Below are 144,179 nucleotides of genomic sequence, written 5' to 3'. Positions count from 1 at the left end.
ATTCATAGAACAATTCTTTAGATGTTCAATTTATGGCAGACATCAGTGAGGGGCAAGGCTACCATTCCGTCAACTCATATAAGGTAAGGACTAAGTGAAGGGCTTCTCACTTAGCCAAACATGATAGTGCTATTAGTGTCTCAAAATTCCTTGGGAACCATGCCAATGGAAGGATGTCCCAAATTAATATGAGATCACTGTAAGAACAAAGCAGGTACTACGTCCATTCCCATCCAGTTAATGAGAAGAAAGAGACTGTGATGGAAAGAGAGGAGCCAGGTATCCCGGAAGAGTACAGAGGGTCTAGGAAGGAAAGGAAAGGAGCCACTGCCAAAGGGATCATCTGTGCTTCAGTGTCTGGTGGCCCTGGAAACAAGAGGTGCACAAAGCAGGAAGGAAGCTGGACACACAGGGCCTTTTGAGGTCTTTTCCTGCTTCTATGACTCCTAAGTAAATCTGGTGGTAGGGGTGGGGTTCATGTAGCCAATCAGTTTTCCATTGTCCGAAATGAAAGATATTGAGATCATTATGGTTTGATTACTCATTTTTCTGCTTTTGTGCCTTGTTTTAACTGGTCAAGAAGCATGAAATCGAAGGAAGTTTGGCTTTCCAAAGTTCTCTCTGTTCCTGCAGATCTTCCTTTGAGACAGGAGTATCAGATGGGCAAACCCAGAACAATGCAGGTCCCTGGCATCTGTGCCAGTTCTGCGTGTTAGCCTGCTCTCTGGCAAGGATTGGCAAAAAGAACAGGTATAGGGTCCTGACTTCAGAGGCTCTTGCTAGGGGGAAGAATCTGAGTGGGTCACAATCAGGCTGAAAACCCGTGCATCTTCCTATAGATGTGTTTGTAAAGCCTGCCATAAAGGAAGCTAACAGTGGGATCCAAGTCTAAAAGCAAAAATAGATTGATTCAGATAATAGGAGTCAAAATAATAGCAGAGGCCCAATTCTCCCTCTGCAGATGAGCGTCTTGATGCCAGGCAGAAGCATCAGTGGGTGGTGCCTGCCCTGAAAACCACCTCATCACTGTCCACCTAATTCAAACTCAGATCCAAGACCAGTTCTCAACATCTCCCTTCAACCAAAAAGATTACTTCAGATTCTTTCTGTCATAAAAAATTGGGGATAGCTGGAAATACTCCTACAATATCTGGTATTGCCTCTATGGCTGAGATAATTTTGTCACTCAGTAGTGAGTTACAAAGTAATACAATAGTTTGTAGCTACCCTGAGGTCCAGGACACACTTATTTATTCCTCCAGAGTGGAGGAATTCTGTCTCATGTACTTGGCATGCTGAGGATACCAAAAGTTCATGCTGGGTTGGCAGGTTAACACTGGGACATTCCTATGTTCTTTCTAATATTCGTGATTAATCTTACATTGCTTAGATTTTGAGAATAGCTAAGAACTAAAGTCACTTGTTTGAATATTTATGTATAACAGCAACCCTCCCTCAGCAATTTGGCTTGACAATTATCAGTCATAATGCTGAAAATGCTCTTGATTTTATGTAATGAATAGCAGCATTTTAAAAGTGTTTATGGTTTTATTTTTTTTCTAAATCAAAGTATCCAAAACAGAAAGTTTTAAAGAATTGACCATATTGGATAAATACCCCCCAACAACTCAGAGAAAACATCATGGCTCTAACATTTGAAAATTATCCCCCGTTTCTAATGAGACAGTGATACTCCCTTGCCTTTATTTGTTGCTTTCCCCTGACTTCGAATTTCTGTTCTAAGCAATAAAAGAATAATCTCAGAGTATAAATCCATGGAGAACAGATCTTTAATCGTTGACACCCTGGTGACTTAAAGAAGACCCTGTCTTCTGAGGTTCTAATGCTGCTTCATGGTACCCACACTTTGAAGTTCGCCCTTCTCCCTTCTGACCTCAGAAGCCTGCTGGCTGGCATCAGAGCGTTTCTGAATTCCCCACTCCAACAAGCATTCCGCAGAAGCAGAGGTACTCTGGTTAGACACAAGATGGCAGTAGCACACTGTTCACATTTTCCATTTCCTCAGAGGGGCCATAGTGCATCAATCATTTTTTGGTAAGTTAAATTCCTTCTGGAAGGCAAGGGAACGAGGTCTTTAAGAACCTGACCAACATCACAATCACTTTCTCTCTGCCACCCCAATTACTATATTTATACATTTCTGATGTAGTTCTCCCATGACCTTCAAGATGAAGTACTCAGGAGGAACAGAATGATACAAAAAGTTCAGCAATCTCCATGTCAAGGGGGGAAAAGCATAAAGGCATTGAGGACAAGCACTGTGAAGATGCAATATGTTAGTAGCCTTGGAACTACATATTGTGTTTCCAGAGCTGAAGTAGGTTTGTGGTGTTAGTTACTGATGTTCAACTAGGCTCATAAGAATTCTTTGTTATTAATGGGTTATTTTATTTTAGGGAACTTTGGAGCTTTGTTTTCCCTAGTTTTCTGAGTTCAACACACACACACACACACACACACACACACACACACACACACACACACAGAGGTTTCATCAATTTATAAAAGCAAGAAGGATTTAAAAATATAAGCTTGCCCTTTGTCATTGTTTTTATTTGATTAAAATGTAAACTACAATATCTATATTTTCTTGTATCAATTATCCATTCAGTTAAAATATTTAAGAAAACTTAAAAAAAAAACAGAATCACATAAGGTTTCAATTCAAGTTTTTTCTTTTTTATTTTTCTTTAAAAACCTTAGTAAAAATCCTGAGGAATGAATCCTTACTCTGGCATAGGAACATATTAAGTTACAAGTATCTGTGATTGATTCATGAAAACTTGGAAATAATGATGCAGGGGAGGAGCCTAGGATCATTCTAGAATCTTGATTCAGAGTTACAACTTTCTTGTTGGCAAGAACTTCTTGGTGGTTTCCCAGAAGCAAATAGCTGCCCTGATGCTTCAGAATGCAAGGTGGCGGAGGAGAAACTTCAAAATCCCTTGACTTTCATTTTGCTCAAAATTTAGAAAAATTGCCAAAAAGTAGCTAGGATGTACTAATAGCATCTGTAGAAGTGCTACATGCCCTCAACATTTCATTGCAATATCATAGGGTAGGAAGCAATGGATGCATATGAGAAAAAGCCTCCTGTGCTGGGTTTTGGCTTAAATTTAAAAAATTAAAAATTTTAGTGACTATTTTTATTTTTGCTATATCTTTTATAAGCTACTAATAATCCTTTAGTGAATTCTTGTAATTTAACAGTGAGTGCTTTTTAAAGTGCAAGTTTTGAAATTGTTTTAACATTCACATTTCTAGCAGACATCGTTCAGAGTATCACTTCAGTTGAGATTTTGTGTGCAAGCTAATCTATGTTAACATCAGGTTTCCTGAAATTAAAAAAAAAAAACTTTAAAATAAAAGAAATGTAATACTGATGATTAGGGATAAAATATCTACGTGACGGCTGTATACTCTCAGTTGTCAGTATTTAAGAATTTCTGACCTGAGGTCAGTGTTGATAGGCATGACACAAGAATATTTACCGAAACTTATCCGAAAGTGTTAAGGTAATAAAAGTTTTATGAAGCCCTGCCACCTCTGAAATATTTACTTGTTTGAAATTGTAAAAATTTGTGAGAATAAGTACCTTGAGGTTAGTGGAACTTGGACAGCTATAACTCCTGCTGTTGAATAGCTGTGAACATCTTCCATTCTATTTCCATTATGAATGCTTATAAAAAGACAAATGTCCAATAGCAGAACAATAAACGTAGATGCTATCAACAGGACTGTATTTCTGAACTCAATAACTAACAAAAACTCCAGTACCAGGCATGAAAAACCTTCTTTCAGGTTATTGGTCAAGGAAGTTCAGGTAAATCCCAAAATAATGCAGGCTATTCTTGTTGCCCTTGGCTTTCTCCCAGAGGCTGACAGTAAATCCCAGTCGCTGAAGATACTCTTAGGTTCAGATTCTAGTTGAATCTAACCTGAAGTTCTCCTTCCTGTGGACTTGCTTTCTTAGTACCAGAAAGTACTATGAAAGTTGCCAAAAGAGGGAAGCAATCCATAGTCCTATCTAGCTGTGACATCTATGAACCACAATGCTGACCACCATGTCAAGTTAACCCTACAGATGCAGTAGTGGCACTCACATCTTGATGGTAACCAACTTCTGTATAATTGGATTTAAAGTATACTCAGGGAGAGGGAAATCATGCTTGGTACTGGAAATCCCGCCAACTCTCCAGGACTAGTGAGGTCATGGATCTTGGAAGAGAGCCTACTGGTACCACTTTAGAAGCCAGGCATGATTCCTAACTGTATTCTAAAACATCTGCCCGCTGATAAGTGTAGTTCTCATCCTACATCATAGAAGCTTTGCAGTAGACAGACATCATTATAGAAAAGTATACCTGATCATAATTCACAGATAAACAGATCACTGGAAACACAACCCCAACAGATACAGCACAGCTCCTGAAGCTAAAGTTCAGGGAGAATCACAAAAGAGGAGGCAGAAAGATGGTAAGAGCCAGAGAACCAGACTATCTGCTGTGAGACCATGACTTCTAGAACTGACAGAAAAGTTACAGCCATGATACTTCAACAATATGACTGTTTTAACAAGACCCAAACAATGACAGTCTCAATAAACACATTAATAAAGAAGTAGGAAATCTCAGGGGTTCCACCACTAGACAAAAAACTATAGATGACTATAGGCAAGAGAGGGAGAATTAGCCTCTCCAGGGATGATGCCCCTAACTGGTTATCCAATACAAATACAAATACAAACCTGAAATCTCCTACACTAAACAAATTCCATGGGTTGTATTTCTGTACACACACACACACACACACACACACACACACACACACACACACACGTTGCTTGTATATCATATACATTTATATATTATATAACATGTATATATAATATATTTATATATATTAGGGTTTGGAGAGTTGAAAGGAGATAGAGGAAGTGATGATTAGATTTTAATTAAAACATTTTAAATGAAAACAAAACAATAAAAACAAAAAAGAACACTCATAATTGCTTCATTCTGAAAGTGCTGGGAATTGACATTCCTCAGGCCAGCAAAGTCTCCTGGAAGGACAAGAGGCCAAAGGGTTGGGTTAAGATTCAATTTCAGTCACGGTTATCAGCAGACATGTAGATATAGTTCATATAACTCCTGGGAACATCCAGCTCATTAAGTTTCCCCTTCTCTGGGTAGTGGGTATTCGTTTGGCTTCCAAAGGTCAGAGGAATCAGCATGACAGCTCCCAGTCTCTTCGCCTTCACATCAAATTACAGACAGTATGGTTAACAGAAAGCAGATGTATTCTATTCTACTCTGGAAACTGGTCACGTTAGCAGGAGATGACTTCTGCAAATTATCCTCTGCTTCTAAATTTAAATATTAGAACCGATAATCAAATGCACTGCAAAGCAAAATTCAGTGATTATAAAATGGATTCACTAAAAGACCAGAGGCTTATTAATACAAAAGGCATTTAAGAAAATACAGTCATTAAATACTTTTAATTTTCTTTATGCAAGCTTCAAAACACTAGCAAAATGAGCTCTTCACAATACATGTTTTTATTTGTTTGTTTATGGGGTATGTTGTATGTGTGTGGTATATGTGTTTGGTACATGCACATGGGTAGGTGAGTGTGTGAGGATACATGTGTCTGGATATATGTGCATATGAATACCAGAGGAGGACACAGTTGTCTTCTTCAATCACTCTATGGTTTATTTCCTTGGCAAAGGGTCTCTCACTGAATCTGAACTTTACTCTTGCAGCTAGCCTGACTGGTCAGTAAGCTCTCAAAATCTGTCTCTACCCAATGTTGAGGTAGCAGGCACACACAGCCATACCTAGAGTCTTACATGGGTGCAGCTGATTCAAACTTAGGCTCTCATGCTCACAGAACAAGTGTTCTTCATCTCTCTAGCCTCCACAATATATATTTTATTACACTCCCTGTAATGTTATCTTAAAGTTCCCAAAGTAATTGTGTTCCTATCCCAAAGTTAAAATGGGTGAAGAGAGTGATATTTTAGCTAGGAGAGATGATACCACCTTCTGGGGTCCCACTTGAGAGTTTCAGATGTTTCTGTAAGTTCTTACTGCTTGGAGAGAAGGGCCTTTCCATTTGATAACCTTCATTCATAAATACCTCCACATCCTCATAAGATCATTTCCATTCTCAGTTCCTAGCCCCTCACAGTTTTACAGAACTAATGGGATTGTTAAAAACTGTTAGCAATCAGATAAAGTAAAATTAATAAACTTCAATAGATTTAGGTTCATCAGTGCATAATTTATATCAGTAAAGATGTCCAGAATACCAGAAAGGTAGATTTAAATTGCCCACTATACGATATATTACAAAGAAGCATTACGTGGAGTTTTCTACCTTCCTTCCCTTCTTCTTTCCTTCCTTCCTCCCTCGCTTCCTTCCTCCCTCTCTTCCTCCCTCCCTCCCTCCCTCCCTCCCTCCGTCCCTCCCTCCCTCCCTCCCTTCCTTCCTTCCTTCCTCCCTTCCTTCCTTTTCTTTATAAGAAAAGGTACTTTCTGCTCATGTGAACCAGTTTTCTGTTTTGCCATTTTGAGGAGTAGATTTGGAGGAGGAAGCATGTCAGAATTCATTGAGATCATACCACCTGTCATGGAATGTTCTATTTATTTATTTCCTTTTTGTGTGTGTGTTCATAATAGCTTTATATAAGGTTGAAGTGCCAAAAAGAAGTGTCTTTAATGTCACAAAATTCAGCTAAAGCCTGTTGAACTTTTTCTTCTCTTTTCAGGGAAAGTTGCTATTTAAAATCCATTGAGGGTAATTATTTATTAATGTTGATGGTACAGAAACCATGGCCTAACGTGTCTTACTCAGAGGAAAATCTCCTTGGTAGAATGTCCAACAAGTGGATGATGGGAAAACGCTTATGCAGCGGGGAGATAGATGGACCAAAATGGAGTCAGCTTTGCTGTTAGTGCTTCAGGTGTAAAGGAGACATGTCTTGACTTCACACTAAATTGGAACAAAGTCTCCACTTTCACAGAGATCAATACTTAATATGATATGATTTTATTTATTCCAATAGCATGGTCAAATTTTATAGGAATAAATGGCTTTATTTCTCTTCTCTTTTTTCAGATGGTAATAAAATTATTTAATTTCGTTCTTCCTTTTCCTCCCACAACCCTCCAATGTATCCCTCCTCACTCTCCTTCAAATTTGTGGCTTTTCTGTCATTAATTGTTGTTCTACACACACACACACACACACACACACACACACACACACACACACCTTGTAATATATAACCTGCTCAGTCTCTATATTATTACTTGTATGCACGTTTTCAGGGCAGACCATTTGGTATTGGATATCCAGTTGGTGTGCTCTTCCCCAGTGAAGACTATTTTCCCCCACTCTCAGCATTCTTTAGTTCTCTGTAGTTCCTTGTGTAGAGTTGAGGCCTCATGACCTTTTTCTCACTCACTTTAGCATGTCTGTTGTTGTCCTTGTTCAGCTCATATTTAGGTAGTCATGTTTATGAGACTTTATGAATGTAATGAATGTAGCTTCTGAAATCACAAGGACACACAGTCTCACAAAAAACTCTCTGATCCTCTGGCTTTTACAATCAGTCCCCATCTCCCTCCTCAGTGTTCCCAGAGTTTTAGGTGCAGGAGATGTACTGTAAATATATCCACGGGGACTGGGCTCCACAAATCTGTGTTCTGATTGGTTGTGGTTTTCTGTAATGGTCTCTCTGTTGCAAAGGGAAGTTTCCTTACTGAGGAGTGAAGGCTGCACTCATCTGTGGTTATTTATTTTCTTTATGATAACATCTCTCATCAGGTTTTTAGACTTTGAAGAACGTGTCTTCCATTCCAATTGGGCCATCCTCAGCTTCTCATTGAATCTGCGAGTAAATGGCAGCCCATTGTTGCATGAAACACCCCCAAAGATGTGACAGAGCACAGATAAATGAGGCAGAATGTGTTTATAGGTACTGTGATTTGGTTTTATATTACATAAATTCTCAAGCATGAGATAGTGAGGTACTTTTAGAATTCAATCCAGCTTTAGGCTGCCACATTTCTGTTTAAAGCTTGATATCATCCTGAAGTATATTTGCCAGATTTTATAACATTAGGAGTGAAAAACCAGTTATGCACAATTCATGTTGAGCACATTTACATAATTTAGATATAACTTACTCCTTTGCATACCGCCAGAGCTTTCTCCAAAGGAAGCACATGTTTCAAAATAAAAGAGAAGTTCATTTTAAATTATGGACAAAAATGAAAACATTTGAAAAAAAAAGTCCCAAGGCCTGAGATCAAATTTACTAATTAGTTCTTTATCAGTTCAGTATGTTTTGCCAAAACAATATTCTGCTTGACTTTAATCTTGTTTTTCACCGAAGATCAGTTTTTGGATGTCTTTCATGAAGAAGTGGAAAGAAAAACAAGAAAAACAAAATAGAGCTAAGAATATTTGTATATGACATGACAGTGCTTGGGTTATGGTTACATCTCAAAGCAGATGCCACTCACAATTCACACAGTTGTCCATGGAGATAACCATATAGGTTCCTTTCTGCATGGCTTTTCATAAAACCACCATGGCAACTGGACTCCGCACATTCTCCCTATTCTACCCTACTGCTTGTGAGTCACAGAAATAGGAAGCAGGAACTCAGCTGGCTTTGACAAGGCTGACCCACCAGAGTCAAGGGCTCTGATGCAGGTTGAAGCCAAAACACAAGCCTACCTCACCACAGTCAGAAAACTGGTGAGCATCTCTGGATACAGACAAAGGTATATCCAAAGGTGTATCCATCTATGGATACAGACAAGTCTAATCCAGAAAAATTATAGAAAAGGTATAGAGGAAGAGAAAGCAAAGGGATATGTGATAATTGTGTTGTCCTTGGGAAGAAAAAGAAATGAAATTAAGGGTATGTGATTTTGATAGAGGCAGTGGATCTCAAAGGTTCAGATTTACACACACACACACACACACACACACACACACACACACACACACACACATATTCATAGGACTCAACTTCTGGAGAGGATTTCTTCCTGGATTGCAGATGGTCTTCTTATTGCTTTCTCCTCATACGACCTTTCCCTAGTGGAAAACAAAGGCTTTGCTCCCTATTCCCTGGTGTCTCTTTCAGAATGACATCAATCATACTCTATAAGGACCTCACTTTTTTTTCCCTGCTATAATTCATTTTTCTTTAAAGACTCATTTCAAACCCAATCACACTAGGTTCAGGGTTGCCACATGAATGTGGGCAAAATGTGTGATTATTTGTTTCATGAAGTTCTCTGAGTCACCTTCAATGAAATCTAAAAACCCAAGGATCATAGAAAAACAATGATAAATTGTTTTTTATTGCTTAGACTTTAATAGACTGAACAGCTTAAGAAAGTTATGAAATTTTGGTCGTGAGATAATAACTATGAAAATCTGAAAGGAACCAGTTTAGCTGGATTAGAAAAACATGGGTCTCAATTAGAACCACCTCTGGGCAAAGCGGTTCTAGTACAGACAGCTGTCTATACAGGAGTATAGAAGAGCAAGTGTCTAAGGTATGAATTTTCAGAGTGTAATGAATTTTGGCAGTTTTGGTAGATTTCAGTTTGTATCTGTTTGCTCATTCTACTTGTTGCCTAAAATAGATTCAATTTTGCCTATGGGACATCATTGCTTCCTAGTCTAATTTAGAGAAGGTATTTAAAATGTGCACTATTACTGCTCATGTGGAAGTTTATTTTAATTGGATGTTCTAATTAATCCCTTTGTTCATTTATGGTTTTACAGATACTGGATTTTTTTCTTCATTCTTGGTCGTGCTATCTACTCTATAGAATCCTCTTGCCTGTAATCTTTCTGTTGAAACTCATGTCATTTTGGTTTAGATAATTCTTCTTACTTTCTGGCTTCCACAGCTCTCATCTTGGGATAATGATTCAAAACTTCCTTAAGTGGTTAGACTCATTATTTTCTTGATATATTATTGTCTTTCTTTTCATATTTCTCTTTACTTTATCATAACACACGAGTTCACATTCAATTAGAGAAATGGAGCTTCTAAAGATTAGAAAACATTGTCTGGCTGAAGCCATAGATGGTCATGGGAACTGGTGAGGAAATTTACAGAATGCTGTCGCCACTGAGCTTGGTATTAAGACTGAAGCTGCCATATGTTTTGCAACCAGGAAAAGAAAAGTTAGACATAAAGCTTCAAAGAAATCAAAATGGAATCAGCAAGGGCAAGAGAGAACCATTATGCAAGAGCTGGAGCTGTGGTTTGTGGCCCCTTTCCAGTGTTATGGCATGCTTGCCTTGTTGTAAGGGAATACTCTCACATGGAGCATGCGCACTGGAGGCCGAAGTACAGGAACTGGCAAGAGCTGAAAGAGCTGTGGGCCTTGCAGCTTCTTCACGCCTAAGAGAGGCCCTCACAGATCAGTAACTTGGTGTGCAAGATGCAGAAGTGTCTGGCTCCCTGACAACTTTCATGTTCACAACCACATCACTCGCATTATTCACATCTTAGCTTGTATCTCTCTTGGGCCACTGTTTCTAAGAAACATGAAAACAGGCACTCCGTGAACCTTCTACAGTCTTTCCTTGGTCCGTATTATACCAACATACAAAGCCTTTTCATTTCCAAATAAAGACCATCAGATTGTCTTTTAGCTTAATGAATGAGCACATAATATTCTCTGTAAAGCACATAATATGCTCTATAAAGTTTTATTACTTTGGTGTGAATTTACCTTTTCAAAAAAGTATTTTATTTATTTATTTATTTATTTATTTTTTATTTTTTATTTATTGTCTGTCTTTGGAGTTTTCCTGAGAACTACTTCAAGTTGTTTTTTTTAAATCACTCTTACTTTAATTTACTACCAAGGAAAATAGGATTCAGAAGGTACCTTATGCCACTGGCAGTGGTTCAAACCTAAGTTTGTATCTTTCTATAGTGACTGTATTATGACATGCTACTTTATCAAAATTTAGTCTTTAGTAATGGAATAAAGTTGAACAATATACTAATACAAATACCAATGGTTCCCTTTTCTTATAGCTGTGGTTTTGAAAACCACACAATATCACTCAAGGGACTAACTAAATGAAAAGTTCTGTGCTTTAGTTCAGTCTTATAATTAGAGTCATATAAAATTATCAACAAAAGTAATTATTGAAAGACTTTCTAGACATTTTCCATGACACATTTTAACATTAGAAACAGTTTTGATTTTTAGCCTTCTTTTGTGGAAGAATTTGGCTTTGTTTTTTTGGTCCCTAGGTCACTAAAATTAGCCTTAAGTCTGTGTGCTTCAGACCCCCTCCTTACCATGTCTATATTAGAAAAGTAATGGTGGCAACTCATTTTGTTTACTAAAGGATTATGCTCATCATTTTGAAGTAGTAATGACATCTACTGAACAAATCCTTGAAGCTGTGGCCATGTGCTTTGGGTCTGCCAAACGCTTACTTAAAGCAAGTTTGCAGTAGTAAAAGAAATGCTTAAAAATGCCAATGCAGTTATTTTTTAATTAGTGGACTTTGGACAGGAAGGAAAAGTTTCACATTTCTTTGGATATGAAGCTAAATGTTAACAAGTTATTATTCGTATTAAAAAAAGCTTCGTAGTTCAATAGGGAGATGCCTCAGCTTTGATTTTTTAAAAAAAGATTTATTTATTTATTTATTTATTTATTTATTTATTATGTATACAGTGTTCTGTCTGCATGTATGTCTGCAGACCAGAAGAAGGCACCAAATCTTATTACAGGTGGTTGAGAGTCACCATGTGGTTGATGGGAATTGAACTCAGGACCTCTGCAAGAGTAGCCAGTGCCCTTAACCACTGAGCCATCTCTTCAGGCCCCAGCTTTGATTGTTATGTGGCAGCTAGTTACTATGAAGTCTGTTCTTCATTATAATGGGTCTATTTTTACCTGAGCAAATACATTTAAGGTATTTTTTTTCTATCTCACTTAACACATATCCTACTCCTGAAATAAAGCATGGAGCATCACGCATCATGAACAGATTGTTTAGCCCAGCTCCATAGCAGCAATCATTAGACATTTCAAGATTTAAAATAGAGTGATAATTTCATACTCCCTTAAGATCTATTTAGCATCTGTACAAGATACTTTGGTTTCATGTATTTCCATATTCACAATATTACAGGAATGGTTTTTATATTTCTTTTTCTTGATTGAAAAAACTAGAAGCAGTGTGAACAGCTCTTGAAGCAGATGAAATCAACACAGAACAAACAGATCATTACTGAATATCTCTTGAGTAATAGGCCAATGTTGATAAGTGACACCTGGAATTTGAATGTTCCTGATAGAATTGAAGAAGGAGTACAGAATCTGGAGGTAAAGAGTGAGGCAACTTTTGCATTTGGAATCACAGTAGCTTAGGCTGATTTTTAAAATTTTTATTTCTGTTGTGTGATCACAGTATGTTAGGAAAACCATCCCATCCTTTTTATACTTGCATAGATCATTTCTTTGTCTTCATGTCCTTATTTTAAATCACATATGTGCGACTGTGTATAAATTTAGTTATTTTCTTTCTCCAGGAATGATTTTTTTTAAATCAGTATTTTTCAAAGAAATATTCCTGACAGACAGAGTAGACATATTTCTATGAAATACAATCGAAAACCAGGGCACTATTTACAAAATACACACAAGAAGGTTGCAAGGTGCAGAGGAGAAGCCAGATTAGCTAAGATTTAGACTTAAAAATGACACGGTGGAGAGTTCTCGTAATCTTCTGTCTTGCATGTATATGAGACTTAGAAATAAAGGGGGTTAGAATCCTCAGAAATCCTCAAAAAATCATAGTATCTGTATTTACAAGAAAACTTTTGTATAATGTCTGCTATTCTCTGGCCAAATACCAGAGATAATGGTGGTGCTTAGCCCCTACTCTAGTAGGCAAAGGCTAAGTAGGAAGGTTTGACTTCCATTCTTGCCTTACTCGTAAGTAAAAATGTCCTCCAAACTTTTACAAAAGAGGGATACCAGAGAAAGCTCAGCAGAACCTGTAATTTTCATTCCTGCTAAGGCTGATCAGCTGCCCTGGCACCTTTACTAGCATCAAGGATTACTTCTAAGGGAATTTGAGCTTTCATACCCACCCAGCAGTAAAGAGAAGTACCCTACTTTCTTTCTAATGGTGCCAGGAAAGCCACAGTGGTGTTAGGGATTACCACCTCAAAAGCTTGAGCTTTCACGCTCATCCAGCAATGAAGATAACACTGCCATTTTCTTTACAAGGTTGCCAGGGAAAGCCCAGAGGAGAATTAGGATTTTCATCATTGTCCACATTCTCCTCTGCAGTTTTATTATAAAGGACATACCAGAAAAAGTAATAAAGCCCACTTACTCTTTCTCACCAGAATAATATATGCTAGTGATCAGTGGTGAAATAGAACGCCCCCAACCCATATTCAATAATAAAAATGATCCTTTCTGTCCCTTGAGTGTTAATGGAACTTAAGTTGATCTGAAATTTTACCTTTACCTCCACCACACCCTCCTTCAAAGTACCATAGTTTTGATCCCTGCAGAAGAAGCCCAAATAAAACAAGTCAGAAATACTAAGGTTTTAAATACTGCCACTCCTTACGACAGCAACTATGAATATTTCCAACAGAATGCAAAAATACAGTCAGTAGGTGCCAAGACTAAGAAAAGGGAGAGGATAGGACTCAAGAGCCCCAAACTCAATGCAGTCATCTACAATTATCCCTTAACAGGAAGTTAGAACAATGTTAGAAAGAAAAAACTGAGAAGTCACTTTTGTGAAAAAATAATAAACCAAGAAGGTATAAATAAAATTAAAATAATAAATTGGAGCTGGAGAGAGACACAGAGGTTAAGAGTGCGTGCTGCTCTTCCAGAGGAGCCAAGGCCGTGTTGGCAATTGCTAATCCTTACAGAAATGCAAATTGAAACCACAAGATAGCTTCTCATATTTAGAATGGCTGTCCTCAGAAAGCCAGAATATCTCTGCATGGTGTAGATGTGGGGAAATGGAGGTGCTCACACATCCACTCTGAGAACGCACACTTAGTATGGCCATTTTGTAAGGCAATATCACTATTCCTTTCAAAAAGCTAGAGATATAATTATCATAAACTTTAGTAATCACAGTACTTGATATACAAACCCAAAGGATTTAAAATTAGTGTGTTAGAGATACTTAAATTCTTCTATTAATTGTAGCACTCTTTACAACTATCTATATATTGGATAAACTTATTTTTCATTGATGGATGAATGAATAACGAAATATGGTATATTTACTTATATACACAAGTTGGTATTATTCAGCAATTAAAAATATTACATATTGTTATTTGCAGATACACAGATTGAACTGGGAAACATGTTAAGTCAGCCATTAAGGGACAAAAAAAGCAATTCTCATGCATTTACTTACTTTTGGAAATTAAAAGATTGATTAAGGAAGGAAGTTTAGTTTATACTATTAGTTCTCAGAGCATGGAGAAGGTTTCTAGTTCTGACATAAAAGGCTCCTACCCAGGGACTAGCTTTCATGGTACTGCAAGGCATCATGCAAGCTTCCAAAAAGGGAAGCCACTGATAGTCTTACCTAGCTATATTCCTATAGACCAGGACAATGACCATCATCACACAATAATCTTTAGGGGTGCTGTAGGAGCATGTGTACCTTGGTGGTAAACAGCAGTTCTCTACTTGGACTTAAGATTCCCTCTCTGAGGCACCAATCTGGCCAGAGGAGACAGCTACTTATCCACTATTGCTTGGCATCTAAGTGCTGTGGGATGTTCTGTATGGCAAATGTGTTGCTCTGATTGGTTAGTAAAAAAACACTGATTGGCCAATAGTCAAGCAGGAGGAAGTATAGGTGGGACAAGGAGGAGAAAAATTCTGGAAAGAGGAAGGCTGAATCAGAGACACTGCCAGCCGCCACCATGACAAGCAGCATGTGAAGACGCCAGTAAGCCACGAGCCACGTGGCAAGGTATAGATTTATAGAAATGGATTAACTTAAGCTATAAGAACAGTTAGCAAGAACCTGCCATGGCCATACAGTTTGTAAGCAATATAAGTCTCTGTATTTACTTGGTTGGGTCTGAGCAGCTGTGGGACTGGAGGGTGAGAGAGATTTATCCTGACTGTGGGCCAGGCAGGAAAACTCTAGCTACATCTAAGCTCGGATCCTCTCCATAGACTCCTGGGAGATTCCTCTGTGCAGAACCAACAACCAAGGAGCCTGCATGAGATTGACCTAAGAACTCTGTATGTATGTTACAGTTGTATAGCTTGGCCCTCTTACAGGACTCCTAACAGTGGGAACAGGGGCTGTCTCTAACTTTTTTACTGGCTTTTGGGACCCTACTTCTCATACTGGGTCACTTTGCCACGGAGGTGCTCAGTCTTACTGCAACTTGATATGCTATGTTTTATTGATACTCATAGGAGACCTGCCCTTTCCTGGATGGAGATGGAGTAGGAGGAGATTGCAAGGTGAGTGGAGGGGATGGGGGAGAGAGACAGGAAGGGGAGGATGGAGTGGGGAGGCTGTGGCCAAGATGCAAAATAAACAGATGAATTAAAAAAATAAAAAGATCCTCTAAACAAGAGGATCATGCCTGTTCCTGGAAATCTAGCCAATTATCTAGGGCTGATGAAGTCATAGGTCATGGAGGAGAACCTACAACCACTGCTTTACTAAACCAGCACGATCCATAACTACATTCTAAATACCTATCCTTATACCACAGATAAGTGTAATCCTCAGAATGTTTGGAAAGAAGATTGTTAAATAGGCACTAGGGTGGAGCTGATAAGAAGAACAACTTCCAACTTTCTACAGGATAGTAGATAACTACAGTTATCTGAAATAATTGATTGCATACTCCAAAATAACTAATATAGATGACTCCAAATCATCTCAAAGGAAATAAATGATACATAATAAGTATCTGATATGATCATTAAACAGCATATACACATAATAATTATTACACTGTACTACATAACCATGTTTAATTACTTTGTGTCAATGAAAATTAATATATATATTAAAATGACTTTAGAGTTGAAAAATATAATAATTGAACTAAAAAATTTATTATAGTTATTACAAAAAACACAGAAGAAATAATGTAAGGCTAGAAACATAGTGAACAATTAAGTTGGTGGGAAGGGCTAAAAAGAACAAAAAATGAAACTATAAAAGTTTTATTAAGAGACTTAGAGATGACATGGATTCAAGCAGATGATTCCATACACACTATGAAAGAATTCAGAGGAGAATGGGGGAGAAAGGACAGAAATATATTCAAACAATTTATAGCTTCCGACAGATTCACAACTGTACAACATTAGTATATGGCCTTTCATGCTATTAAAAGGCACAGAAGCATTATGCAAATGAAAAGGAAAGTAACATCAGGAATGGAATCCATAGCAACAAACACACAGAAACTGGAAAACCTAACTTGATACCCATGGGACTAGGAAGCACAAAATTGACAGTGTACGAAATGGACAGGGTAAGAAAATGTTAGAATAGGAAGATAGAAAACAGAAGAACTGAAACACAAAGAAAAGCTAAACACAACCTAGAGTTGTCTGTTTGAAAGGACAATCCAAAGTCCCAAACTGTTAATCAGACGAAAGAAAGAAAAAAAGAGCCAACACTGCCCCTGACTTCCCTTCTGGGCCAGAGAGGGCTCCCATCTTGCCCTGGACTTCCCTTCTGGATAAGAGCTCACATCCTACCCCGGACTTCCTGTCTGGAAAAAAGCTCCCATCCTGCCCCAGACTTCCGGTCCAGATAAGAGCTTCCATCCTGCCCCGGAGTTCCCATTTGGACAAGAGAGCTCCCATCTCGACAAGAGAGAGAGACTTCCTGAATCTGTCAGCTCTTTCTGAACCAAGTACACTGATAAGACCAAGAACGAACCACAAGGAGATGGGCAGACGTCAAGGCAGAAGTTCATACAACAAAATGAAGAGCAATACAGCATCACTAGAACCTAGCCTGCCTACAACATCTAGACCTGAACATCAAAAATTGGAAGAAGCAGAAGAAAACAGCCTTATGAATAATATCATGAAGAAGGTAGAGACTTGTGTAGAGGAAAAGACAAAAAAAAAAAAAAATGGGAAGAACGCTGTAAAAACTAGAGGAAAGGGCAAACAAATTAGAAGAAAACAATAAAGCCCTGGAAGAAAACAATGAAGTCCTGGAAGAAAACGATAAAGTACTGAAAGAAAATCATGAAAAAGCAATGAAACAAATAAAGGAAACAGTCCAAGACCTGAAAAGGGAAATAGAAAAAATAAAGAAGACACAAACAGAGGGAATGCTGGAAACAGAAAATCTGAGTAAAAGATCGGGAACTTCAGATGCAAGTATAACCAACAGAATGCAAGAGATGGAAGAGAGGATCTCTGGCATTGAAGATAAAGTAGAAGAAATAGTTTCATCAGTCGAAGGAAACACTAAAGCCAACAAAGTCATGAACCAAAATGTCCAAGAAATTTGGGACACCATGAAAAGACCAAACCTACGAATTATAGGGATAGAAGAAGGTGAAGAATATCAACTCAAAGGAACAGAAAATATATTCAACAAAATCACAGAAGAAAACTTTTCCAACTTAAAGAAGGAAATGCCTATGAAGATACAAGAAGCCTATAGAACACCAAACAGAGTAGACCCCCCAAAAAAGTCCCCTCGACACATAATAATTAAACAACTAAATGTACAGAATAAAGAAAGAATATTAAGAGCAGCAAAGGGAAAAGGCCAAGTGACCTATAAAGGCAAACCCACCAGAATAACACCCAATTTCTCAATGGAGACTTTGAAAGCCAGAAGGACCTGGACAGATGTAATGCAGACACTAAGAGACCATGGATGTCAGCCCACACTAATATACCCAGCAAAACTTTCAATCATCATAGACGGAAGGAACAAGACATTCCAAGACAAAGCCAGTTTTAAACAATACCTATCCACAAACCCAGCCCTACAGAAAGCACTAGAAGGAAAATTCCAACTGAAGGAAGTCAGATACACACTCGAAAACACAGACAATAGATAAAGCCACAGCAGTAAACCCCAAAGAAGAGAAGTACACACACACTACCACCAAAAATAACAGGGATGAACAATCACTGGTCATTAATATCCCTTAATATCAACGGAATTAATTCACCTATAAAAAGACATAGGCTTACAGAATGGATACAAAAGCAGGACCCATCTTTCTGCTGCATACAAGAAACACATCTCAAATTCAAAGATAGATAAAAGGCTGGGAAAAGACTTTCCAATCAAATGGTCTTAAGAAACAAGCGGGTTTAGCCATCCTGATATCCAACAAAATAGACTTCAAACTAAAATCAATCAAAAGAGATCAAGAAGGGCATTACATACTCATCACAGGAAAGATCCACCAAGATGAAGTTTCAATTCTGAACATTTATGCCCCAAACACAAGGGCAACCATATATGTAAAAGAAACATTACTAAAGCTTAAACCACATATAAAACCCCACACATTACTAGCGGGAGATCTCAACACCCCACTTTCACCACTGGACAGATGTCCCAAATCAAAACTTAACAGAGAAATAAGGGACTTAACTGATGTCATGACCCAATTGGACCTAATAGATATCTACAGAACATTCCATCCTAACAAAAAAGAATTTACCTTCTTCTCAGCACCCCATGGAACTTTCTCTAAAATCAACCACATACTTGGCCACAAAGCAAATCTCAACAGATACAAAACAATTGGAATAACCTCCTGTGTTCTTTCAGACCACCATGGTTTAAAGCTAGATTTCAACAACAACAAAAACTACAGAAAACTTACAATCTCATGGAAACTGAAAAATGCTCAACTGAATCATCAATGGGTTAAGGAAGAAATAAAGAAAAAAATTATAGACTTCCTAGAGATCAATGAAAATGAAGACACCACATACCCAAACTTATGGGACACCATGAAAGCAGTGCTAAGAGGGAAATTCATAGTACTAAATGCCCACATAAAGAAGTTGGAGAAATCTCACACTAGTGACTTGACAGCACACCTGAACGCTCTAGAACAAGAAGAAGCAAAGTCTCCCAGGAAGAATAGATGCCAGGAAATTATCAAAGTGAGAGGTGAAATTAATAAAATAGAAACTAAGAGAATAATACAAAAAATTAATGAAACGAAGAGTTGGTTCTTTGAGAAAATCAACAAGATAGACAAGCCCTTATCCAAACTAACCAGAAGATAGAGAGAGAGAATCCAAATCAACAAAATCAGAAATGAAAAGGGGGACATAACAACAGACATTGAGGAAATCCAGAGAATTATCAGGTCATATTTCAAAAACCTCTACTCTACAAAACTGGAAAATCTAAAAGAAATGGACATTTTTCTGGATAGGTACCACATACCTAAGTTAAATCAAGACCAGATAAACTATTTAAGTAGTCCAATAACCCCTAAGGAAATAGAAACAGTCATTAAAAGTCTCCCAACCAATAAAAGCCCAGGACCAGATGGTTTCAGCGCAGAATTCTACCAGATCTTCAAAGAAGAGTTAATACCAATACTCTCTAAATTGTTCCACATAATAGAAACAGAAGGAACATTTCCAAACTCCTTCTATGAGGCTATAATTACCCTGATTCCTAAACCAAACAAGGATACAATAAAGAAAGAGAACTACAGACTGATCTCCCTCATGAACATTGATGCAAAAATACTCAATAAAATACTGGCAAGCAGACTCCAAGAACACATCAGAACAATTATCCACCATGATCAAGTAGGCTTCATCCCAGGGATGCAAGGGTGGTTCAACATACGAAAGTCCATCAATGTAATACACCATATAAACAAACTCAAAAAAAAAAAACCACATGATCATCTCACTAGATGCAGAAAAGGCATTTGACAAAATCCAACACCCCTTCATGATAAAAGTCTTGGAGCGATCAGGAATACAGGGAACATACCTAAACATAATAAAGGCAATTTACAGCAAGCCAACAGCCAACATCAAATTAAATGGAGAGAAACTCAAAGCAATTCCACTAAAATCAGGAACGAGGCAAGGATGTCCTCTCCCCATACTTATTCAATATAGTACTCGAAATTCTAGCCAGAGCAATAAGACAACATAAGGAGATTAAGGGGATACAAATTGGAAAGGAAGAAGTCAAGCTTTCCATATTTGCAGATGACATTATAGTATACTTGAGTGACCCCAAAGATTCCACCCAGGAACTGATAAAGCTTATAAACACCTTCAGCAACAAAGCAGGATACAAGATCAAGTCAAAAAAATCAGTAGCCCTCCTATATACAATAAACAAAGAAGCTGAGAAGGCAATTAGAGATACATCACCCTTTACAATAGCCACAAATGACATAAAATACCTTGGGGTAACACTAGCCAAGCAAGTGAAGGACCTATATGACAAGAACTTTAAGTCCCTGAAAAAAGAAATTGAAGATGTCAGAAAGTGGAAAGATCTCCCATGCTCATGGATAGGCAGGACCAACATAGTAAAAATGGCAATTTTTCCAAAACCAATCTATAGATTCAATGCAATCCCCATCAAAATACCAACACAATTCTTCACAGACCTGGAAAGAACAATACTCAACTTCATATGGAAAAACAAAAAACCCAGGACAGCCAAAAGAATCCTGTACAATAAAACAACTTCTGGAGGCATCACAATCCCTGACTTCAAGCTCTACTATAGAGCTACAGTAATAAAAACAGCTTGGTACTGGCATAAAAACTGACATGTGGACCAATGGAATCGAATTGAAGATCCTGACATTAACCCACATACCTATGAACATATAATTTTTGACAAAGAAGCCAAAAGGATACAATGGAAAAAAGAAAGCATCTTTAACAAATGGTGCTGGCATAACTGGATATCAACGTGTAGAAGGCTGCAAATAGATCCATATCTGTCACTGTGCACAAAACTTAAGTCCAAGTGGATCAAGGACCTCAACATAAATCCAGCTACTCTGAACCTGCTAGAAGAGAAAGTAGGAAGGAGTCTTGAATGTATTGGCATAGGAGATCACTTCCTAAATATAACACCAGTAGCACAGACACTGAGAGAAACAATCAATCAATGGGACCTCTTGAAACTGAGAAGCTTTTGTAGAGCAAAGGATATGGTCAACAAGGCAAAGTGACAGCCTACAGAATGGGAAAAGATCTTCACCAACCCCACATCTGACAAAGGACTGATATCCAGAATATATAAGGAACTCAAAAAATTAGACATCAAAACGACTAGCAGTCCAATTGAGAAATGGGCTTTAGAACTAAACAGAGAATTCTCAACAGAGGAAACTCAAATGGCTGAAAGACATTTAAGGAATTGCTCAACATCCCTAATCATCAAGGAAATGCAAATCAAAACAACTCTGAGATACCACCTTATGCCTGTCAGAATGGCTAAGATCAAAAACACTGAAGACACTTTATGCTGGAGAGGATGTGGAACTAGGGGAACTCTCCTCCACTGCTGGGGGGAATGCAAGCTTGTACAACCACTTTGGAAATCAATATGGCGCTTTCTTAGAAAATTGGGAATCAATCTCACCCAAGATCCAGCTATACCACTCCTGGGCATATACCCAAGAAATGCTCAATCATACCACAAGAGCACTTGCTCAGCTATGTTCATATCAGCATTGTTTGTAATAGCCAAAACCTGGAAACAACCTAGATGCCCTTCAACTGAAGAATGGATAAATAAATTGTGGCACATATACACAATGGAATACTACTCAGCAGAGAAAAACAATGACATCATGAGGTTTGCAGGCAAATGGATGGATCTAGAAAAAAATCATCCTGAGTGAGGTAACCCAGACTCAGAAAGACAAATATGGTATGTACTCACTCATAGGAGGATGCTAGATGTGCAACAAGGATGACTGGACTGCTACTCACATCACCAGTGAGGCTACCTGGAAAACAGGACCCCAAGAAAGACATGGAGAAATGGCTGAGATCTACATGAACAGCCTGGACATGAGTGGGAGCAATGAAGGGCAAGGGTCGAGGGAAAGAGGTTGGGGGATCCCAGCTGGATCAAGAACAGAGAGGGAGAACAAGGAATAGGAGACCATGGTAAATGAAGACCACATGAGAAAAGGAAGAAACAAAGAGCTAAAGAGGCCCACAGAAATCCACAAAGATACCCCCACAAAAGACTGCTGGCAATGGTTGAGAGACAGCTGGGACTGACCTACTCTTGTGATGGGATGGCCAAATACCCTAATAGTTGTGCCAGAAACCCCATCCAAGAACTGAGGAATCTGGATGCAGACATCCACGGCTAGGCCCCTGGTGGAGCGCTGGGAGTCTAATTAGTGAGAAAGAGGAGGGTTTATATGAGCGAGAATTGTTGAAACCAAGGTTGGATAAAGCACAGGGGCAAATAACCAAACGAATGGAAACACATGAACTATGAACCAAAGGCTGAGGGGCCCCCAACTCGATCAGGCCTTCTGAATAGGTGAGACAGTTGATTGGCTTGTTCTGTTTTGGAGGCATCTAGGCAGTGGTACCAGGTCCTGGGCTCATTGCATGAGTTAGCTGTTTGAAACCTGGGACTTATGCAGGGACGCTTGGCTCAATCTGGGAGGAGGAGACTGGACCTGCCTGGACTGAGTCTATCAGGTCGATCCCAGTCCTTGGAGGAGACCTTGATCTGGAGGAGATGGAAATGGAGGGTGGGCTGGGGGGGAAGGGGAGGGGACAGGAAGGGAGAGAACAAGGGAATCTGTGGCTATTATGTAGAACTGAATAGTATTGTAAAATAAAATTAAAAAAATATAAAAAAAACTGCATGTGAAATTTTAAAAAAAGGAGCCAACAAGGAGACAAAAGGAAGGAATAAAGGTTGAAATCAATAAAATCAAAGAGATATTACAACAGAAACCATGGGAATTAAAGGTTCAGGGGAATACAATAAACTATATTATACATCCACACATTAGACAACCTAGAGGAATAGATGAATAATTCTAAAAACATAACTTTCACAGTCTAAATAATGAAGAACTAGAAAGTCTGAAAGATCTTTAGGTAATATGGACTTGCGTTAGTAATACAAACCTCTCAATGGAATAAAATCCATGATGACTTACTTGACTTTTTTTTGTTTGTTTTTTGTTTTTTGAGACAGGGTTTCTCTGTGAAACCATCCTGGCTGTCCTGGAACTCACTCTGTAGATCAGGCTAGCCTCTAACTCACAGAGATCCCCTGCCTCTGCCTCCCAAGTGCTGGGATCAAAGACATTTTGATTTTTTGGATTTTTGTTTTTCATGCATTGGTGTTTTGCCATGGTTGTCAGGTCCCCTGGAACTGGAATTACAGACAGTTGTAAGCTGATGTGTGGGCGCTGGGAACTGAACCTGGGTCTTCTGGAAGAACAGTCAGTGCTCTTAACCACTGAGCTGTCTCTCCAGCCTGACTTGCTTCACTTTTGAATTCAACCAAACATTTAAAGGGAAATTCAAGTCAATCCTTTTCAATTTCTTTCAGAAAACATGGAGAAAACACTTCCACACTCACTTTACAAGGCTAGCATTATAGTCACACCAACTCCGACACTACAGCAAAAAAATTACCACTTTTTTCCCATGAATTTTAATTTAAGATCCTCAACAAAATATTAGCAAGAGAAAACAAACCAACCAACCAACAAACAAACAAACAACAAAACACAAACCAAAAACAAAAGCAAAAAAGCTACCAGACTATAGCATGAGTCTTTAAAGGTCTTATTAAATAAAAAATAAGAAGCCAAATATAGGGGTGAAAGCCTTATCAGGAAATAGGGAGAGCCACCAACCTTACCTTACTAACTCTGCAGCTTCCAAATATGTGTTACTTCCATCTACCCACACCTTTATTGCCTTGCTGTCCTGCTGTTTTCTCATTGGCTGTCTTAGTCCAACTACCTCACTTCCTCTTCCTATGCAGCTCTGTCACTGTTTGACTGTCTGCACAGACCTCCAGGCCTCTATGGTTGGTACTGGGAAGAAAGGCATGTGTCACCACACTTGGCTCTGTTCCCTAGTGTGGCCTTGAACACACAGAGATCCTGCCTGCTAAGTGATAGGATTAAGGGCGTGTGCTACACTGCCTGACTTCTTTGTTTACTTAAAATGGCTTGCTATTTCCTCTGATCTCCAGGCAAACGTTATTAAAGCACAAATAAAATATCACCACATTTCTGCACAAATAAAATATCACCACACCAGACCACTAGAGGGATCATACACTATGACTAAGGGAGAGTTATTCCTGGAATACAAGTACATTTCAACATGTGAAAAATGAGATAATATGCTGCATTAGCAAAATAGAAGTTTAAAAATCTGATTGTATCAATCAATTTAACAAAAATTCCTGACAATACTTAATTAAATTTCATGATAAAATAATTTTTCAACAAAATAGGAATTGGAAGAAGTTACCTTAACATAATAGAGCCCTAATATTACAAGCCTAAACTTATTGTTATACTCACCAGTATAACTGGAATCTTTCTTCTAAGACTAGGAACAAGGTAAGGATCCCAATGCTTTCAGTTCTTTGCAATGAGAGATAAGAATAATAACAAAAAAGGACATACATTTCAAGTTATATACCAGAATAGGGGTTAATCAATAAAGTATGTAAATAACTAAAGACTAGTAATAAAAAACAAGTAAAAACAATAAATCTAAAAACTCATTACAATGGTCTCAGAAAAATAAATTGCCAATGATGACATACCAGTGGCTAACAAATCTATCAAAACCATGTTTGGCATCAATAGTTTTCAGAGGAACAGGAATGAAAATCATGATGAACTATCATCCTTTTCAAGATGGCTAGTGAAAAAAAATGATATATTATTTTGGCACAAAGAAGCAGAAGTGGGATAATTTCTACACTATTGATGGGAGTACAGAATCTTTTAGCAACTATACAAAGCCATACCTCAGTTATTCAAAACTTAAAATTATCATTACTGCATAACACAGCAACCCCACTCTTTAAGGTTTATCCAATGAATTAAAATCAAGATTTTAAGAAGGTTCCAGTAACCTTATGTTTCTGTATCAATATTCATAATAGCCAAAATATGGAAACAACATATATTTGCATCGACAAGTGATTAGGCAGAAGTGATATGGAATATTTATGCCACCTGAGAAGTATACCATACAACTACAAGGAAGGGATTTTACTATATGACAAAATGGATGAATCTTGGATATTGTGCTTAGTACAACTGTTTTATTATTTAATTTTTCATGTAATTATATATTGTATAGTAATCATATTCTCTCATGCTCTTCTATCTTACCATGGATTTTCTTTGATTCCTTTCATTGTTTTCCTTCTATTTTCATGTAACATATATGACTTTATGCATCTTATAATATGTACAATTATAACCAAGGGAAAGCATTATAATGACTTTGTAAGACTGTGTAAGCTCATTTAATAAGATTATATTGAGTTGTATACATTTTCTTGCAAATAACATCAATTTTTTTTGTGGCTGAAAAATTGCACTGTGTATATATATTCTATTTTTTTGTATATTCAGTTGTTACCAGGCACCTGTACTTATTTCACAGCTTAACTATTGTGAATAGTGCTGCCGAAAACATTTTGTCCATAGCTTTATCTGTAACACGAATGTTAAAAGGTCTTGTACTAAAAAACCCAGTACCAGATATTGGGGTAAATGCTGAACAATCAGAGAGACAAAGGAACAAGATACAGACACCTCTTATCTCCAGGAACCTTTGGCATTTTCCAGCCTTTTAAATTTGTTTCCTTCATGGCTACTATTCTGACTAGGGTATGATGGAATCTTAGTGTACGTTTGGCTTTTATTTCTCTGGAGGTTAGTGAAACTGGACATTTTTTAAATAAGCTTACTGGATATTTGTATTTCATCTTTTAATGGCTTTTCATTTCATTTGCTCATTTACTGATTGCCTTGTTTGATTTCTTATTGTTTAGTTTTATTTTCTAGTCTAGATATGAACCCCCTGTCTTTTTATTGCTAAGATAAATATGTCATTGTGCTTATGTAGTAATATTTCATATTTTATTTTATTTTTTTATTTTTTATTTTTTTGGTTTTTCGAGACAGGGTTTCTCTGTGTAGCTTTGCGCCTTTCCTGGAGCTCACTTGGTAGCCCAGGCTGGCCTCGAACTCACAGAGATCCGCCTGGCTCTGCCTCCCGAGTGCTGGGATTAAAGGCGTGCGCCACCAACGCCCGGCTAATATTTCATATTTTAATTTTCATTCTTGCCTCTCAAATTTCTTTTCTTAATTTGTCATTTCATTGAAACACTGTTCTTAAGCATTATTTTATTTTTAATGAGCTTTCCTTTGTGTGTGTGTGTGTGTGTGTGTGTGTGTGTGTGTGTAGTACAAAGGGCTTAAACATGCTAAGCAAGTATTCCACCACTGAGTGGTACCCTCATTACCTTTGTCTACTTATAATTTTTCACACAACGTCTTATTAAGTCCTTCAGACTTGCCTTGGAGTTTCTCTTTAATCCAAGTGGGCTGGGATTTGAGGTCTTATGGCTTCAGTCCTCTGAGTAACTGGGGGCCACAGGTTTGCACTACCAGGCTCATTTCACATCTTTATACATATTTTGAATAGATAAGTGAATCTAATAAATCCAGCATCTGGGTTTCCTCAACTACATGTCCTGTTGGTTCTTTTTCTTTTTTAATCTCTTGTGGATAGGAAATATATTCTCATTTTTTAAAATAAGTTATTACTTTTTAAAATATGAATATGAATTTTATATCATATTCTGAATATTGTATTTATCAAGTTCTGCTTCCATAAAGTTTTGTTTTTGCTCTTTCTGTCCCTGAATTTTTTTCTAAAGTCTACATTCTTTGTTGTGTTTTCTATGTACAAAAAGTCTGATACTCTGTGAGTTACAACAATCATCATTCTGACAAGAAATAGTGGGATGAGAATAACCAACCACTTTCTGATTAGAGTTGGGGTCTGATCTGCAAGTTGAAACCCATACTTGGGACCACTATTGGCCCGAGAACCTATGGCTAGAGAGGTTATAGGTCCTAGGGGAGAACAGACTACTATTAGTCTCCTAAACGGACATAATATTAAACAGACTTGAATGACTTATAATGCTCTCTAATAATTCTAATAGCTCCCAATACTTATTGATTAGTGTATCTGTCAGCCCTCATCAGAGAGGCTTTCTTTTGCAGTATATAGCAGTTAACATAGAGGCACATAACTTGTCAAGTTACAGAGTATACAAGACAATGAAATACGTGCGCCAAAGTAAGACATTTATATCACACCCATCCTCCCAAGGTTTGGAAACCATTGTGGAAGAAGTGGTGGGGAGATTATAAATGTCAGGGATGGTAGATGACTATGAAGTAACAATGCTTTCTGGACAGAACAGGGCATTCATATATGAATTCACAGCAATTGGGACAGCACACACAAGACAGAATTCCAGCTTGGAGAGTGGAATTAGGCACAAACTCCAGAACCCAACTAAGAAGCTACTAATAATTCATGGAAACTAAGGAATCAGAAATACTAAAGTAACATTTAAAAGAATAGAAAAAAATCGGGGCTGGAAAGATAGCACAGCAGTTAGAAATAATGCTTTGGCAGATAACTTGGGTTCAGTTCCTTCATAGTGATTCACAATCATCCATAACTTAAGTTCTAGGGGATCTGAAATTCTCATCTGACCTCTGTGAACACCAGGCATATAAAGTAGGTCTCAAATGACCCATTCATTGAGAGGTTAGTCCCAAAGGCAATGTGAAGAGATTTCTGGATTAAAATGACACTAATTTTGTTTGTAAGCCAACCCATTGGTGAATTAATAGTGGAATGAGATATCAGAAAGTAGGGTCTTGTTGGAGAAAGTTAAGCCACTGGTGACATGCCTTTGCAGATATGCTTGTCTATTGTTCCTGTCTCTCTGCTTCCCAGCTACCACAAAGTGCAACCATTTTCTTTCACTATGTCCTACATCTTTCTATCATTATGTCTCTGCCTTGTTATAGACCTGTCCTAGTTTGCTATCTGTTGCTATGATGAAACAGCCACACAAAAAACTATTTGGGAGCAAAAGGAGGTTATTTCATCTTACAGTTCTGGTTAAAGTTCATTACTGTTGCAAAATCAAGATAGAAACTTCAAACTCTAGTCATAACACATCAGAAGTCAAGAGCAGAGAGAAATGCATGCATATAGCTTTGGTTGGTTGCTTGCTTTCTTACACTCAGCTTGATTTCTCCACTTTAACACAGTTCAGGACCACCTGTTTAGGGGATGGTACCACCATAGTTGGTTGTGGTTTTGCACATTAATTAGCTTAATATGGCCTCCCACAGATATTCCTACAGGCCAATTCGATAGGAACAACCTGTCCTTGAAATTCTTTTCTCCTCTGATTCTTGGTTATGTCAAGATGATAATCAAAGTTAGCTATTATTGGGCCTAAATTAGACAGCCTAGCTTACAATGAAACCTTTCAATACGAGCCAAATTTTCTTCTTTAAGTTCTGTTACTTAGTTGTGGTTCTACAGTAACATAAGTTACTACAAAATTTGGTAACAAAAAGTGGGGCTATGCATCAAAAACCTTAGACAGGAGTTTGAGGAGGGAGTTTGAAAAGTTTGGAGAAGATAGTGAGAAAAGGTTTGGAATGCTATAAGCAAAGCTAACACTTTTGGGGGCTCAGAGCACCCAACACGTATGTCATTGTAGGGAATAAAAGCCAGACTTACAGGGTTTTGAATGCAAATAACAATTCTTAGTCTCCTCAAATACTAGGCACCATTTTCATTAAATTATGGCAATGAACTTACCAACATTTTGTTTGTGTCCTTTGAATTTGAGTGAGGCAGAGTTTGAAGGCAACAAACTAATGACTTTGTCATAGGAAATGTCAAGAAATCATAGTATTCTGGCAGTAGTGAGGTTATAACTGTCCATATTTGGCCAAATTTACATGTAAATCAGGATCAAAGAAGCAGAACAGAAAAAATGTTACAATATTCAGTTTGGCTGGAAAGGGAGTATGCTTCATATTGAGGCCAAGGAGGGTGCATTTAAGAGATTTTAAAATTGTGGTTAGAAAGCATATGAAATGGGTTTGTGGGAGGAATTTGAAAAATGTGGATAAATTAGTGAGAATGCTGTACACAATGCTAGAGCTGTCAGAGCTGAGAACACCTGAAAGCTAATATGAACATGGAGAACAAAGGCCAGACTCCAGAAGTTCCATATTGACAGGAACTGTTTGGAGACTAGGAATAGATTCTGTTTGCTTGCAACAGGTCGCAGTTCTTATAAATACATTATTTACAATGTGAATAAATTAGTTCTTAGTAGAAGAGAAGTTACCTTCAGAGAAATAAGTCATTTGCTCAAGATTATAAAAATTAAAGCCTAGAAATGAACCCAGAACTTTTCTTCTGAAATCTTTTGTTCTTGGAAAATTGTCTAGGAACCAAAAAGGAAGGAGGAAAGGAATGGCTGGGTTTAGCCTGACGAAACTTTGAAATTAGCTTCCATATCATCCAGTGTCCAATGAAGTTTTGATCAATAACATATGGCCACAATCTCAGATAATTTACAATTATATTTTCCTTACTCTAATAAAATGAAATAAACTAATCCTATTAATAAGTTTAGCATGTCAGTATTTTTGTTTCATAACTGTCAATTTACCAGAGTCTTCAACTGCAACAATTTTCCTCTTGAGTGAAAGGAACAAAATTGTTTTTTGAATGGGAACTTACAGTTCATGTTCTAATAATGGGTGTACTAAGACTTTTACTCAACATTTCAGCATTATTTTTTTTCTAATGCACACTGCATATTAGCAAACAATTCTTACTAGACAGTTATTTTTTCTTTCTATTTTTAAAAGTCATTAAGTAATGCTTCTTGGAAGGAGACTCTGTCCTAACTGTTCTACTATTGAAAGTAAATGGGGAAAAAAGGTCATTGAAGACAGTGTTTCCTTCTGTGGTGCGATTTTGAGAAATTAAATAAATATAGTCAATATCATAGAGAAAATATTATGTTTTCTTTGCCTATTCCATGTACAGCTTCAAATATACATGGTCATGTAATCAGACTACTTCATGTTGAAAAGGGTAGTAAAATAATTTCATTCAATTTGTCATTGAATTACAGCATAGTTTATTAGCATAGTCTAACAAAATTCAATTATTCACATAGACCTTTATATATATAAATGTATGTGTACAAAATTCATATATAAAATATATTTTATAATATATATAATATATACATTTTGCACATATATATGCAATTTGAGCTTACTTCTTTGGGTAAATTATTGTTTACAATTTTTTTCTTAGCAAAGCAAGAAGAATCCCAATGATGTGTTCTTCTACTGGAAAATAATGCTTCAATATACTTTTTATTTTTTAGTCAGGTCTTACTAATTCTGTGGCACTTTTTCGAACTGTTGTGGTAAAGTAATCTGAATATAACACTTAATGTCATGGGCATACTCTTTTCTGACTTATTAAAGGTAACTATATTTAATGAGTTACATAAAAGAATTATTTTAACTGTTCATGTGATATAATATAATAAAATAATAATATTAAAAAAGAAATTAGTACATTCTTTGCATCATCTTCATAGAATTATATATATAATATATACCCTTATATATTATATATAAAATTATGGGTGCCTATTTTTAGACTAAGTTGTCATTCATTTGTAAAAATAATAATTCGATAAGCAAATATGACTACTCTTGGTAAACTAATATTATTTTCAGTTTAATGCAGCATTTAAGAGTTGGTATATAGTTGATTAACCATGGCTGTATAATAAATATAATAATAAATATAATAATAAATTATATAATAAATATAATAAATAAATAAATATACCTGTTAATTAGTTGTTTTAAGTACTCTGTGGGATTGCACTTACAGGTTTTAGTACCCTTTGCATCTGGGTGTCTGTCACAATATATGGTTATGGGTAAACTTATATGATGAGTTCTGACATTAATAGATATTTATTATTATAATACTTTTCTTCTTTGACTCTGGGAGAAGAAATTTATTTCAGTTATGCAACCACAGAATCGCCCCTAAGTTGGAATTTGTGGCTCACTGTCTGAAGTATGGTCTAGACAATTTCAAATTCCTCAATTCTGAACAGGCTGCATAGAACAAATTGCCAACTTGAACATTGATTTAGCTGAACCATTGAATTTCATATTTCAATGCTTCATTCTATTTGATTTTACTAAATGTTGGACACAGAAGCACAACCCCGGTGTCCTGATTCCATGATCTAGGCACGAATTCGTACTTCTTGGATACAACCCAGACAACCTTGCAGTCTGTCCAGCACAGTGAATATCAGCTCCTTGACTTTAAGTACTACGTGGTGCTTTCCGGCTTGCTTCATGGTAAAGGCTAAAGAGAAGAACAGTGTCTTTAATGAGTCCAGTTATTCCGGTGTAATAGTTATATCCTTGAATCTGTTTTGGTTATGCCAGTAATAGAGTTAATTGACTCAAGCCACTAGGGATATTCAATATGCAATTGACTGAAAAGTATTCAAGGCTACACAATTGCCTTCAGGAAATTTGACAAAGGCTAATAACATAATTTTTAGTATTTGAGTGTCGATATGAAAATGCAATTCAGTATATGATTCAATCATTCAAGTATGATGCCCATTATATGCAAAATATTATCTACAATGTTGTTAAGAATTCAGAGACAGTCTATAATCTATCTCTTAAAAAATTGTAATCAAATTAAGATGTCCAGATATGCAAATATTTATATGTGGATGATGGTATACACTAGTTTCATCTACATGTAAAAAAGTAAAAGCAAAGTATAATCAAATTATCAAATCTGAGACAAACAGAAATTAAGTATAAGGGAAATATCACTCTGTGGACAAGATAAGGCTAACTTCAATTCACAAAGAATGAAAAATTAACTATTGAAAAAATATAAACATACAGGACAAAGAAGTAAATGAATGATTTGAGAGACAAGGAACAGCTGTTCTGATGATAGAACAGAAACTGTAGGTATGAATTATGATTCTTGTTGGCGTTAGTTACATACTGCATTGTCCACATGGCTTTCTCATGTGCAGGATTAGGGTAATTTAAAAGCAGTGGAATTCCTTCCACAGACATTTATGACTTAGTGAACTCATCATCCTTCAATAATGCAGTACTTCATTTAGTAAACATTTAATATTTCTTTACTTAAAAGAATTGGATTTCCCTAAAGAGTAAAGAAAACTTTTATGTCCCTATCCTGTTCATGTTTAGTATACCTTTCCAAAAGACTACAAACAATATACAAACAGGTAAGAGAACCAGTAAACATAAGTCAGATTTTTTTTTTTTTGATGAAGCATGAAGGTTTAGAGAAGTTGTCCAGATTGGGTCACGTAGTGTACCAGGGAGGAGATAGAATCTCTAGAGCTCAAAGTATCATTTTTTTTTTGAAATACACTGGAGAGGGCAAGGATGAAATGGATAAATGTAGTGGATTCCAGACACAGAAGGTTGCATGTGGGAAGTCTGAAAGTGAGGAAGCATGGAATCTCATGGCCAGAAGAGTGCAGTGGAAAGAAGGGTATTTGGTGCTAAGGAAGGCCTATGATGATATGTCACACTCCACTGACTAATTGTTTAATATCAACACTAGTCCATATAATTTGATATAAACTGAGCAAACAATATCTAGATTTCTTGGACTATGAACTTATTTTCACAGTTTTGCTATAAAGATTTGTGATTGATATATTAGTATGCAGGAAACCAGCAAACCAAGGGTAGAAAATTTATGTGGCAGGTCTATGCAAAGGACATTCTGTCCTGAGGAGGTGCTGATGAGTGAGCCAGGGTGTGAAAGTAAAGTACAGAGTGTGAAGTCACAGCCGACAGAGGAAAGAAAGCAAGAGAGGTTGCCAGGAATTGGTCTATAAATTAGAATTCTGTTGGAAATTTAATTAATTAGTTTTTCTATGTCACCATAATTAATGACGTGGTGAAAATGCATAACTTGTAATCCCAGGACTTTTTTGGTCCTCATCTACTGAGCAAATTTAATACCATGCTTGGCCACACAAAACAGGTCTCAAATAATAAATGGATAAATAAATAAATGAAAATATGATAGGTAAATAAAATCAAAGATAATGAGACCTATGAAAATAAAAGAACTGGTTAATATTTTTAAAATGAAAACTTTTTTAGAGAGAAATTTTAATTCTCAATACATAATAAATGATCTCTTAGAATATGAAAATTATTTTATCTTATAAAGAAAATGTTAGATGAATTTTAATTCAGTACATGTTGTATTTACTTATTGATAATGAAAAGAAATGAATACACCCATGAGTTTTAATGTGTAGAAGGGAGCGGAGCGCAGACAGTTTGAGCTAAGTAGAAGCAACAATGAAGTGGTCCAGATTTGAACTACCTTTTCTTAGTATTATTGTGTAGGAAGTTGGGGGACTAGAAAATGCTGTTTCTGGACAGTTTGTAAACTATTGAGTCCTAGGAGATAAAAATTGAATTGGACTTATATTTTGTTTCTGTTCTCCATAAAGAATATTTAAAGCTCTAAAAACTTAAGTAGTAAGATAGAATAAGGAAGGATCCATTACTGTGTGAGAGCTCAATAATCTGAAAGTACTCAAATGGGTGAGACCAGTGTTCTTGCATTGCTAGGGTCTGGTGAGGGATCTCTTCATTTGAGGACATTCTTCACATGATAGGAAGAGAGAAAAAAAAAGAATCTGTCTTCTTTCTAGGCAAAGACATTGGTAATAGTTCTATCAGATTAGCTGTTTATAATTATGCACCAAATTAGCCATAATAACTTTCTATAGACTACAATACAGTCCTGGAGTATTGGTTTCACCATATACATTTAAGTGAGAGGGGAGGCATTGTTCACACTGTAGCATAAGGCTGAGTCTATGACTGTTGTAGAACACTCTTAGGATTACATGTTAGTTTATTATATGTGTAGTTCTCTCTCAGTGATATATTTTATTTGTAAATATCTCAGAGATACACACATATTCTTGAATCAGTCCCTCGCCTTTAGTTCTAAAGATTATTTAAAAGAATGTCCAACTTGCAATCCTTGAATATGACCTATCTTCTAAGGAAAGTCATTGAATTTTTAGTATTGCATAAATACCAATGAGGGACATCTAAAACAAGAGCAACACAAATATTCTGGGTAGAAGGGATTATTGATAGACATTTAAGTTTACAGACATGGAAAATGTAAAAGTCAAGAGGAGGGCATTCTCTAACCATGAAAACCATTCATGGCTAGTCAGACCAAAACTGGAGTCAAGTTCCTGAATGTTTATAAGTCTGGTCAAGGAATTAGGATTTTAAATAAGAGGTCATTTGAATTAGACAAATTAGTAGAGCTTAATGGTTGACTTGAAGCTGCTGTAGTTTGGTATTAACAGTAGAAAGAATAGTCTTCCCATCACAGTCTTCTAAGATCTTTGGCTCTTTCACTCAAGTAAGTACCTCACTTATCTAACCCAAATCTAAAATAACATAGGGAAGAAGAATCTGTTATTTACAGTTACTTTTCACACCTAAATTGACATCAAAACACATGCATCGATATATGCTTTTATTAATACCAGTTGTAGTGAATTAGACTTCAAAAGCATGAAATTATAGTACTGATTTCCTTGAAGCCTCTAAGCATTTCCTGGGTTAGCTGAGATTTTAAGAACCGAAAGAGCAACATGTTTTTTGTCAAGATCAAATAAGATGAAAATTAGCATAAGTTATTAGACTGGTTGACTTGAAGCCATTAATGACTTTTAAAAGATTTGCTTTTATCAATGGGTTGGTCTGCAGAAAATCTGCTGCAGAGCGAGTTAGAAGTGAGTAAAAAGAAGTGCATTGTCTATATATCCATATAAATAAATAAGATTTAAGCATGATGTCCAAAACTCCAATTCAAATCCAATCTTCATGAACTCAGAGATTATGTTTTATTTGGTTAATGGCTGGAATTGTACTAACTAGAGTTAGTGATGATGGAAGACCTGATATTTGAGATTTAAACTGAACACAAGGTAGCATGCTACTATTGCCTGAGTGTTATCAGAGGTGTGATGCTTCTATGTCAGAGTCAAGAGATTCTGCTGCTCACTGCAGAAAGTACAGCATGAAAGTCATGCTTGGGTTGGTCTCTTTTTTTTTTTCTTTTTCCAAATCCTAGGGTTCCACGTCCTCCATATGGCTGCTTATCTTTGTATCCATGGTCTGTGACAACTTAGTTAAATATGACCATTCTACCTAACCTACGTCTTCTTAGAGAATTACTGCACTCAAGTATGTTGTTGGTAATCTCTGAATTTGAAGATAGCTGGTCTGAAATAAATGTGGCAAATGTAACTTCACACATTTTTTCATTTTTTTCTATTTATCTATCTATCTGCCTACCATCTCTATCTATCTATCTATCTATCTATCTATCTATCTATCTATCATCTATCTATCTTCTTTATATCTTCACCATTGTTATTATCCATCATCCATTTCTATGTGAAGTATATATGTGGGTGTAGTTGTACATTGCACGCATGTAGAGGTCAGAAGAAATCTTATGGAGTAGGTTTTCTTCTACTATGTAGTCTCTGATGGTCAAACTAGGTCCTTAGTCTTGGAGGTAAGCATCTTTACTAGCTCAGCTATTTTTTGGCTCATTTAACTCTCAAATAGGGTATTGTTGAGACTGTGCCTCAGAATGTCTGTTTGTATAATTTTGGGTTATGTAACTCTCTTGGGTAGTGTTTTAAATATTTGTTTTTATTTGGACTAAAATAAGGAGTATAGAATTTTTGAAGTGATACTTTTATTTACCATGTTTTTATTTAATATACAATTACTTTTCCAAGGCAGAAGAGATAAATACAGTACATTTCATTTGTTTATATTCTTTTACCTCTTTTCCTTACAGATATTGGGCACACCTTCTGCCAGCTGACAGAAATACAGACTTTACTTAGATGACATTTTCAATCAGAAATTCAGGAACACAAGATGGCATGTTATAGCCAAGAGATTTAAATAATCAAATACTTTAGAGAGTTACTAGTAATGCTATTTATTTATTGCCATGAAACTATCCCAAAAATTAGTAGCTTGAAACAGAACCTTTGTCTTTCTCTCTCGTCAGTTATATAGCTAGGTAGAGCTGATTTACTCCTTTTCTTCAGGATCCCTCACCAATCTCAGTCAAAATGTTGGGATGTCATCTCACCTCAAGGTTCTATTAGGAAAGGAACACTTTCCTAACCATTTACATGGATAATGTAAGGACTACTCCTCTGTATATGCTAAATTGAAGAACCTTGTTTACTGCCAGATGGAGTCCTACCATTGGTCTGTAGCAAAGGTGGAAAGGGGACAGTATCCTACAGTCTCCTTTGGTAGGATCTTGTAGAGAAGTGATACCCATCAACTTGGTTGTATTGTATTTTGTTGCATGATTTTTAGGAAGATGTCAAAAGACCATATTAGCACCTTAGGAAAACCCCCAGAAGACTGAAAAAAAAAAAAACCCTGAGGAAGAGTAGTTAGAAAAGGAAAGTTACAGTGACATGGGAAGTGGAAAGGGGCCTGATTGAATACCCTTATCACCTTAAAATTAAGAATTTCAGCACAGACATTTGCTGTGGAGGTTGCTGACATATATACATGTGTGTGTGTGTGTGTGTGTGTGTGTGTGTGTGTGTGTGTGTGCAGACACACATACACATTCTTTATATTGAAATAACAATGAACCAGTGGTCACAAGTGCTGAGTATAAATAAGTGTGAAGGTACAGATGGCTGTGAGTCACCTGACATGGGTACTGGGAACCCATCTTGCAGCCTCTGCAAGAGCAGCAAGCTTGCTTAACCATTGAAACATCTCTTTCTCTCTAACATTCCCTCTTAGAGATTGGCTAGAGCTTGGTGGAAGTTACAAAGAACACTGGGAATTGCATTCTTTATTATGGGATGCTGTGTATGTAGATGAAATGTGAGGGACTTTGGAATTAAGACAGAAGAGAAAGAAAATTGTGTCTGACTGGCAGTAATGGATTTGACAAAAAACTTTCCACTTTCTATGCCTTAGCTGATATTGGTAAAACTAGGAAAAGAATGTTTCCCATCAGGAAATGGAAAGTACTCAGCACATGGCAGGAACTATATATTTTGAATTTCTTTTCCTTTTTCTTCTGTCATTACTGACCCAATTCAACCTTCCACAAAAGTGAGAATTCTATTATTGGCATTTTTCTACATGAGTTGTCTTTGGTATAAACTTTGACAGTATGAGGCTTGTTTTCTTAAAGGTCAACTTAGTTCATAGTTTAAAATGTCTAATATTTCGAATATTTGACTCTATATTGATCTTCAATTAACTTCTAGTTGTTTCCACTAATTAGTTTTAATACTCACTGGCCATTTAATTATTTTACAAGAATTGATAACCAGTGATAAAAATAGTTGCAAATGTATGTCTGTGTTATTACACCATCATATATTACTTATCTGATTTATTACTGTAGATTTTATATTATATAATAAATTCAATGTCATGAAATCTTAAGACAACGTACTGTGACCTTGAAAAAACGAGTTATTCCTGGAGGTCTCAGTCATTATCTCCTCTGCTCCTGGACTATCTTTGTCATACAGCTCTTGTCCCACTATCTTTCTTGCCTTAGTTTCCAGTGGTATTATCCTCTACATAGGGTGATGGCTTCCCTGGTTTTGGAAGCCATGCTTTGTAGTCATGGCTCTTCTCTTCTTCCTCAAACCAGCTACAGTACGGTGCCAGTACAGGGATGAGTCAGAGTGATTACTAATCAGGGCTTTCAAGTTGCTACAGGAGTACTCAGGCTAGTCCCCTGATACCCATTCCTTAACAAGATTCTAGCTAGAATCCTGTAATACAGCTATTCCCTCCTCAGAGACTTATTTACACTTCCTAACAGCATATGCCAGCCCTACCAATACTGATTGTCTTTAGACCACAAGGCCTCCCTCAAACTTTTAAGGACACATCTTTCTTGAGATTTCAATTAAGAGTCCAAGTACATTGATAGATGACCACACCCTTGTTTAATTAATGTACTTCCTAGTCACCCAAAACAAGAACATTCTGCATTTATCTGCATATTTCTACCCCACCTTGTAGCAGGAATCTTAAAAGTTCTTATTAATAAAATCAAACCTGAGGCGAGTTTTTGGGGTCCATGCTGGTAGATCAGAGAGACAGAACAAGCCACAGCTATCTCACCTCGCCAGATCCTCAGCTGGTCTTGTCTCCTCAGACTGGAGGCCTCTGAGTCCTCATCCGGAATGGGTCTCAGCTGAATTACTGCTCAAAAGCCTGAAGCTTAACCAGCCACATGCTTAACCAGCCAAATGCTTCTAGTTTCTGGTCCTCACGCCTTATATATCTTTCTGCTTTCTACCACCACTCCCTGGGATTAAAGGCTGGCTTTCTGGGATTAAAGGTGTGTGTCACCATGCTTGGCTATTTCCAATGTGGCCTTGAACTCACAGAGATCCAGAGGGATTTCTATCTCTGGAACACTAGGATTAAAGGTGTGAGTGCCACCATTTTCTAGCCTTTGTATTTAGTGGCTGTCTGTTCTCTGACCCCAGATAAATTTATTAGAGTACACAATATTTTGGGGAACACAATACCACCACACCACCTTATGTTGGCATTGTGTTTCTTCCACTCTGATCTTCTCCATCTTTGAATGTATAGTTTGACTGAATAAACCTGCCACCATCTACGGATGTCTTTGGTTCCCTAAATCACAAACTTGCCCGTAGAACACGAGTAGTTCTTGGGCTTGTTTTGAGAGGCAGTCATCCTTGCATACTGAGGGAAAAATAAGGCTCATTACTTTCTGGATTCCCAATTTTTTTAGAGCATCTCTCCACACTGAGATGGATCTCTGGCTGATCTGTTGCTGTTATTTTCTGCTTTTTTAAAAAAAATTTCTTCTTAATTTTATAGATGCTTAGGAACAAGTCATTAAAGAATTTACTTTTCTTGCTAACTTTTGTTAAAATCATAAGGATTTAATTAAGTGCACACCTCATGGTAAAGGCCATTATGACTTCAAGGATTGTTTTAAATTTCCATGCAAATTTTACCTTAAGTCCTTTCAATCACATCACTTAAAAGAGCAAGGAGTACTCTATTATTTTACTGTTTCAAACTCCTTACATTTCAAAATGCAGAATCATAGGTGGGATGGGAAGAGGTACATCAATGCTCCCTCTTGCCGTTAGTTAACATGAGAATCAGCATTCCCCCACTGTTTCATAATTTGATCCATATTTGCCACTGGAACACAGGTGGTTTCCCGAGCCATTTTCTGTGACTCAATCTATCAGGCGACTGGTGACTCCCATTCTTACTGCCCTTTGTGCCAAATGTTTTTACAGTCATACAAAAAGTATTTTTGTATTTCAATTTAATAAAAGTCAGCAGAGGAAACAAACAGGATGTCAACTGTCATGTATATTTTAGATAAAAATAATTTGGCTTCCTCTTTCCCCCTAGTATCCATGGACCCCTCTCAGGGTGACTGTGTGTTTTGTAGACTTCACAAATCACAGAAGAAACTGAGAGAAGGGAAACAATGTGTAAGAGATAATTTTGTCTGATTTGAAGAGCTTTGGTTTATAGTTGTGAGAATCCAGGCATTAAAATGTTCAGAGCCAAAGATTTCCAAAATATTTTGAGTTTTATTTCCTTATGTGTATGTGTGTGTATGTATGTGTGTTTGTGTGTGTGTGTATTTGTTGTATATAAATGAGGGTTCTTTATATATATATATATATATATATATATATATATATATATATATATATATATATATATATATGTTGTGCCAGCATACCTTGCTGAGAATTTGATTTTTAATTTTTTAAAATTATTTTATCTGTATGGGTGTTCTGGCTGTATGTGTGTCTGTACACCACATGCCTGCCTAGTGCCTTCAGAGGCCAGATCCCCTGGAAATGTTGTTGTAGATGGTTATGAGCCACCACATAAGACCTAGGAATTGAACTGAGGTTCTTTGAAGGAGCAGCCAGTGCTCTTAACTGCTGAGCCATCTCTCTGGCTCTGAGAAATTGATTTTTTTAAAAAATCAGTTAAAAGATTTCTTGTCACCAGGCTGTGGTGATGTATATCTTTAATCCCAGCACTCAGGAGGCAGAGCCAGGCAGATCTGTATGAGTTCGAGGCCAGCCTGGTCTAGGGAGAGAGATCTAGGACAGGAACCAAAACTACATAGAGAAAACCTGTCTGGAAAAAAAAAAAAAAAAAAGGATTTTTTTTTTCTTATTGCCTTGAATCATGGTCTCTCACTGGAACAGAAACCGACCCTTTTAGCTTGGTTAGTTGACCAAGGAGCTCTCAGGATCTTAGGATCTGCCTCTCTCCTCCTGGTTACAGGCATGTGGTCATGGCCAGATGGAGATTTCAACTCAGGTCATTATGCTTGCAGAGCCAGTGCTTTTACTTACCGAACCATCTCTCCAGCCTCTATTTGGTTTTGAATTAAGAAATAATTGTACACACTTTGGAGATGTAGTTAGGTATATCTGGGTTCAAATCCCAGATCTTTAAAAAATGAACAAAACTTAGTGTGGTGATTTGAATGTAATTGACCCCATAAGCTCATAGGGAGGGGCACTATTAGGAGGTGTGGTTTTGTTCAAGTAGGTGTGGCCTTGTTGGAGGAAGTGTGTCACTGTGGCGGCGGCCTTTGAGGTTTCTTTCATTCAAGCTTCCCCCAGTGTGACACTGAGTCCACTTCTTGTTGCCAACTGACTAAGATGTAGCCAGCACTATGTCTGCCTGCCTGCTGCCATGTCCCATAATGATGATAATGGACTGAACCTCTGAACTGTAAGTTAGCCATGGCAATGAAATGTTTTCCTTTATAAGAGTTGCCATGGTCATGTTGTGTCTTCACAGCAATAGGAACCCTAAGACACTTAGCATTGTGTTTTGGTAGCTACCTTGAGTGCGAAGACTAGAACATGTGATGTTTAAAGACCATATCAATAAGACCTAAACCACATTTACTATCCAGGTCTTTCACTTCTTAACTGGCTGAAAATACTCCAGCCTTCACTGCTTTCTCATTGGTGGGGAGAAAGGATTGCATGAGAACTAAATACAATTATAAACCACTTTTATAACCTAGGAAACAAATGTATATCTATCAAAATATTGAACTAACAAATATTTATCTAACAAACTCCACTAGTCATGAAGATGACTGACTTCCTGTTGTCTTATTTATCTAATTGACATTCAAGAGGTATATAGGTGCTGTGGGATGTCCTGTATGCTGTAAACACATGTTGTTATGATTGATTGATAAATAAAACGCTGATTGGCCAGTAGCCAGGCAGGAAGGATAGTGTAGGCAAGACAAGGAGGAGGAGAATTCTGGGAGGTGGAAGGCAGAGGCAGAGAGTTGCTGCCAGCTACTGCCATGGGAAGCAGGATGTAAAGTACCGGTAAGCCACGAGCCTCGTGGTAAGGTATAGATTTATAGAAATGGGTTAGTTTAAGATATAAGAACAGCTAGCAAGAAGCCTGAGCCATTAGGCCATACAGTTTATAAATAATATAAGTCTCTGTGTGTTTGTTTGGGTCTGAGGGCCACAGGAGCCAGGCAGGAACAGGATAACTTCAGCTACATATAGTTAAGCAAGCAGGAGAGTGCCAGACAAGCCATAGAAAAACGGCTGAAATGTGTCCTATAACTTAATTTGTACCTATACACAAACTTGACCATCAATATTTATTTATTCACCAATATGTATTTGTTCATGTGATTCTCAGAGGCAAAATTCACTTATGGCTAAATATCTAGAGGTGAATTATTTTATGACAATATTCTGATATAGACTAGTAAAACAATTCCTTTGAACGTGTGTCAATTTCAGGATCCTTTATCCTTTAACACATGTGTTTCTTTGACACATCTGTGCAGTACCAAATGAAGCATTCCCAAAGTATTTTTTGAATCTTAGAAAAAAATCAATTTGGGTGTAATTTAATTGCCTTCTAAGTGTGACAAATACAAGCTCTTCCAGAAAAGGGGAAATGTATACACATTTTTCTTACACTTAATGATTTTTGATCCAAACTGATAAGTGTATTTTAATATCAATTTAAAACTCTATGACTGCCAGCTATTGGCACTTGTACATTGCGAAATGAGTTTAGTGCTCAGGAGAATTCCAAGTCTCACAGTTGTTGAAGTAAAAGCCAGACTATGTCTGTAAAGCAAAACAAACACTACCTTGGAATCACAAACTGTCTGGTATTCTTAACCACCTCAAAACATCGAAATATTAAAAATATTTAATCTGGTATCAATTGTGCTGTTTGAAATGGCTCCAATTCAATATTGATAGAAATGGTGGTTTAGTGCCTATGCATTAAGCCCTGGAAAAAACTCATGTATATGCCAATCAAACCTGTTGAGTTTACTGTCCAATATAATAATGGTTAGCACAGAGATTGGCCCACAGTGAAACATCAAGGATGTTAGCAATTGCACTATTGTCACTAAGGGCTGCCCATCAGAACAGGCTGTGGGAAGAATAGATGGGAAATAACTACACAATTCTGCATGTTAATGAATTCACAGATTTCTTAAACCAGCAGAAAGTTTAAAGTATGGAAGAAGGCTATGAGATTCAGTTCAAATACACAGAAAGTGAATGTTACATGTGCTCTATTGATAGTCAAATTGTACTGTATTATATAGATTAATGCTATTTGCACCAAATAGTTGAGAATAGATACTCATGTATGTATTTATAGGTATACATATGTACATACATATATGTGTGTATACAATGTTATATATATTAAAGCACAGTTAGAATGAGATAGCTAGGACATCTGAGAAGTTACCAACATTTTGGTTTATTTTTCTACTTTTTCTTTTTCCTTCCTCCACCTTTCTCTCTCTATCTCTATCTCCTTCCTTCCTTCTTTCATTCTTTTCTTTCTTTTTTTCTCTCTTTCTAGTTATATGCTATAGTCATAATAAAGAATATCCTATCCACTACTGAGGATTTTAATGCTAAAGGAAATCAAATAAGCTACTGTGAAGAAATTACAATGATGTGGAACTTAGAGTTTATGGCATGGAAAGTATGTTTTACAGAGAAGATACATATTTGCTCTTCATAATGATGGCATTTCATTGGAACATTAAACACAGAACCACAGCCTACTGTGCATATTTCAACTTAATCTTCACACTGCCATCAGTCTTTCTGTCTATATAAATAAATAATTTATTAATTCAATAACAATGTCTCTGCCTCCTGCTTTCTTGTTATGAGCTAGAGTATTAGTTTCCTATGGTCCCATAGTGAGAAGGAGCAAGGAACTTGGTGTGTTAAGCAACAGAAATTATTTACTATTTCAGTTCTGAAATCCAAAAAGTACAAGATCATCACAGCTGGCTCCACTTTGCACTTTTGGAGAATCTACTCTGTACTGCTCTTTTGGTTTCTGCTGAAGTCTAACAGTTCGTGTCATTCCTTGACTGGTACATTCATCCCCCCAGTCCCTGCTGACGTTTTTATAGAAAGCTCATGTCTTGTTCTTTGTTTTAACAGGGTGATCTCCCTCCCCCCCCCAAGGGTAGCAGTCATATTAGATAGCAATCCTATTCTCATCTAGTATGACTTCATTTTAACTAATCACATCCATCATGACCTATTTCCAAGTAAGGTCACAGTTCAGGGTTGGGCACTGGGATTCCACTATGTACACGTCTGTATGTGTATATGTGTATATAATTATGTATGCATTGATATATGTCTATATAAGTGGATATAGCCGTATCTGTGAGGTTTGCAGGTTTGCAGAATATTTCAACTGACACTAGTTCTGATGATCTGATTACAGTTTCACCTTTTCATACACTACCTCTTTTCTATGTTTATCTTCTTACATTATGGAGAAAAATGGCAGCATATATAGATAACTAAGTCCCAGAACGTTGCTTCTTAAGAAGAAGAAGAAGAAGGAGGAGGAGGAGGAGGAGGAGGAGGAGGAGGAGGAGGAGGAGGAGGAGGAGAAGAAGAAGAAGAAGAAGAAGAAGAAGAAGAAGAAGAAGAAGAAGAAGAAGAAGAAGGTACTATGACAGGCAAGGTGGTGCAGAGGTTTCTCCATCCTGTGCTCTTGCTGAGGCCGTTTCAGGTTCAACTATAACTGGATCTCCTTGATAGAGAATTCTGAAAATTACCCAACTCTTTGCTAGGACCTGAGGACAAGATGCCTCAGCTAACTTATATTACCATCTGTTAAATTGCTTATATAAAACCTCCCTGTCCAGTTAACTGATTATCTTAACTTCTGTTAAACTGCTTGCTTGCTCCAACCCCTGCCCCTTCACTGTAGCTGCTGATCAAGATACAAGGGTGTGATTTTTTTTTTTTTGCCTTTGAAAGCCCCTTGGTCTAAATGGTCAGGGATATACTTAAGACCCAAATACCTGAGTGTAATCTCAGTGAGATGAAATAAAGACTTTCATTGGCTATAGATTGTATCTGAATGGTACCACAGGGATCTCTATCGAATATCAAGATATGCCATCTGGGTGTCCAAGTTAATTCACAAGGAACTCAGAAAACCACAAAGGACACCAAAAAAGAACCCATTGTATACCACAGAATCTTGAGGTAACCACATCAACAGTGCTCACAAGAGCCACCACAGAGGTTAAGAATGGAAATGGGAGTGAAGATTAATTGTTATTGAATGAGTATCCTTTAATAAAGGAGGGAATTGGGAGTGAGATGTCTTGGTTTGTGATATTCCCTGTTCATTGAAGAAGTGATTGTATCACATTCTGCAGCCAAATGATACAAGAGCTTAGAAACATTCTGAAAATTACAATCTACAGAAATGTAAATACCTACTCCAAATACAAGGATTATTGTTGTCTTTCTCTCAGTGTATATTATTTTGCTGTTTTTCAAAAGCAGGAGTCAATAGGACCATGGATTTACATGGTTGTCCGCACTCTATTCCACTGATCAGTGTGTGTTTTTATCCAGTCCCATGCTGTTGTTATCACTACAACTCTGTAATATAACTCCCTTCCAAACTTTTTATTATTCAGAATTGTTTTGGCTGTCTTGTATCTTTCATGTTTCCATATTAATTTGGGAATTTTTTTCTTCAATTTCTGTGGAGAAGTGCATTGAGATATTGATTGGGATTGCACTTAACCTGTAGATTGCTTTTGGCAGGATGACTATTTTTATAATATTAATCCTAATGTTTTGTTATGTGGGAGGGTTTTCTATATTTTGGTATCTTCCTAAGATCATTATAAAACCCATGGATAGCTAGGCCTTCAGCCCTAGAGGTAGACTAAATACAGTTATATTGGTAACTGGACACAGTAATAAACTGGCCCCTAAGTTCCTATTGTTATACCCATGGATATTGAATATCTCAACCCTTATCAGAAAAATTTCTTTTTGCAGCTGGTGGGCATTGACACAGAGACCCACAACTGTTCACTCTGCAGAGACTATAGACTGTGGAGTGCTAGGCTTTAATAGTTCAGCTATATCACATCTCTCCCTCTAAGGCTCAATGATCATTATGAAGAGGGAGTCAATAGGCAGTAAGAGTCAGATGGACTAGTGCTGTGTAACAGTATTTGCTGGACATGACAAGGCTGTTTTACACATGAACTCACAGTAGCTGTGATTGCATTCAAAGATCTATACACAATCAAGCCAGCCCAAATCCTAGCATTAATGGAGGTGGTACTTATGAAATCCCACCCATAGCTGAGAAGTTACTGGCAGTTAATAATGCTTGGGAGAGGGACAGTCAGTTTTTCTTAATGTTGCACACCCAGAAAGATTACCCATGCTTCTGTAGAGTATCCTACATCTGTTCACATATAGGCAGCACTAAGTGGACTCAGTGGATTTAAAAATAAAGCATATAAAATTGGAAGGGAGAAGTGGGAGGGTGCATTTAGGGAAGGAATTGGAGAAGTAACATGGGTGCATTTGATCAAAACACACACACACACATGCACACTCTCACACACAAGTATGTGTGTATGACATTTTCAAACAATAAAATGCATGAATAAAGAACAGTCATCAAATAAAATGCATAATTCAATAATGTACTTGCTAGATATTCTCTGTTTCTTTCACAAAAATACCTCAGAGAAGCAACCTAAAGAAAGAAGGGTTTTTATTATTTTTTTTTCTAGTTTACACTTCAGGAGCCAGATTCCATTGTAGTGGGGAAGGCATGGCAGTGGGTGGCTTTTCTCATGGCCTTAGGAGATTATCATGTGGCTTATTTTTAGTATCTGGGAAGATGGGGAATCAGAGAGGTTGAACTGAAATCCAGATTAGACTATAACTCTCAGTGACTGCTTCACCCAACTTCCAACCTATGATCCACTTTCTCCAGCCAGAGCCTGCCTCCAAAGATTCTACAACCTTTTAAAATAGCGCCATCACTTGTGAACCACACATTCAAACACAAGTACTTGTGGGTGAAAGTCACATTTAATTAAGTAATTAATTATTATAATATAAATATATTATAATTATAATTAAATATATTAAATATAATATAAATAGATATTATAACTATAATTAATTAATTATACAACCTGACCACAGTTTCCCCTCCCTCCTCTCCTCCCAGTTCCTCCCCTACCCATGCATTCCCTCTCTGTTTCTATTTATAAAAGGGCAGGCTTTGGCTATTGATGAAATATGGCATACCAGGTTGTAGTAAGACTAAGCACCTCACCTTGTGTTATGGCTAGGCAAGGCAACCCTATATGAGGAATAGGATCCCCAAAGCCAGCAAAAGTGTCAGAGACAGCCCCTGTTCCCACTGTTAGGAGTCCCACAAGAAGACAAAGCTATACAACTGTCAGATATAAACAGAGGGACTAGGTCTGTTCCATGCAGGCTCCCTGGTTACTGGTTCAGTCTCTGTGTGCTCCTATGAGTCCAACTTAATTGATTATGTGTGTTTTCTTGTGATGTCCTTGACCCCTCTGGCTTCTATAATCCTTCCTCCCACTCTTCAGCAGGATTCCGGAAGCTTGGCCTAATATTTGACTCTGGGTCTCTGCATCTGTTTCCACCAGTTGCTGTATAAAGCCTCTCTGATGACTATAGGGCTAGGCACCAGTCTACGAGTATAGCAGAATATCGTTAGGCATCATTGCATTGACATTTTTTTTCAGTTGTTTTTGGTTTTATTATAGGTCTTTGGACCATCCAGCCTCTGGGTCCTGGTGTTCTAGGCAGTGTCAGGGGTGGCCATAGGTCTCAGGCTGGACCAGTAATTGATTGGCCACTCCCACAATCTCAGTGTCACCCTTTCCCAAGCACATCCCATAGACCAGACAGACTATCGGTCAAAGGTTATGTGGCTAAGTTGGTGTCCCAATCCCTCCACTGACAGTCTCACCTTGTCACAGGAGGTGACCAGTTCAGGCTGCATATCTACAATTGCTAGGTGTCTTAGCTGGGGTCATCCTTGTAGATTCCTGGGAGTTTCCTTGTACCACCAGGTTTCTACCTGACCCTGGAATGATCCCCTTTCCAGTTGGCTCTTTCAGTAATCTTTTCCCCCACCCCACGGGATCCCTCATGTTTCCATCCTCACACACCCCAGTCCATCCACAAATTCTCTTCTATTTCCCCTTCCCAAGGAGATCTGAGTGGCTCCTTTAAGCCCTCCTTGTTACTTGGCCTCTCTGGGACTGTGGATTGTAGCACAGTTGTCCTTTATAGCTAATATCCTTTTATAAGTGAGTATATCCTTTACCTTACAGAAGCTTTTCAGTTTCATGAGGTCGCATTTATTAATTGTCAATCTTAGTGTCTGTGCTATTGGTCTTATATTCAGGAAGTTGTCTCCTGTTACAATGTGTTCAAGGCTGTTCTCCACTTTCTCTTTTTGTGTCTGCATTACCACACTCAGGATGATTTTTTTTCTAGTTCCATCTATTTGCCTTCAAATTTCATGATGTCATTGTTTTTAATTGCCAAGTAATATTCCACTGCATAAATGTACCATATTTCTTTATCCATTTGTCAGTTGAGAGACATCTAGCTTGTTTCCAGGTTCTGGCTGTTATGAATTAAGCTGCTATGAATATAGTTGAATGAGTGTCCTTGTGGTAAGATTGAGCATCCTTTGGGTATATGCCTAAGAGTGGTATACATAGCTGGGTTTTGAGGTAGATTGATTCTCAATTTTCTGTGAAACCACCATATTGATTTCCAAAATGGCTGCACAATTTTACACTCCTATGAGCAATGGAATTGTATTCCCTCTGTTCCACATCCTCTCCATCATGAGCTGTCACTTGTGTTTTTGATCTTAGTCATTCTGACATGTGTAAGGTGGAATATCAGAGTCATTTTGATTTTCATTTACCTGATGGTTGAGGATGTTGCACATTTCTTTCAGTGTTTCTTGGCCATTTGAGATTCTTCTGTTGAGAATTCTCTGTTTAGATATGTACCCAAATTTTTAATTGGATTATTATTTTTTAATGTCTAGCTTCTTGAGTTATTTATAAATTTTTGAAATCAGTCTTCTGTCAGATGTGGGGTTGGTAAGGAACTTTTTCCATTTTGTAGGCTGCCATTTTGTCCTATTGACAACATCCTTTGCCTTACAGAAGCTTTTCAGTTTCATGAGGTCCCATTAATTAATTGTCAATCTTAGTGTCTGCACTATTGGTCTTATATTCAGGAAGTTGTCTCCTGTTACAATGTGTTCAAGGCGGTTCTACACTTTTTCCTCTATCAAGTTCAGTGTATCTGAATTAATGTTGAGGTCTTTGATCCACTTAGACTTGAATTTTATGCAGGGTGATAGATATGGATCTATTTGCATTCTTCTAAATGGCAACATCCAGTTATACCAGTACCATTTGTTGAAGATATTTTTCTTTTTTTCCATTGTATAATTTTGTCTTCTTTGTGAAAAAATCAGGTGTCCATAGGTGTGTGTATTTACATCTGGGTCTTCAATTCAATTCCATTAATCCATCTGTCTGTTTTTATGCCAATAACATGTGGGATTTATTGTTATAGCCTATAGTAGAGCTTGAAATTTGGGATAGTGATCTCATCATCATCCAGAAGTTCTTTTATTGTACAGGATTAATTTAGTTACCCTGGGTTTTTTGTTTTTCCATAGGAAGTTGAGTCTTATTCTTTCAAGCTCTGTAAAGAATTGTGTTGGGATTTTAATGGGGATTGTTTTGGAAATTCACAGTTAAACCATACCAATTAGCTTCAAAATCAATTTAAAGACTATCTTTTGTATAGAAGAATAAGGAGTGGATAAAACTTTGACTCCCTCAATATGTATCTTAGGGCATATCTTCAAAATTAATTGCAGTCATGTGTCTCCTATTGCTGTTAAGCAATATCTACACAGAGAAAATTATATAGTACACTTAGGCAAACCTAGATGATTATATATCATTTCTTCAATGAGTTCTCTTAGTGAAATCTGAGTCTTTAATGAGCAGGAGATGCATGGATGCTGCTATTCACAGTGTGTTTAAAGCACTCTTTTGTGTTGTTCTGTTTTGTTCCATAGAGTAAGAAAACACTTTTAAGATGATAATGAAGTGTTTATTGTAGTAAATATACAAACCAGTAACATAATCCTTTGTTATCATTATCAGGCATTGCATGCTACACAGAATTGTATGCACCATAGCTTTGCATGACAGGAAGTACAGTGTCACCATGAGTAGATGAGCAGTGAGATATCTCAGTGGAAGATGCTGTTAGTTAGGGGCTGGTGAGATGGCTCGGTAGTTAAGAGCACTGGCTGCTCTTCCAGAGGTCCTGAGTGTAATTCCCAGCAACCACATTGTGGCTCACAACCATCTGTAATGAGATCTGGTGCCCTCTTCTGGTGTGCAGGTGTGCATGAAGACAGAGCATTCAAGTAATAAACAAACAAACAAATCAATAAATAAATGAAAAAAGATGCTATTAGGCATAGGAATTTTTAACTCTGTTATAATCTTATGATACGACCATCATGGACAGAGCCTGCCCTCCACTGAAATGTTAAGTGACTATAATTATATATAGAAGATATTTCTGATGATGGGTGGCTAAGAAGCCAAGATTGCATATGTTGGGCACTGGGTACAAGGTATATCATTATAGAGCATTGACCTAATTCCTCTAAGTAGGCCTATCTCCTACTTTCTACCACCCCACAATAATTTTTATTAGTAGGCCATCAATGACTGAATCTGTTGACTAGAGAGAGACTCATGGTACACATCTGATAATGAAGAAAGCTGGACAGAATTCATCTATGAACTGCTTGGGGTTTCTAGGCCTAGAAGACCAGCACAGCTCCACCCTAAGTCCCTAGACTTGAGGTGGGAAGAATTCACCCATGAGCCTGCCTGGTGCCTGGGCAAATTATGGTGAGCAAATATATGGTGGGCTGTGGAAGAAAGAGAGAGATAGAATGGTTGATGTCCTGTGGAGAGAGGCAGATCTAAAGAGGTGAAGGCAGTGAGGAGCAGGCTGAGGTGGGTACCCTACTTGCCACCTGGGGCCAAGGTGCTCTTCAGGCTAGAGCTATGGCCAAGGGCCATGTCTGCACCTGTGGGCCTGTTGCAGCCATGGTTTGTGTTGATGTCCTTGGCTCCTATTACCCCTGAGGGCCTAGAGGATAGGGCTGCACAGGATTAGATCTGCCCCTTACTGGTGCAACACTAGGGAGAATTGGTCCTACCTGCAGTACTGGAGAGAGTTAGTGGGTCTTGTACCTCACCTGGGCAGCATGACAGAGCTGACCCTGTTGGTGAGGGCTGGGGCAGGCTGGCCCTTAGGACATGTAGGTGGGAGAAAAGGTCCAGTCAATGCCCCCTTGTCTGCCATGTGATAGCGAGGGCAAGGGAAAGATGTCTTTCCCTCCTTGCCTTACTACTACCTGTGGCAGACAAGAGAGCTGACCTAGCCCCTCACCAACTGAAGCGCCAGGGAGAGCGGGCTCTGCACCTCACCTAGGCAGCACAGTGGAGCTGACTCTGTTGACAGGGATGCCGGTGAGCTGGCCCCGAGAATGTGAACATGGGAGATCTGGCCCTGTCCCACATCTGCCATATGGTGGTGTGAACAATAGGAACATCTTCTCCCCTCCCCCGTCCATCCTCACCACCCCTGGCAGGTGGGAAAGCTGGCCCTGAGCTCAGGAGAACTGGTGAGCTGGCCCAGCATCTCACTGTCTGCAGGACCCAGGGAAGCAGACCTGGCACCTCACCTAGGCGGCTTGGTAGAGTTGACCCTGCTGATAATGTTGCAAGGTAGCCAACCCCAAGGGCATAAGTGTGGGAAAGTTAACACCAGTTCTCATCTATCATGCAGCATGGGCAAGGGAGAGATGTTCCCCACCCCCCTTTTCCCTTTGCCCCTTGCTGCCTATAGCATTCAGGAGAGCATGTCCTGCACCTCACCTGGGCACTGCAGTAGTGGCAACCTTGCTGGGGGGGGGGGCATAGGTGAGCTTACCCTGAGGTTGTGAGAGTGGGAGAGCTGACCCCTTGTCTTCCATGTGGAGGTGAGGGAGAGGGAAAGATGCCTTTCCCTTCCCATGTCCCTTGCCACCTGTGGTAGACAAGAGGACTGACTTTGCCCCTTACCTGAGTCAGAACTAGGGAGAGTGAGCTCTACACTTCTCCAGGGCAGCATAGTAGAGCTGACCCCCCCTCCCCCTCTGAAGGAGGTATGGGTAAGCTGGCCTCAAGAACGTGAGTATGTGAGACTGAGGCCCACCCCTTGGGCCATATGGTGGTGTGGGCAAGGGAGAGGCCTCCCCCCTCCGTGCCCCTCAAGGTTTGTGGTAGGTAAGAGAGCTGTCCCTGAGGTCACTAGAGTGAGAGAGATTGCCCCGCCTTTCATCAGCTGCAGCACTAGACTGACAGGGATGCAGGTGAGCCGGCCCCAAGAATGTGAGCATGGGAAAACATGGCCCTTCCATATGGTCAGCTCCACTGTGCTGCCTAGGTGAGGGGTGGGCCTCAGTCTCACATACTTACATTCTCAAGGCCAGCTTACCCATACCTCCATCAGTGGGGTCAGCTCTACTATGTTACCCTGGTGAAGTGTAGGGCTCACTCTCCCTCGTTCTAAATCTGCCTGCCTTTCATCAGTTGCTGCACTAAACAGAGTGGCCCCCACACCTCCACTACACAACACAGAAGAGCTGGCACTGGGGGTGTAAATGGGGGTGAGCTGACCCAGAGGACATGAGAATAGAATTGACCTGCCCCTTGATGTTTACTACACAGGATGAACCAGTCAGGGCAGTAAAGGAGAGCTTACCCTAGTGTTGAGGATGAAGGAGAGCTGGTGGGGGCAACCACCCAGACCCAGAACCAGAGCTATGAGTTGGCCCATCCCATCATCTGCCTCATCTATGATCTGCTGGAGCATGTGAAGGGGTTGGTCCTGCAGATCCAAAGTGATAGGATCTCCAGGACACAAGACAACATGACACAAGATATCCAAGAGGAGCCCCAGGGAGGGCCCAGTATTGATGATGTAGCAAAAGTCAGAAACCTCAAACCAGACCAATGACTCATTACAATGAACACTTGCAAGTAACAACATATGGACTAAAGACCTGTGTGACTCAATGTGTTACATTACAGCTTTCACAATGAGATTTCTTTCCTTTTCTCCTTTCTTTTAAATTTTATCTTATTTTATCCTGGAGGGCAGTTGTAATCATAGAGGGTGGATGGGAAGGGATGGGGAGATGAGTGGGATCAAGGTGGGTGATGTGAAATCCACAAAGAATGAATAAAAAATTAAATTTGAAAAAAAATTAATGTAGTAAAAATAGAACATTCCAGATGATAGTATGCTTCGTGTTTTTCCATAGGGGTTTCTTTGGGTGTATGTCTGTGTGTGTGCATTTTTGTGCAGTGTACATGAACGTGAATGAAGGTAAATGACAGTCTCATGTGCTATTCCCCAGGAACACTGTATACCTTATTTTTGAGACAAAGCTTCTTATTGGCATGGAATTTGCTTATTAGGATAGGCTAGATGGCCAGTGAACACCAGGAATTTTCCTGTCTCCACCTCTCTGGTACTGAGATTGAAACTGCCCACCATTGCACCTGGCTTTTTCACATAGGTTTTGGAGATCAAACTCAGGTTTGTTCCTGGCTTGTATAGCAAACTCTTACTGAGCAATTCCCCCAGCTGTTTCTGTATTTATAAAGCACTAATTAGTCAACATAGTTAACTTTCCTCTCCAGTGTTAACAACCCTGTCCCACTGTCTTCTTGCTTCTGTTGTTGATGTCTGAATTCTATGAAGGCATAATACACAGGATAAGATAAGGGAGTGACTGTGTTCCAAATGACAAGCTGCCAAAGAGGTTCTGGTTTATGTAAATGCTACACTGGAATCTTGGAGGCTCTCACAATCTACAAACATAAAGCCAAAATGAGTCACCCAAAGAGAAAACATATTTTCTATATGACTTTCTTAAATGTGTGATTTTCTTCACATTTTACCCTGCTCCTGTTTATTTTTGATATTAATCCATTTATCTATTTAGATCCATGATCTATTCCTTTAGTCAGAGCTCTAGTTCCCACAGACAGCCTTCCAAATGTGTATTATGTGCACTTTTTGTGTGTTTCTGAAAAAAAAATAGACATACTTCATGCAGGTGTGCTTTTAACTTCTAAAATGTTTTCTATTCAAAGTAACATATACATTTTTATTGAAATTATGGCTTTGGTGGAGGAGATGGCTCAGTCAGTAGAGGGCTTGCCCTGAAAGCATGCATCACTGAGCCAGATTCTTTGAACTTCCATAGACACTGGGTGTGGTGGAACATGCTTGTGGCTTATAACTCAGGACTCACTGGCCAGTCAGTCTAGCCTATTTGAGCTACAGGCTAGTGAAATAATTAGTCTAAAAGCAAATGTTTTTAAAAAGTAGATGGTTCCTTTGCATAGATTCACACATATGTCCACTTATCTATTCGCAAGAGCAAGTGGGTACATACACAGACATGCAGTCCCACAGTCACACAATTACACACACTCTCTCTCTCACAAAAGCATACCCACTCTGTTTTATGATTCAACTAATGGGTGGACTCTGCCTTATCCATTCTAGGGTATGTGGTGCTGTCCTTATCTGACATTCATCTCCCTCCCAATTCTTATAGTTAAATCTGCCTTAAATTCTGTTTTTTTTTATTTTGTTTTATTTTTTTTTTAAAGAAAACTTCAACTTTGCTTCATTAGAAAAGTAAGATTTGCTGCGCAGTAGTGGAGCACACCTTTAATCCCAGGACTTGGGAGGCAGAGCCAGACATATTTCAAGGCCAGCCTGGTCTACAGAGCGAGATCCAGGACAGGCACCAAAACTACACAGAGAAACCCTGTATTGGAAAACCAAGAAAAAACAAAAGAAAAGTAGGAGTCAACCATGTTGTTTGAGAACAAAGAATCCATTCCTTCTAACCACTGAGTGATACTGCACACTGCATTCACCTGGCTATTCTCTGGGTGGTAGACTTGCTCAGTGCTATAAACCCTCACATTGCCCTGAACATCCCACATATTTTCCTGAGCCCCTGAGTAAGAGGAAGTTTGATCTGTCTCACAGAAGAACTGCTGATCTTACAGTAATGCTGACTTTTTCATCCAACTCATACATAGGAGAGATTTGATCTTTTTTGTTGTTTGTTTGTTTGAGACAGGTGTTTTTTTAAAAATAATTTATTTTCATTTTATGAGCATTGATTGGTGTTTTGCCTGCATGTCTATCTGTGTGAGGGTGTCAGATCATTTGAAATTGTAAGATGCCATGAGGGCACTGGGAATTGAACCCTGGTTCTCTGGAAGAGCAGCCATTGTTCTTAACTGCTGAGCCTTCTCTCCAGCCCCAAGAGATTTGATCTTCAACATGACTTTTCTCATCAACAACAGGAAGTGTTCCATATACTTGAATTTCCTCCAGCATACAATATCATATAGCTCTCTATGCTGTGATAAAGTATAGAACAAGTGTTAAGTAGCATTCTGTTTTGATTTAGCTCACGAGTAATGATCAATGGTTTTAGATGTCTTTTCTATGTGTTTGATACCTTTCCTTGTTTCTTCTTTTCATGATTTTTACCTTTTATGTTTTCTCCCCAGGAACATTTTTATTTTCTTGTTTATTCATAGAATTGCATATTATTTATTTAATATTTTGAGAAATTTTAAACATTTGCCATATTATCATCTGCCTTGAAACTTTGTTAAGATTCATCGACTAAGGTTTGGTGTAGGAAGTTATCATTCTTTGTGGTATGTTTGTAGTTTTGATACTTTTCTTTACAGTTTCTTTAGGAGATCCTGCCACAGACATGGTAGGGAATTTCCTCTGATCTACACAGCAAGGTCTAAGTTAGTCTATGCCACATGGTGAGACATTATCACAATTTTTTTTTCTGTATGATGTTTATCTTTCCCACTTAGCATTTAATTGATCATATGTGTGTGGACATGAGCATAGTGCATGCATGCATCCATGTCTTTGTCTCTGTGTCAGTCTCTTTCTGTCTCTGTCTCTTTCTCTGTGTTTGTGTGTGGGTATGTGTGTGTGTGATTTTATGTAGGAATCTGGGTTTTTCACTATTTGTGGTATGAAACCTCTCAGGTACAGAGCAGGTTGTAGCCACAGGATTAAAAATATCATGAAAAATTTAAAAAGAAATATGACAATTTCAATAAAAATCTCCTTCGCAGTCAAAATAAGTACAGACCCAGGAAGGAGGAGTTGTTGGATGATCCTTGCAAATTTATACTCTGCCAAAACACCACGAGCTAGGCATCACTGCTTCCTATTTGATGTTTCGAGAGTTGTATTCTATCAGGAAAACCAAAGACATCACTAGCAGAAACCAATGCAAGGGGTAAGGTTTCCCCTAACTTGTAATGGTTTTCACATAGGCTTTGACTGATAGAAGGAAAACGGGACTCCTTCTAGCCATGTGATCTGCTACTGAGGTGCATCCTCAGCCCATGGGAAAACCTCTTTCTGATAAAGTAAAAACAGTTGCTTGAATCACTCTGACTTGTCCTTGGCCTGTTTCTAAGTGGTCTAGTCCTTCCCGTAAATAGCTGCAGCACCTCACTGACAGGGCTTCACTTTGATGGCCCTTTACTCCTGGCCTTCTGGCCTCCATTTCTTTACTATTTATATCTTTAGAGGCTGGCACGGCTCTCTCATATAACAATGCAACAATGACTTCTAAATCTAGATTTTTTTTTTAATCTTCTGCCCAACCTGACCAAAAGTGCTGATGCTTAGAATGCTGTACTATAGACAGACAATCCATCAAATGTGTGCTGGCAGAGGGGCTGGCTTCTGCTTTTATGGAAGTCAGAGCCTTGCCAAGTAAATAAATACAGCAAAAAACATCCCAAATTAAGCATACCCTTAAATAAGTTATTACTGGAAAACCGCCAAGAGCATTTCTTCTGTTTCTCATTCTGCCTATGTTCAAGGTCGAAAGGTCACAGCTCAGTGTGCCAAGGGAGGCCAGCCTTCGCTTGTTCCACTGCACCAAACGAACTTCCATTCTTATCACAGCAAGCCTGGGGAAGTCTGTCTGGATTTACTGATGGATTGTCCCGCAGACTTGCCAGTGCTTCTAGCATATTGTTCCTAAGCAGCAGTGTTACCTCATCCATGGGTCCAGAGCACCCCTTATCTTCGTCAGAAAGATAGATAAGGAGGTACTTAGAACAGTGATGAAAAGCAAACTCAATGAAGAGCTGTTTGGCAGTCTCAGCTTCTGGGTCAATCTGTCTTATATCTAAATAGATCTGCTTTTGTTGCAGAAATTGCCCGATTTAGAGAAAACAATAGAGGTGAGAGGGAAAGAAAACTTTAGAGATGGAGAAAAAACTTGGATTACAAGTAACTTAGAGTGATATGCCTAGCTTCTAAAACCCACAGAAAGAAAATTTTTACTCATGTTTAACTGGCATGCCCATAGAGCTCATAATGGTTTACTTAAAAGTATGTTTTCAAGTTATTTTATATGCATATGGATGTTTTGATTGAATGCATGTCTGTGTACCATATGCATGCTTGGGGACTGTGGAAGCCAGAGGAGGTGGTTTGAGCTCCTGGAACTGGACTCTAAAGACAGTTGTGAGCTGCCATGTGGGTGCTGGGAATCAAACTTTTGGTTTTCTGGAAGAGCAGCCAATATCTGAACCACTGAGCCATTCCAGTCCTTTATAATGATTTCCTTTTAGAACAGCACAAACCAAAAGAATTTACCAAGGAGATTTACTAGGCATTTCTTAAAAGAATCACTAAGCATATCCCTTCTCTATCTTTAAAACATGAAAGGTTTTATCTCAGAATCTAATTCTGGAAGCTGATGATCAATTAGGGATCTTGAATGCCTCATGCATGACTAGAGCATGATGTGGTGTATCCCACTTATCTGGAGCTCTAGGGTCTGACAGCCTTTCTATCCATGAGCACTGTTGTGAGCTTGGAAATGAGGAGTGAAAATGCATGAATGGCCAAGATTAACACTGCCAAGCCTTGATCTGAAATCCAATATAAATTCTAGCGAGTCTCATGTTGTAAATCACTGGGACTTAGATTTTAAAGGTACTTTCCCATTTTACAACTGAAAAAGCAAGCAGAGCAGAGCAGAGGACCGGGTCTGTGCTTATTATTCTAAGACTATTGCAACAATCTCCTTACAGATGTGAAAACTCAAGCATCTGAAGGTCAAATATATTGTCCATGACCACTACTAAATAATTTAGTCTTTAATGGAAGATGTGTTTGGAGAACAGCGAGTGTCTGACTCTCAGTAAAAAGGGGAGTATAGAAATCTTTGGAAAATGAGAGGAAGAAGAAGGTTGGCTGTCCCTGGCCCTCCAGGGAACATGGCTCTGAGACATCAAGTTGTTTCACCAATTTGTAACAAGCTATTGACATAGATTAGAAGTGGGGAAAAGAAGACTGAAGGGCATGGTGGATGAAATGGAAATGAGAACCTGATTTGAGAAATAATTTGGAATTATATTTGAGGCTGATAGAATGTGAGCATCTGTCACTACTATTGCACAGTTTAGGGACCAGCCCAGGACATGGAGTCACTCATGGTCAGGGTCAGTCTTCCTACCTCAACTAATCCAATTAAGAAAATCTCCCTGTGGCATTAGAGATGGATCAACGATGAAGAGAGCTTGCTGTTGTTCCAGAGGACTGAGTTCAGTTCCTAACACCCATTTTGAATATCCCATAAAACTGCTGCTAACATCAGCTTCAAAGGCTACAATACCACCTTCTGGCATCCTGAGGCACCCTTCCACCCCTCACACTCATACCTGCCGGCACAGAGAGACACACATACACATAAATTAAAAGTAATGAAGTAAAAAATAAATGTTAAAAAAGAGAAAAATCTCTCACAGGAATGCCAACTGGCTAACTCAGTCCAAACAATTCCTCATTGAGACTCTCTTCCTGGGTGATTGTTGATTGTGGATTCTTGACATCTAAATCAAAGCATCGCACTTGTCAGGAAAGAAAGAGGCTAAATTCATGGGTTTGTGAGGAACAATCCATTTAAAACGGTACAGTGCACAATGTTGTTGAGGGCTTGAAATCCAAAGACATTTATCATCTTTTTCATTGGGTCTGAAAAAATATTCAATTCTTAGCCTGTTCTACAAGACACATTTTAATTTCAATATAACTTGTTTATTACACTATAACTCATTTCCATCCCTTCAAACCCTCCTATATAACCTTCCTCATTTTTTTTCAATTCATGGCCTTTTTTTAAAAAATGAATTGTTGTTACTTACATATTACACACACACACACACACACACACACACACACAGAGAGAGAGAGAGAGAGAGAGAGAGAGAGAGAGAGTTTATACATATGTGTAATATATGTGAATACAAACTTCCCAGTCTGTACATTATGACATGTATGTATGTATGTATGTATGTATGTATGTATGTATGTATGTATGTTTTCAGGACTGACCATTTGGCATTGCATAAGAATTGATGTGTTTTTCACTGGGAAAGACTATTTCTCCTGCTCTCAGAAAGCCTATAGTTCTTTGGAGACATATTTTGAAATGCTAGCTTCATTAAAACTAAATTTTCAGGGGAAGCAGTTGTATCTTGAGGCAGCAGATAGTGGAATAATTTAAATATACTTGCTTAATGTTAGTGTTACAGATATAACTTTTCTCTGCTATCTATAGAGTAGTTGTAAGAGGCCGTTGAGTGAAAAACCTATGTATTAGAGACAATGCTGAGGGCAACGAGTAAATAATTTTTGGATATTTAACTTGTTTGGTATAAAAGCAGACTTCAGCATTTGCTAATTCAGTGTTTTTTATGAGTTTACAGAAGTATCTGTAAATGGTATAAAGAAACACTTCATCAAATCCTGAAACAGATTTCTTGCACAATATCACAGAATATTAACCAAATGCTTGACTAGTTAACCCAGGATAGTTAACTCAAGGGCAAGTTTCATTAGCAATAAAAAATACATACCACAGTTTGTGAAAGATTACAAAAAAACCCCACCAAAATTATAGTCTTCCAACAAATAATGCACAAAATATACATTTACATTTCAAAAAAGATAGTATTATATGTTACGTGTTTCTGGGAAGCAGCAAAAAGATATAACTTTTTTTTTTATAATCTAAGCTTTGTTAGTCTGTGTCTTTTTAATAGGGAAATAGAGACCATTAATATTCAGTAGTTATAAAAGTGTGTTTCCATTCCCATAATTTTGTTGATTTTTTTTCTCAGATTTCTTTTGATTACTTATTCTGTCATTGTTTATTTGTTTCCCAGAACTTCCTGATCATGTTCACCCTTTTCATATTGACTTATTCCTTCCAGTATTTTCTGTAGGGCTGGCTTAGTAGTCGTAGATAGATTCTGTTCATCTCTTCTTATTATAGAAAGACTTTATTTATTCTTATAGTCTTTTTTTTTGTTTTTTGAGACAGGGTTTCTCTGTGTAGCTTTGTGCCTTTCCTGGAACTCACTTGGTAGCCAAGGCTGGCCTCGAACTCATAGAGATCCACCTGGCTCTGCCTCCTGAGTGCTGGGATTAAAGGCGTGCGCCACCACTGCCCGGCTATTTATTCTTATAATCTGATGGTTTTTCTGGCTGTGACAATCTGGGTTGACAGTTGTGGTCTTTTAGGACGTAGAATATATCCTTCCAGAACCTTCTTCTGGATTTCAAGATTTCTATTGAATAATTCAGTGTTATTCTGATGAACCTGACTTTACAAATGACTTGACATTTCTCTCTTGCAGCTTGTAATACCCTTTTTCATTTCTTGTTTTAAATGCTTTAATTATAATATCTCAAGGGAAACTTATATATGGATGATATCTCTTTTTCCAGATTTGAGGAGTTTTCTTCTGTGCTTTTAATGAAGATAGATGTTCTCTATGCCTTTGCTATGGTTTCTCCCTCTTCTCTGCCCATAACTGTGGTTTAAGTCTTTTCACTGTATCCCCTAAACTCTTCAATGTTCTGTTCATATACTTTAAAATTTTTCTCACTGTTATTTGCTGACTGACCCAGTTCCTGTATACTGTCTTGCATCCCAGGCTCCCTGGTTTTGCTATGCTCCATTCTCCAAGCAATGCTTTCCAATGAGGTTTTTAACTGGTTCATTGGGCTTTTCATTTATGGGATGATTTCATTTTGAGTTTTCTTTTTAAAATTAAGCTGTATTTGAATATATTGGATTGGCTTTCTCATTTAATTAATCTATTTGTCTTCTTTGAATTGCTTGATCATAGTTATAATAATCCTTTTGAATTTTGTCTGGGAATTTTTCCACGTAATTTTCAATAGGAGCCATTACTATGAGATTTGTATTGTTTTGTGTGTAAGATGTGTCATTTTTTTTTCTGTTGGTTTTATTTATGTGTTGAGATTTGTGCACCTGGTATTAGTTTGTTGGTTGAGTATTTCTTTTTTCTTTTTCTTCAGTAGAGGTGTTTATATAACTTATAGCATGACTGGGATCTCTATTTCCTCTATCTGGTAGGGATACAGCCTCTAGCTCAGGTCTTCTGCTTGTCACCTACAATCATATGCCTTCAGCAGTTTGGTCAAGGAGTGTGAACCAAGTTTTCCCTGGCTTATGGACTAGTTCTGTGTCTCAAAGCTGGATGGCACAAATGGAGTTCCTAGTCAGGGAGCTGGCAGAGCTCCAAGGAGTCCCAAATGGAGAGTATGGCCCGGGTCTCTCAGCCTTGTGTAATGGCTTTAGAGTCCTTTGTGGGGAGCATGTTAGGAACTGGTGAGTTCCAAAGGGGGAGCCAGGTGCTGATAGGAGGTAATGATAACTGGTAAGCATCTACCATGCTTTGGGGTAATCTAAATCAAAGGGTGTTGAGAAGCAGAGTGTCAATAGTCTATCTGGGTCTCTGTACGACATGGACTGAAGTATCCTTGGTGGGGAGTGGTCTAGGATCTGTAAGTCTCAAAAGGAAAGAGAGGTCCAGGAGAAGGTGTTGCCCTGGCCAGCAGCTGTAGGTCTTTACTGTGCCCTGAGGAGGTGGGTACTTAGGAAGGAGTGAGGTTTGTTTACCCGGGTGTCCATGCAATGCCGACTGACTTTCTGTGTTACGTTTCAATTTTCAATATATGTGTAGCATCATTTCTGAGGATTTGAAACTTATGAAAAATTAAGATATTTGCTCAAATTCCAAATTGAATGATGCTTATATTTAATGTATAATTGTGTATGAATAGCCCTTAAACCAAACATGATCCTGAATTCAAATTTTCAAAATGCATGTAACAACTCTAGTGCAGTCCAATGTAGTACCCATATTTCAACTCAATAGATTTATACCACAAGTCATAGCATATTTACCCTAGTTTGAATAAACATACAATATAGATAAATTCATGTCAGGCCATTGGTTTGTAGCCAAAAAGAATTAAAAGAAGATACAATTTTTAAGACATTTTGGGGTTTACATTCATGGATAAGGGGTTGTGAACATATACCTGTTCCTCCCACCTTTACTTTACTACCTTCACTTAACCAAGTGATGCAGTTCTACTGGAGAAAGTTGTAAACACAGAGAAAACTGGCTTCTTATTAAGCTATCCTTCCCTGTGCTCATACAGGCTCTGGATGTCACCCAGAAATTCTTCCAAATTTTTTGGGTCTTGCATAAAAATTCCACTTAGAAAGTCCCTTCTTGGCTTTTAGATGATGCTTTTTTGGATGTCATTATGAGGAAGACAAAGACATTAGGAATCAATTTCCCAATTTTTCTCATATGAGAATGACGCTTTTGCTCTAATGAAGGGGTTTTCCACATCCTCTGAATAACGGGGATGATCATGCTCCATGTGTGAGGCCCTATCCTCTTTCGCCCTCTGCATAGCCCAATCACTTCTGTTAGTGCCTCCACGTGTTAAATGGGATGACCCTTTGTTGGCTGGTTTGTTGTTTTTGCTGTTGTCATTATTGGAGGACAGGGATGATCTTGGTGTCTCAGAACAGCTGGAAGATGATGAGCATGAAAGATAAAGTTGATGAATTATTAGATATTAAGGGAGTGCTTGAACCACCATAACCAAAGGTTCATTATGCTATCTGCAGAGGTTTTGATCAAAATTTTAGACATGATTGTAACTGATAGTAGAAGTAGTATAGTATGAAGAAGGGAGACAATAGTGAGGTAGCTTCCTATCACGATGACAAGTGCCTGAGATAATGAACTTAATAAAGAGAAAAGTTCATTTTGGTTCTATCTATCTATCTATCTATCTATCTATCTATCTATCTATCTATCTATCTATCTATCTATCTATCATCTATCTATCATCTATCTATCTATCTATCTATCTATCTATCTATCTATCTATCTATCTATCTATCTATCTATCTATCTAAATGTAGTGATAATGCCCTTTTCATTTTTTTGCATGTGTGCTTGTGCATTCCTATGTGTGAAAGTAAATGTGTGGAGTGTATACATGAGGCCAGAGGTCAATCTTGGGAGTCATTTTTGAGACTGTTCATCTCTTTTATTTCTTTGAATGCAGAGACTCTGGCTGGGCTGGGTCTTCCCAAGTAGGGTAGCCTGTCTAGCCAGCTATCTTGGGCATCTGTTTGTCTCCCCTGCCAAGAAATAGGATTTCAAACATGCTCCACGACATTCACTATTTTTATACAGCTCCTAGGGATTGAAATCAGGCCTTTATACTTGTGCAGCAAGCATGGTGCTCACAAATCCATTTCCCCAGTCCCAGCATTGTCCTTCATTATGTGTTTAATGACTGAGGTCGAAGATACTGTTGACATTAATACAGAAAACTAGCATAAACCCACTGTACCACATCATCCTGATTATCACAAAAAGTTCTCAAGTGGATGAACTGTAAGGCCTCAGAGTCCAGATTTCAGTATTTATGATCCAAAGAATGCTTCTGAAATTATTATTTTTGGAAAAGACAGGGCTCATCAGTAAGATGTTCCTTGACATTTGTACCATAAAAATCACATTTTAACACAAAAGACAAATTAAAATCACGAGAACTGATAGAAGAAGTCCTTGAAGGGCTTCGTTTGTTCTGGCCCTTCCCACAGTGCTTCTTGGGTGCTATCAAATACAGTTTGAAAAATATATTGCTTGCATCCTTCAACCTTAGTTAATATTATGTTACAAAGATAAGTTCAGAAAAAATATTGCATGGAAATATATCCCAGGTGTCCTAAGTAAATGTTTAAAATTTACATTGAACTCATTTCCTAGTTGAGTTATTGCTTACATTTTGAATTTTCCACCTTCTGGAGTACGTCTAACAAGCAAATAGGTTTCTTTCAGTGTTATCATCCAGGAGGAATCATTATCATGTAATATATGATCTGTTTATGGTTTCTACGGAGGGCATGTAACCTAGAAAGTGAGTGATCACGGTGAAGCAAAGCAGACGGGGAGGGATCTGGGTTATGTCTGACAATAAAGGTTCAAGATGTTTCTGAACTCCTGATATGTGGCTCGCCCATAGTGGCCCCGGCATGCTATGGAAAGCCCTTTCAAGCTTGAAATCATTATCAGGAATTTCCCGAGGAGCCCTGGCATTTAGAAAAAATATGGCAAACCCCATCTTTCTCGTGTCTTTCATTTGGATTATTTAGCATCGTGTATATATACATAAATATAAACACTTAAAGGAAAATAGGAATCTTTGCAATGAAGTGATTATGCCAACTTTGTAATATGGGATACTTGACCTTCAGTTACTATGAATTAAATGTTTTAGAGAAGGTAATGTAAGCTTTGTTTTTAATGTTGGTATAAGTTTTACCGTGTGGCTACATTTTCAAGTTCCTTGGGGCTAGAGCTGTGTTTTATAGACTTTGGCATAGGGTTTGTATTCCTGACCTGATTTCATCAGTATGTTCCGATGACATTTCTGTGTCTTCATACAGTAAGTCTGAGAGGGTAGACTTGTCCCATTATTGTGCCCTATGATTTTGAGTACATGCAATACCGTACACTGTTTATAATGAATGAATTAAAACAGATTTAATACATGTGTCTATTTTAGGTAAAAACATAAAAAATAACCCCCAAATTGTCTTCTCATTTAGAGTGTATCTGTTTGTAGCTAGATAGAGTTTTTCTCTCCGGGTCCTGCCAAGCCCGGCAGTCCCATAGCCCACTTAGAAAATAAACATACAGACGCTTATATTATTTAAACTGCTTGGCCATTAGCTCAGGCCTACCATTGTCTAGCTCTTACTCTTATACTCAGCCCATTTCTGTTAATCTATATGTCACCATGTGTTCTGTGGCTTTACCTGCCGCCTTTACGTGATGCTCCCTGGACGGCAGGCTGGTGTCTCCTCCAGACTCCTACCTCCCAGCTTCTTCTCTCTGTTTATCCCGTCTATCCTATACTTCCTTCCTGGCTAGTGGCCGATCAGCATTTTATTTATTCACAACATACAGGACACCCCACAGCATCTGTTTCATATAGCATCAGGAATGAAAATTATTTAACAACATTTGTACCTTCTACAGTTTACTTAATGATCGTATTGTATTAACTATGCCCAATTCTAAAATAAATGTGAAATGTTTTCAGTTATAGTAAACAAAAGGTATAGATTTGCATCTGTTGGTACAACAGAATCAGTGGATGATTATGCAACTATTTACTCATAAAAAGCATGTTTAAATTTTATTTTTACTTATAATTGTTTCCATATGCTTTCCTTAGCACATATTTATTTCAGACAACATCTCTCCATATAGTCTAAGGACTTGGACTCACAGCAGTTCTCTTTCCTCAGCCTCTGGGTGCTGGTTAACAGGTGTGAGCTACAGGGTACTATCTCTTAGTACTATGTTTCTCATAAAGTTTGAGCAAATTAGCCTTTCCTACAGTTTCATATTCAGAGTCAAGCTATCTTAAAAACATGCTGTTAATTGCAGTATAGGAGAACCCATTGCGGTTGATTAAGCTTAACAAGATGGACTTGTGAATTCCAAACTTATACTTAAATTTCCTTCCACCCCAAACCATGATGTTCATTTTCAGACTGTTTAAAGAGATAATAGAATTAACTGTGGCTTCCAATGAGGTTTATTAGTTGAGATGTTTTGCACTTAAGTGCAAAAACATGTAAAGAATTCTCTGGGAAAGTTTTACACGTGGCTACAACTATGTAACAGCCAGTCAGAACAACACATGTTTTTTGAGTTTCATATGCTTATCATACACGCAGTTTTGTTTTTTAGACCTGACAATATTATGTCTGCGTAAATCCATAACACTCTACTCAGTAACGATCCAATCTTTCTCATCAGCTGCTTCAGGGAAATGAATTAAAAAGGTTTCATCTCTTTCTGCCCTATCAATGTATAGCTCCATCTGTGCATGTTGTACATATTCTACTATTTATAGATATTTGAGTTGCTTTTAATTTTCTTCATTATGAACACAGCTGCTGTAAAAATTCTCATTTGTTTATTCCCATGGATGCAAGCCTCATTTTGGTTAGGTATTTATGAAATAAATGAGCCATAGAAATGCTATTTAAAATTCTTAAATGTGATAAGCATAGTGAATGTGCCAGGATCAGGATATAAAAAAATATAACATCAAGCTTTCCCCGAAGCCATTGTACCAGTTAACACTTTCATTAGTAACACAAGAGTTCTGGTTTTCCATACTTTTAATTACCCTAGAGATTGACCGTTTTACCTCTCAACCTTCTTGTGTGTGTTCTAGGATTTCCCTTCATAGTTGGTTTGATTTTGATTTTTTTATTAATTATGTTGATCATTTTCTACAAGTTTGCTGGCCATATGTTCCCGTATTTCATGTTGTTGTTGTTTTTTTTTCTTCTTCAAGTTTTCTACTTTTCAACTATATATTTCCTTTTCTTACTTGTTTATAAATTCTCCATTTCCTCTAGGTAGTATTGCTTTTTCTAATTGATGTGTCTTAAAAACTGTTTCAGTTGCAGCTTCTTCTTATTTCTCTTATTAGTGACTTAACAGAATCAGAATCAATTAATTTGAATTAAGAGATGTGTGATGGTTGGTGTCAACTTGACAGGATCTGGAATCTCTTACGAGCCCTGTGCACCCTGAGGGATTATTTAGATGAAGTGAAGGAATATCCCAGATGGGTCATTTGAGGTGTTAAGACTCACTCTGAAAGTTAGAAACATCATATCCTAGGCTGAGATCCAACACTGTATGAAAAGGAGAAAGTTACTTGAGCAAAAGCATTCATATCCCTCTGCTTATTGACTACAGTTACTATATACCCAGCTGCCTTGAGTTACAAAGTATCATCTCTGCCACAGTGGGATGTACCCTGGAACCACAAGCCAAAATATATCCTTTGTCTCTTAATATGCTTTGGTTGGGCATTTTATCATACCATTGAGACAAATAACTAATTCAGTCACTATGAGTTGCAATGGGAACCATTTAAAAAAATTAAATATCTCATATATTTCTTATTATCTTTGTGTGCATAAGTAGAAAATTAGAAAATGTATGATGGGCTTGGCAAGTCATTTAGCTAGGAGTAGGGAGCCCTGGATTTGCTAACTCTGTAGAAGCCAAGCAAAATGCTGTATGCCTGTAATCTCAGCACTCAGAAAGATAAGGCAGGAAGACAGTTCAACTTTAAATGGGAAGTTGTGAGAAGGGTTCATTTAATCACACTTTGTAGAAATGTGCTAAGAACAAACTCACCATCACTTATATAGTTAATGTGAGGCCAGCCTGGGTTGCATGTAAGCCTTCTAAAGAAGAAAAAAAAAGAAGCAATATTAACTTAGTCCACTACAGTGTTTACATGTGCACAGAAAGGATTGACACATGCAGGAACATGAATAGGTCCCAGAAGCACGATGGCACATGCTGTGTTTTTCTATGCACATGCCATTCTAGAAGAGATAAACCTTTCAAGTTTTAAAACACAGGCCAGTGCTTTCTAGTGATCACAGTACAGGGATGACGTTGCTTGAAAAGAGTCATGGAGAAGTTTTAAGGGCGGTGGAGATGTTCTATGTCCTGTTGTTGTGTAGAGAGGAAAGGCCAGGGGCTGGCTGATCAGATTGTACACAGGAAGCAGAATGAATGGGAAGTAGGGTCTGTCTATAAAGCTGCACGGCCCACCCCCAGTTAACCCACTTTCTCCAGTGAGGCTTCATCTCCTTTAACTTCTATGACTTCCCTAAACGTTGCCATCAGCTGTGAACTAAGTGTACCAACACGTGAGCTGATGTGGGGCATTTCACAATCAAATCATAACACTCCACTTCCTTTTAAGTGTTTGTTACCTGTTCAGTCATTTAATTCACAACATAAATTGAAGCTTTAAAAAAGAAAATATTTGGGGGTAGAGATTTTGCTCGGGGATTAATAGTACTTATTGCTATTATAGAGAGCCTAAGTTTAATTTTCAGAACCCAAAAGGTGGCTCACAACTGTTTGTAACTACAGTCGCAGGGAATCCAAACCCCTCGTCTCATCTCCTCAGCCACCAGGCATGCATGTGGTGCACATACATACCACCACATGCATATGGCAAAATAACTCATATGCATGCATTAATAAAATAATTTGAAAATATTTTTAGAAAAGAAGATATAATTTAAAAAACCATTTATTTTACTTAATCACAGCCAATATTTCCATTCTATCACTTTGCTGAACACATTCACTAGTGTTACATAAAATTTGAGAGTCTGTGTTGCAAAATCTGGAGTAATTTCTGCTTCTAATGTCTGTTTATTTGTTATGCAATTAGTATGTCAGCAATTGTAAGTATCAAAAAGATCAGTTCCGTGATCATGCAGAAAAACAGACTGTACTTTCTGAGTGTGCTTGGTGTAAGAGTTCACAAACAAACAACAGCACATGCTTTGTGATTACAAGTGCATTCCATATGTTTTAGTTACTTTTCTGGTTGCTGTGATAAAACACTCTGATAACAGCTACTTAAGGGAGAAAGGGTTTATTACAACATATAGCTTCAGGTTCCAGTCCATCATTATGGAGAAGTTGTAGCAGAAGATATTCTAGACTGCTGGTCACATAACATCCATTGTCAATAAGCAGAGAGTAATTAATTCTTTGTTTAGCTCTCTCTCTCTCTGGTTTTTATTCAATCCAAAACTCAGCTCATAGAATGCAGTACCCACATTATACTAAGTCTTCCTACCTAGAAATCAAACTGATATTCACTTGGAAGCCTCATGACCACTGGTTAGCTTTCAAGGTGCTATGCACATTGCTGGAGGAGAAAAATAAACCTCAATACCATCCAGCTGTGAACTGTGTGAATACAACAATGACTGGCATGAGAAGATGTACTTACTCAGTGGCACAGTAGTAGCACAAGTGTTTTAGGAGTAACGACCCACTTTCTGATTGGATGTGTAGTACAAACTCCATGCAATGGAACCAATATCCAACACTTACAATGAGGCCAATAATTTGTGGTTAGGTGTAGCAGGATTCTTAATGAGACTTATTAATAAGAACGATGGAAAATCAGAGAGCCAGAACAAGCCACAGCTACCTCACCTTGTTGGATCCTCAGCTGATCTTGTTTCCTCAGACTGGAGGCCTCTGAGTCCTCATCCAGAATGGGTCTCAGCTGAACTGCTGCTAGAAGCCTGAAAGCTTAACCAGCCAAATGCTTACCCAGCCAAATGCTTCTAGTTTCTGGTCCCCACGCCTTATATACCTTTCTGCCTTCTACCATCACTCCCTGGGATTAAAGGCTCGCTTTCTGGGATTAAAGGCGTGATGAGTTACCATGCTTGGCTGTATCCTTGAACACATGGATTTCTGCCTCTGGAATGCTAGGATTAAAGGCGTGTGCTACCACTGCCTATCCTTTATGTTTAATATTGTGGCTGTTCTGTCTCTGACCCCAGATAAGTTTATTATCATGCACAATATTTGGGGGAATACAATACCACAGTTAGGTATGCCCTAGAACCTAGGGGAGAACCCAATATTATTATTCTGCTAAATGAACATGACATTAAAACAATGACTTATGGCTTTACAGTTGGATCAGAGTATCTTTCAGCTCCCATCATAGAAGCATCTCCTTGCAATGGATGGCAACTAACACAAACTCCCAACTGGTCATCATGCAGAGAATAAGAGACCGTGGAGTGCTCAGCCTTAAAAGGAACACACCTATCACACCTATTTCATCCAAGGCTCAGAGTCTTGCAGAAGAGTGGGTGGAAAAATTACAAGAGACAGAAATAGACAAATAACATCAAGGAAAGATTATTTTCCAGGTACTTCAGGGCAACTGTACATATGATCTCATAGCAGTTGTGACAATATGTATAATATCTGTATTAGTTCTAGCCAGATAAAATCTCAGAATAGAGATGGGATGATGGGTATGAACTCTTACTACTGGCTGAGGAGCTAATAGATCACCACTTGGGAGGCTCTTCTGTGGGGAAGACCATTTCCTTCTTGTTGAGCCAGTCCTAAGCCACTAAGAGGGATGTCGATTACCACCAAGATATTTGTGCCACCACTGTAGCCTTCTGGTTCTCATGCCATGGTCATTGCTGTGGTTTGTAGGCATCATAGCTGCATATAACTGTTGGTTGCTTCCTTCCCTCCTTCACAATCTTGCATGGAACCTTCTGGTACCATAAAAGCTAATCTCTTTGGAGGAAGTCTTCAGATTAGATACAGCTTGGTTCCTCTAGGCCCCGTGTCTGAAGTACATCTTCAGCAGTAGAGGCTTACCCTTCATCTCTGGAGGTCAACCAAGTACAATAGCAATAGCCTGTAACATTTTGGGAGTCTTTTGGATAATCTTTACCAACAACTCAAGAGTGAGCTTCTCGTGCCTGGTGTTAGGGTTTTCATGAGGTAGTCCTTTGCTATTGGAGGGATCTGAATGTAGAAATGGGAAAAAAAGAGAGGTCCCCAGTTAAAGAGGATAGAAAAAGATAGACACAGAAGAAGGAAGGAAGATAAAATAACAAGTTGTCTGAAAAAGTCACGAAGAATCAAACTATTAAACTTCTACTTAAATATACCTATAATAGGTGGAAGTCAGTGTATAAATAACATGTGTAATTCAAGTGAAACTCACCAGAGTTTTTCATTTTATTCATTTGCAATGATACCTAACAATTAGAGTCAAGAATGTATTATTCAAAGAAAAGGGTAAAGCCAGAAAAAAAGGAACTGGGGGAAAAGAGAAATAAGAGACAAGGTGAGATCTTTCAGCAGAGACGGCTCTCTGACCTTCATGGGTCATGGCACATGTATTGTAAACGTGAAAATGTACACACATAAACACAAAACACATCACACATATACATAGGCAGAGTCACCTCCCCAACTAGCATCCTGTTCACCCAATCACATTTTTATTTTGCTTTTATCGTGTCTTTATAATAGAGTCACCTAGTCATTACATTGTCTGTTAATAGTTTGCCCTTTTCTACACCCTGACTCCCTCCTTTTCTAAAAGGAGGAAGGTAAACTGTAAGTCAGTAGGGATGAGGGATTCAGCCCCCTCCACTGGAAGTCATTGTGTGCTCACAGGAAGCAAGGTCTGATTTGCACTCCCTTCTTATCAAAAGGCTCGCCCTAGAGGGTAAGGCATGTGGCTGAACAACTGTGGTATATAGTCTTCTCTCTCTCCCACATCCAAACTTGTGTTCTCCATGAAGTTTAGTATCAGTAAAGGGAATACCAAACTTCACACCTTCTCCTTCTATCTAATTCCTCTGTCTGTAAGACATTAGCTCTGAGCAGATTAAGTGCTATTACTTCTTGTTTGACCCCCTAAATCTCAACATTCCTCTTTTATAATGTCAAAGGTGTCTTTCCATGGACATATCCTTCTTCAACAGTGAGCAAGTCAGCTAGAGTTTACCACCAATCATGCTGTCCACTTTGTATGTTTTCTTTTTCTTGACTTTGTTTCCCTTTGTTTTGTCATGGAACCTAATAAATTATATTCCTCATTTGCTTTTTCAATGGTTTTGTTCACCTAGTCTTCTCACAACACCATGGAAACCATGTTGGAGAAGTCTTCAACATTTTCTAAGTCCTCTATCTTTTTTATTTGTCATCACCTTCCTGGAAAAGAGCAGGTTAGATTTGTCTGAAACTTCTGTGGGTCAAGATAAGTAAGTGGTAAGACCACTGGTCTGAGCATGACCATAATGAACCTCCTGCATAGAGCCCCTCATAACGCAGGGGTGGCATAGCTTCACTTGAACAAATTGACAAACTTCCTGTGAAGTCTTAATTAAGGTTAGGACTAAGCAGCTAAAGAACAGCTGGTCAGGCATAGAGGTATTTCTCCAGATGAAATAAGATGTCTCAAGGAGCTTAAGCAGGCAAGGTAGTCTGTTTCTACATTCTTACAGTGCTGGAATATTAGGTAGAAGGATTTTTAAAGATCAAGTTTAGCCAGTGCTCGAGAACTAGACCCTATCTAAAGGAAAAACAAAACAATGTCAACAAAATGCTAAAAGACTGGTGAACAAAAGGTGTTCATGAAACATTGACGTCTAGAATACGTACATTGGTGCAGTTTTGGACTCTGCATGGAGATAACTGGTTAAACTTTTAAAATATAAAATTAGTATTTCTAATCCACTTAGGTTACATTATGAATGTCCAGTCAACATCTCACTCAAATTTAAAAAAGAGATTTAACCTGTGTCTCTTTCCTAAAAAGATTTTCTTGGATGCACCATTGTTTTATGACCAAAAGTTTAATATTTTAATCACTATCTTTCTTCATTTGTCTTTTCTTATGCAATGTTGTGTATATTCATGATAGTTTCACAGTTATAGATGTGATGGTCTTGAGCAAGTAGACACTGATTTGAAGATAAGAAAAGTAAGTTAATATTGATTATGAAAGATGTATAGGCTTTGGTGTTTGTGAAGATGATGAAAAATTTGAAATGATTCTGAGCAGGTACAGAGTGGTACAGTCAAAAGATGCTGGTAGGGAAAGTCACAATGAAAACAATTTTTCCACATTTCTGTGTGTGATTTTTACAGTCTATATTTTGAAACTCTTTATAGTATATGTAGGTTAATATGAGTTCATGAACCTAAGAGACAGAGCTAATGATGGTTGTTTAACAATCACTAGTCTAAAGACTGTCCTGGGGCATCATGTGTTACAGCTCACTAGTTCCATAGAGTTCTGAGACCATACCACATAAAGCAAGTCTCATGACTTCACCTCACTGGCCTTCTCTATCTCTCTTAAAAACCTGCAGTTGAGAAATGATACTGCATTGTCCTAACAGAAATAGAATGAAAAAACAAAAATGTATTTTCCTACTTCAGTTACTAGAAATTAAAAGGAAGACTAAAGAACTATTATTCTTAGTGGTGAGTTTAGAATCACTGCTATTTTTTTTTTTTTTTTTTTGGCCAGGATAAAACCACAGCAGTGTCATTTTTGCTGGATCTCAGAGAATCTCACTATTACCCAGTTTTGAATCAACACATGCATACACACATGTGTGTACACAGAGACATGCATACAGACTCAGATATGTACACACAGAGAGAGACAGAGATAGATAGATACAGATAGATAGACATCCCAATGAGAATGAATCTAAGTCATTTGGTAACTTCCTTATTAAAAAGTACCAAACAGCAAAACTCAAAACATAGATTTTTCTTAATATTCTTGAGACTAGGAGAAAATTAAACTATCTTTTGAGAGAATTTGGTTTATCATCAGAAGTTGCTCTTTCAAAGGATTCCTACTAGGTTTGTGACTTTTTCTTAATAAAAGCTATAATATTGGCTACTTAGTTTTCTGAAATAACACATTTACTTTAAAAAGCTGTTTTAAAGTAATATTTTAAAGTTATTATTACTATTATTGTAAGTATTGTTTATATCTGTGTACAAGTACAAGGACTGTAAGTGGAGGCCAGAGGACTACATATGTGAGTCTATTCTCTCCTTCCTCCATGTGAGTATCAGAGGTCTACCTTGAGTTCTCAGACTTGGTGGAAGGTACATACATGTCCTTGTTCAGTCATCTCACCAGCCTATATTTTTTTGTTTGTTTGTTTATTTTTAATCAAAATTGGATTTTGTGTTCATAGGTATACCTTGGTATTTATTCATTTATTTTTGAAGTTTTTTTTTTTTTTTTTTTTTGGTTTTTCGAGACAGGGTTTCTCTGTGTAGCTTTGCGCCTTTCCTGGTTTCTCTGTGCAGCTTTGCGCCTTTCCTGGAACTGACTTGGTAGCCTAGGCTGGCCTCGAACTCACAGAGATCCGCCTGGCTCTGCCTCCTGAGTGCTGGGATTAAAGGCGTGTGCCACCACCGCCCAGCCTGAAGATTTTTTTATGTGTATGTGTGAGTGCCTATGTATCTATATGTGCATCATAGGTATATCTGGTGCTCACGGAAGCCAGAAGAATGTGTTAGACATCCTACAACTGGAGTTACAGTCAGCTGCCATGTGTGTTCCAGGAACCAAACCAAATTCTTCTGTAAAATCAGAAAGTACTCTTAGCTGTTGACCCATCCCTCTATGCCCTGCAGTGTTCATTTTTAAGGTAAACATACTACTTAACAAAGCTGCTGAAGTCCAAAGAGGAAGTTCTAGAACTGAAAGGAAAACAGTGCACACCCAGAAGTTACACTATGGACTTAGCGGGTGTAGGGTAATTTAAAATTTAGTATTTAAGAAATAGGGTAGAGCTCAGGGTAAGAGCACCTTCTTTGCATGAAGACCATGACTCCACCTCCAGAAACCTCAAAAATGTGTAGGTTTGTTATAACTGGAAAGAGTGACTTAAGGTTGTTTTTCTGGATCTGGTCCATAACATTTCAAGGAAAACAACAGTTATTTCAGTCAACATGATCCCAATCCAACTCCTTTCAGTCAACTTTATTAATGTGTTTCTAAAAAAGAAACAATTGACCAATTCTTGGGAAACTAATGAGTTTGTTGACAACAACTGATTTCAAAGTAATTCCAATTCATTGTTAGCCAAATGGCAAAGAGTAATTCAAATATCTTGGTATTTTAGGATTTGGGGAAAGTTTGGAAAATTTGATTGAACTTTTATACTTCCTTTACACTTTTCTTATCCCTTAAAAGAATGAGTGTTTTTGGTAGGTGTCAAATTCTTGAGGCAATTTCTTTTTTAATTATGCATGTACATGTGTTTTAATTAATGTTAATACCTTACAGGTTGTTATATTTATAAATATAATAACAGTATTATATCTCATTATCTTGTCCATGATGTGTAATGTTTTTTTTTTTCTGGCTAAAATTAATAGCAGTTCACCCATGCTTCCCCTATGCAACTGTTATTCTATTGAACTGATAACTCAGAGTTCTTCCTTTGTACGTAACAGGTGAATTTGCTTCATAAGAGTTCCTTTGGGATTGTTCATTGCATGATCTTCCATAAACCATAAAACCTTTAAGAACAAATCTCTATTTATAAAATAGTAAAGTGGAAACACAGATTAATTACTAAAATTGTTAAAATTTAAAAAAGAGCTTCATATTACTGTAGTGACCTGGCCATGTATGTTTCTGATTGTAAATGTAAAATTTGTGAAGTTTCTGGAGGCTTAACGTTTGAAGAGGCTAACCCATTTCTTAACCAAAGAATGGTTTCATGACAAAATGGAAATACAGACATATTTACTTGGCTTTTGGGGAACATCAAACGTTGTCACCATTAGCTACGTGTTTGCTACCCTCCCATGTTTTAAACAACTGCTCTACGGAAGCTAATATCTACATATAAAGTCTTACAATAAAGATGGTGGGCTTAAGTCATGATATCAAGGGGTATTTTTATTTATGACACTTACTGATTAAATGTGTGACTTTATGCAATTTACCTTTTCTATGCTCGCAATTGTTTTTCTGGAAAATGATTCATTTTGTAGGGTTTGATGATTAAATGAGATGGTATGTGTCCTTGGCATATGACTAATAGCAATAGTAGGATTGTGATTATGATGTCACTGCTAACTAAGCCAGGCATGGTGTCAGAATCCTGTAGAACTAGTGTCCAGGAAACAGAGGGAGCAACATTGGTTGAGCCCAGGAGCTGGAGTCAAGCTGGGCGGCATGGAAAGAATAAAAGAAAAGAAAGCTAAGTAAACTTATTAGTATTTAGTACTTATGTTCCCATAGCTGGCATTTCTATTTAGGAGGGTTCTGGTAACTATAAGATGTACGGCTTGATTGAGGAAGTACGTTCCGAGGGTGAGAAAGTATATCTTTTCCAGGGCTTCCTCCACCTCTGTGCTTCTTGCTCTCACTTCTTGTGGATCACAAGTAGGGAGTAGCCCTTGCCACATGGTCCTGCTGTCATGATAGTCTGCTCTGCCATGATCTAGAGCAGGCAGGGCCAAAGACTAGAGAGTGAGTCTTCTGGAATCAAAAGCTAAAATAAATCTTTCCTTTCTATAGTTAATATCTTGGGTATTTTGGTCAAAACTACAAACACATGCCTGCAAGGCTTTGGCTAAATAGATCTGGGCTTCAATTGTGGTGGTCTTAGATATTGGGACAGAAGCCAGAGCTCTGGAATGAGGAATACGTTACAGGCTCACCTATCATTAGTTTGGTCATCAAGAAGGTATAGATTCCTCTTCTTCTGCTTTCTTTCCACAAGGTGTGCACCCCTCACCCTTTTCTCTCTACCTCTTCCTTTCCCTCTTTCTCTATCTATCCTCCCCACTCCCATCAAATAAAACTCTTCACTAAAAAAAAAAAAAAAAAAAAAGAAGAGACAGATTGTTTGGCTCCACTTTCTACCACCAAGAGACCACATAGTTTACATAAATGCAAATTGGCTTTTGCGGCCCCTAGCTGTAGACAGTGAGAATCCTTAGCTTACAGCACTGGTGTCTACTTGGTGTCTGCTGAGGACTGAATGCTGCTTCAATCTGTGGCAGAAAGCAAGCTGGCCCTTGTGCATGCCTTAGAGATGGCAATATTCAAGGTGCAGACCTGCTTTATAATGCTCTGCTAATCCAGTAGAACTGGAGAACAACTTACACCCCACAAAACGACGGTAAATACTTCTTAAGAGTGCAGCACCTGTGACTCCTGCAAAGACCCCCAAACCTCCCAATATCCTCAAACTATCAACTTAATATGACGTGTTTTCAAACTGACATTGTCCCCAGAAAGAAAGCCAACTTCGTCCTGAAGGTAATTTCATCTAATTCTGAAAGAACTTCATGAATGTTCTTATATTAACAAGCTTGTCCCTCTAAAGTCCCAGAATACAAAAGAAAACCAAATGCAATGAACAAGGGCCAGCAGGTCAAGAATAAACAATAAATGCTAATCATCACAGGGTGCAAGTTACATGATTCGAGACAGCAAAAAGTAGTTATACTCTGATAGAAATAAAAAGCAAAGGAGGCTTTTGAAAACCTGAAAGAAACAAGAAATGTAAAACAAGGGTGAGTGATTCAATAGCATACCTGTCTTAGAAAACAATCAAATTTCTAGAAATGAGGAAAAAAAAAACCTAAATGACTGATAATAAACTATAGTCAAATTGATTCTCATTGAAGGCAAAGAATTTTTGAGTAGACAATGGAATAAAATTCTAACTACATGCTACTACTGGAAAGCACATCTAAAACCAGAGGATGCCACCTTGCCCAGCCTTAATACATTGGGAGCTGCTTAGTCTTACTGCAATTTGATATGCCGTGTTTTGCTGATATCCATGGGAGGCCTGCCTTTTCCTGAACAGAAATGGAGGAGTAGTGGATTGGGAGGTGGGGCAGAGGGGGAATGGGGGAAGGGATTGAGAGGAGAGGAGATAGAGAAAACAGTGGCCAGGACATAAAATATGTAAGTAAGTAAGTAAACAAACAAACAAACAAATAAATAAATAGAAAAACAGACTAACAAACAAATTCAAACCAACAAAACCCTCAAAGGACAGAACAGTTTCGAGGGGAAAGAAGAAAGAAAAATAAACTAATCTTGAATAAAACCCAGTGTAATCACTTTTATCAGAAAAAGTACACTTTAAACATGGTGGTTCAGTCCTCACTTCTGTCTGGATTGCTTTATTCTGCAACACAATGGGAAGAGCCAGCCTTCTGTTGCCCTTTCCATGAGTTTATGAACTTTGTTTTGTGCACACAAAGCTGGACAGTAACCATGACAGAGATGACCAGGGCTTTCTTCGAGCCAGGAGCAAACTGATAGCAGTGATCACCAAACATTTTCAGAGCTTTCTTCACTAAAACAGATGGGCTTTCATCTTAGAGACAAAAAATAAAAACACTGCCGGCGATATATTGAAACTTAATGAGAAACCAGGCTCCTTGGTTGGTGCAGAAATCATTTATTTATTGAAGAATAATTTAGCTGTAATGATGATCTCTCTCTTTCTCTCTCTCTCTCTTTTGCAAACAAGAATTAGTGTATGTAGATCCTTTGTACGTCCTTGGACATAAATCTGAACCTGTTTAAAAATTGTTTAGCATAATCCTAGAGCATCATCTGTTTCATGCTGTTTATTTTGGCTCTGATGCTGTCACAGATGTTCATGATTACAGAATGAAAACATGGGAGCACTGTAGTATGTGGCTCACCATGGAATGCAATAGCAATGAAGGACATGAAGGACCCCAGTAAACTTTACAAGTGAGTTTATAAATGCCCTGGTCGTGAGTTAGTACGCACACATTAGCAACTTGTAAGGGCCTGGTTTCCTTTCAGGACCCCGAAGCAAATTCACTTAACCCAGGAGAAGCTGTTGAGATAACTGAACAGTTGCTAATGGAATGGGGGTGGGATTGCGCAGAGGTGAAACAGCCTTCAAAGGGATGTTTTGCAGGATCTGGGAAAGATAAAGCACCCAGCTGGCTCCTTATCATTTTCCCAGGCCAGTGTACCTTCACTCCAACCTGGGGAATTTGGACCTGGAGGTTATGTTCTGTCTCCACTTGGGAATTCTGCATGACCTTGTCAACTCTGAGAGCAGGATGATAAACAGCCTGGAGCTCTCAGGAATGACCATGTTTGTGAAATTCTATAAATGGACTTTATGGTTAATAATTAAGCTCTCAAGTCTGTCTAGGAGCTGAACAACGACACCGCCAACTTCTAAAGCTAATTCCCACAGTTATAAATCCTGAGAAGATTGGTTCAATGTTTTCTTTATCCTGCTTATTAACAGACTTTATTGATTTTCACCCTGGATTCCTGAAAAACTGTATACACAGAGAAGACAAATGATGATATATAAGATTAACTCCTTACGCATAAGTCTAACTTTAATGAACACATTTAGCTATTGTTTGTAAACTCACATTATTTATAAAATTTTCTTAGCCTTGCTAAAATTTACAATTTCACTTCATTAGTCTATTTTTTTCTGTCTCATTTTGGCAGCATGAAACTTTTTTCTGAACCCTATCTTTTTAATCCCTGAAGAATGTGACTTAACTGTCATAAGCTTTGGGCCCCTTTTATTCACTTCAAACCTCAGGTCTCCAGATAACAACTAAATATTTTGCAAAAAGCATACTAAAATATATTTTTAACAATATATTATTTTAATATAATTTTATTATATTACACCAGCTTATATCCTATTCAAATGCAACAACCCACAAACAATAATCCTCACACAATCATGTCTTTGCATTCAGAATTGATTTTTCTCTGGAGCAAGACTGGTCATAACATTTGTCATAGAGAACTTTTTGTTTCATGGAGTTCACAAAGTAAGGCAACTGCTGTTGCTGCCGGCTCCTTGCAGGACATAATACATTGTTACCTGGAATGAGCCATTGCTGTGGTTTAATTGAAATGGATTGGTTATTTGGATCCCAAAACATGCTTGGAGTCATGAAGATATTCATTCTCTTTTCAGTTTGAACACTTTGAAATGATGTACCGCTCTCAATTTACCATTTCTGTGGCCATTTCTCATGTCCACCCTACATTTACAATTTTGCCGTCATCTCTTGCAAGTTATAATAAAGTTTTACTTTCTTTGAAATACTGCTTTAGAAAAGCTGATTACTCCTGAGATCAAGATGCTATTATTGCACTACATGGATGGTATGTTCATGTTTTATAATAAAAAAAATTAAAGTTTAAACGTGTTGCTCCTTGGTAGGAATCTTGGCCAGCCTGGACAAGGAACATAGTTTAGTACACAGAACTATAAATAATCAATAGATAAATATATAACAACTACTATTAAATACTTAAATGTTGTAAGTGGTGGACAATCTTGATATCTGTTCTGTTTGTTTAATTCTGATTTATATGCATTTTCACGAATATAATTTGTTGTCTATTATTCACAAAGAGGAAAAACAATTATGTGCTTATCAACACAAGCAGGTATGGATTATCATGAATTTGAATGATAGACTTTAAAAATGTATAGTTAGAGGCATTTTAATACTAAGGTTTTGGATAGTATATCAATTGCTGGCATCTTAAGTCCCCATGTTTAAGTAATTAAGTCAGGAAAAAGAATATGGGGAGAAGGTTAAGCTAGATAGAGACTCAAATTTGCAGTGTATTTCTTTGTCATAACATAAGATTTTAAAAATCAATCTGACTTTCATTTTAGTTCAGTCAGTGCTATGTTGTAGGTGCTTGTGTCAGGGACAACGATGAATGAACTGGACTTCGCTGGTTAGATATCTCATAGCTGGTTTGCTATGGTACCTTGGGTTGACTACACACAGGTGGGGTGCAAAACTTAAGCTTTATGAGAATGGAAATTCCTGCCTCTCTTATTTACTAATGATTTTGAACACTTGCATACAGGCCACAGCACTATTAAATGATAGAACATAAATTCTCCATCTGAATGTTATATACATGACAATTATTACATTTATAGTATTGCATGCATTAAAAAGTTTGTTCCTGAGGACCACAAAGGTGGTGCCCATAAACGAAGATATGTCTGGTATTCAATTTCTGGTACCTTCATTTAAAAAAATATTTCAGCATGCAATTCATTTAAGTTAATCATCTTACATGACAGTCTGCTCTGGATATAATAACATCTGAATCTAGAGATTTTTTTGCCTTATTGTTATTTAAAAACATAGCCAGTAAAGTTATACCCCTCTTTTGCAGAAGTCAATACAAAATTGTAGACTTGAGAATCAATCATGCAAAGCAGCACATCTGTGTAGTGTGCTAAACAAAGGAGGCACCAGAGACTCAAAGTATGCTCTGGGATATATCAGGGTGTCTACAGCACAGTACTGCTTTGAATGAAAACATTCCAGAAGACAGTTTGGCTGTGTGTGTCATAACAAGAAAGAAACAAGCATGGGAGGCAGAGAGGATAACTGAATTCCCTTCCCCCGCCTATTCTTTGCCATGCTATCTTTATTTCTGGGAAAGTAAAAAGTCCAATCCATTGTGGGAAAAAAATCAAACTCATAATAACACATCATCATGTAGTAGAAAAAGCTCATGATAATGAGAACACGGACCCTAGATTTGAAATAGGAAGCAAGGGCCATGCAAGAGAGCCATGCATTAGATGAGGGAGAAGCAGCTAAGTTTTTGAGGGAATTACTTAGTTTAGCATATAGAATTTGCTGGAGTGGAATTATGCATGAAATGTATTCCAATGAATGGATATTGTCTGATGGTAAAATGTAAAATATAATTTCAGTTAACAAGCATTTGTGGTGTGGCTAACCTTTTCCAAAACACCATAAAATCAGCCTTCAGTTTTTCTTTATGAAACAATAAAAAAGTAAGTTTAGAACGTGCATGTATCCTGTTAAATGGTGACATGAGAGTGTCCACACACATCCACTTATAAATAAATATAGCACCTTCTTTCCTCTGTATGTATTACTGATTTTGACTTCTAAAGGTCACTCCATGATTTAGCATTCCACATGCTTACAAATGGGAGATTTGATGATGACTTACCACCTAACAGCCTAGAGCCCTTACAGACATCACCACACCAACCATTTCTGGTCATCACCTACCATAGGGATTTGGGTCTGATTTTGACATATGGTCTTGCCTTACATACAGATTTTAGTTTTCTTAACTATTTTGCTTTTTTTAGTAAATAAATTTATGGTGTATGCTTTACTAATGGGACTTGAGAAAGATTTTCATACTTGAAATTCCATTCACTCAGAAATTTTAAGGTAATTATTAGCCATTTTGTGCCTATATCAAAATACTCCTAAATAAATAAAAACGAATCATTGCTAATTAAGAGATTTTCCTTACACTATTGATGCTACATTTTTAAATTTAGATAGAAGAGAATTCTTTCTTTTACTCGGCCTCACAACATTGGCTTGTGATCTAGATGAAAATTACTTGCCTCTGTTAAATTATATTGATTATAATTTTAACAAATTCAATAGTAGCTTAAATAATCAACAGAAAATAAACTTCACCAATGTGAAAACATTCAATAACTGTAGCAATAAATATGCTATATATGAAATGAGTGATGCACACAATCTTTTGTTCAAAACATGCTATAGTAGTAGATTTCCTAAAAGCTTGGAAAGTATAAATGCATTTTAAAATTGCCTTTATCATCATGTTGCCATTTATTTATTTTGTCATACTTCTAATAAGCTATGGAATGCTTTAAGAAGGTAGCTCATTTTTATACTTCCTCAAAACCAAATTTTACTGTGTGTGTTTTTCTTTTACCCAGATTGGTCTTTAATGATACAATCATCAATAAACTTAATGAGTTTACATTCTATAAATCATTAATTAATTTAATTTAGATTATTTTTCCCAAGAGGCCCTGGAGTCTGATATGTTGGTTAAGACTGAGAAAAACAAAGTAACTTGAAACTTGGGGCAGTGGTTTGGGGGAAGCCTTTGACCCGAAACAAAATGGAAAGAGATAAATCCTTTGCTGTGGATTTAAGTAGCGTGGCGCCTAAGCAGTATGATAAATGTGCTGACATTTACAGAGACTCTAGTTAGAGCCAAGATATCTTAATGCACTCCCTGGCATTTCAGAACATATGTACTCTATATGAAGGACTCCTCAATTTATGGTGAAATGCAGCAGACCATGTGAGCCATGGCCCTTTCTTACAGCATCTGGAGAGATGTACACTTTTGTTCTGATCATTTCTCGCTACATCTTTCCCCCCACTTCCCTTACGTGCACTCTTCTCACTCAGGCCTTCTGGTTTCTATTTGCAATAGAACAAGAAAGATGTTTAGACCCAGTTTTATTCTCATAATGAGGATTCATAAACAAAAGTAACTGGCGTCCTTCCTACCCTACCACTGAATATATTCATTTACTCTGAGGTTTATTTTCAGAGAAAATAGGCTGAGAACATGGACAGGATAGGTATATTAATTTCTTCTGAATGTTGAACTTTATAACATTTATTACACAGAAATTTTCACTTATGGAAATATTGCTTAAAGAGTAAAAAGTGAGGGTTGGTGACATGACCCAGTGGGTTAAGACACTTGCTGCCAAGCCTGGGGAACGAAGTTTGACTCTTGGAAGCCACATGGTCAAAGTAGAGAACTGACTCCTGACAATTGTTCTCTGACCTCCACTAGCACACCATGACATGTCCATCCCCCCTACCAATTAAAAACATAAAAGATACTGAAATTTTTAAAGAGGAAAACTTTTGAGTAGCGTTATTGACCTTTGAAGGTCATTAGGATCCCTAGCTGTTTCAGTTAAAGGATTTTAAGATAAACGACTGGAAGATTCAAAGGCTGTGTTTGATTTTCATCTGGTTAAGAAATACATTGTAATTACCATGATGTATTAGATATTCATAGAACATTTTCTGTGTGCAAAATACTGTTCATGGAATAAAGCCAATTATTTTAATGGTAGGTGTATCAGAATAGTTTTGAGGATTTTGTTTTTAAAACTACTAAGCCAATTGGAAGCAAGTTAAGTCTTCTTAAGATCTGTAATCTGTTGAAGTCATGTGGATTGAACACTGATCTTAGGTCCAGATGGTCCGTTTTAATTCCACGTGAATATGCTAGCTTAGGAAAGTTCCATTCCAGAGTTTACTCTTACTATGTCTGAATTTATTTTCAAATACTTACCAAGTTGTAACTTTATGTATCTTTTGAATTAAGTAAAATCTGAATCCTTATCTGTGAAAGAGATATAATTAATAAGTTCATCCTATTAGTAAACAAATCACATCTGTAAATCATAATTCTGTTGCATTTGATTTTAAAATTACTTTAGTTATATTTTATACAATATATTAAATGACTCTATATGTCCATGTTCACTGAAAGTATTTCTATTTTATGATATTTACTTTGATAATATAATCTGAACCTAGTTTTTTTTACCATGGGCACAATGTCTGAAAAGTCAAGCTTAAAGGATGCACACTTGTTTCAGAGTGTTTTTTAAATGAACAGTTTTCAATATTTCATTATATCTACTACTTCAGGTCTTTAGCATTTAAAATTCAATCTTTATTATCATAGACATGGGAGACACTAATTTTTTGTATGTATATATATATATAATCAATTAATTTTTAATTAAGAATTTCATATATTTGATAATATTATTTCCCCTCCCCTCGCTCCTTCTAGATTCCCCCTACCTTACTACCCACCCAACTTTATGTTCTTTTTCTTTTTCTTTTTTTGGTTTTTCGAGACAGGGTTTCTCTGTGTAGCTTTGTGCCTTTCCTGGATCTCGCTCTGTAGCCCAGGCTGGCCTTGAACTCACAAAGATCTGCCTGGCTCTGCCTCCTGAGTGCTGGGATTAAAGGCATGAGCCACCACTGCCCGGCCTTTATGTTCTTTCACACATAAAAAATGAAAATCAAAACAAACAAAACCAAATAAAACAAAAAATTACCAAAGCAAAATAAAAATTACACAAGCTAACATGGAATCTGTGTTGTATAACTACTTTTGGCTTTGGGGCTTGCTCTGGAGTGTGGTTGGGATAAACAGTGACACTCTATCAAAGAAACAGATTTTCCTTTTCCAACTATGTATCAGTTACAAATAGTTTCTTGGTTAGGGGTGGGATTTTGTGGCTAATTTCCCTTTTATTGTTGAGTTTTTGTCTAGTTTGAACCTGTGGAGGTCTTTGGTGTTCTGTCAGTCCGTGTGGGTTCATGTGTGTATCAATCCCCTGGTACTCTTTCCTTGGAGTCATCCACCACCTTTACCTTAAAAAACAAACAAACAACAACAACAACAACAACAAAAAACAAAAACCAGAACATTCAGAAATATTGTAAATCAATTGATGTGTGGGTCCTCTGATTTTATTTTCTTTTCTCCAATATTTCTACCTGTCTTGTTCAAACTTAAAAGAGATGGAAATTGTTTGAATTGTTTAGTACTAAAGTTTTTCAACATTTTTTTCAAAGAAGTAGCTTTTTGTCATTTTTAAATGTTAATGCAGAAACTAGTTAAGGGTTATGATTCAAATAGCAGCTATAAATGAAACAAGATATTGGGGAAAAATAATTGTCGGATGGCACCATCCAAGGGTAGTGGGTGTCAGCAAAGCAGAATTTCTACAGGGAGGGTGGGGGGTGAGCACAGAGCTTCAACTGCTGCATTTAGAGACATCAGTGAATTAAAGACATATGTAGAATAAAATAAAAATGTCATTAATTGTTTCTGTGATAGATGTCATATATTATAAATGGTTATTGTTGTATCTGTTACATTGATTCTGTGAAGTAGTTAAGTTTAAAATACCTATCATACTTGAATCTCAAAACAACTGGATACTTTTGAGAACTCTGACTTACTAAACAATCAGGAATAGTTGTTTGAATGATATTCCCAGGGTGAGAACAAAATTCTTAAGTACAGAATCTACTTAGGGGCAATGTTTCTAAAAACAGAAAATTTCTCAATAATCCCTAAGTACTTGAAAAACTAATTAGACTTATTGGTACAAATATAAACTGTGTTTCTTACTATTATAATCTTATATTGACATCATTATACAATTGTATCCAAAGGTATTTATTAAATTAGGAGAGATTGATTGCAATGTCCATCTAACCCAATTTTCAAAACAATAAATGTCCATTTTAGAGATTTACAATTGGATAGGAAAGGGCAAAGTCAACAATTAGAGGAATACTTATAACCCTACTATTTAGTTATAATTATCTCAATTCAATTTTCTTTTATGTGTTCACATAGGTATCTCTGTATATGTATATTTATGTGTACTATGTCTTAATAGGACAGTCTTGTTAAGTTGTGAACTTTTTGGTGATGTACAAGAACTCATTCTAGGATGGTATATCGTTTCAAATCTCAGGCTTTGGATCCTGTCCTTCTGTGAGATCTTGACAAGTCCAGCATCTCCTAAGTCCTCACCTACCAATCTGGGGAGTGCTAGAATAACAGTAGCGCTCTCTTATTAATGTATGGAGATGATGCATGAGACACATCAAATCTGTCTTATTTTGTGTGTGGGGGGGCTTCAAGACAGTGTAGGCCGGCTCCTCTGGAACTAGGTCTGTAGACCAGGCTGCCCCCAAACTCAGAGATCTGCCTGCCTCTACCTCCCAAGTGCTGGGTTAAATTTGTTTTAATGGCAGCTTGTTGTGTTGTAAACTGTTACATACCTTATTTGAACAAATAAGCTGTTTCCTACAGACTTCTCAGAGGAAATATATACATGCTCATGTGTTTTAAAATGTCTGTGGTACTTCAACTGTTATTCAAGCTCTTTATATAAAGCAATTAAACCATGAATGGAGAACTTCCCAGTAAAGAATGAAGGTGAAAACCTACTACACTTACACTACGTATCTGTCTGCTCAAGGGGCCATTCTTCTTTGTGATATCTGCTTCTTTAGATATTCTGTGTTGCCTATTGACACAAAAGAGATCACAACTCTCATATTTGTAATGTGTTATTCCAGAGTGTGATCAAGGTTTTGAACTGGTTACTAGATTTGTGGACAGAAAATGTAACAGATTAATGAAGCATGAAACAGTGTTAAAATTGTCATTCCTGGTCTAACACTGCTGTTAATATTTTACTGACTCTCATGTTTTTCCTGTTCATGCTTACTGAATCCCTTAAACCTCATCATTCACAGAAATTAATTAACTGAGTCACTTTTTGTAAGCATGCCATTTCTGGGAATTAATGTTTCTATAATAATATCTATGTCATTTGTTGCATTGACTAATACTACGGGACGAGGTTGAATCACACGATTTAGTTAATTTTTAAATATCTCAATCACCTATTATAGATGTGGGAACTTGAAGCTTCTCAAAGGTCAAATGGTGAAATTCCCATGGTAGATTACAGGTTGAGTTTGTAAGTATCACACAATGTTTCTCAATTTCTTCCTTCTCTAAAAGGTTTTCATTGAGTATGTAATTCACCGTCACATGACCTTGATTGCCTTCTATATCTTTCTCTTTCTGTCTCTGTACCTGTATGAATGTCTTCAATGTTGTAGGCTCATCACTCTCTCAGGTTTTCTTTTCTCATGCATTATTTAAAATAAGAAAGACCAAATGAAACACCATCATAGAATACTGAAACTTTCATTATGTCAGTCATATTGTCTTTCATCAAAGGATCAAACAGTGAAGTATGCCCATTGTCTAAATATAGTTTAGGATTTTAGTGTTCTCCTGGAAATATATAGAAGACTAATTTTGAATTACTATAATCAAACAGTCAAAACCATCTGAAACAATACTGAGCAGACAAGATATCCCAGGAAAAAGAGTCTTGATTCCAATCATGCCTTTTTCTTTCCAGAATGTCCAGAAAATCTGGCAGGTTTTCTTCTAATTTATATACAGATAGATATATTTTTATATTTCTTTGTATTCTGAATATGCTTCATCACCCATAAGAATATTATAAATATTTGTTCAATATGGAAATGAGAAAATAAATTACTAATTCAACCTTTTACTTGAATGAGGAATCATTTGGAAATCCTGATAGATGGGTACTTAATATATTTAAACATAGAGCCAGGAATCTTCCAATTACATACTTCACATATTGTCCCTTAGGGCACTGAGTCTTACTTCCTTTATAACTGGAGATTGGAGAAGGAAGGTAATTGCATTTTGAGTTAATTTTATCATGTCATTTATCTCAAGACTGTTGAGAAAATTAAATTACTTAAGGGCTGACAAGAGGGTTCTAAAGGTACTTTGCACCAAGGTTGTTGACCTGTATTTGATCCCTTCTAGTCATGTGTTAGAAGGAAGAAACCAACTTCTAAATGCTGTCCTCTTCCAAATGTATGCCATGGTAATTTTGCACTTCCTTCTCCCCATAAACACATTCTATCTTTTTTGTTTGTTTGTTTGTTTGTTTTTCGAGACAGGGTTTCTCTGGGTAGTTTTGGTGCCTGTCCTGGATCTCGCTCTGTAGACCAGGTTGACCTCAAACTCACAGAGATCTGCCTGCCTCTGCCTCCATTGTGCTGGTATTAAAGGTGTGTACCACCACCACCACCACCACCACCACCACCACCCTTATTTCCCTTATCAGCCCCTCCAGTCAACTGCCTCCGCAATGAGGCATCTAGTTCTTTATTAACTCAGACATGTCCATAGCATATCTAACTCCTCAGACTATCCTGGGTCATGTACCCACCTCCCACTATTCTAACTCCCAGGCTGTTCCAGCTCACAGGATCCTTCCCACCACAATCTATGTCTTTAAAATTGGCAGGTTCTCCCCACTTTTTTTTGCTATTCTCTCTGCTCACCCCTCCCCCCAGAAATAGCCTTGACAGTTTGAATAAACCTTTCTTTCTACCCACAGGAAAAAAAAAAAACACAGACCCCACAGACAAACAAATCAATAAATGTAATAGCATTTCAAGTTGCTTAACATGCAGAAGATATCCTGGTTAATTTTGGGTGCATGTTTTCCGCTCAGTATCTTACAGTTCAATGGTAAATTGATTGTTTCCTTTCAGTCGTTTGGTTACTTAGAAATGAAGTGTTTTTTTTTTTAAACAAATATATTTGAACCATATGCTTGCATAAGTTATTTCTGGATTTTTATTTGATTTTGTGGTTAAATAGAAGCAGTAGGTATCTTTAACATTAAAATTCACAAGTGTCTGAATTCCTCATGTTCAAGCCACCTGGGCTTGTGTTCCAGGAGACCATTCAGTGAGGTCACTCTCAGATCCATACATTCTTCCCTACTTGGTCTTTTGTCTCTCTAGGTTATGATATTTTTATTTTTGCAGAAGAGACTCATGGACAGTAAAACATCATAGTCTATATTTCTTCTAAAATTTTGTTTTCATACTTAAATAAAAAAGGTTGCACCTAGAATTTAAAATTCATTGTACTTTCTTAGATTTGCAATCTTTTCAAAGTACAGCAGTATGAGGAAGAATATGATGTCTAAAATCCTCCTTTCTGAAGTTTAGCTTTTAGAATACAAGGAGGTTCTCTCCAAGCTGTCAAGGGACCAATAATCCTACCCAGCTGTGACAACTATGAACCTCAATAATGACAAGCAGGTTACTTCTTGACTTCTCTAATTTAGCAGATTTTTATATTGGATTTCCAAGTCTTTGTTGGTAAATAGCACGATAGAGAATTGTTTTAAACCTCTATATTGCAGCCATGGCAGAAGGGCCACTGAAGGCCCTGCAGGCCATGGCCTGAGTGGCCAGTGGGGTGCTGACTGAGGGACTATGGGGCCACAGTTGATAATTAAAATATCAGTAGATTCCTGTGCAGCTGCTAAGATGACAGAAAAACATTAGAATATTTATCTTTTTCTTTCAGATTATTAATCTATGATTAATAGTTTTTACTCTAATTCATGTGATAATTCTGACAATAACATTTTAATTTCTAAGGAATTTTCTTTTTTTCCTTAACTGCTTATTTTAAGTGGCAGCCTGATTTAGTTTAGGAATGCAATACCCCTTGGCTCTTTCTGAGATTACATGAATTAAAAATAAATTTGTATTTTTGGATTTTTTTCTCTCTCTGAGTTGCCTGATTTCTCTAAGATTTTATGGTTGTTCAGTCTCACAACCTTCTCATATTTGTGAATTAACAACTAATTTATACTTTTGCCTACAGGGTTTGCCATGGAATTTGTATGCCCAGTTTAAAGAGTTCCTCCACTGTGAGCCAGCTCAGGGATCAGGCAGGCTTCTCTTCAGATTAGCAGTCAGCAAGCCAAACAGGCAGTGAGCACAATGTGGCTCTGTTGTGAGTGTGGAGTGCTTGGAATGGTTTGTTTCCAGAAATATCTAACTCTCTGAGGAGATCCTGAGCTACTCTTCATGATTCTGCCTCTCCTTTCCACTGATGCTCCAGCTACTGTGGGACCCCTAAGAGGAATTTATGCTCAGAATACAGGGAAGAGCAGCAGCTGGGACTCAGGTAAGTGAGCTTCTGTGTACACAGCAAGCGGGAGTGGGGACTGGGTGTCTTGATAGCCTCCTACATGGACCTTTAAGTCATCTGAACTCTCCCAAGCTCTCTAATGCTAGGAAGTCCAGACTTAGTGCTGTTTATTTTGTTTTTTCCTTTCCATCACTGACAGCATCTTGACTTCTGAGACCTTCACCACTTGACAAACTCAGGTGTGACTCAGTTAATCCAAGTCTGACTTCTCTCAACCCCTACATTGTTCTTATCTTTTAAATTTATATTTACAGTATTGCCTGTTTTTTCCCCACCAATATCAGCAATATCATGGGTTTACTTAACTTTAGGTAAGCTATCTTTGTTCTCTTTCAAAAAAGTATGTTGGAAATAGGCTGTTTAATATAAAACAAAGGACATAAAATTATTTTCTCTTTTTTTCTTAATATAAAAAAGAAAATTTGATAGATGTGTTACATAATGCAATTCATGGATGTGGGTAACTATGTACCAGGTTTTATCCCTTTCTTCTCTTATTTTACTTTTTAACAGAGGTAATATTAAAGAATTAGTCAATGATAGTTGTTTCCAGATTCAGTGAAACCAATCACATTCAAGGAAATCAACTTAGGAATGAATACCGTACAGGGGCCAGTAAACCTGGGCAATTCCTATACCACAAGACCTTTATGGGCATTAATCCAGCCACAGAAAAGAATGGCTAAAAGAAACCAGCCTTTGGTAGAGAGATAGAGTCATCAACCCCGAGAAGGGACCCAGGGAGATGTATACTTTATCTCATTCTTTTCCCTTCTCACAATCTATGGGAATTCCCATTATCTGAACCCTACTGATGTTACATGATGAAAGAGCCCCTTCTTTTATATTCATGAGGAACTTGAAAGGGAAATCCCAGGGTTTTCCGAAAAGGTGTTGAAGAGAAGGAAAATAGAAAGTAGAAAATGAATAATTAACATAACACTTTCTGCTTCAGCTCCCTTTTCTGATATGAGTCATCATGCCTAATTTGAGTAATAGCTACTTTCCCCATTACCTGGGCCATTTTATTTTACCTCTGCCAGCACCTCAGATGAGTGTTGTTCTGTAGGTGCTGAACTGATTCTAAATGGTCTACAGCCATTGTCCCCTTTTCATTGTGTTGTTAGCATGTCTATTGCCCAGGAGTCTTGGTAAGAATGTATCAAGAAGCATGTCAGGAAATCTCTTGGGTTCCACTCATAGATCTACTTGTTCCAGTGGGGTAGCAGGAACTCATTGTCACTGTGCCTTGAGTCATATGAAGAATGCCCCACCTTTAATAAAATAGCATATCACTGTGTGTTCTGATGGAAGTGTTGCTTCTTTTGGGACTATGCCCTCAAAGTGTGGTTGTTAGGAGTAAAAATTCTTGTGAATTATTTTGGGAGTTGTAAGAAGACTTAATCTTGTGATCATATTGTAGCACCTTGTCTGATATCTTCTGATTACATGAGTAATAAATTCATATATTGAGGGTTACTTTGTTACTTAACACACTCTATGGGATACAATATTCTAACCTAGAAGATTACTTCTTCCACTTGATTAGTTCACTGAAGCTTTAGACCTTGATATTGTTCTATCAAGCTCATCGAGCTCTTGCCTTATGGGATCATGATGCGATCAATAAAATTTCTGTTTGTCATCCAATTGTTCTACATTCTCTATTGAAAATGTGTCCCATTTAGGGAGGTGAGATTTGAGTTCCAATGCTGATGGAGGAAGTAAACAAACGAGATCTTTTCTGAGGCAGAACATAGCAAGAAAAATGAGGATCAGGTCGATAAGGACCAATTGAAACTAATTGGGCACACAATAAAGTTTTACTGGCTGGCGGTTTAGAAAGACACTGAATTAAATTATTTTCTTGATAATTGTCACTATTAAAAGAACAATTTGGGCTATTATTAAAAAATCAAATGTGAACAGGGAGATAAATAGTGTAAGTTAACTGAAATGCCATAGGAGCAACTGTCTTAGTTACTTTTATATTGTTGTATCCAAGGAAACTCATAAAAGAAAGAACTTATTTGAGGGGTTGCTGACAGTTTCGGAGGGTGAGTCCATGACTGTCAGAGCAGAGAACAACAGCAAGCAGTCAGACAGCTGGGACAGTAGCCAAAAGGTGACATAACGAGGCAACAACCACGAAGCAGAAAGGGAGAGCTGAATGGTGTGCGGTTTTGAAACCTCAATGTCCACTCTCAATGACACACCTCTTCCCACAAAGCCACACCCCCTAATCCTTGCCAAACTATTGCATGAACTGGGGCAAAGCATTTAAAATATATGAGGCTATGGGGACCGTTCTTATCAAACCACCACAGTAATTAATGACTAATACAATAATAATATTGATTTGGGCATAAAAGTGCTTGGATTAAGTTGCACATTCAAAGAATGTAGACAAGAAGTTTTCATATATTAATCAAATAAATCTGACATTCAGTCATCTGAATACCTACCTCATGACATGTACTGTACAAAACGCCAACTGTAGAGGAATGAAAAGTGAAGGTACCAACGGTCTTGCTCACTGAACACACACACAAATTAGTGGTTTTTACTAGGCACCAAGGAAGAAGAAAAATGGCTCAATGTTCCAAAGTGGGGAGGGGAAAGAAAGAGAGCTAGGGGAATTTCACAAAATATTTTACTCTCAGTGTGAACCAAACACACAACAGAATATAAAAGAAGGTATTATCTACAAATGCAATAGAATAAGAAAGAAAGAAGGAGAACTCAAAAGAAGTGTAACAATGGGAAGGATGAAAATTTTAAGGTGATAGTTCAGTATGGCTGTCAGGGAGCATGTAAGGACAGAGAGGCTGTCAGGCTAGTGAAGACACAAGAGACGAGAAGCCAGTGAAATTCACTTCTGTTGTTCGTTCCACTGCTATGTACAAATGACTGGCGTATGGAGGTTCTTGGAATGTGGACCTTTGAGAATTTGATAAACCATGGATGATTTCTCTCCTTTCTTAGCATCACCTGTCAACTTGGTACAGGCTAGGGTTGTCTGAGCAGAAAGTCTTGATAAAAAGGATTGTCTAGATGAAACTGTCCTGCAGACATGTCTGTGTATGTTGTCTTGATTGTTAACTAATGTGACAAGTTCTCAATGGGGAGCACCATTCTCTGGGAAGATGGTCCTGGGCTATATAAAAAAAGCTACTTGAGTGTGAGATCAGGTGAATCAGCAAGCAGTATTTATCCATTGTTTCTACTTCAAGTTCTTGCTTGAGTTCTTGCCATAATTTCCCTAAATGAAGGACTATATATCCTGTGAGTTGTAAGGCACATAAAAAATGCCATGTGCTCTAAGTTGCTTTGGGTCAGAGCATTTTATCACAGTAACAGAATTATAACTAGAAATTATCGCGTGTTGTAATAACAAAAGTTTTGATTATGAGATAGCCATTATGACCGGGCTATGGTGGCACACGCCTTTAATCCCAGCACTCAGGAGGCAGAGCCAGGAGGATCTCTGTGAGTTCGAGGCCAGCCTGGTCTCCAAAGGGAGTTCCAGGAAAGGCACAAAGCTACACAGAGAAACCCTGTCTCGGGGAAAAAAAAAAAAAAAAGAGAGATAGCCATTATGTATATAGTCAGTCACTTATCATTAAAAACGGTATCACCTGGGCCACTCTAACAATTATATATGTATATGTGATATATATATATCATCCAGTTTCCTAAAAGCTTAAATGTATTTTCATGATGCTTTCTGAATCATGCACACAATCACACACATGCATATGTATATAGGTATTTGATTATATTACATGGCAAAGAGAAATACAATTTATGTAAAGTACTTTATTAGGTTATGAAGAATTCCACTAATTTTTTTCAAGACTTCCTTACTTCTGACTTCATTCTATCTCAAATCCTTAGGCTCAGTAAGCACAAAACTAAAGTATGTCATTTTTGGAAGGACATGTGAAAAGTGTCCATCATTTTTCATATTTTTATTGGACAAGAGAGTGAGCAGAGTCCCCAGGGCCCAATTCTGAGACATTGGCCACAATTCCATTCCTAAAGTGAGCTTGAGAACAAACAGTTCAAGTACATACATGACATAGTCCTACTATTTTTTTTTTTTGGCAAGGTTGCAGAAATGTTTCCAGAAACTGCTGTATTTTTCTGTTTTTATTTTTTTCTAATACTGCTTGTAACAGAATATGCTTACTTTTTTTCTCTGATTTAATTTCTTTTGCATAAAAATGCATTTTGTACAGAGACAGAACAGTATTGACATATAAAAAGAAAAATAAATATAAATACCACTCTGATCTGAGAGCTGTGAATCAAGTTTTCTTATTTGTTTACACTCTACGACCTGAACTAAGAACTAAAAACATTGTAGCATACATCACTTGTGTGCATATTCATGCACTCATAAGTGTGTTCATATGCACTAGCAGATTCCATGCATTGTTAATCAGCTTTACTTTTCAAGTATGAGTAAATGCAAGACGAAACTAGCAGCGAGAACATGACATGCATCAGGGATAATTGTCAAAAACAGACAACATTATTCATTGATTTTCCCTTTTGAATTTGGACATTTATGTAACAGCTTACTTTCTCAACCTTTTCCCCAGGGAATGCTGATTGCACTGTCTAAAGAAGTCTGAGAGGAAGTGTAGATGACATTTGATTCTTTTAATGGAGTTTCAATAATAATTTCTCTTCATGCCCAATTATGCAAGGCACAAAGAATTGTTCTAGAACTCTTTCTAGAACAAAGTGATATATTAATTTTGAAAGGAAGGGGGGAAAGTAGAAATAACATTTCAGAAGAAAATATCTGATTGTAGTTACTTCTTAGGAAAAAGGGCTTATATAAATAAAGTATCTCTGCATAATGTATAACAAATAATATTTAGGATATCAGAGTATGAACTTCCTCTATATACAATTTCATGTAACAATACCTTATTATTCTGGCATTATATAAAATTACAAGCTCCCAAAATTATATTAAAAATATTTTGAACACTATCCATGGATTATATTATTTTTCTATTTAAAATTTTAATACTCAGATCTTCTTTCCCAATTATAATTCCTATGAAATATATCAGTTTAATGAAACTGTATACAACCTAAATCAAATAACACATTTTAGCTGACACAAATTTGACTTGATGAAATACCTGTGATAGAATTACACATATAAAAAATTAATGCATTTCTACTTAAAATACTTTTTATATCCTGGACACTAAGCAATGCCAAGTTAAAACTTGAATATGTTTCAATATCTCCAATAGTGCTGTAATTTAATAGTGTACATGTTGCTTCGAGGCCTTTAATAGTAATTGAATAACAGTGCAGCAGTTACTGGCAAAGTACAGAAGTTGAAGACTGGTGCTCCAGTGTTTCTACTGGGATCGTTCAGATGGCTATGGACTCAGCTCAGCCCATTTGTCACTTATGGTTACAGATTCAGATCAGCCCATTTGCTGCCTATGTGGAACTTGTGAGCTCAGTCTTGTAGATAGCTGCAACAGAGAGTCTAAGAAGAGATGAGGAATAAGAGGAAGGGATGGAAGATCACATGGTGAAGATGGAGAGAGGGGGCAAGAAGACAGAGGGGGGGAGCAGAAGGAGGGAGACAGAGAAACAGAGACAGAGAGACACAGAGAGAGAAGGAAGAGAGAGACAGAAATACAGAAGAGGAGAGAACCTCTTTGTATTTATGGTAGAGAAAGAGAATTTAACAAAGGAGGGTTGAATTGTCTTTGCTTCATTCTTGCTCCTGGAATTGTAGAGGGCTGGCAGTGATGGATACAATCTGGTTATGCTTGTGTTCCGACTTCTAGACTATTCACCTGCAGAGCATTTAGTATCACAGTTCCAAGAAACAGGACTTTGAGCAAATTCCAGCTGTTTTTAGATATCTTTTGTACTTAGTTTTAATGTTTTTAATAGCTTTCATCATTGCATATTCTTACATATGTGGCATACTTCGTCTAGTTTCTCCTCTTTGCCCACTGCCCTCCTCCATACTCACTCTTTTCTTCTTGCTGATCTCCTCATCCTTTTGTTTTGTGTTCATGTATCACATATACCCCAATACCCTTTCCTTTCCACCTGTCTGAATTACGGTTTCTATTCCTATGGTAAACAGCATGTCCAAAACTAACTAGGGGAAGAAAAGGATGTGTTTCATTTTACAGCTTGTAGTTCATCATCTAGGAAAGTCAGGGAAGGAACCCAAGGCAGGTACATGGAGGCAAGAACCTGGAGTTGGTGAACATTTTTATATTCTCCTATTTTATATTTGTAACTCATATGTGTCTACAATTTAGTCTATTTCTTCTAGATTTTCCAGGATGGGAAGGTCAGAGGTTGTTTCATATATTCTCAATTAATCTACCAAATTTCACTGGAATCTGTTCTAAAAGTTCCTGGTTATTTAGGTTTTTAATAAGTTGTGTTCTTTCTCACCTTTGGTGGTATCTTTTTGTCTTTTCTGTTACTGTGATAAACCATGACCAAGGTAACTTATGGATGGAAGAGTTTATTTTTGCTTATAGTTCCAGAGGGTTAGAGTTTATAATGGAGTGGAAAGAATGAGAGAAATTGGTAGACATGGCTCCTAAAAATTACCTCCAACAACATACTTCCTGTGGCAAGGCCACACCAGCTAATTCTCCTTAAACAGTGACACCTTCTATGGGTGAAATGTTCAAGTTCCCGAGACCACGGTGAACATTTCTCATTCAAACCACAACATTTTACCTGCTGGACTCCAAAGTTTTATGGGCATATGATGATGCAAAAGTCAGTCAAACTTCAAAAGTCTCCGCAGGCTTTCATATTTAAAATTCCAAAGTCTAAAGTCTCTTTTGAGACTTAAGGAAATCTCTTCATTGTAATATTTTTACAAATGCAAACGTAAATTAAGTGGCTCCAACATATAATGGCACAGCATAAATATTAAAGTTTTCAAAGGAAAGAATCGGGACAACAGTGGGAAAATACTGGACCCAAGCAAAACTGAAACCCAGCAGTGAAACACATCAAGTCCTGTAGGTTAATGTTCTTTGTCAAAGGGCTTTGACGGCTCTGACCTTCCAGCTTTACTGCCTATAACATGTCTCTCTTGGGCTGGCTCTATTCCCTGTATCTTGTTCTCCTTGTCACACGTCCCATAGTTGTGGCATTGCCGAATCTTGGCATCTTCATGGTATCCTAGGCTTCAAATTCAGCTTCATACAATGGCCTTTCATTTTTTTTTTTTTTTTCAGGGGGGTCACTCCCTTGCCACACACTGGCATTGGTGGCTCTCTGAAGCCATGAAGGAAAATTCTACAACTTGTTTACTTCATATCTTTCATGACTATAAAGCCACCATAACTTAAGCAAGACTGCCCAGTTTGACTTCCACCTTGGGGTAGACCCTGGCCTCGTTGAATCACATCAGCAGCAGCTTTTTTATGGGGAGTCTCTGCAAGTGTCACAGCTGGCTGGGAAATTATCTGATTGAGGTTAAGAATGAAACTTGGAGTCCAGTGGTGGTGCCACATGCCTTTAATCCCAGTACTTGGAGGCAGAGGCAGGCAGATCTCTGAGATCAAGGCCAGCCTTGTCTACAGAGTGAGAATGAGTTCTAGGACAGCTAGGGCTACACAGAGAAACAAACAAACAAAATACAAAGAATGAAACTTGGGTCAGCATGACTTTAGTCCACGCTGGGTCAAAGAGTCTGACCAACTGGCTTGTTTTTCTTACACATTCAAGCACAATGAAACTTTGGAGAAAAGTTTTCATATGACAATTATCAGTACAAATTATTAGGCATGTCTACAACTAAACTCACTTGGAACATACATCTCTTTAGTAAATTACAGTAAGATTGGGTTTTTGAGAACTTGTTTGGAGGTTCTAGCAAGGGAGCGCAGCTAGCCTGGAAGGAGGGGACTAGACCTGCCTAGACTGAATCTACCAGGTTGATCTCAATCCCTAGGGGAGTCTTTGCCCTGTAGTAGATGGGAATGGGGGGTGGTCTGGGAGGAAGGTGGACAGGAATGGTAGCGAGGAGAACAAGGGAATCCGTGGCTGATATGTACAATTAAATTAAATTATAAAATAAAAAACATAAAATAAAAAAAATGGGTTCTTATTGACAGAGAGACAGTGTTCAGGATAATGGCCTAGGGAGACAGGATATACAACAAACATAAGGGATCGGTTTTGCTGACTGAGAATGCAAAGTCCATGGGACCTCTTTCATAAGAATGGGTTCTATTGACTGAGCGACAAAGCTCAGGATTAGGCCTTAAACAATGCTCGGGATTTGGGGGGATTCAGGTGAAGGCTGGCTCCATAGAATAGGTAAAAGGTCACCAGGTTGTCAGAGAACATCCACACTAGACTCCCAAGTGAATAGATATCATATCCTTTCCTTGAAGAAAATGTCTCTGTGTTTACCTATTCTGGTTTCTCTGGTGATTTACATAAGTTGTGACCTCTACACATTACGATTCAGTTACTGTTTAAGGAGCAGAAAACTGATTAGACTCTTTTATATAAGTAAGAAGCTTAACTGGGTGGTGTAGCTAGAGTTTTCCTGCCTTGCCCACAGTCAGGACAAATCTTTATCACCTGCCAGTCCCACAGCCGCTCAGACCCAACCAAGTAAACACAGAGACTTATATTGCTTACAAACTGTATGGCCGTGGCAGGCTTCTTACTAACTGTTCTTATTGCTTAAATTAATCCATTTCTATAAATCTATACCTTGCCACATGGCTGGTGGCTTACCGGCGTCTTCACATGCTGCTGGCCATGGCGGTGGCTCGCAGGGTCTCTCTGCCTCAGCCTTCCGCTTCCCAGAATCCTCCTCTCTCCTTGTCCCACCTACTTCCTGCCTGGCCACTGGCCAATCAGTGTTTTATTTATTGACCAATCACAGCAACTTGACATACAGACCATCCCACAGCACTTCCCCTTTTCTTTTTTTAAAAAGGAAGGTTTTAACTTTTACACATCTCCAAAGCCAGCTTGGTATATTTGGGAATTTGGGCGTAGCTTCTCTTACTACTTCCCTGCTGGAGGGGGGGCGCTGTATCTTATGGGGACACAAAGAAAATTTAAGGATCATGGAGTAGTCCATGAGGCTGTATCGTCTGAGCCAGTTGCCTTGAAACGATTCTGGATGTTGGATCATCTGGGCCATGGTGTCATCGGAGACCTTTCAGGGGGTCTTGGCTGGTGAAACCTGATGTATCTTAATCTGGAACAAATCCATAGCCTCTGGCTTTCTGTAGAAACAAAAGCAGAGCCTCTTTTCCAAAGCAACATATCCTTATATCCAAATTTCGAAGTCAAGGTACCTTTAAAACACACATTTTGGCATAACTCAACAGCTTTTGCAATCAAATGTTTTTCTTTAGTTACAAATATCAAAGAGAGCCGGGTGGGGGTGGTGGTGGTGGTGGTGGCGGCGGCGGCGGCAGCGGCAGCAGCAGCGGCAGCAGCGGCAGCAGCAGCAGCAGCAGCAGCAGCAGCAGCAGCAGCAGCAGCGCACGCCTTTAATCCTAGCACTCGGAAGGCAGAGGCAGGCGGATCTCTGTGAGTTCGAGGCCAGCCTGGGCTACCAAGTGAGTTCCAGGAAAGGCGCAAAGCTACACAGAGAAACCCTGTCTCGAAAGACCAAAAAGAAAAAAAAAATATCAAAGAGAACATAATCCAGATTCTCTGTGTGGTAGCCATCTTCATGTGGCTTGTTTTTTATATTATCTTGAGCCTATTGCTTTAAACTGCAGCCTTCTGAGCCTGAAACGGCGCTGTGGCTGCTGGCTCCGCCCACTTCAGCTTCTCAAAATGGCGGTGGTATGTTTTCCACCAGCTCTGGGAGCCATCCTGGGTCTATGCTTTTATCAAAGCGGTGTGTAGCCCAGAAACCTCTTTTTTTGTTTTGTACTAGAAAAGGCTAAATCCACCATACAGCTTAATGTGCCACTTGCAGAGGCCCAGCTTAATGTGCCATTTGTAGAGGCCTCATTCCCGCCATACTGCAGATTGAGCTCGCACGCTAGGAACCTGCCAGTAACTCAAACCAGCAGCTGCCACTCATTTGAGAGAGACAATTAGGAAGCTGTTTTTAGCTCCATTTTAGAATCTTTTCTCAGGTTTTAGGTAGAAACTCTTGCCAACACGTTGGGCAGGGTGGAGTCTTTTGCTGAGGGTACTTTATTCCAGTGCAGTGAAGGCTTCTCCTTAATGCCACTAATCTCCTTATCTCTTACAGCAAGTCTTTTCTGCAGTTGTTACTTATTGGGCTTGAGAAGGGACCACGAAATACAATGAAACCCACGTTGAGAGTTTTATTAAGGGGGGATAGGGTTAATAATATATAACATACATATATATATTATTTATAATTATATGTTATACAATATATCATAACTCTCTCTCTTCACACACACACACACACACACACACACACACACACACACACACATTTCTAGATGTAGAAAAATCCTAGTTGTAAACAGTACCTTTAAAGACTCAAGCATTTCACTTAAAAGCTTATGTGTGTCCATCAAACTATTACCTAACTTGTTTATAATTCTAAGGCAAATAAATTACCATGACAGCTGTTGACACATGCATATGTACAGGGGAATAAAAAAATCACATTCTGAGGATGTTGTCAAGCATCTTCATTACACTTGAATCCAGTATTATGATGGTGTTCAACGAAGTCTACTGAGCCAAGTTTAGAAGCATATCGTTTCACTTTTCATACTAACTGCCACATCTTCAGGATTGAGTCTCTTGTTGTCTCACCACATAGCATAAAATAATATATCCCCTGCTAGGTTGTTGGTCTCCATTTAGCTATGTTTGGTATGTACCCAATAAATGCTGTTGACATTGCATTCCTTATATGTCTGCATTGTATTTTTCTGGATAAAATCAGTACATTCTGTTTCCTTTGTTTGCAATATGTAATCACCAATGTTTTACAGAAGTGTGGTCTAAGGAAAATTTATGAGGGAAAAAAAATCAAGGGATTCCCTATGACAAATGCAGATTTCTGATGCCAAGTCCAGGTTTATTGAGTCAAAATATCCTGCAGAAGAGGTACTGGAACATTTATTTAAAAGAATAATGTGTTTTTATGTGAATCAAATATAGAAAACCAGTGCAAAAAGTTTGCACTTTTCTTTTGTAATTGAACAAAAGGGACCATATTATTATATTATTGTTGTTATATCTATGTGTTAGTTGACTGATATAACAACCATGAAAGTATATCTTGTTATTTGCTAAATTAATCAGATAATTTCCAGGGAGAAGAAGATGATGGATATACAACCACAGACTGCTACAATCTCTAAGAAAGAAAACAGGAAGGAACTGGGAAATGGCATCCTACACAGTGGGTGATGGTGGAGAGACTGTGTTCAGTTACAAAGAAAAGGAAAGTTTAGGAAGTAGGACAGGAGAGAGACTTCTTAGCCCAAAGAGATAGTATTCAGCTCCAAGTGCTGGGTTAAAACAACCACAGAGAGTTTCATTCACTGTTTAGAACAAAGAGACAGCCACAGAGACATCACTATGAAACACCAGCTAAATGACAGAATGTATCAACTTGACTTAATAGGCACTGAGTGAAAATGCTGCATCATCACACTCTGGAAGTTTCTCTAAAATCTGATGCATAATAAGTGTTATCAAACACAAGGTAATTGAAATACTTATTTGTAGTCTGTATGCTGAAAAAGAATAAAAGTGGAAATCAAGAGCAAAAAAATCTACAGAAAATATGCAAACTTAAGGAGATTGAAAATGAAAAGGTCATTGAAGAAATCAGGTTGGAAATTTAAGAATCCACGTAATTGCACAAAAATGAAAACACAATACACTAGAACATATGAGAGAAAATCAAACCAGTTCTGGCAAAAAAAGAAAATTATAAACTAATCTCCCTGGTGAATGTGATGCAAAAGTTCTTAATGAAATACTGGCAGAATGAGTTCAACAACACATTAACGTATCATTCACTGTGACCAAGTTGGCTTCAAGTCAGAAGTGGCCCAATATATAACATCAATAAATATAGTACAGTACATAAATAGAATTAATGGAGAAGAACTATATGATTATCTCAACAGATGCAGATAAGACCTTTGACAAATCTCACCTTTTTTCATGATAAAATATCCTTGAAGATATTAGGAAGAGAAGGAGAAAAACTCAACCTAGGGAAGGCAATGGATAATGGACTTTTAGCCATTATTATAGTAAATGGAAAAAAAACCCCTCAAATCATTTCAATGAATATTAGGAATGGGACAGGGTTGCTATATTCTCCACTCTTATTCAGTAAAATTCCTGAAGTCTTAGTTAACAATAAGACAGAAGAAAAAAGTAAAAGGAATAAAAATGGGAAATCAAGAAGTCAATTTATCCCTATTTGCAGGTGGTGTGGTCATATTCATAAGAGATATTAAAGAATCCATCATAAAACCCTTAGAACTGATGAACACATTCAGTAAATATCAGCTAACAAATTTTACATACAAAAGTCAGAATCAGTAGCTTTCCTATGTACAAATTATGGACATACTAAGAAAATAAATAAGAAAAACAATCTTGTGCACAGTAATTTCTGAGAAATAATAAAGGCAGGAGAGATGGCTTAGCCATTAAAGGCTAGGCTCACAACCAAAAATATAAGAGAAACAATACACCCCATGACAAAACCTAGCCATAGAAGTGAAAGACTTCCACAATGAAAAATTTTAGTGAAGAACAATAGTTAATGAAAGCTAGAAGGTAGAAAGAAAAACCTTGCTAATGAATGGACAAAATTATAAGTGTGAGATTATTTGTATGGACAAATGCCAACCCCGGATTCAATACAATCTCCACCAAAATTTAAATTACTTTAGTCACAGAAAATAATCTTGAAATATATAGGGAAGAAGAAAATATAACTACTGCCACCACCCTAAGCTGAAAGAGCCAAAACAATCTTGAACAAAATGAACAATGTTCAAAGTAAACAGCTTCATACTTCAAGTTATACTACAGAACCACAATATCTAAAATGGCATAGCACAAAAACAAACATGTAGGAAAGCAAATCAGGGGCGGGGAGGCTTAGAAACAAGCATAATAAAACACTAGCAAAACCACAACTTTGAGTTAAGGTAGTCTCTTTCACAAATGGTTGCTGGGGAAATTAAATACCAACAAGTAGAAGAACAAAAATAGAACCTAATCCTTCAGTTTGTGAGTATATTAACTCAAAATGGACCCACTACTGTGGTATTGTATTCCCCAAAATATTGTGCATGCTAATAAACCTATCTGGGGTCAGAGACAGAACAGCCACAATATTAAACATAAAGGATAGGCAGTGGTAGCACATGCCTTTAAATCCTAGCATTCCAGAGGCAGAAATCCATGTGTTCAAGGATACAGCCAGGCATGGTGACTCATCACGCCTTTAATCCCAGAAAGCAAGCCTTTAATTCCAGGGAGTGGTGGTAGAAAGTAGAAAGGTATATAAGGCGTGAGGACCAGAAACTAGAAGCATTTGACCTGGCTAAGCATTTGGGTGGTTAAGCATTTGGCTGTTTAAGCTTTCAGGCTTTCTAACAGCACAGTTCAGCTGAGTGCCATTGGGATGAGGACACAGAAGCTTCCAGTCTGAGGAAACAAGACCAGCTGAGAAGTTGGCCAGGTGAGGTTAGCTGTGGCCTGTTCTGTATCTCTGATCTTCCAGCTTCACCCCAATACCTGGCTTACAGGTTTGATTTTATTAATAAGAACCTTTCAGATTCATGCTACACACTACCTTCATGTAAGACATGAAAATCTGAAACTGATGAAGGAAAACCTTTGTAAACCACTTTAAGATATATGCATAAGCAAAGACTTTCTGAAAAGGTTATCCACAGCACAACAAGCAACTCTAATGATTGACAAATGGAGCTGTATAAAAATAAAAAGTTCTGCACAGGAAAAAGAAACAACACACTCCACCATATAAATGTACACCCTAAAGTGGTAGAAAAGCTTTGCTACTTTTATATCTGACAGAGGATGGATAACCAAAATCTGTAAAGAACTCAAAAAGTAAAAACATCAAACTAAAAAAATCCGTGTAGTTAATGGGATAATGAACAGATTGTTTTTAAAGGAAATAAAAATGGCCAATAAACATATGAAAATTATTCAACATCATATATATCAGGGGATTTAAAATTAAAACTATAGTGAGATTCCATCCCATCACTGTAAAATCATTATTACATAAACAAACAGCAGTCAAGACAATGCTGGTGAGAGTTTGGGGGTTTGGAAGAAAGAGAACCCATATATATATACTATTGGCAGCGATCCAAAACAGAGTAATTATGTAGCTGAAGTTTTCTCTGTTCCTGCCCAGCCCCACAGACCCTGCAGCCACTTATAAAATAATCACTCAAAAGCTTATATTAATTAAAACTGCTCAGCCATTAGCTCAGGCTTACCACTGACTAGCTCTTACATTTAAACTTAGACCATTTCTGTTAATCTATATGTTACCATGTGTTCTGTGGCTTTACCTGTGTGCCATTACATGCTGCTCCCTGGATGGTGGGCTGGCGTCTACTGACTCAGCCTTCCTCTCCCAGAATTCTCCCTCTCTGCCTATACTTCCTGCCTATACTTCCTGCCTGGCTACTGGCCAATCAGATTTTATTTATCAACCAGTCAGAGCAACATATTCACAGCATACATTGCAACAGTCCCATCATAATTATTTTGGCAATCAGTATAGATAGGCCCACTGATTTTACCCAGTGCTTGAACATGCATCATATAATACTGACCTGTTAGGGGTCCTCACTTTGTAATAGTGGCATGATGGTTCTGTGGTAACCAACCACTTTCTGACCATATTTGCAGCCTGCTCTATGAAAGGAATCTATGGTGACTACTGTAAATCTTGTCTAAAGCCCAGGAGCAGAATATATAATCTAAAATTGTTTTGCTACATAGTCATGCTGTTAAACAATCTTCTAAATGTTTATACCTCAGACTTCAGCTATTTACAGCCTTTATCAGAAAAGCATTTATCTGCGGTGGGCAATGGTCAAGTCAGAAACTCATAACTGATCAAGGTATTAAAAATAACTGACTATAATTGCTGGGCCCTAAATGGAACATCTTCACCACATACTTATTCCCCATTGTCTTGTCAAGACACAGGGAAGACTGAGGAAGGGAAAGAAGAAAGACTGCAAGAACTTTAAGGTGAGGAATGCTGTGAAATATGGTCTTCCTGGCATTGAATGGCTACAACAATAATGAACTCACAGCATCTGTGATTTAGATTTAGAGCTGGTTGCACCTGATCTAAACAAGATCAATCCAGTCAAAACTGGGCTGTGGTTTAGAGAGTAACTCATGAGGCCTCGTGTCTAGTTGAGGAACTACTGGCAGTTGATAGCTGCTGGAGGGGAGAATTAATCTTTAGGAATTTAGGTATGTTGCCCCAGTCCCGTACAGATATGGTCAGCACAAATTGGACATAGTGGGTTATGAGGAAAAAAAAAGAAATGGAGATGATGTTAGGAGAGGAAAGTATTGGGGTGGTGGTGGAGTTAGATGGGGCATGAATATCATTATACTTCATTGATTTAATTTATGCATACATGGGGTTCTCAGTAAATTTCAAATGAGAAATCTGTATGGAGATTTTAAGGTAAAATGTCCCAGCCCACTTTTGGATTTTAAAACATACCCAAACCCACCAATCCCTCTGCCTGAACACCCACCAATCCCTGAGTTAGAAATCCTACCAATCTCTGGGCTTGAAATTCCACCAATACCCACCCAGGAAATCTCCACCCTTGAAAGCTACTCACTAAGAAACCATATATAAGCCTGTCTCCTGCTCAGTTTGCAGCTACTTCTTACCTGAGTAGAGGCAGCCACTGTCTTGTGTCTTTCCAAATAAATCTCTTATGTGAGGTTTATTGTGCAATGCGACTTTGTGGTATTCCTTGGCTCCTGACTGCCAGGATCTTTCCCCTCAGAGCTATAACACTTCAACTGGGGAAGCCCTTCCTTTAGAGCTATAACACAAGAATCCTAAAACAAAACAAAACAAAACAAAAAAACAAAACAAAAAAACCCAAAACCTAAAAGGATTACTACATGATCTAGCTATCTTACTCCCGGAATACCTAAAGCAGACTAGGTTAGCATAGTGCAAAGAAATCCACATATTTAATATCATTGTGACACTATTTGTAATTGTTAATATTCTGAGCTGCCCCTTTAAATCCCACCCCTTGGTGCCACCCTGTATCCTCACATACAAGCCTCATTTTAAGGGAAAACCCCTCCCATTCCTCTCTCTCTTCCGCTCTCTTTTCTCTCCATCCCCATGAGGTGTGCATGCTCGATCCCCTACCCTCTCTTCCTCTCTCTTCTTTCTGCTTTTCCCTATCTTTCTTTCCATCTCTCTGTTATAATAAACTATCTCCACATGGATGCAGTGCCTGGGGTGTGAATGACTTTCCATCCACCGCTGCCCGCCACTGCATCTGCCCAGCATGTTTTCCCCCACACGTGGGACACCCTGGTCCAGCTAGTGCGGTGTGTGTGTGTGTGTGTGTGTGTGTGTGTGTGTGTGTGTGTGTCCCCATGTGCAATATCATAACAGATACATCAAACTTAAACTTCAGATATAAAATCCTATTCTAGTTTATAAACATCTGTAGATGTAACCAATCGTCTTATTAAAATAAGAAACACAGAGCCAAGGTAAAAGAGAAAGCCGAGAGGTCAGAGCTCAGAGATAAAATCTTACCTCCTGCAGTGCTCCTAGCTTCCCCGAGAGAGGGAGGTACTTCCTGTGTCCCTGTTTAAATAATCTTTCTGTTCTGCCTTCTCATTGGTTGTAAACCCAACCACATGACTGCCTCATCACTGCCTGTAAGTACCGCCCTCCAGGTCTTAAAGGCGTATGTCTCCAATACTGGCTGTATCCCTGAACACACAGAAATCTACCTAGCTCTTCTAACCACCACGCTCTTACTATGGCTCTAATAGCTCTGACCCCAGGGCAACTTTATTTATTAATATAAAATTAAAATCACATTTCACTACAAATAAAATATCACCATAAACATCAGCTTATAAATCCAGATGTGGAAAGAGGTGAGCTAAGGACATTGTACTTGTTAAAGACAAATGGGTTTAAGTGGTTGCTAGAAAACTACATATGAATTGATAATATGAAGTTGCTGCCAAACACGGAGAACTTGTTTTTACCTTAGCCACAATGCTTTAGTAAAATCAGTTTGAATAAAATTCACCATAACAACATAATGACATCCCCATTACACAATGTTAATTGCTTACCACTCTCTTGCAGTCTTTGGCCACAGACTTGCACCATCATTCAAATAGCCTAATTGTAACATACACAAGATTATTCAGATGTAGTTTTTCTACCTGATACTCTATCATAAAGTGTGATATTCAGCTATACTAAATACAGCAAAATGCTTACAGCAAGAAAAATAGTATCCAGACTTTGTTTCATGCATGCCTCTGGCATGCGAGGACACATCTGGAGATGAGCTTCCAAACAACATGGAGTTTAAAAAGATATGCTCTGCCAGGAAGAAAGAGTCTTAAGAAAGCACTAGAGCTGTTTTTCTGTACTTGAGGGATTATTTTGTGGAAGTCCGTAGTACTATTCCAATTTTTCATTGTTTGTTTCTAGAGATCCCAATTAGATATATTGGAATCCATTTCAAGAATCCTTCAACAATGCTCTTATTCCAGACCTTGGCTTGCAGTTGAGGATTAAGTGAGGAAGATAGAACATATTATCTTCCATAGAAAATCTTATGAATGACTAGAGAAACTGCCACTAAACACCAAGTCAGTTCTTTTTAAAGCTTGCAAAGTAAATTTCCAAATAGTCTTAGTTTTCTTCCCTATTACATACCGTGTTGTTGTTGCACACTGTATTTGCAGGACATATGTCTGTTCATACTACTAAGTGCCTTCTATTGGTAATAATGAACTTTTAGAAGTGTTCATGTATCTCCATGGAAAGCATATGCCTAAGACACAAAAGGAAATGCAGGACAGATTTACTCAACTAAGCATTAGTGTTAATACATGAGAATACTTTTAATGGGGTTAATAGAATAAACATATTAGTGCATTGATTTAGCAGTAAGAAAGTGAATTGTCAATTTGGTTATTCTTAATAAAAGAATTTTATTCTCCTCTCTTCACCAGAGAAAACAAAGAATGGCATTGGTTCCACTTATTAAAAAGTTCAGGGCCCCTACAGTACCCCTGGGCACAGATAGAGTTCAACGAAGAAACAAGTGAAACATGATGGTGACTTATGTGGTTGTTGGCTTTCATTAGGAGCAAAGACCTTTCTGAAAACCTCTCCATATGTTCCTGTAGAAGTCTGATTTGTACTGAGTACTGTGGCCACATGAAAGTAGGAGATTCTGGGAGGGGGGCCTGGACAGCAGTGTTGGACCAGAATTTTTCAGTGGAGAGCCTTCTGGCTATATGGACAGGAGAGTTCTTCACCATTTCAAAATACTTCATGTCCTGTTGACCGAAAGTTAACAATTCTTCCCAATCTTTTTGAGTCTATTAGTATACTCAAAGTATACAACTCCTAAAGGATGTTTGGGATTGTGTGAGTGCTATCATCTTACAGAGAGTCAATTATAATTCAAGACAGGAACTTTGAGAACTCAAATACATGTAGAAAGAAAGACAAGGAAGTAAATATGTGTCAGGGAAGCAGCATTATCTGCCACTTTGATCTTTCAGATTATAATTTAAAATATATAATTTAACATGAAACCATTTAAACAATTTAAACAAATTTCCTATTGATTGGCCACTTAGCATAAGTAAGATAGGCTACATCCTTAAAAAAGACACCACTAATCCAAAGTGGGATCTTTTTTTTTTAAAGATTTTTATTTATTATGTATACAGAAGAGGGTACCAGATCTCATTACAGGTGGTTGTGTGCCACCATGTGGTTGCTGGAAATTGAACTCAGGACCTCTGGAAGAGCAGTCAGTGCTCTTAACCTCTGAGCCATCCCTCCAGCCCCCAAAGTGGGATCTTTTGATGATTAAAATGTAACATGACAGCAAGGAATTATTAACTATGCAATGCAACTGGAAATTTATAACCTGGAGAGAGAGAGAGAGAGAGAGAGAGAGAGAGAGAGAGAGAGAGAGAGAAGAAAGAAAAGAGAGGAGAGAGAGAAGAGAGAAGAGGAAGAGAGAAAGAGGGAGAGATTTAAATTTATAGGGAAAATTTAACTGGGATGCAGTCACATGGTATCATAAAAGGTACAAACATTTTGCATGGGAAGGAAATTTCAACAATTATCTGAATAAAAACAAATAGGTGGTGAATAGCAACAAGCAAAATGACACTGTGCAAGGCTGTGGAATGTATATTTTCCTAAATTTCCCAGAGGCCCAGTAGTGTCTTTAGAGAGTCGAGTATATAGAAGGATATCCCTGGACAACAAAACCATTACATAGCTTGCTTCTAATTTGAAGGAAAATGTATTGCTATTCCACTTGTTGACAAATCCACATGTGCACAAAATAAAACCACATGGCTAGGAGATTGTCATAAATCTTAATTACACCTAAATTCCATATTGTAACATTTATGAAATAGTTGCCTGTTACTTATTATATTCTGGGACTGCATTTGACAAATGTTTGTTGAGATAAGCTTAATTTGCATATTTCCTTTTAAATTGACTCGTATATATTATTGTTCTTCTCATGTATTGTCTTCTAATATAACATATACCTAAATAATTACTCGTAGATTGCTCTTTTTTATTTCACTGTGTATGTTTTATACTCAATATATATTGTTGACATTGCCTTTCTTACATGTTTGTTTCATAGCTCTTTGGCTTGTTTTTCTTCCTATATAGTAGAAAACTACTGATGATTTTGAAAACTTTGGTCTAAGAAACAATTTTGTAGGAAAAACCTGGAGGGACAGATGCATTCGCTCACGAATATTTCTGATTCCTAGTTCGGACTTAGTGACTTGAAATGTTCTATGATTTCTAGCATGATTTCTCTTCTGCTGAGTGGGTCTTAAGTCCAATTAGGGAGATGCTGGTTACCACAACACAAGCGACACCATTTTACATTTAGTGCTATCTTGCCTTGCTGGTCACTGTTGTCATTCATTGATGTCCCAGCTGGGTAGACTATTAATTGCTTCTCTCCTTTGGTGGCGTGTGTAGTAATTACCATTGCTATGAAAGCTAGAATGCAGAATTTCAAGTTAGAGTCAACTGGAATTGCCCAAGTCCTGTGTTCTAAATGTGCACCGTATTTAGCAGTAGGGACTTATTTTCCACCTCTGAAACACAACCAAAGGCAATGACAATAGTCTATATTGTTTTAATTGGTTACCCAGTACAGAGTGCTCAGCTCTGAAATATCCACACACAATGAACTCATCAGGTTCTAGTTATGGATTTGTGCATATGTATGAGTGTTGTTATATTTATGTACCAATAGGAATAAAAGAAAAATAAGTTATCTATTTTGAGAATGGAGGTTTTGAGATAATCTGGATGAAGGAAAGGGAGGGTTCATATATATTTGTAACTAATTGCCTATAATGTTGAGTAGCACTTCATGGGTAAGAATACATAGGACAGGGGAGTATTTCCAATTTGTGTTCCACATCTTTCCAGAAAGCACTTGAAGAATGAGACCATCAAATTAGTATTACTGCTGGTTTGATATCTTTTCTGAGGCTGTCTTTTGACAAGGGATAAGTCATATTTTACAGTGCTTGAATCACAATGATCAGGCTCTTTGAAGCAAGGGCTTGAAGATTGAAAATGACACACTTTTGCAGCTTGAGTTTTCCTGCCTGGCCCACAGTCAGGACAAATCTTTGTCACCTGCTAGTCATACAGCTGCTCAGACCCAACCAAGTAAACACAGAGACTTATATTGCTTACAAACTGTATGGCCGTGGCAGGCTTCTTGCTAACTGTTCTTATAGCTTAAATTAATCCATTCCCATAAATCTATACCTTGCCATGTTGCTCGTGGCTTACCGGCATCTTCACATACAGCTTCTCCTGGCGGCGGCTGGCAGTGACTCTCTCTGCCTTCCAGTCCCAATTCTCTCTGTTAGTCCCGCCTGTACTTCCTGCCTGGCCACTGGCCAATCAGTGTTTTATTTATTGACCAATCAGAGTAATTTGACATACAGACCATCCCACAACTCTGTGGTGCCTCCTTGAATTTTTTGTGCTTCACTCTGTCCCCTCCCCATGTTGGAGTCATCACTCCATGATCCCTGTGTAAATGAGTGGTTTCATGTCTTCCCTCTCATCCACTCCATCTCCCCAAAGGAAACACCACTAAGTACTAATGTTTATGTTTAGAAATTGAAACAGAAAAGCAGAAGTTCTCTGTATTACTTATAGTCACCATTAAATATTTAACAACACACAAACATTTTCTCTCAAATTGACATTAAAAAAAAAGATTATTTATTTTTGCTTGAATGAATTCTGTTAAAACTATGCACCATATCTGAAAAAATTAAATGCTGAAAGACTGAATCATGATAGGAAGTAATGACAGAACATTGTTTCATAATTTATGTAAATTTTACATATAAATCAAGGATGAAGAAGATATTCTAAATGAACCAGAATAAGCTTCTATCAAAAGCTTGCTTGGCATGTGGATGTAGCAATTGATAAGAAGAAGCTGAAATGGAAGTTGTATCCCTTTCACTAGCATCACTAAAGCCTGGAGGTGCAGTGCTCAAGGCTAGTCTGTGAAATGACCAGCTTTAGATTTCTGGTCAGTTATTCCCAAAATCTTTCCTTCAGCATAGCCTGGGGGCACTCTAAGGGAAGAGAGAGGGGTCTAAACTCAAAGGGTTCAGTGCAAATGGCAGATGAGCCCGCCTTTTGTGTTGGCTTTATACAAAGCCACATTCAATGATCTTAAAGCTTAAATCTCACTGGCCAAAGTATGTATGTGGTTACCCTAATACTACCATTTGGGGATCCTAAAAACTTCTTTTATTTATTTATTTATTTATTTATTTATTTATTTATTTATTTATTTATTTATTTATTTATTTATTTATGTGTGTGTGAGAGAAGGGGGGAGAGAAAGAGAGAGTCTGAGTGCTCAAGTGGAAACCAAATGAAAAAATAGCATGAGCTGGTTCACAACTGCTTTAAACTTCTACAAAATTGATCACATACTGGGGAAAAAAGTCTTAACAAATAAAAAAAAGAAGAAATAACACCCTAGCCCTATCTGGCCATCATGGATTAAAGTTGGATATCAACAATAATAGAAACATAATCCACCATATTAGTGTATTTTGAATCTACAAGTTACTGGGTTTCCCTTCCAAATTTTCTCAGTTTTTTAAAGACATTTTCACTGTACAGTTATGGTGGCCTAAAATGGAACAGTCTTCCTGCATCAACCTCTGGAGGGGTGGCATTAGAGGCATGTGACCCCATACCTAGGTTGACTGTTCCATTCTAACACATGCACACAAATATTTTAATAATATTCACCCTTCCTTATCGAGTCAGCTTCCTCACCATCCTTTTACTCTTCCCTGACATTTCACTTCTCCTTTCATGTCTCCATTTTTCCCCCAGATTCTATATGAGAAGACAAATGTAATACTTGTCTTTGATTCTGGTTTATCTTACTGGATCTCATAATGATCTCTAGTCTCATTCATCTTCCTGTAAACAACATTTTGTTCTTTATGGCTGAACAGTACACCCTTAAAAATACATACCACATTTATTTTCATATATTTATCAATTATTTAACATCTAGGGTCATTCTTTAATTTGCTTATTTTAAGTGGTACTGTGGTATACATGGGTAGACAAATATCTCCCTTTATGCACACTTTAAAATCTTCCTTGCATCTAGGACACACAAAGAAGAATTTTATGTTGGGTGTTTTTGATTTTTTTGAGGAACTTCTATACTGATTTCCACAATGGCTGGGCCAATTCATATTCCTACCAACAGCATGGTGGTGAAACTCAATCAGTAAAAAGATGAATTAATTCAGGCTTCAGAACAGAGAACAACTTTACAAACCTGTTTAGTTCAGTGGGAAGAAGAGAGATGAAATTGGAGATGTAAATTATTGGTTGTTTGCTGCAACAGTGAAAGAATGGATTATGTTCAGAATGGGTATATATACCAGTAAAATAATGGCTCTCATCATCTACTTGCTTTGACTCTTAAGGAGTTCCACAGACATTGAGTTCCTTACAATCAGTATTAGCACTCAGAACTTCTCTAGTTAAATTAAACTGATACCAAAACAAGTAGTTGATGGAATATATGCAGTGTGTACAACCTGAGTGCTCTATGTTGCTTATTTCTACTCATTTGCATAATAATCTGCCTTTAAAAAAACCAACACAAGCTAGAGTTATCTGGGAAGAAGGACTTCAATGTCTCCATCAGATTGCTTATAAGCAAGTCTGCGGTGTATTTTCCTGATTAATGATTGATGTAGGAGGACCCAGATCACTAGGTGCCACCTCTGGTTAGGTGGTCCTATGTTGTATAAGAGATCAGGTTGAGCAAGCCATGAAGAGTAATCCAGTATGTATCACTACACAATGGCTTCTTCATCAGTTCCTGGCCCCAGGTTTTGGCCTTGAATTTTTGCTCCGATTTCTCTCAGTGCTGGAGCATGACCTGAGAGTTGCCTGATGAGATAAACCTATTCCTTCTCAAGCTGCTTTTGGCCATGGTATTTTATCATGGCAATAGAAACTCTAACTAAGCCACTACCTTACCTGAATAGTGAGTAATTTGGAATGATGCTGTATTAATAAGTCTAGATACTCATAGTAGTCATGACTGCATTCTGTCACCAGTATAGTGATCAAAACCTTATCTCCTTGCTTTCTGAGAGGTGGTGGCACGAGTGTGAACAGGTACACCACTGTATTAGTTTACTTTTCTATTGTTGTGATAAGTTACCATGACCAAGGCAACTTGTAGAAGGAAGGGTTTATTTCCTTACACAGATCAGAGGCTGTCATGGTAGGAAAGCATGGCAGCAAGAAGAAGCAGGCATGATGGCTATAACAGGAAGCTCAGAGCAAGCTAAAAACAGTGCTAGGATTTTTCAACCTCTAAGGTCCCCTTCCCCAAAGATATACTTTTTACAGAGTGAAGGCCATACCTACTAAATCTCCCCAAACACTACCACCACCTGGGGACCAAGTATTCATACACCTGAGATTTGGGGGACTTTATCATTAAAACCATCACAATCATTCCTTGTCCTTTTGTGCTTTTCTCTTTAGCAAAGGAAACTGAGCTCTGTAGTCTCCCAGTGCCAGAGGCTGTAGAGGTGGAATCAACTCTGCAAATAAATCACTGGAAAAAATAATCTCAATATTGGACTTTTGCCATCTCTCATCATGTGCTGATGGTCAGTTGAGTACCTGAACTAGGATCTTCTAAAGTGCTCAGCCCCGTAACAGAGGTACGATCAAAGTCTGGTCCACAGAGAGCTTTTGTTCTCCAGAGGGATGCCTAGTGATGTTTACAGACTTAAATGTCTGGGGTTGGTGAAAGGGAATTGGAACTCCGAGGCCAGCCCTTCTTGTCACTTGTTCTCTGCAGATGAAAAGCAGAACAAGGCACAGAGGCTCAGGGATTGGTAAGGACGAAGATTTGATGGTGGAGGGAAAGCATAAAAATGTAGTTAGTTCAGGGAAATTTGTGTGAATGTCTTAAGTTTACTGAGGAAAGTTTCCTCAACATAACACTGAGTGGTATATCTCTGGATTTATGACCACTGCTCAGATACCTGGCCATTTCTGAAAATAAAAATTCTATTTATCTCGTTCCTTGCTGGACCCCTACAACTCAGAACTATTCCATTTAATCACCTCAGGTCCAAATCTATGAAGACAATGCCATTACTTCTTTTGTAACTATCTGGAATGTTTCATTTTCTGAATATCTATCATTAATTCTTAGTGTATCTTGCATTTTCTTTTTTTTTTGTATCTTGCATTTTCTTATGAGCTCACTTTCCACATATGTCATGATATTAGTTTGTGTGCTTGTCAAATTTAGTTCTCTGCTATTCCAGACAGCATCTAAAACTCTTCCCAGTTGACGCCTATACTGAACTTCAACACACAGTTTACTTTGGTTTTAGTATTATTCAACAAAAATGAATTTTTGTCATGTAGTAGAGCTCATATAAAGTGGTGTGAGTTTAGCAGCTAATGAATTATTCCAGCATCAGATGCTTCTAGGGCCATGACTTATAGCCACTTTCTCCAACTATGACTTACACATGCTCACCTATCTCTCCCAAATGCTTTCTCTCTCCCCATCTTACATCCAAGGAAGGAAATTAGTCTGGTTGTATAAGTTCGGAGATACTACTCAAATATGACTGCTACTGGGTCTTCCTAGTGTTTGAAATCACTGTTATTTGTTTCAAAATGAGAAGTTCAGGTTTGGTAACCCCCAATGCCACTCCTTTTCTGTACATGGTTTCTCTGTATGGTGCCTATCCTGGCTCTCGCTCTCTAGACCAGGCTGACCTTGAACTCACAGAGAGCTGCCTGGCTCTGCCTCCCGAGTGCTGGAATTAAAGGCATGCACCACCACCGCTCAGTTGCAGAGTTACCTCTTAAACTTTAATGGCTTTTCTCCTCTCATGCTGTGCTGGGTTAAGTGAAAAGACTCAAGCAAATGGTTTCCTTTTATTCAAGTGTACCACCACAGCCTTATATTTTTAATATTTAAAACGTGAAGTTCTTAATCTGAGTACAGTGTTTAAGGGATGCCTTTCTGACTTAAAGGCAAAACCAGAGGCTTCAATTTACCATCCAATGAGGGCTCAAAGATGAAGAATAGAACAGCCTTTACCATATGTATATACATCTACATTCCTGATCTGTTTTTTCTTAAGATGCCTTACTTGACAACCAGATAGGAAGAGAGTCATGATTGTTTGGGAAATGATCAGGACATCTTCAAAATTTTCTACTTTGGAGTCTGGAGAGCACTTACTGCTCTTATTCAGGTCCCATACTCACAAGCCCATATACTCACATTGCAGCTCATAATCATCTGTAATTCTAGTTCTACTGTCCTCTTCCAGCATCCATAGGCCTTTACATGCAAGTAGCACACATAAAATTTGCTCAGGCATACACACATACAATTAAAAAATTTAAAGAGAAAAGTTGAAAATATATTTCACATACCTTAAAGTATTTAATGAGATGCTAGTAATCAGCTAAATTAAGTCTCCATCCATGTGAGACTTACCATCTGAGGACAGAGCTCTTGTCTTTCCATTGCTTGCACACAGAAGTACACTTTTCAAGAGATGATGACAGAACTGTCATAAAAACAAAATGAACAAACCCCCCCCCCCAAAATCTGAACAAACTTTCTCTGACGTTTACAGTTTTCACAGTGGTAATGAGCTTATGCTACCTTAAAATGTATTAATCTTGCTTTAGAGATGGGGAAGTTAATGCTCTGAGAAACTGAAGAGGTTACATTTCTATGGTATTGAAGTTTCAGGCTGGGGATTAAAATAGATTTGCTGCCAACCTTAAAGACATCTGTTGGCAGAGTATCACAGCCTCATAGCTAGCCTAAGGACACAGGGGAATCCTAGTATTTGTCCTCCTGAGCCAGCATCATCTCATGTGACTTAACATCCGTTCTGGACATGACAGCAATTCGGATGTTCTTCATCATGAGACATTCTGGTCTATGACTGTCATGCAAGCAGCGTCAACTGAAAGCCTTGTCCTAAGTAATGTGTCCCTTTTGTCATGTTTATTTACAGAAAAAATACTTGGAGCAAGATGAAAGAAGGAAGAGGAAAGGCAAGAAATCAAGAACTTCAAAGGAGACAAGCCAGGGCCATATGAAAAGAAATTACATTTTAGCTTTGTATTAAGAAAATTTATATTATATTGTAATAATTATATTATAAATATCAGTGAGCATCTTTTTTGTCAGGTTATTGTTTGGCATGTGTGGTGTCAAAAAGCTTCGTTTCCAGACTGGGCAATTTCTTACGATGTGTTTAAAAATTTATCTCTGTAAGTATTGTAGTATGGAAGGCTGATTTCTGACTAATCGAGAATAAAACTAGTCCTCCATTATGGAAATCAGTATGGCAATTCTTTAGAAAATTAAAAGAACTACTGTATGATCCAAATAAATGTTTACCTGAAAGATGCCCCATGAAGGAATCTCAGAGAGACCTTGGTAATAGTTCCCACGAAGCCCAATTCACAGCAGCTACCTAGCAAAGTTATGAAACCAACCTAGAGATTTATCAGGAGAGGGGATAAAGAGGAAATGTGGACCACATACACACACATACACACACAGAAGTGAACAAATACACACATATACACAGATAAAGACACAGACACACCCAGAGACACACACAGACACATACACAGACACACACACTGACACACAATCATACACATACACAGACATACACACAGTTTTCAGTCTTAAAGGAGACTTACATTATTTTCAGGAAAAAGGGCATAATTGCAGATAATCATATTAAGACAATCTCATAAAGACAAATACTGTATGTTTATTTGTGGATTACAGATTTTATATAGACATAAACTCATATACAAACAGATGACATGAAAGTAGAAATTAAACTGTCTAGGACAATAAAGAGGTCTAACAAAGGGAAGGAAGTTAGTGAGGTATTTGGATACCATGCTCAAAGCACATATTTTTATATAATTATAATGTATTTAAAATAATAAATCCACTTTTAAAAGCTAGCCTAGGGGCTGGAGAGATGGCTCATTGACTAAGAGCACTTGCTGCTCTTGTAGAAGAACCATGTTTGGTTCCCAGCACCCAAATTGAGTGGCTCACATCTACCTGTGAGTACTGTACTACAGGATCTGATGCCCCCTCTGGCTTTCACAGGCACTGCATGCATAGAGCGCACATACAGACAAGCAGATACAGACATATAACACACACAGATTATAAAAATAGAGAAACAGTCTACATCATGCCTTCAGTTGTGCAGACTTAATCATTATTGGACACAGCAACATTAACAACTCATGTAGCCAAGAGGAGCGAATAAAGTTTCAAGCACTGTTCTTTATTGTAGTCGAAAAGATTGCTAGTTTTAATCAGTTAATCTGGTCTGTATCTGGGCAATTCTAATGAAATAAAAAAGAAAGGAAGATTAGAGGATCTGAAGATTCTTGTTTCTATATTGACTATATTATTTTTGAATACCCTACAAAGATTGAGGAAGTTTATTAGAATTGAACTAATGATATAGGACAATTAAATTTATTGATTAAAGATCAGGTAAAGATATGTAGATTGTAATTTCTTAGATAATAACTGGAGTTAGGTCTGCAATCCTGTGCTTTTTGGAACCCAATAATGAAATGATAAAAAGATAATGAAGCATATCATATCTTTAGTTATCAGCTTGACAACCATATTTAATCTTAATATTTGGGCTTTTAGCACATACACTCAAAGTTGTCTCAATGAATGCTTACAAGTGCAATCTGCAATCAGTAGTGCACATGGAATTTCTGTCTTTCATTGTGCCCTTTATGGTAGCTGCCTTGGAACAAATGTTTCTATCACTGGATACCATGGGACTCAGTATAAAGGGGTCATAGCTGCCCTGTTCATTTGAAGTCATGTTTTACAGAAGTCCTTCGACAACAAAAGAAACAATATTGTTCTTTTTTTCAGACTTATTTATAATCATTTTTTGGAAACATATAAGCTATAAGGTCCTATGCTTTTAGATTAAGATCTTATTAAGCCCAACTAATTGATTTCTTTTTTCAAATGCATGGCCTTATGACTTAATATATCTCTGCCTCTTTAAGGAAATAGCTCATATTTGAAATATCTTCATAGGCAGAAATCAGAGCAAAAGGAACAATCCAGTCCTGAGAATGTGATACATTTTTACTGGAGTAAGGTGTGCAGTCAGAAGACAGATATCAGACCACAAAGCCAAGAGGTACTTGTAGGCCTCCTTGTACCTGTGTTCCTATTTCAGGTAGACAGATTTTATGAACTCCAGAGTATCAGACATCTCAGATTTCCTCTGGTCTAAGGTACATTAACTGGTCACTAGCTAGGGATTCAATCCTATATTCATCTGTTTTATATTGCTGTAATGAAATACTTATCAATCTTGTGTGGTACCAAAGGGTTTTTTCAGCTTACACTCCTTGGTAAGAGTCTATCACTGAAGGGAATCAGATCAAGAACTGAATGAGGGATGAACATCTGGTATAGTCACATTATCAGAGGATCAAAATTGGTAAAAAAGTGGAAATCACATCCCCTGAGTCGTTCCAAGTGAAGCTGTGGCTTGCAGAAATAGATATGGTATAGCCATCATGTGATAAAATAATAAAAGGGATCTTTATTTATTTGTTTGGTTTAGTTCCAACAGCGCTTCCTTTTCAATGTCTGTAAACTTCATCATTATTGGAAGCATAAAACTCAACTGAAAGGCATTTAGAGAGTAGTTTTTTCTCTTTCTTATTATTATTAAGAGATTTTCTATTCATTTTACATACCAACCACAGATTCCCCTCTCCACCCTCCTCCTGCCCCTCAGCATTTTCCCCAACCCCCACCCCCATTTCCACCTCTTCCAAGGCAATGTCTCCTATGGGGTGTCAGGAGAGCCTGGTACATTAAGTTAAGGCAGGTTCCGGTCCTAGAGCATAGTTTTAAGGCTGCTATAGGGCGCTGAACAATAATCACAGCCACAAGATGGAAATATATAAACCTAGATAAGAATTTTGATTTTAAAAAGTGTTGAAAAGTTAACGTATGATTTATTTGTGTGTTTTAGATTTTGTTTCATCTGACTTCCTTAAAACTATAAATATTTTAGAATGTGAACAAATATATGAAATATTCATATGTCAGGATGATCTTTTAAGTAATTGAACATTTTTTTCAAACTTACTTCTAATTATATAAATCATGAGTATCATTTAGTACTTAGAACATTATCTACATGAGAAAGTACACAGTGGTGCTCAGTGCCTGTTTGTTTTCTTTGCAATCAAGTGTACCAGAGAGCTCTCCTCCCAGGCCAGCAAACAGGAACATGTCCATGAAAATATTTATTTCTGGTGTCCTCGTACCTTACCCACTCAGGGATCTGGTGCTTTTATTCTGATTTTAGGTACCTCTAAGTTCTTCCTTAATGTCATCTAGAGACAGTGTAGGAATATTTTCCCATAGTATTGGTTTATTTATCAGGATTAATTATTCATTTTAATCTTTTGCTAGCTTCCCTCTCATTCAAATTTGTTTTGTTATATTTGATAAAAACAAAATCATAAATCTACTAGGCTATTCTTTGGTATGGGACCATATGAAGACATCTTGAGGAGCCTCTCAATCACTAAAGCCATTGACCTGAGTTCAGACCTGCAGTTTTTCCTAAATTTTTCCACCCAGACATTCCTTACCCTTCCACTATCTGGCACACAAACTTTTCAATATGTAGGTATAGTCAAGTCATGCACCGTCAGGCATCTTAAGTGATTGCTTGTGACATAGAGAAACATAGGCAGCTTGTAGGCCACATTCCTGTTACCTACTCAGCTGCCACCTTATCCTTAATCCTCTGTGCCCTGGCTGTATCAAGAGGTCTGTCATTTGCCAACAACATGTGCTGCTTCTCTGACCAGAGGAATTCTTTCTTTTTGCTGTTCAGCAAGCTTGTCCTTCAAGTTCAGTTGAACATTCTCCCAACTGACTGGGAAATATCATTATACACTCACAGTAAAATTTTTTACTATAAAAACAAATGGAAAATCAATAAATGGTTCTTAAATCCTCTAACCAGTTAGCCATTCGTTGAATGCCATTAAATACTTAGGATCACCATGTTTGAGATACTGTGTTAGAAAAGATGGCTGCAAAAATAATCAGTGCACGATTCTGTCCTTCAAATACATGTCTCTCAATTGTCTCCCTTCTGCCATATTTTCCCACTACTTATAAGGTCTATAGATTTCTGAGATGGGCTTCAGCTAAGTTCCTTAAGTGAATGAACTGAATGATGGAAACAATGATAGGTTCATGACCAAGGAAACTGAGATCTGAGTTGGAAGTAGATAAAACTGTTGCTGTCTAAACTTTTTAGACTTATCAAACATTTCAGTTTTCAGAACTTTGGTTCATAACTTAAAGAGATCAGTGCTCTAGTGTCCTCTGCAACAAGCTGCTTTGAAAAGCAATAATGAAGATGGGTCATTTTAAAGCATCAACTGTGGATCTGAAGCACTGGCTTTGAATCTTTGCTGTGTTGTCTGCTGCACGAACATCTCCTTATCTTCAAACTGGAGTTCCACTTTCTTGTTGTTTATATTTAACCATACCATATGTAAGGACCAAGTCTAATGTACAGGAAATTACTTTTGTAAGTCTTAAAGTTCTGTTCTGGAGTATTTCATCAAACCTACAAATCATAGATATCATAGCAATTGTTTCTCTCCAGACTCATGCTACCTAGAGCCTTTTTTGATGAGGCCACTGGCCAAGGCCCTTTACCCCGAACATGGCGAACATGGATGCTGAGAGCTCTTTCTCTTATAATTCCACACCTTTGCTGTGAAGCTCAGCAGTGAAGCCAACACACATAGATGGACCAAGAGCCCAAGGCTATGTGAAATGAGGACTACTCTGGATTAAATTGTTGTGCTCGAAAAATAAAGAATGAGTCAGACCATGCCTAATTCCACAGGAAGGAGATTCGTCGCAGCAGAAAACATGTGGAGTTCATTTGGTCAGAAAGGAAATATTAACATCTTGAATTCCACATGGACTCCAACTCCTGCACATTTGTTGGATCACTGACAGAGCCTTGTTATGGCTCAGCACAAGCATGGTGGGGGAATTACAATAGGATGTTATGAAAGGTGAATAAAGAATGACCATTATTACAGCAAATGCTTGTGCTTTAAACATTGCTCTGAACATCATCCCTCATATGGAGTCTCTACTTGATATGGGGCTCCGGGATTTTGAGAGAATTGAAACAAGAAGTGATTTTTACATAATGTTCCCTCAAGTTCTATTTTGGCTGAGTTCTGTGACATGCTTTTTAAAATAATGTATAGTTGGAATGAAGCAGAAGAATACATTTTCTTCAACAATGTGGAAGTCAGCTGTAGCTGTCTCACATGAATAATTTATTTTTTAGTGTCTTATTTACTGCTAAATTCTTTGTCATTTAAATGTTGAAATTGCTTTAAATATGCATTTTGGGGAAGATTCTGTAATTACTTTGATTCTTTCCCCTTCCTTAATTGTTTGCATTTATGTGTGCATCTGAGAGGAAGAACAGAATTTGTTTGATTCTATCTGTAGACTTGCTCTGCAAACTCTGCCCTGCCTGTTTTCTTTCTCTGTAGCCTTAGAGAAATGTACCCTTCTTCAGGTACATCCTCCAGTATTGTGTGTCTATGTGTGCATGTGTAGCAGGAATCTTAAAAGTTCTTATTAATAAAATCAAACCTGAGGCCAAGTATTGGGGTGAACACTGGAAGATCAGAGAGACAGAACAAGCCGCAGCTAACCTCACCTGGCCAATCTCTCAGCTGATTTTCTTTCCTCAGACTGGAAGCTTCTGAGTATTATCCAAATGGGTCTCAGCTGAACTGTGCTGCTAGAAGCCTGAAAGCTTAACCAGCCAAATGCTTAACCAGGCCAAAATGCTTCTTGTTTCTGGTCTTCACACCTTATATGTCTTTCCTTTCTACCATCATTCCCTGGGATTAAAGGCTCGCTTTCTGGGATTAGAAGCAAGTGTCACCATGTCTGGCTGTTTCCAATATGGCCTTGAACTCACAGAGATCCAGAGGGATTCCTACTGAAATGCTAGGATTAAAGGTGTGAGTGCCACCATTTTCTAGCCTTTGTATCTAGTGGCTGTTCTGTCTCTGACCCCAGATAAGTTTATTAGGGTGCACAATATTTTGGGGAACAAAATACCACCACATGCATGTATTAATGATTGTCTCTGATGGTTATATAAAGGTCTTTACAAATGGTTTGAAAGAGGAACAGAAATCAGGGCATTAAAAGTATCCCAATCAGAATCATTGTGTGCTAATGCAGTTTATTTAGGAAGAATATATAAGAATAAGGTTATATAATCTCTGCTATGTTTCCCAGAGTTTTCAGCTCATCTGAAGCACCTAGGATTGCAAAAGATCAAAAGCAGCACACCTCCTTTCACTTGCGATGCTTTAACATGTTTCATCACTAATTTTATATTAATTGTTTCTTTACAAATACTTTGACATGAACTGTTTGTAAGGAAGAAATCAATACAATCTAAGGGCTTATGAATTGACTTGTGGATAAAGAAGATGTAATACCCACACAGAATACTATTTAGCCATAAAAACGAACAGTTATAAGTGACAAGATGGTTTTAACCAAAGATTGTGTTAAGTGAAATAAGCCAAACACAAACAATAACAACCAAAACAAGAACAAAATTCCAAGTAGCTCATGATCTTATATTTATATGTACAATCTGAAACATTTGATCTCAAAGCAATTGAGAGTATAGTGGTTGTGACTGGAGGCCTGGGCAAGTGGGGAGCAGAAAGAGGTTAGGGTTACTGGATAATGGGTTACTGCTAGGCAAGATCGCCTGATCCAGTATAATTTTTGCATTTTCAGAGTTGAAAGTAAGAACTTTGAAAATTACAAACTTGAAGAAATAGGAAATGTTTAAGACAATGTATCTAACCTGATTTAAACCTTACACAATGTATATTGAGGAATATAATACATTGTCCTGTTTATATCACATTTTGTATGTTTTCATGTATTAGTTAAAAAGTAATCAGCATGGCCATGCAAAAGAATAATGAGTTTGAGGCCAGCCTGGACTACACAACAAAACTCTGTCATCACTAGGAAAAAAATGAACTTAAAAACCAGTAAGTAAATTATAAACACATGCATCTCTTAAACAATAAATTCTGGGCTCATTGCTTTGCTTGACATTTCTGAAGTATAAAATCTAAAGATCTTAGAAAAATATATTCAAATTGTATGATATAATGATCTATTTGTGTATATAGCTCACAGCCACACATATACACTATATATGCACATATACTTATAAAATGCTTTTAAGATTTTGTAATCCACAATAAATAGTTGCATAGCCACAATAATGACAAATAAATCTTTTTCATTGTTTTCCAAATTTTTAGTGCTCTAAAACTCCAGTTTTTAACTTCTGTTTATGTATCAGGAACTCTTGGCATCCCACACATGGTCTAAGCTCACACTATTTCCTAAAGATTTCAGTGTCAGATGAATGCTTCCCTATTGAACCACAGCTGGAGATGCAGGTAGTTGAGGCCACAAAAGTCTTCAGAGGCAGTGCAGACTTCTATCCTGCTATTTTCATCTCAACTGCTCCTTTGGTCATTTCTTCATTGTGTTATCATATGGTACTCAAAAGACCCTATTGGCAAATATTTGGAATTCAAATGTAGGCAATACAAGTACATTTAACAAATATAATTTATGTCAATAGTATACAAAGGACCATCAAACAACTATGACTCATTCTAGACAATGAATGGAAATAGTCAATGGTGTAAAACATTCAATGAATAACAAAATTGGGTTGGGATTAATAATTTTACGGATGAAATCACCATTGAACATTTGAAATTGCAATTAGCATCTAGACAGAAATCTAAAATGTCTTAAAATTATTAAAATGGAAGTTGCTTGATATAGTAATTGATTAGAAGAATAGACTGAAGTTCTTTGGGAATGAGCAGAGAGATGTTATTGCCTATAGACTGAATGGTTAACCAGAATAGGTGTTACCAGAGACAGAATCATGTTGGCCTCATGGCTGGGAATCCCAGAGGTACCTTCAGACGCAGTTGGAGCTGTGGAGGAAAGCTACAGCCACATGAAGCAGAGGAAGGAGAATAGCATGATTTATCCCTTTTGTAGCCTGCCACACATTGGTTCAACTTGCTCATTTAAGATCCCATCTGGAATGGCAAGGACCTAGAAGACATAACTACATAAAATGCAACAAACTCACAAAAGAACAAATAGAGGTCTCAAGGAGTAATGTCCAGACACATTCCCTCCATCCGTAAACCCACCCACCGAAACATCACAGGATGGTTTTGGATGAATCATGGAATTAGACTGACTCTGCTTCCTTACATAGAACATAAAAATATCATATGCAATTTTTGAGCATAGTATTTTTGAGGAAAGTATATGAAGTGGTATGAAATGCCATCTATATGGTAAGTTCAAATATAAATGTTTACTAAATTGTGTGCACTAAAAGCACACTACTTCTTGCTCTACTGATTGCTAAACTTATTTATACATAAATTGATACTTATAAATAATATGAATTTTCTATAGTTGTATTTACAAACAAGTGAAAAGCTAAGCAATATTGATGAAGTAATCTCATTGACTTACTAATACACATGGGTCTAACATAGGGTTGGATCTCTGACTTGTACATGAACCAGCTCTTCCTGACTTATATAATAAACTCCTTAATCATGAAGTTTACCCCATTATTATCAAGTGGAAGACTAAGTTTTTTCCAGACTATTCTCTTTCAATCTGGTTTTTTTTTTTGGTATGGATATATAAATTGTAAGTATAATAGTCTCATCTCCCCCAAATCAGCCTTTTATCTATTGGTCATACTCTATTCTTCACTCACTTCATCCCCTGAATGGTAGGCAGCCACTAATCCAGGTTCTGTCTCTGTGGAATTCCTTATCTGTGTATTATATATGTTTATGGTACCCAGGAATACGTCATATTTCCTGAGTGGCCTCTTTCATTTAGCATAACATTTTCCAGGTTCAACCACATTGTGCCATGAACTGGTCCATCAGTCCCCACTGTCGCCAAGTAGTCTTTTGTCTCATGTGCATATCTGGTTTTGTTCATCCATTCACTAGTTGGTGAACATCTGTGCTAATCTCAGGGTTGCACCCTGATGAATAATGCCAAAGCCACTGTGTACATTAGGTCACATGTCTTCGGACATGTGTTTTCATTTCTTTTTGGGGATGGACTTTTATGATTGGAGTTGATAGACTGTGTGGTTAGTTTTGCACTTTGAAGAATTGCCAAACTACTTTCTAGAGATGCAGAAGCATTTTAAACTCTAGCCAGCTTTGTGCTCTAGCTGTCCCTCTTCTACGTTTTTGCTGGTACCTGCCTTTCATTGTCCTAGAGCCCCTCATTTTGCCAATGTACAATTCTTTTAACCCCCAGTACATCATTCTAGTCATTTTCACCTCCAGCAAGAGATTATTTTTATTTATATCTCTAAGAGTTATTGAATATAGGTTTGTAATGCTTATGTTTAGTGATACCAGCATAATTCCGGCTACATAGCATGAACTGGGAAGTGGGTTTACATATTCTGAAATACATGTATGATTTGCTGTTACTGTATCCCTCTGGTAGCTTTTGCTTTATTTTTTCTTTAAAAGGTTTGTTTATTTTTGTTTTATGTGTCTGAGTGTTTGCCTGTATGCATGCTTGTGCACCACATTTGTGCCTGATGTCTGTGGATGTGAGAAAGAGGTCAGAAACTGGAGTTACAAATGGTTGTAGGCCACCACAAGGATGTTGGAAACCAAACATTGGTCCTCCAAAATAGAAGTATGTTCTCTTAACCTCTGTCTCCAATCCCTGTTTTCATTTTCTTGATTGTGTTCTTTGACACCACACAGTTTCAATTTTAATAATCTTAAAATTACATTTTTAACTATTTTTTCTCATATGGGTGTCAGATACAAGAAGAATAAATATGTATATTTTCTTCTATTGATGACATAGTTTTAGCTTTGACTTAATGTTTGTGTGTGTAACATGGAGATATTCTCAGCCATTTTCTTGCATGTTAACATCTTTCTATGCTGTCAGCATTGGTTGAAATTATTATTATTTCCTGCATTGGAATATTTTTATACCCTGGGTGAAATATGATTATTCAATTGCAAAGGCTTCTATTTGGGTGCTTAGTCTGGTTTTGTTAATGTCTTGTCTGTCCTATGCCAGCACCAGTCTGGATTTCCACAGCTTTGTAGTATGTATTCAGATTGTGATGTGAGATTTTTAGAAACTTTGTTTTTGAAGATAATTTTAGATGATTTAGAATTTCTATATGAATTTTCATATTGACATGTAATTATTTATGGCATAAGGTTATAACAAGATATAGAAGTCTGGTATCAGGTTAGGTTTATTAATAGGTGAAATCACTAAGGCACACTCACGACACAGAAAAAGGTTGATGCTACTGCTGATCCAGCTGTTGCTGTCCTCTCTTTCCGCCCAAGGAAAACAGGAACCAAACTACAAGCCAAGCTTCTCTGCCCCTTGTTGTCTGCTCCAACCAGCCAAAGAGAGAGTGTGACCATTCCCCCATGGGTTCTTAAGGGATCACCTATCTTCAGAGAAGACCATACCCATTGGGCCAAATCATTCCAATTAACTGGTCATTGGACTGAACATAAGGTCTTGCTATGTAGCCCAGCCTAACCTAAAAGTTGTTACATAGATTGGGCTGGCCTCAAATTCAAAATACTCCCAAGCACTGGGATTACAGGCAAGTACCAATCACATTCAGCATATACCCTCTGCAAAGAAGTCAACTGGCTTTTTACAGACATTGTATGCAATCTCAAGATCAGTTTGGAACATATTCTAATTTCATTTCTGTTGCTCTGATAAAAGTCAACTTAGGGAGAGTTTATTTTAGCTTGCAAATGCAGTCTGTCATGGCAAAGAGTTATAGCTACAGTAGCTTGAAGAAGGCAGTCACATCACATCTAGAATCAAGAACAGAAATAAGTGCAAGCATGTTTAGTGCTCAGCTAGCTTTCTCTTTTACACTGTATAGTGCCAAACCCACACAGTGGATTTGCTCATTTTCAGGGTATGCATTCCACCAAAAATTAAAGCAATCCAGATAATCCATAAACAGACCCACAGGGCAACCTTATCTAGACTATTTGTCACTGAGACTCATTTCCCAAGTGATTTATAGTTTCATCAAGTTGAAAATTAAAAATCTCTATCACAGGCTGTATTACCATTTTGTAATGTTGCCTTCTGAACCACAAACAAGGGCTGTTTTTCTAATTGTTTAAATGTCTCCTTCAACCATAGGTCAGTAAATTTTACAATACATATTATATACTTCTTTTAGAGATTTATTCCTAAGTGTTTATATTTTTGTTGCTATTATAAATAAAATCACCTTTGTATTTTCATTTCAGACTACTCATTTTGAGTATATATTTTATTTGTATTTTAAGGATACTGCAAAAGACATTAAACTGCCCAAAGTAACCCAAGTTATTGAGCAGAACAATGAAAATATCCATAATTCTCCCAATATTATTTTAAAAATCAACACATGAAATTTTATTTTCATTAGAAAGTAGTTATTATTTCATGTTAATAAGTCAAAACCCAAGACCCAGGTTTTGCAAACACACCATCCAGTGTATAAATATATATGTTTCATATATATATATTTCAGTGTATAAATAATATATTTCATATATATATATGTATATATATATATATATGAAAATAATTACCAAAATTCATCTTCTGAATGCCTTATTATCATTCAGGAGGCATTAGGATCCTTGTGAGTTTGAAGCTAACTAGGGCTATATAGTAAGATCCAGGATATCTTGGACAACAAACTGAGAAACATCTCAAGCAACAACAATAATAACATTAAAGCTCCTAAAACAGTTATAATTTGATGGCACTTCCATTTGTTTCGTTTGATGAGGCCAACTGGTCTACCCCTGAATCGTTCCATCTCTTGGAGAACAGCAATGCTCCCTGCTGTCTCTGGCAATGGCCCTTTCCCTGGCCAAGTATCGTTGCCAGCAGCCTTTCTTTACTCTTCTGATTTGTTATCATCATATTCACTGTCAGATAAAGACCTCCTTTTTGAACCACCCTTTTCTTTGCCAAGGTTTTGAGAATTAAGAAATGTTTCAGTTAACCCTCGGTGATCTAAAATTTTCTTAAGCTTCCCAAGTATTGTTGGTTTCTGTAAGTCTCTTCCATCCCAGGAAATTCTCTTTTCTTCCAATGCAGTACATTTTAGTTGGGAAACTGATCTCCCACAAATTCTTGAGATGTTGGCTCATTGTCTGTTTCACCTCTTCTATCCTATTTAATATACATTTCCTCACAATTCAGTTTTATTCGAGGATTCTTTTTATTGAGGACTTAAGCTGTTATGTTTAACCTCTCCTGCTTCATGCCACAGGTATGCAGTGTCTCTGAATTTACTAAATTAATAGTTAATTTCCTTCATTAAGTTCATTCCAAAAGACTTTCTTAGTTTTGCATTCTTTGTGTGTATGGTGTATGTGTGCGGGGGCATATGCATGTAGAGGTCACTGGAGAGCATAAGGTGACTTGGTCTAGCATCCTCCACCCTATTCTTTTGAGACAAGGTTTATCACTATGGTGATAAACTGGTGTTACTGGTGTTGGCTAGCAAACCCCAAATCGTCTCCTGTACACCACACCACCTTGTCACAGTTAAGCTTCAGCCACACCTAGCTTTGTGTGTAGGTTCTGGGGATTCTAATTCAGGTCTCCGTACTTCACTAACAAGCATGTTTACTGACTGAGTCAGCTCCCAATAGCCTGGCTTTTCATTCACAAATGGACTTTTCTTATAGTTCCTTTCCTTTTCATTGGTAGAGCAAAGAAATTCAGTTGATTTTACTGTTTTTATATTTATTAATTTTCTCAACTCTTTTCTTTCTTGTACTTCCAATAGTGTTTACAGTGAATTTATTAACATATGTCTTTAGGTAGGACTAGTTATAGAAATGTAAGTTGCTTTTACACTGATATTCACTGTCATTTCTCTATCTGAGTTCATTTCTATATTAGAATTTTCTTTTTTTTTTAACTTTTTTTTATTTTACAACACCATTCAGTTCAACCTAATAGCCACAGATTCCCCTGTTCTCCCCTTCTCGCCCCCCTCCCCGTCCCCCCAGCCCACCCCCCATTCCCACCTCCTCCAGATCAAGGTCTCCCCCGAGGACCGGAATCGACCTGGTAGACTCAGTCCAGGCAGGTCCATTCCCCCCCTCCCAGACCGAGCCAAGTGTCCCTGCATAAGTCCCAGGATTCAAACAGTCAACTCATGCAACGAGCCCAGGACCCGGCACCAACGCACAGCTGCCTCCCAAACAGATCAAGCCAAATGACTGTCTCACCCATTCAGGGGGCCTGATCCAGTTGGGGGCCCCTCAGCCTTTGGTTCATAGATCATTTGGTTATTTGTCCCTGTGCTTTATTCAACCTTGGCTTCAACAATTCTCGCTCATATAAACCCTCTTCTTTCTCACTAATTAGACTCCCAGTGCTCCACCAGGGGCCCAGCCATGGATGTCTGCATCCAGATTCCTCAGTCCTTGGATGGGGTTTATGGCACAACTATCAGGGTGTCTGGCCATCCCATCACCAGAGTAGGTCAGTTCCTGCCGTCTCTCGACCATTGCCAGCAGTCTTTTGCGGGGGTATCTTTGTGGATCTCCGTGGGCCTCCCTAGCTCTCTGCTTCCTCCCCTTCTCATGTGGTCTTCATTTACCATGGTCTCCTATTCCTTGTTCTCCCTCTCTTTTCTTGATCCAGCTGGGATCTCCCACTCTCTTTCCCTCGACCGTTGCAGTCTGTTGACCTTAATTGTGGTCATAAGACTGAATTCTGGAATGTGGGTGGGAGTGATAATCCTTTCAGGAAAGATCTAGACTTTTCTAACCAACCTATAGCACTTCACCTTTATAGTTGACAGGTACTAATGAAGATGCAGTAAAGGATTTAGACATTCTGAGAAAGATGACACATTAGGACACTAGAATGCAGGCTACTGCAGCATATCTTTCTGAACTGAACTGTATCTGTCCACAGTTCACTCATTGAGACCTTTGCCTTCAGAGTGATTGCATTTGAAGATAAGGCTTTGGAAGTGATTAAGGTTGGGTGAGGTCTATGGCTAGACTCCAGTTTGATAGGGTTGGTCACCTTATGAGAAATAAAATAGGAACTTTCTCCATCACAAATGTCACACTGAGTCATAGCCATCTGTAAGCCAAGAAGAGACTTCTCATCAGGAGTGGATGAGGATGACCTTTGATCTTGGGCTTCTAACATCCAGGATGTTGAGTAAATACATTTCTATGATCTGAACCACCCAGTTGATGGTGCTTATTATAGCTGTCTGCAACCACAAGTCCACTTTTAGCAGTGTTAATGTGCTGAAGACCATTACATGAATGAGAAGCAAAGGTAGACTGTGAAGCCCACAAGAACTGAGATTGTTAAGGCAATCAATCTGTTATGACTCATTCGGCAAGACACGAAAATATGTGAACAAATACAAGACAGACACATGGGCCCTGCTGCAGACTTAACATTTTAACAATGAAAATAACCCAGTGAAACTTGTGATTCATCACTGATATTGAGCATGTAGAATGTCACAGCTTAGTTGCCTTGATAAAGAAGTTAGTGATTATAAGATCTTATGAAATTAGAAGAAAGGGAAAAAAGGTTGCTTTTAAATTTTTGCTTAGAAATTTTTCTAGAAGAATGTCCTAACCACGTGAAAGTCTGAACCAGATTTAGCAATCTTTGGTACAGAAAAATGGAAATTATTTGTTTTTCAATACTTGTCAAAACAAGAAAATCCGGAATAAACTATGAACAGAAGGATGTGATGTGTTCTAGCAAGTGCCCTGGTGACTGGAACTGAGACGAAAGTAGAAGCGTTAGGTTGGCTGAGGTATGGGACCCATGTTATGAAACCATGTCCGATGGGCAAAGAGTCCTTAAAACATGGCTGCAGATCTGACTTGGCAATTTTCTTTATCTTTCAAATAAGAGCAAGAAGTTTATTATTTCTTCATTGTGATTATAATATGATTACTTTTTTTCCTTCTCTTCCCCCCTACTCAACACCCTCTAATATATCCCTCCCTGCTCTCCTTTAAGTTCATGGCATCTTCATTGTTACTGAAGATTTATATATTTATATATATTGCATATGTATTACAACTATATATATATATATATATATATATATATATATATATTGCACTATATATGCAATAACAAATAATGTTATTATGCACATTCCTATATGCAAAATTCCTATATTGTATATACGTATATATTATATTTCTAAATACAACCTGATCAGTCTGAGTAATGTTACACACACACACACACACACACACACACACACACACACACACACACACACACGTTTTTTTCAGGGCTGACCATTTGGCTCTGGACAACTAATAGATGTGTTCTTCCCTGTATAATGCTACCTCTCCCACTCCCAAATTTTCTCAGTTACCTAGCCCTTTGTGTATGGCTGAATCTTTTTGGACTTTCCAAGTTCACTTTGGCATGTTCATTGGTGTTATCCTTGTTCAGCTCACATTTGGGAAGTCATGTTGGTGAGACTTTATGGGTGTACCTTTTGATATTACTAGGAGGCATAATCTCACAGAAAACTCCCTGATCCTCTGGTTCTTACAAGTAGGAGTTTATTTTTAAGAGAGGGACCATGTGTGGTATGTTTGAGCCATTGCATATTTATGGGTGTTTTTATGTGATTTTTTTTTGAGAGAAAATCTTGGGAAGTTTAATATGTATTTACCTTATGGTTATACAGTTGTGTAGGTAGACTACTAAACAAGCAAAGATGTCCATGTCTTAATCTTGGAAACTTGGAATATATTGATAAATTCAAAGAGAGTTTGAAGATACAATTAAATAAAAAATCTTGAGAAGGGGATATTATTCTGGTATGTCTAAGTAGGCTCAGTGTTATGATAAATGTTCTTTTTAATCTTTTGGTGGGATTTTGCCTTAATGAATGGAGATGAGCATTGATAGAGGAGACCCTTATAAAAACAGTAATCCTAGGCTTTTTAATGAATGCCCTGAATTTAACATAACATTAAGAACATGTCATAGAGAACACAAAGAGCATGGAGTTGGACATCTATGGAGATGGGGAATACTTTGGATAATTTGAGGGAGGGAGTATATGTGATCAGAATATATTGTATAATTTTTTTTCAATTAAAAAGGGCAAAAAGGATGGGTGTTTTTATGAGGGAGTAGAGGCAAGGTCAGAGTCAAGATGTAAAGGGAGGATGAAAGCAAGTTGTGTGGCTTTGTTAAGACCTAGCACTATGTAACACCTTCAGATACAGAAGGAAAACATTCTTTTGAGTTCTTCAGAGAGGACAATAGGCACACACCTTAATACTAGCCCCGTGGGAACTAGTGTATCTCCAGAAATGCTTGATACTGAATTTATTTTAATTAATTGCAGCAACAATTGCAAACACACATGAACACTTTACTGTTATTGACATCTCAAAATAAATGCAAGGATGATTCATTCTCTCTTTTTCTGTATCCTCCTGCATTATGCTTTATCTTTGTCATATATTTTATCTTCTTTCTATAATTGTGCCTTAGGTTGATCCTCAGAGTTATTTGAAACTATTGTCCTAAAATGTTAACTATGTTTATTTGCTAAAATGTTTTACAAGTTTTTAAAGAGTTAATGTCTATGTGTGTTTGTTTTTGTTTATTGTGTTTGTGTATCCGAGTGAGTGTCAGGACTTGTACTCAGGCAGAGGGTCTTGGTTCCCTCAGAACTGAGTTAGAGACATTTGCAATATGCAAATGCTGGAATCTGAGCTCAGATAAACATGATTAAATGACAAACGTTCATAAAAACTGATCTTTCTGTCTCACTCAGTCATGGCAATTTAAAAATTTTATAATATTAATGACATTGATTTGAAGTATATATCTAATAGTGATGTTTATTTGACCTTACCATAACGATAATTTAAAGCAATGAATATTTCTTAGATATATTTCAAGAAATATGAAGATAAAATTCAGTAATATTTGTAAAACTTTCAGGACATAACAAATATGAAATAGATTTATTCAAATTATTTACATTTGGAATTATAATGAATGATTGGACACATTTTCTTTTAGAACTAGAGAATCAAAGGCTGAAATCAAACTTTCTCTGCATGTACAATGCACAATATGAGAAGGAATATAAATTTAAGACATAATATGCTAGAAGTTAAAGAAAGCTATTTAGATGTATATATGTATATGATTATATAATATCCACTAAATTTAATTCCTTCATCAGATAGATTTATTATAAGATAGTAAGTGTGACCCAGAGTTTTCAAAACTCTAATCTTAGGAGTTTATTTACTAAAGTCACCATGCAGAGCAGCTAACATCTCAACTATAATGAAAACTAAACATGTAGCTGGAAATTCATTGTTATAATTTGAGAACCATGCTAAAGTTTAATTTCCATTTTTATTATTTCAAAATTTTTTGGGTCTCTGAACCCTGCCAAATCACTAGAGCTCTGTTATTTTAACTAATTATGATTTAATATAATTGGCAAACTCAGAAGCTTAGCTCAGCATATCTGAGATTAGGTGACTTTCCCAGGGATTTTAATGGATGTTCCAAAGTTTTCTCTAAAACATATGGATAAATATTGAAGCATGATTTCAAAAGAGTAGTCTAGAAATCATTCCTTGAGAAGAGTTTTATTTTAGACATGTCCTGTTTTCTCATATGGTATTTATTACAGAATATAAAACTAGCATTGTGATTATGATCTATTATGACTAAGGAGGTATTTATATAATAGAAATATTAGAGTCTAAAAAATGGGCCTAAAAAAGGAAGTCTTGAAATCCTTACATTGCTCTTCTATAATTCTGAAATATTACCTCATACATAATTGTTCTTAGGATAACCAAGACAAAGACAGAAAAATCAATTTCATGAGCATGAATTAATAATGCCTCTTTTATGTTGACTGAGCAATGTACTTGATATCAATGTATTTGTCTTTTGTTTTTTTTTTACTGTGAATTCTTTAAAAAACTTTCTTTTTTTTAATTAAGTGATTTTCTATTCATTTTACATATCAACCACAGATTCCCCTGTCTTCTCTCTTCCCAACCCCCAGTCTTCTCTCCCAACCTACCCCCCATTTCTACTTCCTCCAAGGCAAGGTCTCCCATGGGGAGTCAGCAGAGCCTGGTACATTCAGTTGAGGCAGGTTCAAGCCCCTCCTTCCTGCACCAAGGCTGTGCAAATTGTCTCACCATAGGCACTAGATTCCAAAAAGCAGACTCATACATTAGGGACAGATCCCAATCCCACTGCCTGAGGGCCCCCTAAACAGTTCAAGCTAAACAACTGTCTTGCTTATCCAGAGGGCCTAGTCCAGTACCATGGGGGCTCCTAGGATATTGGTCCACTATTCACGTGTTTCCAATAGTTTTGCTAGTTGTCTTTGTAATTTTTCCAAACATGATCTTGACATCTCTTGCTCATGGAATCCCTCCTCTCTCTTTGTCAATTGTACTTCTGGAGCTCTGCCTGGGACCCAGCTTTGGATCTCTGTATCTGGTTCCATCAGTCACTGGATGATGGTTCTATGATGTCAGTTACAGTATTCTGCCATCTGATCACTGGAGTAGGTCAGCTCAGGCACCCTCTCAACCATTGCCACTAGTCTAAGGTGGAGTCATCTTTGTGGATTCCTGGGGACCTCCCTAGCACTTTGCTTCTCCCTATTCCCATGGTGCCTTCATTTATCATGGTATCTCTTTCCTTGTTCTCCCACTCTATTCCTGATCCAGCTCAAAAGAACCTCCTGCTCCCCTAAGCTCTCTTTCCCCAATTCCTTGACCTTCATTACCCCCACCCCGAGTTTTCTCACATAGATCTCATCCATTTCTCCATCGCTGAGTCATCCCTGTGTCTATTCTAGGGTCCTCCTTACTAGGTAGTCTCCCTGGAGCTGTGGATTGCAGTCTGTTTATCCTTTGCTTTACATCTAGTATCCACTTATGAGTGACTACATACCATGTTTGTCTTTCTGAGTCTGGATTACCTCACTCAGGACATTTTCTAGTTCCACCCATTTGCCTGAAAACCTCATGATGTCTTTGTTTTTCTCTGCTGAGTAGTACTCCATTTTGTATATGTACCACATTTTCTTTATCCATTCTTCAGTTGAGGGGCATCTAGGTTATTTTCAGGTTCTGGCTATTACAAATAGTGCTGCAATGAATATAGTTGAGCATGTGTCCTTGTGGTATGAATGAGCATTCCTTGGGTATATGCCCAAGAATAGTATAGCTGGGTCTTGAGGAAGATTGATTCCCAATTTTCTGAGAAACTGCCATACTGATTTCCAAAGTGGCTGTACAAGTTTGCATTCCCACCAACAGTATAGAAGTGTTCCTCTTTCTCCACATCCTCTCCAACATAAGTTGTCTTCAGTGATTTTGATCTTAGCAATTCTGACAGGTATAAGGTGGTATTTCAGAGTTGTTTTGTGTGGTGGTATTGTGTTTCCCAAAATATTGTGCATGCTAATAAACTTATCTGGGGTCAGAGAAGAAAACAGCCACAATATTAAACATAGAGGATAGGCAGTGGTAGCACATGCCTTTAATCCTAGCATTCCAGAGGCAGAAATCCCTCTGAATCTCTGTGAGTTCAAGGACACTTTGGAAACAGCCAGGCATGGTGACACAAGCCTTTAATCCCAGAATGTGAGCCTTTAATCCCAGGGAGTGATGGTAGAAGGCAGAAAGATATATAAGGTGTAAAGACCAGAAACTAGCAGCATTTGGCTGGTTAAGCATTCAGACTTTCAAGCAGCACAGTTCAGCTGAGATTTATTCTGGATGAGGACTCAGAGGCATCCAGTCTGAGGAAACAGGATCAGCTGAGGAACTGGTGATCTGAGGTAGCTGTGGCTTGTTCTGCTTCTCTGATCTTCCAGCATTCACCCCAATAACTGGCCTCAGGTTTGATTTTATTGATAAGAACTTTTAAGATTCATGCTACAGTTTTGCTTTGCATTTCCCTGCTGACTAAGGATATTGAACAATTCCTTAAATGTCTCTCAGCCATTTGAGATTCTTCTTTTGAGAATTCTCTGTTTAGCTCTATAGCCCATTTTTTAATTGGACTGTTAGGTATTTTGATGTCTAGTTTCTTGAGTTCTTTATATGTTACTGTGATAAAATATCCTAACAAAAAAAAACAAGTTAAGAGATAAAGGGTATATTTCTGGTTTATTGCTCCAGAGACATGGAGTCCATCCTGGAGGGGACGGCATGGACACAGGTAGGGAAGGAATGGTGGGAGAATCAGGATGTTGGATAATCACATCATCCATTCAGAAGTGAGATTGGAGCATAAACCTCCAAACTCACCTCCAGTAGCATACTTCCCACATCAAGGCTCCCCCTCCTAAAGATTTCATAGTCTTTCTAAACAGCACCACCTACTAAGGATCAAGTGTTCAAATACATGAGGCTGTGGGGGACATTTTCTGTTCAACCCACAACAGTGTCTATTACCAAATAATTGTTGATGGCCAACAGCAGAAGTTAGCATTAAATATTTTGCAGCCATTATTTTTCCTAGCAAAATTTTAAGTGGAATTTATAAAATTAACTGTTTCAAATATAATAATTTATATCAGACCAACATTTTACAAATTTCCAGGCTTCTGTCAAATGTATCATCTCATTCTCACAATTACTTTCTGTAAAAGATGAAAAAGTTTTAAAAATTTTCTATCATTAAAATTATGAAACCTAGGAAAAATCATAAAACAAGTTAGTTGTCGATTTTGGAATTACACAACTTTTCTGTGCTCCAACATAAAAAATAATCTCATACCTCTTCAGCAAAAGTCAACTATACAAAACTATAGGGAAATGCATAAACTACCATCATCAGGCAGTGAAGGTTCTTTTATATCTCCATGTATATATGGCAGTACATGTCGTAAGTCAGAGGACAATTTGTTAGAAATTATATTCTCTTTCCACTCTTTGCACACTAGGTATTTTATTTGGCAACCTATGGTTTCCAACATGAGTATTATGTCCTGCTGACAATAACTTCAATTAAACACTCATGTATATATTATGTAAGTAATTATGTATGTATATATAGGAAGATTATAAAATAGTAACTTTCCACATGGCCTTTTCAAATATCCTTACTTTAGTTATGATGCCCTGAACTCCATTGTCAACTCTACCACCCATCTATCTTTCTGTCTCAAACTCCTTCCTCATTATTACTCTGCTCTCTTTCATATCACTTGCATTCTCCTTCTCTTAATGGGGCTTTAATGTCCTTGTTCCTCTTCATCACCCATGACACTGTTTCCTAGATCTTAGAGGTATTCCAAACTAGACACATTTATCTAAGGATTCATTACTAGTATTCACGTATGAGTGAAAATATGTGTTATATGTCTTTCTGAGCCTATGTTATTTCAATCTGTATGTTTTCCAGTTCCAGCTATTTACATGAAAATTTCATGAGTTCATTTTTCCTTTAAGCTAATAAAATTCCACTGTGTATAGGTACCACATTTTCATTATCTATAAATCAGTTCATGGACATCCAAGCTGTTTCTAAATCCTAGCTGTTGTGGATATGTGCCTATGTAGTCTTGTCAGAAAGAGTTTGTGTATATACTCAGGAATGTAATAGCTCAATCAAATTGTAGATATGTTTATGTTTTTTTGTTTGTTTTGGAGGCATCTCCATACTTATTTCTATACTGGCTTGCATCTTTTTGCATGCTCTCCTGCAGTGTCTGAAGGTTCACTTCTACCCTTATTCTCAATGGTATTTGCTGCCTTTATTTTCTGACTCAATCATTCCAAATGGAGTAAGACAAAATCTTAAAATAGTCTTCTTTGTATTTTCCCAATGACTAAGAATGATAAACAACCTAAAAAAAAAAACACTTTCTAGCATGCTTATCATGCTTCCATTGCATTCTTCCATCAAATTTTCCTTGAAAAATGAAGAATTCACAGTCTGAACACAGTATATGTAAGCAGAAAATCCCCTTTTTTGCACTATTTTCTGGTCATAAAACACAGAAGTAAAAGGTATTTTCCACAATTTGTAATTTACTTTAGAGGTATGGTGTGCGTGCGTGCGTGTGTAATCATTTACTGGAGCATGGCAGTCACGTGTGAGTTTTGTCCCTGAAGAAAACTCACTCTCTTTCTCCTCCAGTAGCCAATGGGCTTTCACCTAGGGGGAGGTGGGGCTTCATAAGCATCTCCCCGATCCATGCTGGAATTTTGGAGTCTTGATCTTGAGCAGGTACTGTGTATCTGGTTCTGTGAGTTCATGTGTGCAACAGGCCTGTCATGTCATCCACTAACTTTGTCTCTTAAATTACAGTTGCTTTGTTTCCCAGAGAGATCTCTGAGCATTGGGAGGAAAGGGTGTGATATAGATGTGCCAAATAAGGGTTGAACGTTCAATATTCTCTTATTCTCTGCACATTGACTTATTTTATGTCTGGGCATGAGTACATATCTGTAAAACATGAAGAATTAGTTTAATACTATATCCATTTAGCAGAGTAATAGTGGTAGATTTTCCTTTAGGCCCTATTACCTAATCAGCCACAGGTTTTTGTCTCAGATAGTTGTGATGGGCATGAGCTTTTTCTTGTAGAGCAGGGCTTAACTCAGATAAGAATGTTGTTAGATTCTCCCCTAATATGTGTGCCAATATTGCACCATTGGGTGTATTTTGCCAGGCAAGTTGTTATTGTAGCTCCCAGTGTTAAATGCTGGATAAAACTGTTGAATATTTTCCCCAATAGCATACAACATCTTCCAGAACTATGAAAGCTAGCCAGCAGAGAGTTGAGTAATTACTATTTAAAGTCGTTATTGTAAGGTGTGTGCTGAGTACAATCATTTATTTTTTCTTCTATTTGTGTTCTTACTCTAATTTTGTGTTTCAGTAATTACAGCTTGAGTTACAATGAACCTTTCACCTTAATAATAGCTTATTTTCTCCATGCTCTGTGTGATATCTTTAGCAACAGAATCTTACCATCAATTTCTTAAAGGTATCCAAGAGCAGTGGCAATAGACTGTCATTTTTGGAGCTGTATTGAACTTCACTGACCAGCTTGTAAAAGGGTAACCCATACCTGGCATTAGGGCTTTTATCCAATAGCCTATAGTGCCTGGGAGAGGCATTGCTCCCTTGTTAAAAGGTAACTCCATTCACACCTTCTCTCTATATATTTATGCACAATTTATGCACATATTTTGGGAAGCTTCTCTAGCATTAGTTTTTTTTTTTTGAGACAGGATTTCTCAGTGTAGTTTTGGTGCTTGTCCTAGATCTCACTCTGTAGACCAGGTTGACCTCTAACTCACAGAGATCCACCTGGCTCTGCCTCCTGAGTGCTGGGATTAAAGGCGTGCACCACTACTGCCTGGCTAGAAGTGTTTTTTTTTTTTTTTCAATGCCTACCCTGTCCTGCCACCCTCATCCTATTTAACCTTCTTGCTCAATTATTTCCTTCTTGATAGCACCCCTGTTCTACACTCCCATGAAAAATCCTCCTCGTGGTTCCTGACAAATTTCCTGACATCTGTGGGCACTCCACTTTAAATGTACATCTATAGAGAACATGTAGTTCTTGTTATTCTGCTTCTAGGTGACCTCACTCAGTATGACTGTACATGTATCTGTTTGTGTGTGCATATGTATGTGCATGTGCAATGCATATGGAGGCCAGAGGATGAATTCAGGTGTCTTCCCTAAGTAACCCTCACCTTCTTCCACCCCCTTTTTGAGACAGAATCTTTCACTGAACTTGGAGATGATCAATTAAACTAGACAATCAGGCCAGCAACTCTTGGGAAACTTCCCATTTTGAATTCTAGGATTGTAATATACCTGTCTCTTTTTGTGCAAGTTTTGGGAATTGAACTAAAGTCCTAATGTTTGTACAGGAAGCACTGTGCTGGTGATCTATCTCTCTGGTCCTAGTTACGAGTTGAACAAAGATCAATGTCTTTCAAAAATGATTTAAATTTTTTCTGTATTGTCACACACATACACCTTCTAAGGATACTTTTATAAATTTTAAAAATTGTATTAAAAGGCCGGGCGGTGGTGGCGCACGCCTTTAATCCCAGCACTCGGGAGGCAGAGCCAGGTGGATCTCTGTGAGTTCGAGGCCAACCTGGACTACCAAGTGAGTCCCAGGAAAGGCGCAAAGCTACACAGAGAAACCCTGTCTCGAAAAACCAAAAAAAAAAAAAAAAAAAATTGTATTAAAAACTACTGTAAAGGGCCCTTTCCTACGTAGAAGCTTTAATTTGTACTTTAAGTCAGATATTGAATGAAAAGGGCACAAGTAAGTTACTTTCTTTTCCTTTCATTCTCCTGGATACATGAAAAACAAGTTATAATTATGCAGATTTTAATGTTTAGTTACTAACATCCACAGATTTTTTCCATTTTATTTCTTAAATGCCATATTCTTATACTTCTTAATTGTTCATATTTTGGACAGGAGAAAACTGTCTAGCCTGAACAATTTCTGCAATGTCACACATGTGGTTTAAGAAAACTATTTACTCCTTATGTTGTGAAAGTCATTTGTAGTTTCCAATTAGGCTGCTCAAGGCCATTAACAGATAATGATACACAAACACACATTGTGTACTTTCCAAACACTTGAGCTAGTTTAGTATTTCATTAGTAAAATGCTAGTGTGCATCCTATCTGCCAATTCCCCATCTCTGGAAATAGCTGTGTTAGGCCAACTTCACCTCACAAAACTTTAACGAGAAAAATAGCAGAACTTGGCTGTCTTGAAATACTTCAGACTTCGTGATGTTTTTTGTGGTGACTTTGGGCTTCAGAAATTCTTCCTGAAGACAGAACATGGTCAGATGCAATTAAACGTCTAAAAAAATTAACAAATTTTATATTATTACTAAATTTTTCAATTGAAATACTGTGAGTTAAAAATGTTACACATTACTATTGAGTAATGTAGGGTGAGGAAAATAAACACATATCTAATTCTTTGTAAGTGGCAGATATTAGAGGCAGAGAAAATAAGAAGAATGCAGCCCATATCTAGATGCCTAAAATCAGATATCCACTATCACATACTAAAGCTCTTGATAGAATTTCATTTAATGCAACAGCATTAGAAAGTTAACATGCTATGCAGACAGCATTATTTGCAGCATGATGGTCATTTGTAGGAGGTAACTGAGATAGCCTGATCTTTCTTGGTACTTTCTGTGTCAATCTTCTTAATAACATTGCTTGATTTTCTATATTGATTTCTTCTTGATAACTATTTAAGCCAGTGGATGATCATTTTATTTAAAGTAAGAATATTTGCTAAGGAGAAGAGCAAATCCATTTGTTCTCTATTGTTCCTCACAATCTTGGTGCTTGAGTAATATGATCTTTCTCTCTGAGTTAATGATGTATTAAAAGAAATAATGTACCAATCTCTCAACCTCATCAAGTGTAGTCTTCCCATTAAGCTCTTGATAAAATATATTAACCCAGTATCATGAAACTACTTTCTCTTTCACTAGGCAATGAGGGAGTATTTGAACAGTCGTCCCTGGCAACACTTGTAGAAGTCTGTCAATGAATCTATAGAAGCATATGTCTCTGGATTCACATCTTCACTCACACATTTATCTATTGGATGGAGAACTCCCAAGAATTATCGAGATCTCATCCACGTAGCTCAAGATTGTGCATAGCAGCCTCTTGTATGTGTAACACGATCTTAACAAAGTCCTTACTTTTGGCTTACAAAGAGACATGTGTAAAACTGAAATTTTATGCCCTTAAAAGATAGTTGGTAGAATTCTAGTTTTAAAGTTCAAATATCAAACAGATTTAGTTAAATCAACAGAATTTTATTAGGCATTCTTGGTCTTATTTCAGACAAAGCACTCTGTTTACGATCCTATTTCATCTTTGGAGGCACAAAAAGGATTGTTAATGCCTGCTGCTTTAATTAGCTTTGATTTTCAATTTGAAGCAGCCTTCATCTGAGAGGAACTTCCTAGATCAGACGTCCTATGGGTGTGTCTGTTGGAATTGTCTTAGTTATTGATTGGTGCAGTGTGATCAGTCCACTGTGGGCTGTATTGTCCCAAGACAGGTGGTGCTGAGCTGTAAAAAAACAGGTAGCTACATGTAAGCCTACAGGCTGCCAGAGAATGAACCAGCAGGCCTTATTCCTCCAAGTTCCTGCTTTGACTTCCCTCAAAGATGGATTGAAATCTGGTAGTGTTAGTCGAAAAATCCCCCCCCCCCACACAAGTAATGTTTGGTTGGAGTGCTTTATCACAGTGATAGAAAGGGAACTGGAACCCCAGCTTAAGTAGCTCTTAATTCCATTTGTCTCAGTTCTGACAGAAGATATGTGAAAAATTTTGAAAAGGCTTTCAGCTCCAAGCCCTAAGAAAGAACACCAGAGATGCTTTAATTATCTCTGCCATTCCAGTAGTGACCTCAAAGGCCAGATACAGTTTAGAACTAGCCTGCCACTGTGTCAGTAGGTAGGAAAGAGCTCTTAAGAAAGCTCAAATACCCAGG

The 144,179-nt window shown here is 37.6% G+C and overlaps 2 long non-coding RNA genes across 7 annotated transcripts; one reads left to right on the top strand and one right to left on the bottom strand.

Annotated features, from left to right (window-relative positions):
• Positions 1 to 70,213: 70,213 nt before the first annotated feature.
• Positions 70,214 to 76,014, bottom strand: LOC143268156 (uncharacterized). The gene is made up of 2 exons (XR_013043849.1): positions 75,840 to 76,014; positions 70,214 to 70,859 (listed from the first exon to the last, which is right to left on the bottom strand). It is a non-coding gene; the product is annotated as an uncharacterized LOC143268156 (long non-coding RNA).
• On the top strand, positions 76,014 to 117,490 carry LOC121821774 (uncharacterized). Of its 6 annotated transcripts, none has more exons than XR_013043845.1 (6): positions 76,014 to 80,337; positions 87,222 to 87,289; positions 90,058 to 90,363; positions 114,803 to 114,984; positions 115,399 to 115,434; positions 117,328 to 117,490. It is a non-coding gene; the product is annotated as an uncharacterized LOC121821774 (long non-coding RNA). The 6 variants fall into 6 exon arrangements; XR_013043843.1 differs by having other exon boundaries at positions 77,828 to 80,337; positions 90,298 to 90,363; XR_013043846.1 differs by lacking the exon at positions 87,222 to 87,289.
• The last annotated feature ends 26,689 nt before the right edge of the window (positions 117,491 to 144,179 follow it).

This window comes from Peromyscus maniculatus, chromosome 12, assembly GCF_049852395.1.
Source record: "Peromyscus maniculatus bairdii isolate BWxNUB_F1_BW_parent chromosome 12, HU_Pman_BW_mat_3.1, whole genome shotgun sequence".
NCBI lineage: Eukaryota > Metazoa > Chordata > Mammalia > Rodentia > Cricetidae > Peromyscus > Peromyscus maniculatus.
The sequence above is the reverse complement of the archived record's forward strand: the minus strand, read 5'-3'. Positions and strand labels throughout refer to the sequence as shown.